We start from the raw sequence: 144,179 nt of genomic DNA on the forward strand, positions 1-144,179 counted from the left end.
GCCTCATCAGAAATCAGTTGTAAAGAGTTTTTTAAAATAGCATTAATTCATCTTGTTTCTTCTTTTTCCCCCTTTGCTGTGGATTTTCATCACCCACAGTGAGAATTTTAAGGGAAATTGTTTCTGAATGGCTATTTTCCAGGGCAGACAATTTCTTTTTTCTCTGCCTCTGGTAGAAATTCAGGCCAGTCTTTTTAAAAATCGATATCTAAAGTCAGACTTCCAAACCCACAGCCTGATTTGCAAGTTGAGCAACAAAAGGACACCAAAGGAACTCAGACAGTCCGAATATCACACATTTCTGATGTGCATCGCCATGAACTCTGACATTATAGCTCCAGCTCAGCCTCGATGATGCCAGCGATAAGTGGCTTCATCTACATTTCCTGAATTTTTTTTGTGGCACTGACTGTAGTGCAGAGAGAACATATTAGATTACCACTTGGAGATGGTGCCATTTTACTTTATCTTCCTTACATGGGTATAAATGGATGCAGCAACAATAAGGCACTGCAAGACCTGTTTGCAGGACAGTCGTTCATACACCTTCTCATCTCTGGGTGAAGGACCATTATAGACTCTGCACTAGTGTCCTTTTCCCACCAAAGCTCCATTGAGTTCAGCAAAAGTGTCTTCTAATTTACACTATGGAGATCAGACCCAGCCCAAATTTCATGGCATTTTATACCCCTGTTAGTCGCTCATATTCATCCAAAGGGAAACTAATCCTCCTGGTACACAAGGAGGTCAGAGAACCACGTGCTCCCATTGCCTCATTGAAGGGCTGTGAGTGCTTGGAGATGCCAGCAAGCAGCTGTTGTCTTTCCCAGCACTTTTTGAGGTTACTGGATTTATATTTCTTTCATATTGGGATGAAATGGAAGCTTTCCTGTTGCCTCCTATGGAAGTGGAAGCCATTCTTGTCCCAGCCCATTCTAGAGCGGGGACAGCAGGGACCAGCCCTTCTCTGCCACCCAGCAGTTTTCCAGCCGGCAGGTGGGACCTCTCATCTGTCTCCCCATCGAAAAAACACCATAAAGAAATCTCTTTCCCGAAGACATGGAAGAAATCAAATGTCACCAACAGCGTACAGTCTCCCAGCCCTGGCCCTGGGCCGCAGGCATTCACGTGGGGATGTGCCGTGTAAGACTGAGCGCTGCTGAGGCACTTCCCCACAGCTGGGAGGTACTAAACCACTATTTACCATTCTTTGTTCCTGTTTATATTCAAAACCCCAATGACATTATTTTTTTAAATGAATAGTTGCTGCTCCTTAAAGAAAATATTTAAGTTTCTATAGCAAGTGTGTTCTCCTAACACACCCAGTCCATCTGGTCACATACCCACATGTTTGAACCCATTTTTACTCTGCTAAGAATGAACCTTCTGTTCCTTCTGGAGCAGGTATTAATATTCTCCAGCTTTGGCTTACAGCTTATCTTTGTGCAGCAAAGAGGAGTTCAGTGACTATCCGTTTGCTACTGGGATTTCTGAGCAAGCCAGGGGACACCTTGGCCTAATTGAAGGTCATCGCGCTGAAAGGCAATTTGATTAGGAAGGGAAAAAATAATTCAGCAGGTTGGGGAGTAGATCCCAAAGAGAAATCTAAAACTTAAGCAAACCGAAACCTTCCTGGCACTTCTGAAATTCATGAAGCAGAAAGGAAGGGCTGGATGTGCTGGGGCTGGCGGTGGAGCGGAGGCGGCTCTCGCCGTGCCGTGGAGCTCTGCTGCTCCCTCTGCGACCCCAACAACTCACTTAAGGGGGATTAACAAAAGCAACGCCGTGAACTAGGCTCTGCGTGGGAGCTCAGCCGTCAGAGGTGATTTTGAACTCCCCCACAAATCTCTTCTTGCTTTACTTCCCCTGGTATAATGGGAAAAAGGTATTTCCCTCCTGGCTCATCTGTAGTGTCAATGCTTTGGGACAGGGAGCGCCGCTCGCTGTGTCTGCGCCATCCACAGCAGAACTGGGCCACCACTGGGTCCATGAGGACACAACTAAATTACAGTCACGCTAATTAATACTAAACAACTGCAACGGTTACAACACTGTAATACAGGTGTAGGAGAAGGTATTGGATTTCAGACAAGGCAGTTCGGGGAGTCTGGTGAACACGGTGTGCTAGGAAGGACAATCTTGTCAAAGGAAAGGGTGAGCGATGGTTCAGGAGAAAGCAGGGCAGATCCACAGCTGCTGCCAGGCAGGGGAAGGGGCTTTTTGCTGATCCACTCCCATCCTTAAGGATGTTATTACAGGGAAAGAGGAAAACGCAGTGACCAAGGAGCAGCAAACAAGGCAGAAAAGGGAGATGGTGGGGAAGTCAGAAACAGCACAAAAGTTTCCTGGCAGGAAGGAGGAGGGGACACAGAAGCAAGCGTGTGTCTTGCCGGGGAGGAAAGGCTTTCAGGGAGATGGCAAGGGCAGCCGTATGAGCGACTGCTCCCGGAGGCGTCGGGAAGGCTTTTAGAAATATATCATGGGGACACAAAAGGCAAGGGAGAAAGTAGCTCTATCAATAAATAAGGAGGAAGATTAAATTAATGGTGACTCTGAAATGGTTGAGCTGCTGAACTCCCTTTCTAAAAACCCGTCGTTAACAAGAAAAATAAGAGAAAGAGGTACTGCACGGACAATTAATTAGGAGTTCCCGTTGCGAGAGCCCTGTCAGCTGTGGCACCTCGCGATCCTCGCTCCTGTTCTCATCCCCAGCTCGGAGATCAGCCACGACACCGGGACCACCACGGCCCGGCGCTGCTCCCGGCAGATGGCCGGGTAATCTCCTTAGGAGAAAAAGCCTCCGAGCTGCTGAATGAAGCACGAGAGCTGAGTGGCAGCCAGGGTGAGAGTCTCCAAAGCAGAGACCAGGTGTGATTAGGTTAAGAAGTGTGATCTGTGTCCTCCCAGAGCCGCGAGTGGACACCTGCACTGATGGATGGTTGCGTGTGTCACCCACGGACACCCGTGTGTCACAGAATCATAGAATCACTTTGGTTGGAAGAGACCCTCAAGATCATCGAGTCCAGCCATTAACCCAACCCTGGCACTAAACCACGTCCCTGAGAAGCTCATCTCCACACACCTGTCCCAGCACATCCCAGGCAGGGCTGGAAGGAGGACGGAGGACGGACTGATGGTCACAGAGCCCGGCTGCCACGGGGATGGGCACCCAGGTTGGTGCCACAAAGAGACATTGTAAATGAACAAACTTACACCCAGGGGCTTTGCAGAGTAGAAAAGTATAGATAGAGGTGTTCTCTGAGGTTATTGCATATGTAAACAAGCCGTTCCTGCTACACATATTGAATATTATACAGAACTCAGCATGCTCGGCTAACTGGCCTTCATTCATAATACCTAGAACAGGGAAATAATCACAAATGTGTGTAAAGGACAGAGGCGAAGAAATGTAAAGCAAGCTGTGTTTAAACTCCTTATAGTCCAAGAAAGGTTTATCCTCCCTACCCAGCTGATTTGTTGTCCTGTCCTGGTGTTCTTTTTCAGGGTGCTTTGCACCCACGCTTGTGCAGGATGGCACAGCTGCTCGCACACTCCAGCAGACATGCACTTGCAGAGGGTTTCCCTCTGAGACCCCCTTTCACATTGGGGTACATTTGCTCTTACACTTTGTTTCTCCTCAAAGTCCTTTAGGGGCCCAGCTGGGTCTCCTATTTCCCCCGAACCAAAAACTATTTCCTCATTACGGAGGCGATGGGATGGCCTGCCTTTAATTGGAATAGGAATTGCTTCACTTTCTTGGAGATGCAGATATTTCAGACTAAAGTCACCTCCTGAGCTGGCCTGACTAATTCACAATTCCTTGTCTCAACAAATCCCATCTCTCCAGGGATCGTGGACATGTTTGTGCATGAAGCATGTTTCACGCTGGCCCTTGTACTCTGCATCCATCTCTACACTAACACACATAGTTGACATGAGTGTCTTCATGAGATAAAGTATTATTTATTACCGGTTCATCACTGGCTCTTGATGGAGCCCAACATGACGATGGTTAACCATTGGGAGGTTTGGGAAGGCTTGTGGGGTGAGATGACCAATGCGAATAGCCCCTGGAGACAACACTAACGAGGGAGGGATCTGTACTTCGAGCTCAGGCTCCTGCATTTGGTTTCTGAAGTTAATGAGTGTGAATACTCCTTTCTTCATGTCCTTGCTCCCTGTCTGTAAAGTGGTGATAACAGCGCTTCCCTCTTCTTTTGGTTTTATCTGCTTGATCTATGGCCCGGGCTGCATCTTATGCTGTATTTATAGAGTATCTAGTGCCACGCGATCTTGATCTTGGCCAGCACATGTAGTGAGTTTAATTCAAGTAATGTGTAATGAGAATAAAAAAAAACCCCTGGCCAAAATAAGAACATTCCCTCCCAGATACAGCCCATAGACACCAAACTTGGATTTGCAGTGCATTTCATCAGTACTAAATTGTATTTTAAAACACTGTCATGAAATAGAGTGAAATAAGTTGAAAGGGGGTTTTTATTTAGGAAGGGAAAGTTTATGATAAAAAGCTGAATTTATAGTGTAGCTCTGAAAAGAACATTTACGAGGATTTTAAAAACTCCGAAAGCTTCCTTAATGCTGTAGTAATGAAGTTCCCCTAAGGGATTTAAACTATGCAGTAGCCAAATTCAGGTCAGATAAAGTTGCTGTTAATGATGCAACTCCTTCAAGTTTCCCCATGTAACAAAATCAGGCTCAAACTTCACTTATTTTTGCAGAAATAAGAAAGAATTGGTTTCAAAATACCAAAGACAAACTGTTGGGACTGCATGGAAAATTACAAAGGTCTCCTGAAGGTGAATATGTGACCAAAAAGACCTGGGCTACCACCACCTATAAATAAGTCATGTTGCCCTGTTTTGAAAACAAACAGTGCCTTGACAAACCAGTGTAGGACTGGTTAATAAATTATGCTGACCAGGCTGATTTTACTTATTCTCTATATTTGCCACAGAGAAGTGGAAAATACTTTTTCCTTTATAAAAACCTTCGTCTTTGTTGCTCCAGCTCTTACCCGGGTGATGACACCCTGTGAAGTGTGGCCATCCCCTCCCTGTCTTTTTCTCAGAGGTCCAGACAGGGCAACACTGATTATTCTTAAAACCAGGGTAGTTACACATATGGGGAAATTATCTAATGGAGAGACCACAGAAGGTTTTTCACGGTATTTTGGGTGAACCTGAGCTCAGTTTCCCTCTCTGTGTGACAGGGTTGGTGACACTGATCTTCTGAGACCCCCGAGTGGCACGTGCGGGTTGTTTTTCTTATTACACGATCACCAATCTCTCCGCACCATCCAGGTACAACATCATATTGTGGTCATACCCAAACTCAGCTCTGGTTTCAGCAGGTTTGTTTCAGCCTAGCTTCAACGGACACTAAACCTGTTTGCATCCAAGCTCTGTTTTTCTCCAATTACTTTGCAAACATATCCAACAAACCTCTGAATCTTGGTTTTTTTCCTCTTTTTCTTTTTTCCTGTTACACTTAGAAGGTATGGAGGATATTTTGGAGCTATCCTCAGTAGCTTCCTATACTTCTGTACAGTTCTTCTCAACCCAAACGCTGTGTTTTATGTTTCATGTAGCGTAGCACAGTGGCTGAAAAGCAATGCTATGAAAACCTTGTGATCCATCAAGCTGATGATGCAGGTTGCCTCAAGTCCCTCCTTCCAGATTGTGCACAGATATTCACTTTGAGAAAACGGCTCTCAAGAAGCAACTTTTGCGGGCTCTTACTTCATTCTAGTAGCATAAAAAACTATCATCCCCTTGTTCAGATGGTTATTTGGCAAGACCCCTTCCACAGAACAGGCACCGGACATCCCGTATTGCTCGTCATGGCACAAAACACAGCTCTTTACACCTCAGAAGAATCTTTAAATTATGGAGTAATAGAACAACCAGGGAAGAAATGTCAGGCTCTATCAGTGAATCAAAGCATTCAGCTGCATTCACTGTCTTACATTTCTTTCCACTAGGTCGGGCCAAGCAAAGCCAATGCTAATCGTCTGAGAGAACTGCAAATGTTTTGAAATACTGCGGATTAGGGAAAGTCCGTGATTTGGGCAGACATGAATTATTGTGTGGAGATATAAATAAATATTGTTCCCAGCTCAGCCTCTGGCTCGTGTCCAACATGCCACAAATTCATCAAAAAATGAATGGGTTAGTGTGTTAACAAGTGCCTGACAGACTATGAAAACTGCCCGGGGGGTACGCACGCTTTACTTGACCAGCTACCCTTGTTCACCAAAATTAACCCTTAGAATATGGCAGCACTGAGCAGAGCCAGCCCACGGAAAATAAGGCTGAATTTGCTGTGTGCTCAGGCTTGTCGCTTCGGCAAGCAGAGACAGAAGGTGGGTGTGAGTTACATGAAGCTTTTTTCAATATCTATGTGATAGCTGCCAGAGTGAAATAAAGAGCCCTAGGTAGAAGAGAGCTCTCACCCTGATCAGAACAGCCCACCTTGTTATCTGCAGTGCAGCAGGAACAGATCTATGATAGCTAAAACTTGACTTTTAAAACAGTGTTCTGAACTACTGAGGATCTCAAAATGGCTTATCTGTAGGCTGCCTCTTTCATCTCTTGCTATTTTTAATAGCCTATTATGAATCACTTTGATATGTTCATAAATGTTATCCTTTCTGCAAGTTCTTTGCTATGGTTGTCAAGTGCTGAGGCTAATATGAACATGGTTAGTTGGTCTGGGATGCGAGAGCTTAAAAAACTGACTGCTTGGCTGTGTGATTTGTAACAACTCTGACTGCCCTAAATGTCCATAAAGAAGGAGAAGGTGTATTCTGCTTTTCTATAATCAAGACATCCTCAGTCTCCTTTGTTTAAGTCGAGGAGGGGGCACTGGACCTGGTCTGCCTTTCAGGGTGATGTACACAATGGCCTGAACATTGCTCCAGTTGAAATCAATAGCACCGCAATGCTCGTTTTGGAGGGACAAGGACACACTGCAGCAGCCAGGAACCCAAACAGACACCCTTTGAGTGATACAACTTCTCTGGCATATAAGCCTCCTCCCCTGTTGAGGGGTTTCTGCACAGTCTGCCAACATCTCTGTTCTTCCATGGAGGCTCAAAGCCGATGGTGAAGGCGTCCAGCATCACTCTGCTCCTTGGAGCAGGCTTCTCAACCTGCATCCCTGCAGCCTTCCCCCATCTGTCATTCCGACCACGGGCTCTTCCCTTCCTGAGGAGCTGGTGGGACCAGTCTGCAGGCAGATTAATTGTCCTGACCATGACAGCCTTCTCCTGGCATCAGCTTGCTTAGGGCCTTGGATCTGCAGCCTGCAGGCCACAAACAGCTTGTAGAGTTTGCAGTCAACAGGACACATACGCTATTTCTCTAAAAAAGAGACCTGCTGTGTCTTGGGTGTATTTTGTGATGGAAAGATTGACTGGAAACACAAGCAAGGCATTCATTTATTTTGGCCACCTAGCATCCCTGGCTGCAAGACGCTGGGGAAGGACATGGATTACTGCTAAGAGTGGTAGGGCTGAGGGGTCTCTCCTGCACCTCCTGCTGCCAACTGTGGCGTGTTTCTCTTACGTGACACTTTTCCCTCAGAAACTAAATTGGTTCATGCACAAATTAGAAAAATAAAAGACATTCCTCCCTTCACAGTGAGGGGGAATATTGGAGTTTCTCACTCTTCTCCCACGAAGGACTCGTCTAGCTGAACACTCAGGAGAAGGAGGGAAACCAGACAGCCCCCCGTCTCCCAGCCAGGGAGGGCTGTGCCTGCCGGTGAGGTAGGTGTGAAGAAATTATTGCGAGGAAGTGCTGCTTCCCGGGGGATCCAGAGCTCAACCGGGCAGCAGCTAACCAGCGAGGATGGGAAGCAGTAAGGGGAATAAGATGGTGAAGTGGTTACAACCTCAGTGATGTTCCTCACCTGAAAGGCAGAGCCTCCCACCGCGCCGTGTCCCCACACCGTGCTCGGGCACGGGCTCAGCACTGACTCAGAAGGAAAAATGCCAGATTCTGAGTCACCAGGACCACTTCTTGCAGCGCTACGGATTTTCCTCAGGGATCAAACCAAGTAATAACGAGACCAAATTTCACTTAACTGGTGTGATGTGAGAAGATGGCAGCCCCGGGAGGGAGGACTAGCTTGGCTGCCCGCCACGTGCTGCAGGACAAGGCAGTAAGTGCATGGACGGAGCGGTGGGGATAAAGCCTCAGCAACTCTTGTCCCCAGCACGCCCCATCTCACCAGTGCCACGGTCCTTTCCTTCTGCGGGCAGTTCAGCCTCGCGCTGTTGAGAAGTTGCCAAGGACTCCATTATTGATACCAGGATCTGCTATCACTGCACTCAGACCTTTTTTTGAGGTGAGAATGAGGCAGGCAGAGGAGCAGATGGAAATCCTGCCAGTCAGACACCACGGCCATCAGGCAGCTCTGCTTGCGATAAGAGCAAGGCTGATCCCACACCCACCAGGTCACAAAATAAAACAATGTCTTTTCAGCACGGGAAGTGGGCATTAAGGGTCTCCCTAATTGACTTTGGGTGTTCTCAGAACTACAAAAAGAATAATTCATGAAATCCCTTGATCGATTATATAATAGCATCACTGTGCATAATTGCAAAGCTCAGGAGTGTTGTTACCCTTGCAAGTCAGTCATTCACACTTGTGTGCTTGGTGCTGCTAGGACAGCAGAAGGCACTTTTGCTGAATCAAAGAAATTCTGCTGCAACACATCTGTCCAAACAACCTCGTGTTAAGGTGCTTGTGATACTTCTTACATAAAGGCTCGAAATAGTACCGGGCAGGAGGAAGTAACATAGAATGGGAAATGTGCTGGGAAGGTGTGAAGTCTGTGAGACGACCCAGGCGAGGTTCTGAGCAAGCTGTGCTGATGTTCCAGGCGCTGGAGCTACAGCTGCCCCAGGAGAGGACATGTCTTGCACAAACCCCAGTGCGAGCATGCACAAGGTTGCCGGTGAGGGTTTCGGTCACAGGTTTCACTGAGCTGGTTTCATCTCAACGATGCAGCAGACAGTTAAATAGGGATGTGTGAGCGTTAGCGGTGGATCTGATTCAACTTCCATTTAAGTCAATAGAAGTATTGATTGATTGATTTCAGTAAGAGCTGGTTTAGGGCTTAAGTTTCAAGGAGAAGCGTACAGATGGGCAGAGATACAACCAGTTCTCTGAAGTTCAGCTGAATTATCTGAAAGTCCAGAATGAGCAAATGACATGTAATTATAAAGCATAATTTCTAAAATACCCGGGCATGGTTGTGCTGCTTTCTCACACACTGGGTGGGGCAGTAATTCAGACAGCACAAACTGTCCTTCCATGGCTTGGGGCAGATGTCTGCAGAACCTCCATTGGTGGGAAGGCTTTGAGCACTGGCAAAGGTGCCCTAGGACAACCATGCTCTTCCTCTGCTGGGTGAGGAGGAGGAGCAGACCATGCAGGCTCCATGGGTGTAAGAACAGGGTTCACAGCCACAGTCATGTTGCGGATCATTTCTCAAAATGCGGATCACTAATCTTCTTGTGGTGGCCATCTCCCGTCCCAGCCCTCCAAGCCCACAACATCCCTGCACACCTAGCCGTGGTGGCAACAAACAAGGACAAAATCTGCATCCAAGAAGCAGCTGGGGATAGGGTCTGCACTGAGATGCAGGGGACAAAATCCAGCTGCTCCCTCTTCATTTCATTTTGGAGAAAGAGTAGGAAAAATACCCAGAAGAAGCTATGAAGATTTGTGAGAGGTCTTCTATGAAAGAAACCATAAGCAAAGCGGAGAAGTGATGTCACTGGAAGCAGAAGTGAAAGAGCAGTGTTGTGCTTGGACTCAGCAAGGCAGCAGCAGGGAGATAGCTGGTGAAGGTTAACGGGGGCTGGGGGAGCTACTCAGTCCAAAATCTACATCCAAGGAACGGGGCAAAGGCATCCAAATGGGGACAGTAAAGAGTAAGAATTGCTTCCAGGAGTTGGAGCCAACAGCAACTGAGTGAGGATTGTCTGGGCACGGTTTGAAATGAGGAGGAAGCCAGAGCTGTTTCCTGGAGCTTGGCACATGGGGTGTCACCAGACTCAGTCGCCCCTGCAGAGCAATGGGGGACAGGGATGGAGCAGATGAGTGCTGCCCTGCCTGCCACGTGAGAACTGCTGGGGCTGAGCGCTGCCCACCTGGGCAAAAACGCTGCTGAGGGAGAAGAACGAGGGAGAAAAGTCCTGCCAGCATGGGTGCTGCGTGGTGGGGTTTGAACCAAACCAAAGCAGGGAGCTGGAGAGGGTGACGGGCTGGTGGGGACAGCAAATCATGGCCTCAGGGTGAGAAGGCAAGAGTGATCGGGCAGAAGAGCAATCCTATAGGTCTCATAGCATGCACGTATAGCTTGCCCTGAGAGCTGGTGGTGGCACAAGCAGAGATACTGGTTGTGATGGGGGACACTGGGCTGTGGAGCTTGAAGAATCTTGCCCGGGGTCCCTCTGCCACTGCTGGGGATGTTTGTCCCCTCAGGCAGTAGGGAAAGTGAGTTAATTGTGGGTTAGCAAAACGCAGCTTGGCATCTGGTGCTGAGAAGCTGTGAGCACGAGCCCTGGTGGGCTTTAATGGCCATACCTGAGGAGGAGGCACACTCCGCCGACTGCAGCCACCCTTTCTGGCTATCGGGCTGGAAAGTGCTTCCACAAAACAGTTAATTTGTGTGTATCCAGCACTTCCTGAGCAGTTGCTGAGTGTAAGAGATCAGTTATGCAAGCTGTTTCTTCAGTTTTAATCTGATTTCCTCCCCCTGCTCTTAATAAATCTTATTTTTATTAGATCTTCTGAGTCCTAGGCAGCTTGGGAATTTCACATAGATTTTTCTAGGAAAAGAAGGACCTCTGAAAGGAGGTATGGAAATAAAAAAAAAAAAAGGTGCGGTCTGGAGATATTCAGGCAGCGATTATCACCCAAAAGAGCACAGGACACAGGTCCTTTTCTTCAGAACATTGTTTTCTGGACAAAGGGCTGCTGGAAATATCTATTGTTGACTCTGGCTGAGAACTTTAAGGGATAAGAGGTATCACTGCTTGTCAGAAACAGCAACGTCAGGGCGAGTTAAAAAGGGATGGCTGATGTGATGGGGATTGCAGCAGGTTATGCAGCTCCTTCGTGAATCTGTGTGGCTTGTTGCTGCTGCCTTAAGGCAGCTCTTGCCATTTTTAGGGGTGATTCCCCTCATGCTGCCTTCGGTAGGGTTCATCCCCAGGGATCTTGCTGTTTACACCCCATCACCCACATGTGTACACCACATTTGATGTCAACTCCAAATCTGATCACAGCTGACTTTACACCAGACACTCGGCAAAGCTCTGCCTAAGGAAAGGCTGGAAGTTCTGGACTTGCAGTAAGCGGTTACAGCTCGTAGTCCATTGCAGGTGGTGAGCAAGAAACACAGGGCTTGCCAAAAAATGGCATTCCACAGGGTCAGCATAAGGCCACCTTGGACAGCTGGGAAGAGGCAGCAGTTTTGAGCTTCTGCTGATTTCCTATGGTATATTTGACCCCTACTTTGGCAAAGCAATCAGTCTGATGCACCACTTCAGAAAGGCTACTGAGCCCTGATCGACCAAGGCTACTATTTCGCTTGTTCTTGGAAGTCTTAATTACTCCGAAACACTGGAATTGGGATGGTGGGAAGGGTTTGGGGGTTTTGATTTGGGATTTTTTTTACCTGCTCTTTTCCATTTGGGGTTATTTGCTGAGGGTAAGTCTTTAATAGTGCAGAATTGGTGTGTTTCAGGCTCTCAGTTGGTACCAGTAGATTTTGCTCCAATTTGTCAGGCTTCTTTATTTAAGATCAAAATATATCTACGCTTCAACCTTGCACTGATATAAAGCTTGTGCATCGCAATTGCCGATTTGTAGAAAATCACAGAAACCCCCAAACCCACACCAGTACAAGCAGCTTGAGGAACTGTTTAATGGGTCATCGGGATCACTGGGAGTTTCTCAAACACCAGAGCTGAGACAAGCCCTGACTCCAGATCTCAGCAGGGGTGTAACTGTGGGGGTGCCCAGAGATCTTTTGCTCAGTCTAGATGCCTTAAGCAGTCTCCCGACTTTCTATCACTACACTTTGGCTCAGCCTTTAATACTGTCTTAATTCTTCTTATCTGTTATTCCTGTGTTTCTGATACATCCTAATGCCCTTCACTTTGGACACCATTTCTTCTGTTACCTACTAAAACTGAGCCCCCAAAAAGCAAACACAGTTGGGTTTCAGCTGCAGAACTGCACTAAGCTCCAGCTTCCCCCGTGGTGTATTACTAAACCACACAACAGTTACAGTTCTGGAAAGATCTGTAAAGGTTACCACAATAACAGCAGGATGCCATCTTATTTATTTTGCACTTGGCTTTTAGAGTTCCCTATCTGAAAGTACATCAAGTCTCTGTGGAGTTCTAACATCAATGCCACATTCTATGAAGCAAGGAAAATATAATATTTTTACAGTCGGTCTTTAAATCATTTTCTGACAACAAATCAATCTTACAAGAAACCTTGTTGGTGTTATGAGTAAGAGAATGAGAGATTTTGAGATTAAAGTATAATAATAGTTTTCTGTCTCTCCACAAATTTGCCCTTTCATGTATCAAACTATTGCATTCTGCTGCTGAGATCTAATTAAGCCCCACCAATCAGATTTATGATAGTGCTAATAGGAAAAAAGATCGTATAATGCTGTTAATATGTGCTCTATAATTAACATTAATGGGAGTTGCGTGGTTAAATGCCCCTTGCATCACCCTGAAAACGGACCTGTAGGTATGGTGTTTATAACTGCGGGGAAGTAGCAACAGATACTGAGCAATTGCCCGTCATAGCAATTAGCAAGAGAGTTGAGATGCTTCAGGAATGACTCTGCCCCACAACTGTGCTTGACCTTGGAGCCCTGGGACAGGAGAGGAACCTTCTCCTGCATCCCTCGCTGTGGTCCTGTGACACTGGTCGTTTTTTGAGCTCAACTGGGCAGCTGAGCAGGGAAGGTGCTGAGAGCTCCCCAGTACAGCCATGCCCCCTTTTTGGTAACCTTTCCCCACGTGTTTTCCAAAGCCTTCGGTATTTTGTGGAGCCAGCTTCTGCAGAATCAGCACTTTGCAGACCCAAACTTTTGGTATCGAGATCCAAAGCTTGTGGAGCCATTTTAAGCTGAGATACAACTCTGACATTTGGATGCCTGTGTCCACTAAAATTCCTGAGGTTTTTTTTCTTTAGGAGTAGCTTTAGTCGTTTAAGCCAAACGGATACATTGCATTCTGTGTACCCTAAATCATCATTATTGTTTCACAAGGAGGTATTGCTCTGTCTTAAGGCCTGTGGATAACATTCTCCTTAATTAGAAAAGTAGTGTTTTACCCCCTCTCTCCAAGGGTGCAATTTATTGCCCAAGTGGAAGGCAATGAAAATCATTAAACCTTAAATCTCAGCCCTGACACAGAACACTCGGCTACCTCAGCCTTGTCCCCTGACCCAAACTGCCCTAAAACCAGCCAACCATTCCAGCCCTCTATGTAACCATTGTGTGCGCTTGCTACGGGATGTTTATTTTATTTTTGCAGGTGTAAATTTAAGTTGAGGCCAAATCTGTGGAAGTTACAAAAACTAGAGATGCAAACAGGAACTGCAAAGTGATATATGCTGAGTGATGAGAACTCTGAGTGAAACAGGATATTAATTGTAAGAAATGTGAAGTCCTAATTTCTCCCCAGCTCCCCAAATAGAAAGAGAGTGGAAATAAATGCTTTGAAGTAGGATATTCGTGGTGAATTAGAGTGAGTGTTTTCATTTTATCTTCCTAATAATGATTTAAGATGACTTTTGCATGAATTTAAGCACTATAAAGAAATGAATGCCTGGGAGGAAGATGGTTCTGAGGAAGATTTCCATGTTAAAATATTGAGAATGATTTTCAAAAGCATTTACGTGACTTATAGCCTACATCTCCTGAACTTAAAACTCTTAAGAGAAAACATTTTAGAGGTGCCTGGGGGTGCAATTACGCTTTATAGCTCGAGCAGTCCTAACCATTCCCTTCCCTTTCTGCTCAGGCTCCAGCCAAGGCCCCTTCGTCCATGCCCTGCACCAGCTTTCAACCTGTCAGGCCCTGCACAGGGTGAGTTCAAACAGTTAAACCAGCAAAATAAGCATTTTTTTCTCTTCAGGTTAGCAAGTTGAGTCAGTTTAGCAAAGACATCCAGCCATGTATGAGCAGATGAGATGACAGCTGGGTCAGCTCTTCACTCGGACCTCCTGCAGCACGTAACTTCACCGAGGAGTACAGAAATCAAACTTCCATTTTCAGAAATTACTTTAGGAACTAAATACAGATTTTATTTTTTTTACCAAGCCTTTCGCTCTTTAAAGCTCAGGTGATTTTGGGAATGAGACTCTATGTCCTCAAGGATGAATTTATTTTTTATTGGACATCTCGCAGTTACTTTACAAGTATTGTGCCATCTCCCCACGACCTCCACTGCACTTTCTTCCTCCCTGTCACGGCCACCGCATCAAATCTGCAACTGTTAATGGAAAATGTGCCCAGGGATGTGGATGAGATTGCCCTCAGCACAGGACACACATGGACCTGCTGGAGAGGGGCCAGAGGAGCCCCAGAAATGATCCGAGGCTGGAACAGCTCTGCTGGGAGGACAGGCTGAGAGAGCTGGGGGGTTCAGCTGGAGAAGAGAAGCTGCGGGGAGACCTTAGTGCGGCCTTTCCGTACTTAGAAGGGGCCGATAAGAAAGACGGGGACAGACTTTTGAGCAGGGCCTGTTGCGATAGGACAAGGGGTGATGGTTTAAACTAAAGGAGGGAGATTCAGGCTGGACATGGGGAAGAAATTGTTGTCCCTGAGGGTGGTGAGAGCCTGGCCCAGGTTGGCCAGAGAGGTGGTGGCTGAACCATCCCTGGAGACATCCCAGGCCAGGCTGGACGGGGCTCTGAGCAACCTGAGCTGGTGCAGATGTCCCTGCTCATGGCGGGGGGGGCACTGGGGGAGCTGGGGAGGGCCCTGCAACCCAAACTGTTCTGTGATTCTGTGAGGGAACTGCAGCAGTGCCAGGAACCAGCAGCTGACGATGCTCCAGGCAGATTTTGGGGCCGTTTCTTCATGGACACGCTGTCCGGAGTCTCCAGCCCAACCCCACCACCCACCCAAACGCCTCCATCTGTTATTATACCCCAAACCCACCCCGCGCTTCTCCCCCTCGGGGGTTATTTATCGCCTTGCAGGTGACACTCGGTGCGCAGCCGCTCTGGCACTCGCTCTGCAGAACCAACCACCGCCCGGGGCCGCGCAGCGATTCCCCCCGCCCCACGCCGCGGGGAGCGGGAGGTGGTGGCTCGGCCCGACCCGGGACAGCGGGGCCGGAGGCGCCTCCCGCAGCCCGACGGGGCCCGACCTCCCCGGGCGTGCGGGACACCCGGCCCCGCTCCCGGTGGAACCGCCCCCGGACACCCGCATCCCCGCGACCCGGAAGGCGTTTAGAGGTCATGGCGGGCAAGATGGCGGCGCCCAGGCGGTGAGGGGAGAGGGCAGCGGGAGCAGCGGGGCCATGAGCGCCGCCCGCCGCTGCCGCCCGCCCCGGGCCATGGCAGGTACCGCGGGCCGGGCCGCAGAGGGGCCGCGCCCGGGGCTGTGTGGGGCGGGCAGGGCCGGGGCGACGAGGAGCCCCTGGGGCTGCTCTGCATAGCGATCTACAGAGTGTGTGTATTTCTGTATAGACCTCTCTATACAGGGGTCTAGGAGCCGTGTCATGCAGGGGTGTTCTCTTGGTGCGTTTGATTTCAGTGCTGCGCTTTCTGTACTTAAAAGGGGCTGATAAGAAAGACGGGGACAGACTTTTGAGCAGGGCCTGTTGCGATAGGACGAGGGGTGATGGTTTTAAACTAAATGAGGGGAGATCCAGGCTGGACATGAGGAAGAAATTATTGCCCCTGAGGGTGGTGAGAACCTGGCCCAGGTTGGCCAGAGAGGTGGTGGATGAAGCATCCCTGGAGACATCCCAGGCCAGGCTGGACGGGGCTCTGAGCAACCTGAGCTGGTGCAGATGTCCCTGCTCATGGCAGGGGGGCACTGGGGGAGCTGGGGAGGGCCCTGCAACCCAAACTGTTCTGTGATTCTATGTCAGCTGCTTCCTTTCAGTGCTGCTTGTGCCGTTTACCGAGATAACTTTATTTATGGCATGTAGAGTTAGTCAGGGAAGAAAAAATGCAAAATGCATCTCTGGGGGGCTGAGAGATTTGGAAGAAAAACTCCAAACCATGAGGGCAAGGCTGAACTTTCAGTTCTTTCACCTTGAGCCAACCAGCCCTGGTTCCCATTTTGGGGGGTCTGTGTCACAGCTGGCAGCAGATGTTGCGATCTGAAACAGAAACAAACTCCATGGCGGAGAAGGAACTGGAATGTAATGTTCTCAATTTTCCCTTAAATAGGATTATTTGTCTGGCACCTGAAGAACACTGGAATCCGGCAGGTACCATGCCAGTTTGTGCACCTGTGCCGTGCCGCCAATGACAGATTGATTACATTTCAGTACTTTAACTTTCTCAAACGAATGGTAAGTCACAGAGTGTATTTAACCCACGTTTCTCATTCTTTAATTTGGTTTGTCCCATATGATGAGTCAAAGCAGAGATTAGGTGATTAAAAATAATATTTTTCTTATTAGCCAAACTTGGGCAATTCCAAGTGTCTCCTTTTCTGCATTGCATCAAGGTTGAACATTTTGTGTCTAAAACATTGGAGCTGGAGGAGGCCTGTAGGAAGGACAATGCTGTGTGCCACAGTGTGTCCTCAACCTGACGGGGTCTTTCTGTGCCTCTGAAGTGGGGAACTTATCTCCTGCTGAGAAACATGAAATTGAATGATTTCTAAGGTTGTTACTTATAAAAATGCTAACAAGAAAGTCAGGCATACAAATGGCAGATAGAACTCACTTATGGACATAGCCTGTTCTGACTGAAGAGTTAATCAGTTAATTTGATTCAAAACTCCTGAGCTCGTTAACATAATGCGGTGCATTTGGTTAGTTTTAGGTATTAAAAGAGCTGTAATTATGTTTCACACCCTTGAAAGAGAATGGTAGTAAAAGATGTACTTTTCTCTTCCCTGAGTTGTTCCCTGTTCATTGTACTTTGGAGCTGTATCCATGAAATATGGATAAGACTAAGTTGTATAGCGAGTGACTGCTTTGACTGCAAGAAGTGTGTACGTCAGCTGGTATTTTTCGAGCTTCAGTCCTGTATGAAGCAAGAGATGAGTCTTTTCCACCCTTCTGGGGATCTCCAGCACTTCTCAATTTCTTTTTTTTCCTGTTGATTTGATGTGTATTACATTGCTCATTCAGAGTTTCAGAACCGTCCTCCTCATTATAGTTATTAATGTGTACTTCAAGCCATGAGTAGTTGAAAACTCATTCTTTTTCGGCCTGTCTCTTGCTTGAAGTGTATAGAATATTTTGGGAAAGAAAACAGAAAGAAGCTAAATGCTCTTATTCTGTGTTTTATTCTGTATTAGTTCTAAAAGAGAGGAAACAACTGTCTCCTAACTTTCTGTTCAATAAATGTTAATTTGAATGCTTGTTGAAAACTGTTATGTTTAGATAAATAGTTTGGGATCAACAGTAATAGTTTCATGTGGAGGATGATTTTATATCACAGGAGGTAGATTGTAATTGCTGGCATTTTTGTTTTTTCTTCGTATCTTAAAGATACAACAAGTTTAGTGCTTATATTTGGACGCTGGAGTTGTTATGGGCTTGTGTGTACCTCTGTTTAAAGGTGAATTGATCAGGTGATATTATCTGGTAGTTTTGAATATGAATAAAGCAGAGTTTGCTCTTGAAACTACAATGGAGGAAACAGTTTTATGCAGAAGCTATTCCTCAAGCTTTAGTAAACCTTATTGATGCAGTTGTGACATGAAAAGCTGCCTTTGTAATATTTTGTCCAACTTCAGAAACTTGTTTGTGTGTGAAACAAGTGTTTGAAATTCATACTAACTCAGTCTTGTCATCACAGGAAGTAATTCTGCTAACAATAACAATAATATAGAAATACTATTGATGTTGTTAATAACCTGAAATAGACAGAAACATCTTCTTAACTATTCATCCTAACATTTCTCATTCTATTTAGTATGTAACACAATACAACAAAGACCTCAGCCAACGGGCCAAACCTAAGTCAGATTCAGTTGCATCTCCCTTTCGAGAGCTTCAGCAATTGGATCAAGAAAAAAAGGTTATACACAAGATTAGCCCGATTTCACCTGTTCATCAGCCTTTGTCCGAGACGTCAAGCAGAAATGAGTTGAGAGAAATGGCCTCAGCTGCAGAAACCGAAGACTCAGTCGCACCGGTAAGAGCAGAATCCAAAGACGACAGACAATGGAAAGAAATGAAGCTACGGCTGGATGATTTGCCAGGAATTTTGGCTCGCTTGTCCAAAATCAAGCTTACAGGTACTACTGGTCATTTTTTCACTTCTGTGCATCCTGTTTGATCTCAGTTCTTTAGCACGTTACTGGCACTGGGTGGGTTTTGGTGTGATGATTCCCATGTTACTGATGCAAAGTACTGGGTCAAGTCCATCAAATGCGTGCAGGAGAGAATTGTTTTACAGAAGCATTAAATTTAATGGCAAAACTATTAGTTTAAAAACAGTGAGGAGGAGCTTGCATCATATCGTCAGGTAGCTTTTGGGGGTTGTAAGCAAGTGTTTGTACAAAAAGGCCACTGGTGAAACTGGGTTAGGGAGTTAGCTTACAAGCATTGGATGAAGTATTGAAAGTCTTCTTGCTTATATTTCATAGAATCATAGAACGCAAACAAGAATTATAATACAACATTATGCCTTCGTTTTATAAAATGCCACAGAAGCAAATGAAGACAACTTATGCACCTACTTCATATAAAGCATGAATTTCTTATTATGCAGTGCTGTTATTATAATTTTATTGCTGTTATTTTAATTATTTACCAGTGTTCTTATTTACTTACCTTTCACTTTAGTACTACTGCTTATGAAATTACTATTAAAAGTAGCAACAAAAAATAATCCGAATAATTTCATCTATTATAAAGGAAAATGTGTGATCAACTAGATTTTCTAAAATAAGGTATAATTTACTTTTTTAGTCAATGACAGCATTGTATCTTCAAGCCAGCAGTTTAAGCAATTGCCTTGTAGCCTAACTACATTTTCCTTTCTTCTAATAGTAATACATAGCAACTATAAATAACTTCTTTGCCAACAGGTAGTGCTATATATACTTCTATGTCTAAGGAAACCCTAATGATCTGACCAAAGCCTTACATCTTGTCAGGGCCAAGAGCAGAAATATAATTTCCTAAGTCCCTACTGTGGTGCTCTCTCCAGTGGGTGAAATAAATTCTTTATAATAAAACTATTGTTCTTTGCCATAACAATTTGTCATAATAAAAATCCTGAATTTAGGTTACTTTTTGAAACATTTTGTCTTGCAGTATATTTCATTGTTTGTTTCTCCATGGGAAAACATGTACTGACCACATACAGTTTACAGCGATAATTTAAATTTTTATCTAATAAAAAGCCTTAGAATTCTCAGTGTTAATGAGACATCTCAAGTTTTGGACTTGCCAAAACTGATCTTGTCTGTATGTCCAAATATTCTTCCTCATTATTTTTAAAAAAAACCTCAAGGCATTTAGTTTGTGCTGGTAAAGAGCTGGGTTAGTAGACTTGAAGAATGAAAAGCATGTCTTTTTGTACTTATGTCACTTTTACGTGGTAGCCTTGGTAATTTCAAGTTTAGGTATATGAAACTCTTACTGGCACGTTCAGCAGTTATCAGGATTATTGTACTTCAAATTTGCAGCAGCTTTGTGACACGTACAACCTCACTAATGCCTCTTCTTTCTTTCTGCATGATACAGCTCTTGCCTTTTTCTCCCCCATGCTGTTCAGTCTTAGCAATATTTTGTTTTTGTTGGGCTCACCATGGATAACTGAAGTGCTATAAGAACAATTGGATCCTCTGGCATATCTTCAGTCAGGTGATTTTATTTTAGTGACTCTTAAGTGTGAACTTGAAAGCTGGTGAGTTATTGAAGTAAGGTTAAATTTAAAAAATCTCAGTAGATCCAGAAATTAAAAGTTAGAATGCAATGATTAAGTGGCCGCTTTAAAAAGGAGAGGGAGAGAATGAGCTGCTTTGCTGGTATTCCTTAGGGGTAAGCTCGGTGTTAGTACCACATCTGGGTAATACTGGTGCTCCTCAAGAACTGCACCAGGATGGAACAGTGTCCTTCTGGAGAAAACAACTTTATCTGGTACTTTTGTTGTGTGGCCTCACTGTTGCTGCCAAACTTTTCAACAGCTTCTAGTAGACTCTTTTAAATGCGGAAGGCAATATTGACAGGCAAGAAAGCACCACTGTGATTTTAAAATAGAGTGTTCCTTGAAACCTGCAGAAGGCCAAGGTTACAGAATTTCATTCGTTTCCCATTTTTCTCTGTTTTGAGCTGTGCTGTTCTCAACCCAAGGCAGGTGTAGTCAACTTTGCACCTGTTGAGAAGGTGTAGAGAGATAGAAAAAAAAAAAACCCTAATGCTGCTTTTTGTTGTGATCTTGATGTATTTGGTGGGGAAGATGCTCTGGGGTGGGGAGATTTTATTGGAAGTAGAAAGTGTAAAAGAGAAAGCTGGATGAAGGGGGTTTATAGGACAGGAGTTCTGTTGTTGGTCTTTATCGGTCATAGGAGACAGGAGCAGGAGAAGTACTGGCTGTAGTGTGTGGAGCAAGGAACCAGAATGAGCTTTTTCCCAACTTGTGTAATCATTTAGACAAATTATGTATTGTGTAAAGAGTATATAGGTGGAGTTCTTTGATTTTATTTTTTCTTAAAGAAAAATAAATTCCCTGAGGTCAGTTTTTAAGCTACAGCAGACGCACAACTCAATTCCTTTCACCCATGACGTTCTGATAGATCTCATATCCTGTGTGTTTCTTTTTGGCAGGCTCTTTATTTATACTTTGTAGAGTATGAAATAACAAAAAAACAAACTTTGCATTATGCTAAAATGGGACTTCCTTATGCCCTCTTCTCTTCCCGCTGGAGTAAGAGACTGTTTGTTTGTATTCTGAACTGTAGTTCACCTTTGAAAGGAAATGAGTTTAGCGATTACCATACCCTCCTGCTTCATGTAAACTGCAGCTCTAATGACTGTGCCATTAGACGCTCTGCCTTACCAACAGGAAAAGATTTTTCTTTATATTCTTTTGCCATAGAAAACAATTAAGCAGCTTTTAATTACTTGTCGCATAATCCAGTTTCCATCCTTTGCCTTCTTTGTGGTGTTCTCTGGCTGCTGTCTGAACAGCTGGATCTTACCATCCAAGCGCTTGGAAAGCTCATGCATCTGTCTGATTAAGTTTTCGGAACCATAAATGTCATTATTTTCAACTTTATCCTGAAGTTTATGTGTAACTGAAAATAGGAGAGATGTGAAAATACGGTAGTAGGAGGAAATTCTAATAACTTAATGCTAACACATTAAGAATTTCAGGTTGTCTCATCTTTAACTTCAAGTTTACATTGATGTTTTCCCTAGTGATCATCACAGATGGAAAATACGATGAGCTATGTGCAGAACCACAGGAAGATTCAACTTCACTTTTTAATTGGGGGGAGTGTGGTCCAGGCACGATGTGAAGAATGCTGGGTATTCTCATTAGATGTTCACAAACCCTCGAGAGATATTGTCTTACTGTGGCTTTTGTAGTAAAGGGCGTCTTGCAGTTTGGTCTTTTGGCAAGGACGACCAGCTCGATGTGTAGCACCTGTTGGAGACGTGGATGTGTCAGCATGGGTCAGATGTAAATGTACCTGCTAATTTCAAAACAGCTGTAGGATTTTTAACCCAACTTGCAGGCTCGGTGAGGAAGGGGCTGTGTCTGTAGCATCTCTCTATCTCTGCTGTGCTGGAAGAGTTGAGTCCTCACCCCAGGCAACTGTAACGTGGATCTCCTTTAGAAGGTCGTACTCGTGTCCATAGGTTTCAAACACTTATCTACCTTTCGTTTATCCTGTGTTTTAATATACTACAGTTACCATTTTCATTTATCTTCACACACGTATTAATTTGTATCTGAAGATTCTTTTTTGTTCGCACTTGTGTGTTAGCTTGTTGTTTACCCAGAGAACATGTACAAAGTCAGTCTCTCCCCCAAAGCCTTTCTATTCTTTTATGGCATCTTACTGCAAAACACTTTTACCTTCCAGCTCTTCGAAGATGTTGAGAGTTTTGGTAGTGTTTTCTTCAAATTATACTTCAGTACTCTATCCATTCTGTTCTGATGACTGAAGATTTTGTTTCAGATCTCGCCTGAGCGGCTTTGGCACTTGGTACCTTGCTTTGGTTCAGTGGCTGCAGCATCCCTGCAGACAACAATCCTTTAGCACAAAGTGTTGAGCTGGAAATCAGAAACCCGAGACATCTGTTACTGACTTACGGTGTGATCACGAGCATCCTGCTTCATTTCTGTGTCCATTGCGTACTTGTGAAATGAAGATGATAGTTATCCAGCTTTGCATAATGACTTTGGAGTGTCACCAAACCACCATGTAATGGAGCAACAATGATTAAATAAGGTGCCTGTGTTGTGTTTGGAGGCTAAAAACCTGGTAGCAGCCACTCCAGGGAAAAAATCCAGTTTTTTTAGTGGAGTTCCAGTACATTTCCACTTTATTCTGGAATAATGGCATTTATTAAGGCACTTATTCTTTAAGCAATAGCTTTACTATATCCGAAACTTTAACAAAGATTTATCACTATATATTATTTAGATGATTATTAGCCTACATTTATTCTCAGTTCAAAATATATTTGATACACTTGTCCAAGTCGTTTTCATTTTGCGTTTATTAAAACAGTAACTATTACCCTATCAAAGAAACAAAGCTTAATAGTGGTATCTTTCTGGCAATTTGTTTTCCATGCTACAAGGAAAACTAATGAAATAACAATAAGGTATTATTACAGTTTATTTTTTTTGCAAAGCATTTAAAAATTGTTCAAGGGTAAAAAGAAATTATGTGCGCTGTTTGTAATATTTTATTTGAATTTTGCATTATATGATGCAAAGCCTTGTTTCAAATTTTTGTCCCAAATTTAAGTTTGCTTCAGGTGTTTGGCCTTCTTTAGTGTGCAGGTTATAATCTGTAAAAAAACCTTAGATTTGTTGGAGTGTAGGAATATCTAAGTTTATAAAGGAAGTGTTGGTCAGGTGTAGAGCACTAATACTGATGCTGCATTTAGCTTTACAGAAACCAAAGCATGAAAACTCTGGAAGGAAAATTCCACCAGCTTTTGGAAAGCTAATTTCCTTTAAGGAGTATATAAACATCTGTAGTAAAACAGTGAAATTGTTCCTTAAAGAAGAAATGCATTTACTTTTGTCCTTCCATGTGTACTGATATATCATCAGTACCGGAGCAGAGAGGAAGTCTAGAGCTGAATTGGTTTGCTTTGGCTTTTCATGCTTTTATTTTGACTTGGCTACTTGTTAATAGGAGGTAAACAAAATATGGCATAGTGATTTGCATGCTATAAATACAAATACAGGGGTTTATAAAAGCAGATCACGTTACAATGAAGCTGAGTAGGAATGTAAAGAATACTGTACAATCTAGACTTTTTGAATGTGTTTTTATGCTAGGAACATTATAATTCACTCTGTCACCAATCCATTAGCATTTTCTTCTTTGTTTACATTGAAATAGGAGAAAAATGTCCCCTGTTAATTTTTGTTCAAGCTAAAGATGTTTAAAAGACTGAAAATTAGGTTTAGGCTGAGATCATAAGTTTAATCCTGGCTTCTTTTTGAAGAGCATACATAATGCCAACTCCCATCAACAAATCTTGAAAGGATCAATTCCATCTATTATGCAATAAGGTGAAGTTAATTTGGCCCCTAAAGCTCTAAACTAACAGAGATTAGAAAACAAACAGAGTCAATGACCTCATTCCCTTGATGTGATCTCCATTAAATATACTTTTCCTCCATGAGGAAAGTAAAAGAGTAAACCATTGCTTCCGTGGTAAAAGAAAATAAACTTCCCAATCCAAAGGGGACGTTTTCTTATTTACTCTTAACTTGTTGCACTTGAATTACTGGGAGCTCAGATGAGCAGGGAATGCGCAAACAACTACGAATACCTGTTTTAGTGGGATAAGTGAGGGGATGTGCCATCACCTTTTTTAATGAGATCCTGATAAGTCACACTGAAATGGCTGGCTGAAATTAATCCTGAGAAATCAATGGGGACTTTAATTAGTGCAGGAGCTGTACAGTATTAGAATTTCTTGGAGGTCAGTGGAGTGGTAATGTTACACTGACTGTTTGCCAATCTGCTTCACCTTTCTTCTTCAGTAAATGAGTTGGTGTTTTCCCATAATAAATTGGTGTAAAGTGCTCTCTAAGATAAGTTTTAATTAAATTCTTGTCTAGAAGTAGACGTGTGATTTATAATGCAAAAAAATGAATGTAATCACTCTTAGAAATGTGAATGCCGCTGTTTTGCCGTCACCTTTTCAGTGTATATTTTAGCTCTATCAGCTGCAAAACATTTCATTTCACATTTTCTTGTGCTCTCTACTGAGAAGGATCCAGGAGTTCTGGAACCAAGATGATGTTGTGTTTGTATAATAAATGGGATCCAGCCTTTCAGAAATGCTGAGTGCCTGCACCTCCGTGTGGAGTTACAGAATCTGTGGTTATTTCACAGCTTCTCAGAGGGATGAGGCTTTATTGCAGCTTTGCTGTATTTTAGAAGTCACTGAAGTGCAAAGTCCTGCACCTGGGTCAGGGCAGCTCCTGGTGTCGCTACAGGCTGGGGATGAAGAGCTGGAGAACAGCCCTGTGAGAAGGTGCTGGTGAGTGAAAGGTGGGACATGAGCTGGCAACGTGTGCTTCTAGCCCAGAAGGCAATTGTATCTTGGGCTGCATCAGAAGCTCTGGAGCCCTCAGCACAGGACACACATGGACCTGCTGGAGAGGGGCCAGAGGAGCCCCAGAAATGATCCGAGGCTGGAACAGCTCTGCTGGGAGGACAGGCTGAGAGAGCTGGGGGGTTCAGCTGGAGAAGAGAAGCTGCGGGGAGACCTTAGTGCGGCCTTTACGGACTTCAAAGGGGCCAATAAGAAAGATGGGGACAGACTTTTGAGCAGGGCCTGTTGCGATAGGACAAGGGGTGATGGTTTTAAACTAAAGGAGGGAAATTCAGGCTGGACATGAGGAAGGAATTATTGCCCCTGAGGATGGTGAGAGCCTGGCCCAGGTTGGCCAGAGAGGTGGTGGCTGAACCATCCCTGGAGACATCCCAGGCCAGGCTGGACGGGGCTCTGAGCAACCTGAGCTGGTGCAGATGTCCCTGCTCATGGTGGGGGGGGCACTGGGGGAGCTGGGAAGGTCCCTTCCAAACCAAACCAGTCCGTGATTCTCTGAAGGGGCCGCAGCGAGATCTGGGCTGCCCTCGGTGGTGCTCTCTTGGGAAATCAAAGCCAGACCTCGGTGTCAGGCACCCGCAGCCAGCCTGTGCAACAGCCTCCTGTGAATCCATAACAGGGCTGAATAATTAAAGTTGATAATAGTATTATAATAATATTCAGCTGCCAATAGGTTTTAATACTTGGAGAAAAGTTTTGGTGAGCAGCAAGTTGTCTTCAGTGTCTTTTTAGGATTAAATCCTAAGGTTCTTATACAGGCACAGTTCTTAAAATTAGCACTTTGCATGTGTGTCCTTGTTGGCAGGTCTCTGCCATGACATTTAGTTTTTCATCTCAAGTAATGCTGGTTAGTAGCTAATCCAGATATTTTCAGTCAGCAAAGTTTGTTTATTTGTCATTTAACTTCAGACAAACAGGAGGCTTTGCAGGAATCAGGAAGATAAGAACGTTTTGATGCCTTGGTTTGAGCTAGCTGAGGTCTGGAACACATAATTACATGCAGAACATAATGTAAATACTTTCTGTTTAATAACTGCTCATTTCGGATTGTAAGGTGCAAGGTTGTGAGCAAAATATTTAGTAAGTCTGCTGACTTATACTATAAGAAATTTTCCATGTCATACTATTTCTTGCCATAAGACCTATTATTTGGGTAATGATAATATTAGGATTGAGACTTAGGTAACTTTGATTTTAAGGATGTGATTTGCAGTACTGTACTGAAGTTATAATTTTGGATGACAAGATGGAAATGGATTTTTATTAATCCACTCCAATTGGCCTTAAAGAGTTGCTGGGTCCATGTGATGATGTGATTGTACCTTCTGCCTAAGGTGGCCATGTCAAATGGGAACACTGTGACAACGTTTTATTCTCACCTCTTCTACTAATGTGTTGATGCTTCTGGGATTCTCACTTCAAGCTTCTTGACTTCTTTATGTAGAGTATTAGTATTAATTGCACGCAGTTCATGGAGGTGCTTTGATCCATAAAAGTAGCAAAAAGTTAACCTGCACCAGGGTTCTTCTTACAGGGTTTAGAAGCCTTAAGTCTAGTGGAATATAGAAAGGAGACGGTTTCTTGCTGATGCATTGAACTGTGCTCTCGCTTGCCTTGCAGCTCTGGTTGTGAGCACCACGTCTGCCGGCTTTGCCATGGCCCCGGTCCCGTTTGACCTGACCTGTTTCCTGCTCGCCTCCCTTGGAACCGGCCTGGCGTCCTGTGCTGCCAACTCCATCAATCAGGTCAGTCCATCTCTTCGTCTGCACCGCAAACTGGTGCTGTCCTGGCTTCTGAAATGCTGCCAAGGAGCGTCAATGGGTGGCTGGGAACGCTGTGCCTTCAGCTGCTGCTCGAGCTCTGAGCCGTTAAAACTGATACCACGAAAGGAATTAAAGTCTGCGAATTAAAGTATAGTTGCTAGGCACAGGGTGGTTATTCAGAATTGAGTCGATGAGATTTTAAGCCCCCCAATAATAATGTTTATCTTGATAATACCAAGCATGGGTCACTGAAAATGGCGTAGGAAGAACTGTGTAATTGGAGTATAAGAATAGCCACAGGGGCTCCAGCCTTACGAGCCTGGTTCCTCAGTTGTGTTATTGTATGACCTTGTCGGATCTGTCTAGCGAACGGCGCACAGCACCTTTCTGAACATCTGTAGTGGGGCTTCGCTGGGGTTTGTGTGCTTCTGTTCAGGCTGGAATCCTGAATCCTGGAATACTGAAAGTCTCCGATGTGTGGTAGCTGTTCGGTGCTGCAGATGTTCCGGGTGCTGATCTTGAGCTTCCTTGCACGTGTGAACGTGCCCATGGGGCTTGATGCCGATCTCTCAGCTCTCCTGAGACCCAGCTGTGAAGCAAAGTTGCTGTTAGGCTCTTCCTAAGTCCCAAAGGGGAGCCTAACTACCCTGTTTCCCCCAAAATAAGCCCTACCCCAAAAATAAGCCCTAGCATGGTTTTTCAGGATTTTTGTGGACGCTTGAAATGTAAGCCCTATCACAGAATCACAGAACGTCAGGGATTGGAAGGGACCTCGAAAGCTCATCCAGTCCAATCCCCCCGCTGGAGCAGGAGCACCCAGATGAGGTTACACAGGAAGGTGTCCAGGCGGGTTGGAATGTCTGCGGAGAAGGAGACTCCACAACCTCCCTGGGCAGCCTGGGCCAGGCTCTGGCACCCTCACTGAGAAGAAGTTTCTTCGCAAATTTAAGTGGAACCTCTTGTGTTCCAGCTTGAACCCATTACCCCTTGTCTTACTGTTGGTTGTCACCAAGAAGAGCCTGGCTCCGTCCTCGTGACACCCACCCTTTATATATTGATCCCCATGAATGAGGTCACCCCTCAGTCTCCTCTTCTCCAGCTCAAGAGCCCCAGCTCCTCAGCCTTTCCTCGCACGGGAGATGCTCCACTCCCTTCTGCATCTTCGTGGCTGCGCTGGACTCTCTCCAGCAGTTCCATGTCCTTGAACTGAGGGGCCCAGAACTGGACACAATATTCCAGATGTGGTCTCACCAGGGCAGAGTAGAGGGGCAGGAGAACCTCTCTGACCTACTGACCATCCCCCTTCTAATCTACCCCAGGTCCTGTTGGCCTTCCTGGCCACAAGGGCCCAGTGCTGGCTCATGGTCATCCTGCTGTCCACCAGGACCCCCAGGTCCCTTTCCCCTACACTGCTCTCTAATAGGTCATTCCCCAACCTATACTGGAAGCTGGGGTTGTTCCTGCCCAGATGTAAGACTCTACACTTTCTCTTGATGTATTTCATCAAATTTTTCCCTGCCCAGCTCTCCAGCCTGTCCAGGTCTCTGCATGGCAGCACAGCCTTCCAGTGTCAGCCACTCCTCCCAGCTTAGTGTCATCACCAAACTTGCTACTCCAAAAAGAAGCCCTAGTTACAGTTTATAAAAAAAGTCAGTTTAAATAGTGTCCAGGCAGCTATACATGTAAAAAAAGGCATCTTTTGGAGCAAAATTAGTATAAGACTCTGTCTTATTTTTGGGGAAACAGGGTAGTGAACAGGCAACAATCCTGTGGTGTTGAACTGAGTTACAAAGCATAGTAGCCACAGTCACGTTAAGCTGTAAATGTGGCCTGAAAAAATAAGTGGCAGTAGTGCTGCCAGCTTTGGTAGCACTTTATGATTCCAGGAATGACCTGAGAGATGGGGGGGCTGAGTCTTGGGACCCCAGTAATGTCACAGGGCATGGAGGTTCCTGTGAGCTACATCCTGGAGCTTAAGGTTGGGGTAGGCAGCTAATGTGTCTGTTTTCTCTGCAAAACAGGAAAGATGCTGCATGATTTTTAGTTGCTTGGAAATATTTAGGTAGCCTACCTAAGTTGGAAAACTTAGGTAGCCTTGAAAAATAATTTTGAGTGAGTCACAGTGTTTTCTGAAGTATTCTTTTGGTTATCATGTACATATTTTTCACAAAGGCTGGGTAGAAAAGCTGCCATAACTAAGGTGAAGCTTTCTTGGTTTTGATACAGTTTTACAGGTACACTTTTTTCCTCCTTTTTTTCCTTTACTACAGGTTCTTTTAAGATTAAGAACTTATTTTGTGACTTATTGATCCTTTGAAATATTTATTGTCACACTTACTTTCACCTTTGACGTGGATACTGCTGAACTAAGAGGAGAATTATTTTTTTTCTTGTTTAGAGACTCCTGTGCCACTTGTCTTCCTTGAGGCTTTGATAGATCTTCCCAGAGATGATATTCATGCACAAATAACTGTTTTTCTTTGTCTTCAGCTTCCACGTATTGCTCAATGTTGGATTTTGTCTCAAATGTAGTTACTTTTTAAACTCTCGGAAGTCACTTTTTAAAATGTTGCTTTTAAAAATCTTGAAATACTTGGGAGCACCAGGAATCCTGCACCGTAATTTGGAGTTTGATGCTTTTAAGGTGTGCTGTGATGGGAAAGGAAAGTTAGGGGTGCAATAACTTTGTGCTTGGGCTCATAATTGACTTTATACTCGTTGCACCATAAGAACAACTGTTAATGTGCCCTTAAATAGAGACGCTCTCTCTGGCCTCACAAAGTGTAAAACTGTTTTTCACAATCTCAGCTGAATGTTCTAAGTTTTCACACTCGCTCGTGTTGAGCTGCTTGTAGACTGTGTAGCGAGACCTTCAAGGTGACTGTTCTTATTAAGGAAAAGAAAGACGCAGAGCTGGTAATGAAGCAGGAGAAAAGAGCCGTGGTCTATGACCTCGTTTCTCAATGGATCCTTTCAGTCGCGGAACATCCCTTTCCCCGTGTTGCTGTTGGTGCTGTGTCTGAATTGGCTGGGAATTTAATTTCCAATAAATACTGTAAGCTTGGGTATCCATCTCGACCTTTGGGAAGCAGCATATTTGACTTGGAACTTCCTTTATTGCGACTTCGCTCTGTCCATTGCTCCCCATACACATCTTCTTCTCTGGCAGCTCATGACTCATGTTTCCCTTGTTGCTCCTTGCTGTCCCTTAAGGACCTTTTTACATGATAACCATCTTTCCGCTTCCCATAGTGCTATAAATCTGTACATCTTTAAGAGCAACACGTCTTTCCCACCCCTCATTTCCCTGATAAATCTGTGTTCGCGATTTACAATCCTCAAATATGTCGTGGGAAGGTAAAGTGTCGATTGTGTAAGATTCTTCCCCGTGATTTAGGACAGGATGTGAAGGGCCTGGTCCTGTGAAAAAGTCGCAGAGATTCCTTATTATTTGTGGACGTATTGATACAAACTTTTAACTGCTTGAATGCTGTGGTTTGGATTCTTTTTTTTTTTTCCTTCTCTTGACCATTTCATTTTAACAATCTGGTAGGAGCTGAGGCCAGTTTGACCCCCTTGAATTAAGTTAAATTAGATAATTAAGTTCAATTAACTATGGAAGAGGGAGCAAGGACTATATTAACACAGAGAGACTAAGTCCCATTTTGTTTCTTCAGGAAGTTGGTCTAAAATAATCTTTTAATTAGCACTTGCCCTCTTGATGTCCGATTGCTGTATGTCATACTTTAAACATTTTCTTCCTGACCACAAGAGCTGGAATGTTACAAAAATTTGCCAGAGTGGAGGTTCTTGCTCCACTTTCACTGTCCTTAACAAGAAAGCAATAATAAAATGATGACAGTTGGCAACACTGTAGTTTTCCATTGTTTATGGAAGAACAATCTGGATATTTATCAACCAAAGGCATGTATTTACAAACAAATTTCATTCTCAACCCATAAGTTCTAAATTCTAGCTGTACTTTCTGATGCAAGTAGAAATAATGTATTTTTATGACAATTTCTGTGAAACTGAATAACTGTTTTAAAGAAGCTGATTTATATTTTTTTTGCCAAATGACAGTGGTAAGGTTGCCTGTGGAAAATATCCTGGAAAATACAGACAAAAAGTACTTGCGCGTGGGCTCGCGTGAGGAGGAACCGCTGTGCCTGTTCTACAGCAGGGTCGTTCTAGAAACATTTGTGTAGCAAATGTTGAGAGAAGGATCTTGGGATAATTGATGTTAGACAGTAGTTTGAAGGAAATGGAATCTCTCAGGCTGGTGGAAAACGTTATGAATTCTGGGGATCTGGATAAATCCCAGAGAGTCCTTGGGTTTTCCTGTTGAGCGCGTTGGGTCCGGGGGCTGTAAAGGGCTCGATTCCTGCTGCAAGGTGCCGAAGAAAAGAAAGCGTTTGATTTCTCTTGTCTTCTCCCAGCAGTCCTGCCTCTGCCTCACCCCTTCGTATCACACGACTTCAGGCTCGTACCTCGCACCTCATTTAGCATTTTCGTGGCACGTTAATCCAGCGGTTCCTGGTTCTCTTCCACGTCACCCAACACCGCGTTATGTCCTCCAGCCCTTCAGTATTGTACTACAACATGTCACCACTTCTCAGTGCCACCTGCTAAAACAGCTTGCCTCTTTTTTTTCCCCCTCTTTTTCTAACGGTGCTCTTTCTTTTTTTCCGTCATTGAAGTAACTTAAAATTATTTCAGACAGGTGTTCTTTATTGGTGTGTTATCTTCTCAAACTAATAAATGTTTTACAGTGGTTTTTAGTTAGAAAAAAAATTAAATCACTTAATGCATTTACCAAGGAGTAGACTGAAACATACTTCTACTTTAACATTACTAAGGTAGCAAAAAACTCTGGAAAATCTCATTATAAGGTATCAGTCTTACTAATTGCAGTTATGGTAAGGAAATTGAAATATTTTCTGGGGTTTCATCTTGTAAACACTGCATGTTAATCTTGAATAAAACAAATAATTATTCCTAGTGTATCACTTTCTTATACTGCCTGCTTTCCTGACTCTTTCAGTGTTGGATATTGGTACGAATACACGAGAGGGTATTTTACCTTAGTGCTGTTCCTTACAAATGACAAAAAAGAATAAACGAAACATTGGTTTTCTGATTGGTGAGGACCAATTTTGTGACTTATTTTTTCTGATCCTATACTCATGCTGTCATAGAAATGGAGTGGGAGAAAATGATATTATATTAGTTGATCATCTTTTGCTTTTTCGTAACTCGGCGTTTTGATTATTTGTGAAAGCTGAGTCAAGTTTCAAGGAGTAGTCTTACATTTATGTTACGGAGGAAACATGTCATTTTTGAGACTTCTAAGATAGTAGCCTCTGATTTATGGGGAAGGAGATAAAACATGAAGAGATGTTTACAACACAATACACGGCATTAAAATGTTAAAGGCATCACATGCACGTTTTATATGTCAAGTACATTCTTCTGTATCTGCAGCACGGTTAAAAAGTGGGACGGAGCTATAAAGATGAAAGCAGGATGTTTAAAATGGTTTGAATTTAGTAACCGAGAGAGAAGATGATGTGGTTGGATTTGACTGACGATACCTTGAAAAGGAAGCAGACTGGACTGAATATTTTAGTTGAAGTTAGAGAGCTGAAAATAAGAAGTAAATATCCAGAATGAGAGAACAAATGTAAGACAAGTTAAACATGCCCATCCCTTCAGGTCCGATCTGATGGCTGCGATTTGCTCTTGGCATCAGGTTCCCTTGACAGGGATGACCCCTCCGAAGTGAAGCTGCAGTGGGTGGGAAGGATGGGGTTGGTGGTAAAATAAGAGAGTGAAATTCAGAATGTGAGTTCAGCTGCCAGCCGGGGGACCCTGTGTGTGATTTCTGTGATGGTCATTTGGATTCCTCGGTGATGGGCGCCGGGCTAAAGTCAAACCAGAGCTGCCTCCCCTCCAGGTTTTAATCCATTTACTCTCTCTACACTGCCAGAAGAATAGCTGTGGTCTTAAACTTTTATGATGTTTTGCTCTTCTGTAATGATTTGATTGACCAGTACTCACAAAGCAACTTAAAAAATGCTAAAAAAATTAATAAGCCTACTGAGATAAGCAAATATTGCCTTGTTTTCTAAAGAAAGGTCAACTGAAGCTCACAAATACAGTAACATTTTGAAGTCATCTTTGTGCCTCTGTTGCCTGCACATGAGACTGTACTTCGCTGTAGGTAGTCTCAACATTTCTACAGTTGTTTTTGCAAATATGGGTTAAACAGCAGTACCTGGACTCCAGGTAATAAAACGGGGCAAGTTGATCCAATTCAGATAAACGGTTCACACCGTAATGGCCAAACAACGACGTCATCAGTTGGAGTCATGTTAATGGGGTTGTGTTCCTGTGCTCAGTCATCACGAGTTCATGTTTGTTGGAGTTTTCTGAACTACTTGGTGTTTAAGGTCACGTAACTGGATGAAAGGAGTAGGAAAAAGTAAGTTTGAAGGCTCTTGAGTTTTGAAGTCACTGCTGTGAAAGAATGTGTGACGCTGATTTCTCACAAGTCCAACGCCTTGTTCCTCTCAAGATATATTGGTTGTAATTGTTTTAGCTTGCTGGACCGATAAAAATTGTAATTCATTTTTCAGGGAGAGTGGGGGAAAAAAAGAAAACATGAGGAATTAGTTATCCTGCACACCTGTGTTGTGAGGAGGAGGAGGAGGGCGCTGGGATATGTGCCACCAGCTTCCACGGCAGAGCCGAGCCTTCTCATCAACTCCACGTTTTGTTTCAGGGTTGTCAACCAGTAACGATTGTGATTTTACGTGAATGAGACACAGCATCAGAAATAGCTTTTAAGTATTAACACAACCCTTCTTTCCCCTGGTGCCTCCTGCCCCATCAAACAGCTTTGGTGAGTGAGGAGGAACCCAGGAGGTTTGTGTGTGGTTGGGTCCCAGCGATCCTGCGAGCACAAATTTTTTTAACTTGGATCTTCTTTTGTTTCTGCAAGTTTTATAAATGTTTATTAAAATTGTTCCTGTTGGACTCTCAGATGCCCAGTGAACTGTTTGCTTTCTGTGGCTGTGAAAAGTAACGTAAAGTGATGTGACATTACTAGCTGTGTTCCTTTCAGAGTGCTGATGTGGTTTCTGAGCAAATCTCTAGAGAAATCTTGTTAGAAGGATTGAAGCAACAGAAGAAAATAAAACAAGGGTTAAACTAATGTGGTTAGCGAGAGATGCTTGGATTATTGAAGAAATGGCAAAGAGAAATGGCAGGAGTCTGGCAGACCTTCGGACCATTTTCTCTTTATTTCCCCATAAAGAAATTTAACAGTCAAGTGAGAACAGCAGTAGTTCTTTTTATATTCCTGCAAAACAAGAGGGTTTTTTGGTGTTATTTTGTCATTCCTAAACTTTTCTTACCCAATACGTGTTTTATTGAATGTCTGAAGGCATGTAGTGGGAACTCTTTATTCCGATGCTAACGTTATTAATGTGTTCTCATTCAGCCCCAAGCTGGAGGAGATGACGTCCGTCGATCATCCTGCCCAGCTCCATGCCACGCAGGAGGCTCTTCCCAAGTAATCTCCTCAAAGTCCTGTCTTGTCCACTCTTTGAAAGCCCTGAAAATTTATTTTTTTGCTTCTTCCCTTAGCAGATGACTACGCTGCCGTGCTTGAATGAGAGAACTCGTTTTAAACACCGACGAGATTTGCTCTGTGCAGCGTATTTGAAAAATCAGATAGGCGAATGATTAAAGTCATTTAGGAAGAGCCTAAAATGACTTTCCAAGGTTTTGGGTTTCCAAATCAGAATATTTCATGCCCTTTCTCTTCCCGCTGGCAGGCGCTCGCCCTTTTTTTGCTGGAAACGGGGGATCGCGTCCGTCCGCCTGCGCTCCGGGGTGTTCCGTGGGGATTAGCACCTGATGCATCTCTGTCTCGCTCTCAAGTCCCGGCTGTTTTGACGGGGCAGATCGCCTGCAGCAGCCGGCCCTGCCTTTCATCTGCCCCCCGCAGCGATCAAAAGATTGTCAGGAGCGCTTATTAAAACCTGCTGTTTGACTCTGGAGTACGGGACTGTCAGTATCGGAGGCAGCCTGGGCTGTAATTTACAGTATATAATAAATATAAGAGAAGTGCAACGCTGGAAGTCTATCTCGTGCTCTAAAGTGTGCTGATATATGTGGCTTTGATATTTTAACTGCTAGGCAACCTTCATTAGTGGTCGTTGAGGATCATAACTTACGGCTCCGTCAGATGATTCATAATTGTGACAGTTAGATCGAGTTAGCATGTAGGAATCCTCGATATCGAGTAGGAATGGCTCAGCTTGGGAAGATGGATTTCAGGAGAAGGGAAAATGATGAGCACTAATGAGAACCAGCCTCTGAAGGACCGATAAATTTTAAGTGCGGAGATTATCCTTGCAAAGCATAAATTATTTGACCTACAACTGAAACTTGATAAAGGATCTTGGAATAATATTATAAATTAATGCATACCATTGTTGGAAGAAATTCTCTTTCCTCATATGGATATTGTGTGAGTGTGGTACATGAGGAGTCTTTGAAAGAAAGTGGGTGGCTTCCCATAGCCGAGGGGACACTTAGGTCCCAGTCACCAAAGTGTGATGTTCAACAAAGACAATGAAAATAAATAAAACAGCATCCTAGCATCCTTTTTTACCACTTTGCCTCCCTTTGTGGCATGCATTATTAGCGTAAAACTTCAGATTTTAGAGGAGTTTAAATCAAAACATTATGATTTGATTATTTCTCTTCGGTTACATTTCACATATATTAAAATCCAACCAAAAAAACCTGTAAAGAGTGGATAAAAGTTATATTTAATTTTATCACCTTCTTTTGTGGATCATCATGCTTCCTGATTTGATAAAGAAATTTTTTCTGTGGATGCATAAAATAAGTACATCCCATTGTTTGTTATTTGGTCAACAGGGCAATCCGTATTTGTATTTGGTGCACACTTTCTCTCCCTACTTGCATTTGTTGGTGAGCAGCTTATGTCCGGAATGAACACCAGAAAGTGGGCAGGATGGTAAAAGGGATTTTATTGACGTGATGTGGTTTTGGGGACCGCAGCCAGGATGGTGCAAGGGCAACAGCCCCATGGTTCTGTGTTTTCTTTCTCCCCAGCTGAAACTGTTCTTTGGTGATAGATACGGTCTGAGAGCGAACACACAGAAAATCCCTGTTATTATTCTGAAATATCAGTCTGACGGACAGGAACTTTGGGGTGGTAACTGCAGAAGCTGCTTAACTTCTGCGCATACATCAATCCTCAAGACGGTGCGTTTTGATGCTGCAGGAAGTTTTGACTCATTAGCCTCACGCTAAAAGGTTCTCTGGAAACGCTGGGGGTAAGCGAGGTAGGGGGAAAAGAAAGAAATAATTTACCAAATGATTAATTGTCGGGAATACCTCAGTGGTGTGGGGTTCCCTTTAGATCCAATGCCAGATTTCCCCTGGAAACCCTGATCACAGGCAGAACAAAGGAATTTCAAAGGACTGAAATGATGGAATGTGGAGAGAGCACTAGACAAAAGGGAAAACCTAGTACTTAATAAGATTTATCTGGCCGTTTGATCCATAGGGGTATTGCCTTTCTAAGCTTAGAAAAGGAAAAGTGAAAATAACTAGTCCATTTTTTTTGTCAGTCTTTAAATACATGTTTTGACATTTTCCAAATCACTGAGAATTTCTTCAGCAATGCAAGTATTAAATTAGATAATTAGTGAAATGTCGTTTTCTTTTTGTAATTTAAATGGTGTTACAGTCATCCTGTTTATTGCCTTGAGTTAGACTCCTGACAGTTTCAAAAATGACAACCAAATACCTTGTGTGCTGTACAAAAAATAATAAATATGCGGTGAAGTATGACTTACAAGGATTAAGGAAAATGATTTCCTGGTGCCTGGAACAGCCTACCGCTGCCGTTTCTTTAGGGAATAGCTCATGGAGACACAAACCCAGAGCATTCTAACAGTCCCTTTCCTTTTGAATTATTTTAGGATTTTTCTCTTCATATTTCCATGGTTAAAAAACACTACGTAAATGCCGTGAGTTCAGATTCTGCGCTGTCTTTATAATGTTGGATAGGATTTCTGTGCAGTAAAATGAAGTAAAAGTCTCCTTTCTTTAATTTTGCATGGCTGTTGTTGCTGGTAATACAAAGTTTTACCTTACGTGGCTTTTGACTAATTTTTTTGCCAAAGCTGCAAGATTTTACGGTAAAGCCTCGTGCAAAGCTGATTTTGCTGACCTGATCTGCAGTTGCGCAGTCACTGCTGTGCCTGCGAGGCTGAAGAGACGTACTATTTTATTAATAGTTAAATTCTTGTTTTCTAGAGACTTTTTGTGTTGGGAAGCTCAGAGTAACTGTATTTCAGGTTTCCATAGGTGCCTGATGTGAACACGTGTATATATAGTGAATGTCTCCGAAGCCCATGCGATAACTTATACGTGAAATTCTGGCAGTGTAGTATGAAGTGCTTCATTATTTCAGTTCTTCTTTCCTTGGTCACATTAATCCTTTTTTGTTATCTTTATACAGAATTTAACTGTCGTGGTAGCTTGGCACAGATATCACGGTAACATAATTTTTTTTTTTTTTTTTTTTTCCTCAAACTCCATAACATCACTTGTAGGATTGTCAGGGCAGCAGGTCACTGAGAACGTGATAAAGCGCTTTCTGACCGAAGTGATGCAACAATAATGTGCGTTTGCTTCCAGTTTTGAAATCTCTTCCTCATCATCTGCTCATCTCCTCATCATATCCTCATCGTCATCTGCTCTTGTGTCAATGCTAGGGCATTTAAACATTACGTTTTTGAGGGCACCGTAACAGGTCTTTAAAGTCTGTGGATCACAGCAGATATGAGTTAGGGAGGATCCTTCCCTTCATATCCATGCTGGTGGTAGCACAGAATTTTATTATTTAATATCCATATTGCAATAGTGTCTTGAGAGTCTGCTGATTTTTTTCCAGTGTAAGAAGGTAACGATGTGTGTCCTGCAGAGTTCGCAATCTGGGAGGTTACAGGGTGTGAAAATATTTGGTTTGCCTTTAAATAGCAAAACACTTCTGTGAGTCGCATACTTTACGTTTTTTAGGGGAGTGTAGAGAGAAGATTGAAAAGCGAGTTGATTAGTCTGTAGAAGTCAAAAAGGGTAGTTATTGTCATGAGAGATGTAGTTTTGAATGGAAACAAGCTGAATTCAGCATGTGAAAACTTGAGGACCATCCATCTTCTTTCTGGACATGATTTAACTGAACCTTAGAAGTGCAGGAGGAAGTATTAAGATTTCTGAAAGCTCATGTTTGTTGGTAAGGCTACATACTAGTGTCAGCCTGGAGTCTATTAAAGATCAACACACGTATCCTAGAAGAAACAAGAAAGCCATTGAGAGTTGATTTATGCTGATAAAAATTCTCATTCATAAAATGCATTTTAATTCTCCCCTGTATTTCTGCTCATGGATTGGGTCGGATTTTGCTCTAGGTATTAGCAAGGTGTGTTGCTCGATGCTGACGCTATGCAAGAGGTTTACAGCGTGTGATCTGCCTAATTTATGGTAGGATGAGCACATGTGGTGTGTTAAATATCAATGTTTCCAGCTCTTGGGGCACTTGTTAGTTGTCCTAAAAGATCTTTTTTTACCCGCAATTGCTGACAGTTGGATTTTTTTGTTCTAAAATTTCTCATGCTTTAAGTAGATGGGCATCTGACACATTCCTTGGGAAGGTGTAGCGTGTGTGTGTATATATATACATATATGTATATTGCTCCACAGTTCCTTGGATTCTGTTGGGAAATGGCCATCCAAATTGCACCAAAAATTCAGCAGTATCCCCAGTGGGATCATAACACTGGTATGAATAGAAAACTGTAGTAAATTCTTTTAAAAATTTTTATTTGTAGTGTCAAATAGCCATTTACTACTAAGTGACTTTTTAAGAGGATTCTAAGAGTAAGCTGTTTAATGAAGGAGTAAACCACAGCTCTGGGCACTAATCCATTTCTTCTGGTTTTTATGAGATCTGTATGGAAACTGAAGGAGGAGGTTGGTTTTCAACACCAAAATCATTAGGTGCATCATCCAGATGAAAAAGCACGAGGGATGTTACAACTATTATTAAACTAGGACAAGAAATAAAATGGGACATGTGCGTGGAAATGTAAGAGCTGCGGCAGCTTAATAATACAAGTTTTGACTTTCAACCAGACGTGTTTGCAGATCTCTGTGGTTTGGCATTCTCAGGTCACTAAAGGCGAACTCTGTCTGGATCTGTATAGATTATGTAAATTTTTGAAGTAAACCAGACTTGGAGAAGATGAAAATCTGTCCCTATAATCCTCCTTTTAAGACTTGTTTCTTATTACGGTTGAGATTTATGTTGATGCTCCTAACAGAGACATGACAATCCGTTTTAACTTAGAATCATAAAGGTGATGGCATTTGAAAGCAGGCTGAATAGTTCAGCTTCAAACTCATTTTTATGTTCGGAAATTAGATACTCTTAAAAATAATAATCTTTTACAAGATGCATTAAGATTTAGGATGCCTTGTGTTTATTAAAGGGCAATAAAAGGAAAATATTATCTTTGAAGGGCATGCTTTATAAAAATGTTTATCTGAAATGGCTTTGGACAGGGAAGAAACTGAGCTGGAAATGGAAAACAAAGCTGCAGGGAAGCAGAGGACTCAGCCGTGTTTAACTTGCTGCCTGTGCTGCTTCCAGCTCCATTCCTGAAGCGTTTCTCATTTTTGGCACCATCCCGACAGCGGGACAGAGACGGACCCGACTTCATCCCGGCTGGTTCTTCTCACTCCAAGGAAAGTTCCCCTTGGTTTGTGGATAAGTAGCAGGGCAGTGTCTGGAAGGGAGAAATCCAGAATATCACCTGGCAGAGCTTCAGTGAGGAAACGCTGAACTGGGATCTGTGTGTTGGGTTCACATTCTTTATCCTTGATTAAAGTCTTCAGGGTGAGGACCGCTCCTGGTGGAAATCATTTGTGCCTCCTCTGTGAGATGCCGGTTGACTTTAACTCCCTCCTGATCTGGATGTTTCTAAAGTTTCTTTTGAAGTGGGGCCATGAGGTGATGCAGAAGCTTATGAACGGGGCAGGGTTTGTAGGGAGAGTTGAAGTATTTTTATTAGAAGTGCTGCTAGAATCAGAGAAAATGGGTAACCTATAAAGCACGGACTTTCTTCAAGTCGTCATCCAGATGTGGTTCCACAGCTCTAGTCATATCTAGAGACCAGTCATCTTGTACTCTAAAAGCTGTTCTTGTGCCAGGATTGTGTAGGAATAAATCAGTGGTATTAATACAAAGCCAGAATTAGTTTCCGAATAGCATTAAGTAGGTGACAGAGAGGCAGAATGTGATGGAGGTCTGTAAAAGCACAGCTGGCAGGGAGAAGGAGTTTAGGAAATGGTTATTCACTGTCTCCTGAAAATAAGAACGGGAGCTTTTAGCAAAAGGCAGGTTAAAAATGAACAGAAGGAGTCTGTTCTTCACGCGGTGCGCGGTTACGGTGGGACTCCTTGCTACAAGAGGTTTGGATGATAAAGGTTTTGGTGATGGTGCTCATGTCGTCTTCTACATCTTTGGGATTTGCTTTGTTTGTTTTGCAGTTTCATTTTAGTTACGAACGAATGACATCGAGAGGTAGAACTGAACATCAGATTGAAAATAAATAAAACCAACCAACGAAAACCAACAAAAAACTCCCCCAACAAGCTGCTACTGAAAATTGATGGAGCTGCACAGCAAGTTGCTTTTCTATCCAAAAATCCACCCTTTTCATTTCACTAGACCCCCAAAAGCTGCTTTGCTTTTGCTGCTGTTGCTGCGAACCTTTGGTGCTTGGAGAGCTGTCACCTTTTTAAGTCTGGATTTCAGTGCAAGTTCTTGGGTGGTTTTTTTGTCTTTTCTGTTGCAGGTTGCACAACCTCTCTGGGTTTTTTTTGTGGTTAAAAACAAAGGTAGGGAAGGCTGATTTTAAGTGTTTATCCCAAAGAGAGAAATAAAAGGCACAGCCAAGTGCTTAACTGCTTTGGAATGAAACGTATTTATCACAAATGGCTCTTTGCATTGCTGGAGAATGTGAAGAAGTAGAGCTTGGGGATGCTCTTGGAAGATCTGCCCTTTTCAGTGGGATCTGGAGCAGAACTATGAGTGGAAATGGTTGGTTACATCTAAAAGTAGGCTTTCTCCCTGTTTTCTATTGAACTCTCTGTTACTGTTGAGAGTATCAGATTTAAACCACACTTCAGGCAGTCACGGTCAAAGTTTCCCCCTTGCTGCCGCCCTTTCCAAGCCAGTCCCTCCATAGGGGCCAGAATTGCAGAATATTTCTTTAAGCCGCTCTCTCCACGGACCAGCGTCTGTTCTGCTGCTGCTTTGGTGATATATATATTTCCCTGCGTAATTGTGACTACCCGTAACTTCCAAAGAAACCCCCCCAATAAGTTATCCTGTGACCTAGTTGCCGTATATTAATAGTTTTGCTGGCTTCAGATTTTTTGCCCCAACCCAGAAGATGTTTGCTTCTGTGTCTCCAACTTCGTTGGGTCCATGTTTTTAAATGCTGAGGAGTTCTGTGTCAGAGCATTTCTGCAGGCGACAGTCGTTGTATTTCAGAAAGCGGCGTTAATTGTGATAATGTAGCGTACAGCTCCTCTTTGTGAAATTCAAGTCTTTTTAACATCACCACCTTCAAAGACAATAAAAATTCCAGTCTGCATTTATCTATTCCCATGCGAGGAGTTACTGCAGTGTATATTGTATCATTCCATGTGAAATTCTTCTGCTTAATAGTCTCATTTATACACAGTTGTCTGAGGTCAGTTTTCCATTTTGCAGTTGTCAAACAGCTGTCAAATTAAGAGACCAGATCCCAAAGTTCATTTACATTTTATGCCATTCTTTGGGTGCCTGTTTCATATCTTAATATAACTAATGATTTATCTACATATCTTAGTCGTCTTTCTGCACTTGTTTTTCACAGATGTTCACATCCTCTCACTCTTCAAGAGCAGCCCTTAAAATAAAACTTCTGTAACTTTTTTTTCGAGGCTTTTCTTTATACAGCTAAAGGAGGATGGTTCTGTATCTTCAGTGCAGGCAATGCAAATGAAAACAGTTTAAATTCCACCTCATATTCATCATAATTTGAATTCTGGACTGAAAAACAGCATAGTAAAAAAAAGTTTTGAAACGTGTTGCTAGAAATGACAAAAGAGAAAAATCTCAATTTCATTCATTTATCATCAGTTTTGGTTAATAATTGGCCTAGCTATTGATTTCCCCCTTTAGCTTTTGATTTCTTGTTCTTCAATAGGAAACCAAAATTAAAAGAGGCTTTGTTCACAAATCATCTTTGTAGTAAAATGTATTCATTTTTCATCCTCGGGAATATCAAAGGCTATCACATGAGTGAGAACACAGGCACTAAATTGAATGCTATTTGTGGTTTTGTACTATGATGATTCTTACGTTGCCGAGTTCCAAGCGTAAATTTATACGGTGAAGATTTAGGGGTTGTTTTCTTATTTTTTTCCAGTGCTGTAATGATCAAAGGAATATCTCTATACATGCCATTGATGTCTTACTACAAAGTACTTAAATAGCCTGAGGTAGCCATCTACTTTATAAAAATTCCTTAAAGACAGGTAGGACCCTTGGGTGTTAAATGTATACTTTGGAGTTTGGCGTATTTTCAGGGGAGGAAAGCAAGAGAGATTCTGTTACAGGGCTCGGCAGTTTTCTGTAGCGCCGAACATTAAAAGGCTCTTTAAAAAACTAACCTTAAATTATGGTCACTGGGGGAAGTTTGTCTGGGCTACGCTGTGCCAGAAAATGTCTCTGTGCCAGAAAATGTCTCTGTGCCATTTCAACGTCATTCACTAACCAGTTCAAGAAGTGTAACTTAATTAACCCTTTCCAGCTTTGGGGGGGAAATTCTGGTTTGTACAGACGTATTTGTAGCCTCTTTACATTCTGGAAAGAAACAGGTTAAAGACTGTCGATACTCCTTTTTGCTGGTTGCTTAAAGACCCTATTCTTTGCTAAGTAAAGGGAAACAATATCCTTGCTATTTTGCTGCATTTCGTAGGCATTTCATAGGCAATTATTAGTCTTTTTGGTTGATGGGATCCGCATTGGGATTGTAATAAAACACAAGTCAATGTGAAATTGGATGCAGACTAGGAGAGCAGATAAAACCAAGTGAAAATTAATGACAGATGTAAAAGTTATTGGTAATAACATAGTCATCTTTTTACAATCTTTTTCCAAACTATATTTTTATTTCAGCAGATGTCACTTGAAATCTTCAGAGTAAATCATCTCTTTGATTTTGATTACGATCTTGAATACCTAAAGTAGCTTAATTATGATGGATTCTGACTTATTTATGAATCTGTTTTTACATCTGAGGGCCAGGACACAGATCCCGGAGTTGTTCAGCAGGACGCAGAGTGTTCTAGTTGTTGTCCATAAGTCTGTTTTTCTGGCTTGAGGTGTCACTAGTACAGGGTCCACAGAGCATCCCCGAAGCTGAGGATGTGTCGTCATCACAGATGGGACACGGGGAGCGGTGGGGCTGGTTTGCTCAACGTCCCCTAAGAAAAATGTGGGAAAGCGCAACTTCTCAGTGCTCGTTCAGCGCTGAGCATAAACAGCGCTTCTGTAAGCAACCTAAAAAAGCCTTCCTACTTGTTTTATGTCATAAGCACGCTTTATTTTCTTAGTTTCTCACATAACACAGACCATCCCGGGTCAGGCCAAAGGGCTGGCTGAGGCAAGGATTCTCTCTAGGGCAGGATTCACAGAATCACAGAACGTCAGGGATTGGAAGGGACCTCAAAAGCTCATCCAGTGCAATCCCCCCGCCGGAGCAGGAACACCCAGATGAGGTTACACAGGAAGGTGTCCAGGTGGGGTTGAATGTCTGCATATTTAAGTGGAACCTCCTGTGTTCCGGTTTGTACCCATTACCCCTTGTCTTACTGTTGGTTGTCACCGAGAAGAGCCTGGCTCCATCCTCGTGACACCCACCCTTTACATATTGATCACCATGAATGAGGTCATCCCTCAGTCTCCTCTTCTTCAAGCTCAAGAGCCCCAGCTCCCTCAGCCTTTCCTCACGTGGGGGATGCTCCCCTCCCTTCAGCATCTTTGTGGCTCTTCATCCATGTCTTTCCAGTCTCAGACCCATCGGGTCGCGGGACCTCGTCGTTGATCTTGCCCTGGCCACGCTGGCAATCAGCAGCGCTGGGAGGAGGGTGCCCAACATGGGATGTTCCAGGAGCTGGGACCTGCTTCTCATCCTCCACAATGACGGTGGCAGGGATGGTGGGCACTCCTGGAGCCCCCAGCTCTTCCCTTTATGCACTGTTGAGTTTTTCTTTCTCCTTTTCATTGTCCCTTGAGCCTGCGCCTCTCTCTCCCCACCACACGTTTTTGGTCTAGAGGAGGAAAAGGGTATTTTGTTTTGGTAGGTGAAATTCGCTAACAAAATGATATGGTAGTAGATGCTTAAGGTTAAGATGAGCTCAGGCATGGAGGGATGAGTCTCCAGAAGACTCTCCAGCAAGTTTTTTGTCAGGGACTCCTTGAAACAATGAGTCCCTGGATCTGTGAAGACTTTCCTCCGGGAATATGTCCAGTTTCAGCTGAAACTGTGAAAACTTGTGGAAGGTACAGCACGCATGGCAAAGACGTGTTTAAATATTGCAAGGCAAACTCTTTCTTTGCTATGTTGTGAACCTGATAATTTCATTTGCCAGTTTCCCTTTTTAGCACTGGGAGAGGCAGTGACCAGTCATCTCCCTGTTGGTTTTGCATGCCACTTATCATTTTATAGGTATCTTTCATATTCTTCCTCACCCTTTTCCAGGCTGAAGAAAGCTGCTCTGTCTTGGCACTCCTGTATGGAAGCTGTTCTCTACCTGGGATTGCCTTTGTCTCTTCTTTGCTCTGTTTGCGAGCTTCTCTTTGGGAAAGAGGGACCCAAACTGTGTCCCCTGAGGGTATAGACAGGGACATCGGAGGGATTTAGATGGTTGCAATGTATGTGCAGGGCAGCATCCCTCCCTCAACAGGCATGTGCCTGTGTATTCACATACTGTCTGTTAGTGGGTAGAACTGGGAACAGCAAATTTGATTAATCAAGTCCTTAACATAATTAAAATTACACAAGACCTCTTGGGACAGTAATCAATCACAGCAATCAACTATCTCTGGTACAGTGCCTCTAGCTTTTGTTTTTCTTTTCTTTTTAGAATACTTAGTGAATAGGGGCTGGCTTTTTCATAGACCTGTCTATTCCTACCCTGTGGTGTCCTTTTTGGGGGAAATAGCTCAGGGGCTGATTGGCTTCTTTCCCATGGGTAACATGACATTTACATTTATCCGTACATACTGGCCTTTGCCTCTCATTGGACATCTCCTCACCTGGTATTGTAAGGTACTTTTGCAATTCTTTGTAGAATCATAGAATTGTTTCAGTTGGAAGAGACCCTCAGGATCATTTGAGTCCAGCTGTAACCTAACCTAACTCCAGCACTAAACCATGTCCCTGAGAACCTCGTCTAAATACCTTTCAAACCCCTTCAGGGATGGTGACTCCACCACTGCCCTGGGCAGCCTGTTCCAATGCCCAACAACCCCTTCTGGGAAGAATTTTTTCCTAATATCCAATCTAAGCCTCCCTTGGCGCAACTTGAGGCCATTTCCTCTTATCCTGTCTCTTCACTATCAGCTTCCACCCTTAAAGGTCTGAACAGCTTGCTAGGAAAGCCAAGCGGTCCATCCATCTGAGCACGACCTGTTCTTGGGTGAAACAAGATCTTGAGATTTTATTATTGTGAAGGACATTAACCATTTTTGTGAGGTGGAGTTATTCTGTTTTGAAGTGTTCAGCTGTTGTTATAAAGGGAGGGTCATTGCAACCACCACGGCCTCCTGTTTGTGCTAAGGAAAAGAAGTAGCATCTTTTGAAAGGGATGTCATAGATGTGTCATCTGGGACAGGATTGATGACAGTGCCTGTCAGCCTGATGCAGGTGGTGCTTGGAGTCCAGTGAGACCCTTTAGTCCGTGCCAGAAAGATGATCTCATGAAAACCTGTTTGCAGCCCTTCCTGTTGGTTTTGCTGATGTGAGTCCCAGCTAAGCAGGTTGGGAACCCCATTTGGAGGGCCCTGAATTTCGTATTTATTGCAAAGGCATTTAGGAAGGTTGTGCAAACCTGTAGTTTTTTACATTCAGAACCTTATATTTTAAAGTTAAATATGACTTATGCACTCAAAACCCCTACCTTCTCGATGTAGGGATGTCAATGCAAGGTCTGATTTTCAGAGGTTAACTGTGTGCAGGTTGTGCTGAGCTTAGGCAAAGCCAACAGGGAGACGTGAGCCCAGCTCTGCTGCAGAACACACAGGTGCCTCGGAGCAGCCTTATCCCACCGAGCGCTCCGTGCTTTTGCTGCTCAGATTACTGCAGTGTTGGTTTTGACACATGGAAATATTCATTGATCTTTAAACCACTGTCATGAAGTCAGAAGATGTTCAGCTGCAGTGTGTTCGGAGGGCGGTTCTGAAGAGATCAGCGTGGTGATTTCGAGCGTCACACCTACATGCCTTCTGTACTGATGTGCCCCCAATACATTGTTTACCGTGTTTGTGTTCACAGTACCCTTTTATCTTTCTATTTTCCCAAAATGGGCCCAAAACTGAAGCTGAATCAGTGTCAGGCTAATGTGTGAACCAAAGGACCAGCCTTTTTCTAGGCTACACTAGTGACCAGCTATCACAGCAAAAATAGTTAACGCATCCGAAAAGTTTATACATGTTAGTCTGGCTTTACTTGTTATGGTTAATTACTGAACTTACACCTGTTAGAAGGGCAGAAACATTTTCTCTCATGATTCATATGGTTTGGCCCTGGGAAACCTGAAAATACACAATACAAACTGGATGCTGAGAAATTATTTTTGCACAGATCATAAAATTAATAGTACAATTTATATAAAAGGGGTATAAATTAGAGTATTTAGATGTTATTTTTATGGCATATTAGGTGGAATTATTTTAATGTAAATGGTTTGTTTCAAGGAAACTGTGAAATTGATAAATAAATCTACTCTGTTCCAGTGCTAAGCACGTGAAACGTAATCTTCTTGAGTTTTACATCTACAGCGTCCTTGTGTTTGCAGGAGGATGTAGGTGCTACTAATGTGTGTAACAGGTGCATGTGATTTAACTGTAGAACTAGTCAAAATACCTTTAATCAGTTAATGTTAAGTCAAACCATATGGGTCTGGGGCTACTAGTGCTGTCTCGTTGGCCATGCTCGGTGCTTTTGCGGCTCAGCGTCCTGCAGGACCCAGCAGCGGGATGCGGACAAGACTCAGTTGCTGAAATTTTAATCTTTCTGCTCCAAAGTAACAGCTGCAGGTAGTGTGAGTGCATGATGGCCTGTTTCGACTTTTGTGCTTTTACATATGGGTCGGTTTGGGAGATGGCAGGGTTGGGAGCTCGCCCCAAAGAGTGCAGAAATAGCATCGTGCGTTTATGGGCTTGAAGAGCTGTTAAAGATACTTTGGCATCAGCCTGCGTTAAAAACATAACCAAGGCTTGAATGCGGAGAGAATAGGGTGCTCGTCTGGTTGATAGCTTTCAACGCTGAGTTTTCTGTGATATTTTAAAACAGATGCAGTGAAAACAAAGCAAAAATATCCTGGAGAGATGGAAATGCTCTCACCGTACGGGGTTTTCCTGCAATGGCTGATACGAAAATATTTGGAGATGTGTAGCAACTAGAAAGCAACTTCACTGCCATCTGAGGCGTGAGAATGTTTTATGCATGTAAATGGCAAGTTCCTTTCTTCTGGAATATTAATTTTATCAAAGATGACTTGAACTGGGATAGAAACAGATTTACTGGTGGCCTGGAGTAGCGTGAGCATCAAACCACACTGGTACCATCTACTGAGCAGTAAGTGTTTTCCGTTTGTCGTCTTGGAGTACGTGGATTTCTACTTTAGATTGTGGGGAAGTATTTCGTATTTCAGACGCTGTATTCGGCATGGATGTGCCCCGTCAGCTGATGCTGCTGGAGGAGGGTTATTTGATGGGCTTGTCGTTCTGGGTGGTCCCCAAGTCCTAATCCACGTCCGCACAGGGTATCTTGTCAGCACCGAGCTCAGCGCCGCAGATTTATCTTGTAAGACTGCACCGGCCAAGGATCTGCTCAAGGATCCTGTCTACAATTAATAAAACTAACTTTTGAAGCTGTCTTTTTTTTTCATTGTATTAAAACAGTTTAGAACATCAAGTTTTGCCTTTGAAGTTTAATTTCAAGTTCATCAGCTGTGCTGGTGGCCTTCGTCTCTGCAGAGCACAGCTTAAAAAGTCAGACAATGAATTTACTCCTGAGACATTCCTAGCATTTGTTTTCTTGGAAGCTAACCTTAATTAGCGTTTAGCTTCATCTTTAGAGTCTCTTCGGCAACTGACTGCAAGCAAATGCACACCAATAAAAAATTCCTTTGACAGATATTTAGAATAGGCATGGTACTGAGTACACCATTTAATCCCCCAATACTGTTAAAATAGTATTCAAGGCACATTTTATACGTTTTTTGAATCTTTTACTTAAATATCTTCGAGTCATTAGTTTAATGACTTATTCTGTCTTCTGCTAATACAGTTTAAAAAACGAATGTTAACTGCTGTTATTAAACTATTTTTAAAAGAACTAACTTGGGGAGCTAGAGAAAATACATGAGATGGCACACTTAGGAGCTGGGCAGAGTCTAACAGACCCATAACTGTAAAATATTTCTGATGAAAAAAGAAAAAAAAATCGCATTACAGGAAAATAGTTTTTGTTGTTGCTGGTAACGGTAAAGCAAAAAAAAAGAAAAACAAAACCCAAACCCACCCACAGCAAACAAGGCAGAGCTGTGCTAGGCGGGAGTATGTGGCATTTCTTTTATGCCACTTGTGAAAAGATCCCATCTTTATTCTGTGCCCTCTGAGAAGCCTTCCAACCGCATGTTCTGGGGAGCAGAAGACACCCGCTCCGCTCTCAGCTTTTAAAACCCGCAGCAGCACTTAAGTTGGGTAGACAGCAGCACTAATCATATTAAGCACAGTCTCCGAACCGCCGGCGGGTGCATAATTCCCGCATTGTTTTGGGGGTGCGGGACGGGGCGGGGGGCGCTCGGGGCTTGGGGCCGTCCACGGTCCCTCCGCTCCCCAAATCGTGTTGGTTCCACCCCGAGCCGAGCCCCGGCCTCCATTCAAGTGTTCTCCCCGCCGTAGGAAATGCTAATTCGGTGTCAATTAGCAAAATGCCTCTACCGGGGCGCTGCAGTTAATAAGAGGCGCTTCTGTTGATTCATTGCTGGATTGTTTCTTTTAATTTTTTTTTTTTTTATTCCCTGCTCTCTGTATTTTTGCATCTCTCACCGCTCCATTTTTTATTTCTATCAACCCGAGCGCGTTTTACAATTCCATCTCCGTTTTAGATGTTACGTGCCTTTCGATCACCTAGTGCAGTAAACTCTTAAACGCCTGTTTCACCGTGAAACTTCACTATAACCTCCATATTTAAGCATTTATAGCTGCTTTTTGAATTAGTTTTTTGAAACTGGATTTTATTATTACAGGATTGAGTGTTAGAAATGTGTGGCAAACTATATTAAATAAACGTATTCGTACTTCACTGATAGATCTACTCCAATCAAAATTGAATCCTGGTTTAAACTTGTATTGCCACCTTAACTTTCAAAATGTGTAAAATATATATTGCAGATATGTGGTGTAGTCTGGCTTTTTGATTTATTTCTTTTTTTACATTCTTGTGAAAACATTGTTTCTCCAAGTTAGCCATGTGTTAACCTCAAAAATGTTAGTTTTATGGGTAGCGTTGCCCTCATAAAACAAAAATGAATGGATAACACTTTAAAGAAGTCTGCATAGGCAAAGGAGTTTGAAATAACATTCTGCTCTGACTTTCTGACTAATTTAAACTACTGTTATATTTTTGGTTAAAGGTTAATGCTCCTTTAATTGGCCTTTTAATCGGACATCTGTGTTTGGTTGTTGGGGGTGTATCACATCGAACAACATGTCCTCAGCGCTCGCATTTTTTCCCGGTAATCTCAGGGGATTCTTTGTCCTTTTTTTAAGTGCGCTGTCTGAACTAATTGCCTCCACACCTTCAACAGCTTTCTGCCAACAAATACGATAATATTTTCGGGACAATGTTAATTTGCCTGAAAAGGTACGCTCTTAAATATTTTGAAAAGCAGCATGTCTGAGATTTCAGATGTTCTTTGGAGTGATTGGGAGAGGGGTTTAAAAAAAACCCAAACCAAACAACTGCTTTGATTAGCAAAATAAGATTTTAATTAAAAAGATACACTATATATGATCATATCATGTCAAAGTTCTTAGAAAACTATTGATTTCCTGATGCTTAAAGTTTATTTATACCTTATGCAGCACTATGCTCCAGTCTCTTGTGCGGTGTAGTGTGTTAGTTCATTGTATTTTCATTTTCTTTAGGCAAAGCCTACTCGGACAGAAATCAATGGCAGATTTTACGCTGTCTTTAACAGGAGTAGGATTTATTCTACAGAGCTAAATATGAATATTGTTACGTACTACCAGAAAACAGGAGGGCAGTGAACCTCAGGAGGGAACATCTCACAGTGAAAGCATATTTAATTCATCCGCCTGTTGGCTTCACTGCTAACATGGGAACGGCTTTGATTTTATAATTGGAGTAATCAAAAGTGCTAGGAGACAGTCAACTTAATTTGATTTTTTTTTTCCTTTTTTTTTTTTTTGGTAAATCTCTGAATCCTGATGTGCTTGGTGCGTAGCCAATTTGGGTTTCCCGTTAAGAAGCGTGTAGCTGCATTTTCCATTTGATTGTGTAGGTCTTTCTGACATTAGTAGGGGACAGAGAAATGCTGGTAAAGAAAGGAACCGTATTAGCAGGGAGTCTCAGTAACTTTGTAATGCCTGAAATAACTTCTGACTTAATGCTATTTATCTCTTATGGAGTAATCATCTCTCTGTAACATAATTAAAACATGAATTAAATTACTGTCTGTCCAAGAAGACGGAAAACTTGAGAAAACCGTGTGGTAATTGCCAGAAATAGCCCTTTTAATTACAAAAAAAGCATTTTGTGGTGTGTGTATCTTTATGCCTAGTAAACATGAAGCGCTTTCTTGTTCTGAAAACCTGAGCAGTTCTGCTTTATCTCACAAATTTACTGTGCGCCTCATGCGTATGCTCTGCATTTGCTGTCTGAATAATGATCCGGTTATTTTAGCGAATGTGGGGTACTCTAAAGAAAACGGGTTTTTTTAATGCAGTAAATAATAATAATAATAAAGATGCAAATGAAAGACCCGCTCTAACGCTCTCACAATTTTAATTCCCACTAATGTGGCCATCTATATCGCTCTGTTTGTGGATTTATGCCCACACTGAATAATTCATATTACACTTCAGAATGACATGGGCTCGTGACTTCATTCTACACATGTTTTCTGTCCACGTCACCGGGTTCCTGACCGTGGCCCGAAGTCCCATTTTATTGTATTTTAGAAGTTACTTTATTACCAATCCACTACTGTGCGGGGTCTGATTTTTCTCCAGTGCCAGAACAGCCTCCAGGAAGCCACATGAAAGTTTGGTTCCCCTTCCCACGAGTGTTCTTAATTTATTCCAAAGTTGCATTTCTAATAGTGGTCTGAGACTCCAGCACTGTGTGTGGTTTTTAAATTACAGCAGCAAACCGCAAAGACAGAAAGCCCGTAGCCCAGATTTTGCAGTTTCTGGATGTAAAACCGACGGGCCTCTCCCTTTTGCTGCTGTGGAGAACTTTGAAAGGATTCTATCGAAAGAACTTAGAATCACAGTCTAGGTTGTGGAGTGAGAAATCATTTCTCGAATTGTTTGTAAATCTTGGTTAAGTAAATTGTGTAAGATGCTGGAGGTTTTTTTTCTTGTATTCTCTATAGTGTAGGTCTAGCAAATGTCTGCACCAGTGGGAGCGTGAGCTGCTCCCGGCGCGGGGCGGGTTTGTGCTGCCAGGGGCTTTTGCACTTTTGGAGCTGGGGGGTGTTTGTGTTGTGCTTGAAGAAGCTGGACCCGAGCTGGTGCTTTGTTTCAACCCGGAGAACTGCCCTGGATCCAAAATCCAAAATGGGAAAAGTCAGTGTTCATGGCAATGAGATCCATGTTTGCATTTAAAAAACCAAAACCCCAAACAAACCAACAACAATAAAACACAAGCACTCCCTATACACACTACCAGAAATGGTCTGCTGTGTATTTAATTTCTTTGTTTCAGTACATTTTTAAAACTAGAGGTACATTTCAAGATGGCATTTTTGAAATTAGCAGCTGCTGTTTCAGGGGAAGCCGCTTTTACAGCTTCAAGTCCATCCCGTGCTGCTGGGAACCCTCTGGCTGCCAGAACAAGTGGCTGATTTTATTGTTCCAGCAAAGAGACGTAGGAGTTACCTGAGCAGAGCAACGTGGGACATAACACATGGTCACAAAACTCACCCGAAGAGTTTTTTTTAAAATGTCTTTTTATTAGTAAGATTTAAAATGATTTAAACCTCTGAGCACCAGAGGTTGAGAATCCCGAGCTGGCTGGGTGAGAATCCCCAAGTGTGTTGGCTTGGAGGGGCTGTCGCCTGCGTCCGACACCTCCCAGCATCGCCGCTGGACTGGGAGGACTGGGAGGCACAGCCCAGGGATGAAACGTGAGCAGATGGCGCTGCCGCGGGTAATTATCTTTGCTCTTGGGTGGTGTCGACTTTTAATTCCAGTTAACAGCATTGCTGCGTGGCACTTGCAAAGTTATATTTAGAGGTTGCTGGAATATATTGCTTGCAGGACTTTATTTTTCTGTTTTTAATTTATAGAAGTGCTCATCCTCACATATGGTAACATTTCCTCATTTTCCAGTAATGTAACAGTTTTGACTGTGATATTATACAGGATATTATGTATTACATAGTAGTCTGTGCTTTTCATAAGAGCCAGCTATTTAGACAGGATTTCTACACTGTGACTATTTTTTGAATGGTTAATTTGAACATGTGTTTTTCAGTCCGCTGGGAGGGGCAGGTGAACAGCAAAACCTTAAATAATAGGTAACTAGGTACAGAATGAAGTGTGTGGGTTCAAATTAACAACATTAATTGTCAACTTCAGAAGAGAAAGTTCCTTCATGTGTGCTCTGACTCATTTATAAAGTTCATTTTCTTTCCTGAGAGATAGTATTGCAATACATAAAAGATGCACCTAAATATCATATAGGGTGCTATGGTTTTACAGGTTTACAGGAATAGTATGGAATAGTACGGAATTTTAGATGAGAAGCTGGTACTCATTTGTATTTCTTTACAACAGCCGTGGTGTAGGATTAAAGAAAAAACACCTTGTTTATATCCTTATTAAGCTCTTTTCTCATATCAGTTCAGTTTATTAAATCCTTACGAGTTTTAATTTACAAATATTTAGGAATTGAGTTGTTTAATCACAGATGAGGAGAGGAGGAATTCTGAAAATGGTGTAAAGGAGATTTTAAGCTGGAGGGATGTGTGTGCATGTGTAAATACTTGTGTACGTATTGTTACAAGTCTATACATGTGCTATATGAGACCAGGTTTCCAGTCCAGGATAAACAGGTGTATTGGGGAGTAATTCCCTCCCCGCCGCAGGACCAGGGTGCTGCGAGCAGTTCATCTCTTTATAGCAGCTTTTTTAAGGGATGCGGCTTGGAAGGTAAATCACATTCGGAAACTATTTCGGTTGATCAGACGTCACAGCTCCATAAAAGGACCCACTCTTTGTCTACTTTGGTGTAATTTCTAGTGAGAAAATCGAGCTGTTTACAGGAAAGCTCTGCAGAGAGGGTGTGTAGGGAATGCTGAAGTTAATGTTTATTTAGTTCACATTTTAATTATTACTTGAAGAATGAATTTGCTTTGAATTTTAAAGAACTATAAAAACTAAGTTCACACGTTCTTGGCAAGGTGGCAATTATCTAGATTGTGTTCCTCATCACGGGGTATTTTTTTTCCTTTGGTGATTTTCTTTTTTCTCATTTGGGAAGGACTCTTCACTAAGGATGGAATTTTGTTTGAGCCGACAAATGTTCCCAAGAATTAGCTTAAAAACCATGTGAATATAAGGTACTTCTTTACAGAGGATGACGCTGTTACATTTTTAATTAATGTAGAAATACATCCCATGGCTTTGAATGCTGCATGAAGACTTTGGGTTCTAACGTCTTTAAAATAAACAGAAATCACATTTAATCAACCTCAGCTGTATTCCATATGAATGTGTATTTGGAGAAGGGACTTTGTTCTTCTGTAGCCATTGAATGGGCAGTGTGGTATTCTATTCAATCTCATGTTAAAGGTTTATCAGAATTAAGATTTCAACATCAGGTGTCCTTCTGCTTTGAACAGTTCTCCTGTGTTAAATAACTACACAGGAGATCAAGCAGGCGTGTTGAGATTACTTAAACAGAACTGCTCTGAGCTGAGTTTTTAGCTTGCTGGCTTAACTTTGGAAGCCCATCTTTGATATGTCCACCCATTTTCGATGCTCAGCTTGCGGTCCATTGAAAATTGGGGATGAAAATCTCGCTGGGCTTCGGGTGCCTTAGGGAGCATCTCCCGTGTCCTGCCCCGACACAGATGTTCCCACCTCCAGAGAAGAGACACCGCTGCACCCAGGAGGAATTCGGGCTGCTTTTGTGCTGTACGTAGGGGTGGGTTTAAAAAAAAAGTCAAACTTAATGCTCTGGAAAGCAGCACTGAAAATAATAGCCTGCAACTCAAGCAGTGGAAAGTATGTTCTTGGTGACGGTTTGGTGGCTGGAGAAGTCGTTCTGCATTCCTGGGGTGTGAACGCTGTTGCGCTGAGGGACCTGCTCTGAGCCGCAAAAGAGAAGAGAGGCTTTTTTATTATGTAAAGAGGAAAAGGGTGTCTAAAATCCAGAGAAACACGTTCGCCAGCAACTAGCGTCTGAAAGTTTAACCCCATAACTGCTACCTGGATAAAACGGAAAGAAATTGCGTGCCAGCGCTGCGGCGGCAGCTCCCTGGCTGGTCAGCCAGAACGTGTTCTTCACGGCTACAGCGGCGCACGGCAATGCAACCTCCGCGCAATTTTAGGTACGAGTATTTTAATCACAGCTCATCTGCTCTTGTGCTTTGGTTACTCTGCTTGGAAGCTCCTCTTATTGGTCTGGGTTAACAAGGGGTTTTATTATCCCAATTCCCACAGTAATACATGGGTGACGTTAAATGGAGGTGGTTGAGTAATGCAGCTATTCCACGATATTTTTTAATTACTGAAGTCTCAGTTTTTGCAATCAATCCTCTTATCCTTGCTTTCTCTTGGATGGATGTAGCTGTTACTTGGGGGACTGGAATCTCAGGACTTATCTTTGGAGTAGACAAGAGATTGATTTTAGGCATTAGGCATTCACTGAGACGTTACAAACATTTGCCTCTTCTCACTTCTAATTTGGAGTGACCTAAAGCCTTTGCCAAACACTTTACTCGCCTCCAAAAGTTACCAAAAACATCTCTATGCCTTCTTTGACATAGTATTTTTCAAGGGAAATGGCTGGGCAGTTTGCTGTGTGGAGTAACCTTTCCTCCTCCCCATATGTGCACAACTCTCATTATACTCGCAGGAGAACTACATGTGCATCGAGGAGAAAAATAGGTCCCATGTGTCAGAGCTGTCAGGAATTTCTTCTTCCACTACATTGCTTTTCTTTCTTTCTACCTACAGGAACTTTGCAGTTTTTGCACCTTGTTATCCGCTGCCTGTCAAATGTCACATTTTCTAATTCCTTATTCTCGGAGCTGCCGCGATGCTGCGAAGCTTTGGGGAAGATTTCTCAGCGCTGTTGTGTTGCTCTGAAAAACCGGCGCCACAACACGGAATTTCAGCTTTAATAGTAGGAAGAGAGGCCCGTAACATAAGCAAATACGACGTTATTTTTATTATTTGGTCTCTCCATGTCTGAAATTATACACCTTTCTGATGTCCGCCTGACAACTAATGTGCTCAGCAGAGCTTCTCTCCCCTCTCCCCTTTGTTTAAAAATGTGACACACAAAAATCTAAGCTATAAATACAAATCATCTCTCCTAGAATGTTTTAAAAGCTATTTAAAACACTAATATAAATAAAAACCAAGCTGGTGTTTATTCAGCATCTTTGCCCTCGTAAGAACATTAGGTTTTTTTTCGGATAGTAATGTATTTATATAGGCAAGCTAGAGATAACTTTCAAAAATATTTGGCTTAGTGAGGATCTAGATTCAGTAGGAAAAATGAAGCTTGACAAAGGCAAGAAATATGTCCCTGTGAGCAGAGGTTCACTAAGTGCATATTGTAATGCACTATGTTTTCAGTATTTTTTTAAATAAATGTGAATTGGTATAAGGCAAAGCTTTCCCTCTATTATCAGTTTTCTCAATTCTACTTAAAACTTTTATTAATCTGACACAATTTTTCATATTTTTCTTCTTTCTTTGCTTTCTCTTGCTTTTCTTTGGGAAAAGATATAATAGGATTTGTTTAGGGAAAAAAAAAAAAAAGTAGCTATAATTGTCGGTGTCGATCTAGTTATTAAAGTAACTTTGGTTGCTTGTACTCTTCCCACTCTGGTGATCTCGTTAGGCAAAAATGAAGTGGTTACTCTTCAAGTTCTGTGTTCGTTTTTGCTGATTTGACTTCATTTTTTGGGAACCGGGCGGCGATGTGCGAGCTCCTTCTTTCAGCCGTAGCTGCGATTGCCTATGGAGAGGTGAAAACACCGTGTTTTCAGTTAAATCCACCACATGACTAGTAGAAAAATTGATCTCAATTGGGATGGGAGATATTAGAAAAAAATATCGGTCCTTAATAGTGCTATCCAGTGTTTGGACTCTAAATATCTGGGGATGGAGCACAAGCCATTGTTTATTAAATGCCTGCTGTGTGTTGGGCACTGCATTAGTATGACTTAATCCTGCTTTTTATGTCTGTTTTAATAATAAGCTTTAACACTTACTATTTAGCTTCAAAATCCTTTCCAAAATGTGGCTGCGATGTTATTGGGGAGGGCAGGGAAGGTCCCGCCTGAACCTAAACCCGCACATCTGGGCACTGCTGGCAGTGATGGCGCCCCTTTTGGTGAATAAATTGCTGCTAGATGAATGCAATAAAGAAATTTCTGAATTTCTAGGAATAATAAATGGCAGCACAGCTTTGCATTGTACAAACAGTATTCCTGCACAAGGTGAAGTTCCTTCGGCAGTAAATAGGCTGAGTAGCAGGATTCTAGATGGTGAGATGCTGGAGGAAATCAAGTTAACGGAAAAATCAATACAATTTCTTCCCCTTAATCACCGCCTGCAAAGGTGAGAGGTCACCCCTTCAGTAATAGTGCTAATTGGTACAGGGAGAGGCTGCATTAACATTTTGCAAGTAAGCTTTATTTAAAGTGAAATAAATCTAACTGGAGATTTTATGGAAATGCGGCAATTTCATACGTATAAAATTCTTTTTTTTGGTATGATACATAGTGTTTTAAGACTGTGTCTTTTAAATGCTGAGGGCTTGTCAGCCACATAACAGCAGAGGGAAATCCTACAGAAAACAACGCTGCCGGCTCATACGTGAGTGCGGGATGGACACTCCCCGTGTTTAATGTCTCTAAGCCACTGGTAGATTCCATCCATTTTTGGTGGTTTTTGTCTAGAAGTCAAATTATGTGTGTCACACTCGCACACACGTGGTCTTATAGATGAGATTTCCGTTGGCAAATGCTTATTGGGAAAAAAATACTCTAATAAATGTCAGGTTGACTGTGACATACAGAAGAAGGCGTATGCTGGGATGGCGACAGCAGTCTATCGTTTACGTCATTTTCTGCTTTAATTCGATGGCCACAAATGAGCGGAGGGATAAACAACCTGATGGGTCTGCACGACTGCAGGAACTCGTGGGTTTTACATCTTCTTAACACAGTGGCTGTTTTTTCCGAGTGAGGTTTTACTACCTGTAGTTAATTCTGACATTTTACGAACACCTAGAAAGCCCAAAATTATTTTCTCAGGTTTGATACCCAAAACTAATGGCTTAAGCTACCTCCCCAGTCTGGCTACTATGAAATTATCTCAATTAGTTTTCACTAACATGAAACTTTAACATCATAGTTTCTGTATCTTAGAGCAAAAAAGCCAGTGGCGTAACTTCAGCAATACTTTCCCCTTCATCTGTTTTTTTACTTCTCCCCTTTCTATCGAGATATGGCTTAAGAAATTCCAGAAAGAAAACATGGATGTGGGGGTGCGCAAACATGTTTGCCTCCATCAGGGATATTTTCAAAATTTGTAATCTGGCCTTGTGTTAACAAATCTTGAAACATCGATGCAATTCAACGCAGAAAAATTATCAGATTACAAGTAAAATTATTTTACTGGGGGAAAAAAAAAAATCACCACAGCTGTTTCTTCTAAACAATGATTAAAAACTGGGGGCAAAGTTGAATTTTAAAACTCGGGCCCTTCCAATGTACAAAGCGTCTTGAGATCAGGACGAGAGGTTTTGTTGCCCGCAGTCGAATTATCCGTTATGTAGCTTTAGATGAGTTGAATCAATATCTGAAATCCTATATTGCAGTGTAATTGAATTAGAATTGTAAATAATTTGATCTAAGTTATAATTCATTATCAGTGCATTAGAGGATATGCATGTATGAAAAATTTCTTTACTTAAAGATTCTTTAACTGAACCAACCCCTTTCCATTCAGGAAGAGCTCTGGGAATTCAATTAGCTAAACAGGATAATTTGGGTCTGTACCTTCTCTGTCAGCAACTCGCAGCATTTCTCAAAAATATGTGAAAATCTACTGTTCCTGTTAACATCTGCCACTTAACGGTTCGCATGTTCTGCTATGTTATAAATAATTTATTATATCTGTGTATTTTGATTTCGCTGTAATGATTATACGCAGGAGGTTCTACCGGGACGGTGCGACGTGGAGCAGAAGCGGAGGGGGGTTTGTTTTCTCGGTTTTGTGGGAGTGTTGTGGGGCATAAATCCCCATCCAAAAGGAGTCCATCATGATCTTTTAAGTTACTTTTGAAGTGATATTTTAATTGACTCCTATTAGCTTTGAATTCTTTTATAAAATATCATATATTATTAATATCTTTTTGTTCTACCCCACTCCATTGGCAGTCTGTTGCCGTTTCCTGGCTGACTAAAGGAGTTTCTTAATGTTAAAGCTGCCGTGGTTTTCAGATATTATTTATTGCAATGATCAGGTTTTTCTTTGGGGTGTTTCATGTTTAACCTAATTGCTTTTTAGTTTGAAACCGAGATTTAAAATTATTACAGTTCCTACAACTGAAAAATTTCATTCATCCTTTTCCTTCGCCTCATAAAACTATTTAAGAACCCACAAAGACTTGGCCAAGAACTCCAAAATGATAAAATTCATTGCAAGATTAGAGAGTTTATCCAAATCTACATGTTGATTTTTAATACTACTAAATTAGATCCATCTCTTTTTTTTGTATTTACAAAGAGAAATCTCCTTCCGCACCAAAACCATTGCTGTAAATCACTTCTGTCCGTCTGGCCAACACCTGATTGCACATGCTATCACCAGGAAGGTTTCAGCACTGTTCTTTATTATTTAATGATTGAAATACTTTTTTTTTTTTTTTTTTAACCTGTTCCCAAGGGCCAAAAGATTTATAACCCTTTGGGGGCTGGTGGAGCTGCAATATTTCCTTTCACAGTTGCTCCTACTCCGATTGCGAATGGGACTTGCAGGGTAACTAATATTATTTCCTCCTCCTACACTTTCCTTTTCCTGAAACCATCAGATAACATCCGTTTGTTCTCGTCTGGTCTGCAAATACAGTTTCTCGACTGCCCAGATTCTCTCTCAGTTTTCACATGCTTCTTGTTTGGGAGAACGCCGGTGGGGATTTGATTTAGAGATCGTGCTCCCTCTTTATCCGAAAATCTTTGTTTCCTGTGCCTTGCTCTTTTGCAAAGGGCATATAGGAGAAAGCTGGCTGCAGTATCCTTAAAAAAAATTAATATAATTTAAAAAACCCCACACAGCAATAGTCCTTATATATAAGATTTTTCAGTATATCGCATGCAATATTAGAAATTTGTGAGGCTTTCTCCACTGCAGTTGAAAATTGGGAATCGGATGAGCACAAGAATAGTTTTATTTTATTATTGTCTTTAATGATGTACCACAGTGCTTTTGCATTAAGTAATCTTCAGCACTTGAATCCAATCATAGTGCTTTTCTCTCTCTATACTGTTTCTGCAGCCAATACACTAGAAATATTTACAGCAGTGGAATCCCTTACGTTACTTAGCTTCCGGACACAATCATCAAATATTTTATGAATCCTCTGAAGATTCATGTTGCTTAAGATCATGTGCTCTGTGCATTTTTATAAAGTCTTTCAAAATGCAAAACAGAAAAAAAAGAAAATGGAAAAAAATATGAAGAAAAGTAATGTAAACTTTGATGTTCAACTTTGAGATTACCTCTGGGAATGAAGTGTCATCTCTTGAAAAACCCCTTGAGATCAATAAAATTATGCGGGCTTGAACATCTCAGATGAAGCATTTCAGGAAAATAAATGCAAAAGAAATCTTTGTTTCAGCTGAACAATTGCTGACGCTTTCCTTAAAATAGCTTTAAATATAATTTAAATAGTTGAACACAAAAATATATTACCCTTAAGCTGAGATCACTTTGCATGCATGCGACTGCATGTAAGACTCTGTGTAGTACTTCATTTCAGAATATAGAATATATTTTGTCGTTAATAAGGAAAAAAATTCAACATCATATTATATGTTTTCATAAAGGCACGAGCTTTCACAAAAAGTAATAGTGAATTCAGTCAGTCTTTCCCTTCTGCATCATTAAGAAACATTGTTATTAGAATCCAGAATCCCATATATTTGTCTGATACTGTTTTACTGTTCTTTTTTTGTTACATTTTCCAACTCGTGAGTGGTAGTGCACATAATCCTCATTAATTTTGATTATTTTATTCTGTTCCACGAGCAGCTCTCCATCCTTCCACGTTGTGACACCGATCCAACCAAAACTGGATTTGAAAAACTGAAGTCCTAAATATTGGTTTTGGTAATTGGATGCCATAAAAAGCATAACTTATTAAAGAATTCCCTTCCTTATTTTGTTACACTAATATATAGAACTTAATGTGTTTTTTCCTGTGGATTTTTTTCCACCGCTTATAAATTTAAGCGTTAGTATGTGGTACTGACTCAATTTCCTTGTAGCTTTTATGGATTTAATTACATTTTGGGGCATAATTTGGTTTATAAAATCCTGGTTTCCACACTTGGGGAAACTGAAGAAAATCAATTTTTCGCAGTTTCTGCTCCTTGTCCAAACTACCGTGGTGTACAACGAGATTTTCTAAAATCCTACTGAACCTTTACCCTGTTGCTTTTTACTGTCTCCATCACACACAAGTAAATAACCAGCTCTACAGCCGTACGTAACCGGCCGTGAGATACGCGTGTGTGAAAGCAGCTTTGCCAATTACGAGTCGAATTTGAAATATTGTTTGAAGCAAACATCTGGAATCTCGGATTTGAAAACCAGTGCCTGAATTTTTCAGATCTCGATTCGCTTTAATTTGGGAAGGGCAGGGAAAGGGCTCCGGCGGCTCGCGGCAGGCTGGTGGGTAGTGAGGTGAAAAGCTGAATTCTCTCTCTCTCTCTTCCCTTCTCTCTCTCTTCCCTTCTCTCTCTCTTCCCTTCTCTCTCTCTTCCCTTCTCTTTTTTCTCCGTTTCTTTCCTTCCTTCCCCCTTCCTTTCTTTTTCTTTTCCAAACCACTATGATTACCAGAAAAAACTTTCTATTGCTGTACTGATGTTGCTCAGACCCTGAATGAATGGTGAAGTCCATAGCTCGAAAACTCGTGCATTTGTACAGTTGTTTTGGGTATTGATTTTCCAGCAGTAAACTGTTTTCTGCTGCTGGTAATTCTGTCAGTTGTTTTCTGCAGTCTTTGTATTTTAATTCTTAGACATGGTATTGAAGAAGTAGTACGTACACCTTATTTTCAAGCACTGAAAAGCTCAGCCTTTGGCCCCAGGACATAGTCAGTCCAGGTTGCAGCAGGACCAGCCGCATCCCTCGGCTCCAGGCAGGTACCACGGCAATGCCACAGCCTTTTTTGTTCTGATACCACATCACAGAATTTCACAAGGATTTTCTTTCTTGTTTTTTTTTTTTGGTCCCTTTTTTGAGAAGCAGGCACCAAGTGGTACACAGGCCAACTGGGATACTGGGAAAATACTCAGCATCCTCTCCATTATGCATGGCAAGCGTCCTTCATGCCGTGGGACACATCAGCAATTTCAGAGCTTTCAGCAGCTCCTCCTGTGGTCCCACTCCTGCCCGTCTGTCACGCAGGCTGCCAAGGTTGTCCCATCTCTCTTTCATTTGATATGGGCTGGGAATGACAGACAGGGGAGCGAGGGCGAGCGGCGGGCGGGCGGTTGGGACGCCGGGTCCAGCTGCCGAAAGCTGTCAGGATCTTGCCAGGTCATCCCCTAAATGAAGATCTTCCATCCTGGTCTTTTCGCCATGGCTGGAGACTTTTCCAAATCCACCACGTGCTTTTCCAGAAGTCCTGAACAGAAGTCAGCGTTTGCAGGGATGAAAAGCACAGCAGAGATTTTCCCTTCTGTGCCTTCGGCATTCAAAGGCATCTCTGTTTCGCCTCCTCCCCTCGCACCCGCCTATTGTTCAAAGCCGCCTTCGTGTGTCCCTTTACATCACGCTCTCGAGTTTTGCTTTTTTATTATTTATTGCATGCTGTCTCTTATGTTCTGGACAGTTTCCCCAGTCCCGTTGGACAGTCACGCTCCCTCTCTATTCCCCCATCTCCCCCCGATCCTCAAAACTCCATTTTCTCAAGCACAATTTCAAATGAGCTATAAGATTTCTCCCACTGTCTGCTCCATATGTTGGTCCAATTTCTGTGCCGTTTGCTACCCTGGTAAGGCAAAACCGTCTCCTCCTCCCTTTTAAGAACAAGTGATGGCAATAACGAGCCTTTCCACGTTGTCAAGGATCTTGATATTAGCTTATAGACACCTCCGCCAAAAAGTAAAAATTTTAAAAAGGCAATCTGTGTTCATGTAGTATTAGGGATATATATATTAATTTTTATGTTGTAATCCAGGGCAATAGTAGCTGGCTACCTGTGTGCAGTTTCCTTCTAAACTGATAGAGCCACAAGGCTTTTAATTGTATTTGGAAAAAGCAAAACAAAAAGAAGCCACCCCGAAATACCCAACCGACATGGCGTGCTGTGCGTGTGTGCAAGGGGCTGGGATCGGGGGGGTGTTTTCAGGCTGGTGGGGTGAGCCACCACGTACCCATAAAAAGAGACGTCTTGTCACAGACGTTTCTTCATTAAATTGCATTTATCCTGCCTCCCCTATTCACCCTGCAACGTGAGCTACTATGCAAGTAGTCCTATTTTTAATAGGAACATTCATAAATAAATTAGCCTCAGGGGAGGCCGGGGAAGAGGTTTCATCTGCAGTTATAGATGAAACAGAGTTTCATGAGGACAGGATTATATTATTTGCTGCTCGCTTTTGTATTTCTGCACATTTCTTTGCAACGCACAAACATCCCGACGACTTCAGCATTGAGGGAGGCTTGTTTTGCAGCTGGAAAACCCTGTTTTAAAGTACTCGCAGCCCTCAATCGTGCGCTTTTGCTGGAAAACCGCCGCTTTGGAGAGTGTTTTCCTTCCCTGGGTGCCCCAAGGAGGTAAAAGCATTTGCCGCTGATAAACCCAACAGGTGCCAGGGCCGCTGGGCGCTGCGGCCAGTTGGCTCGGGGCCGGCCGGCGCACAGTGCCTATATTGTGTCCCGAGCTTTCTCTGCTTCCACGGCCTTGTGAGGGATGCTATAACCCAGTTGAAATACATACTTAAACTCCTGAGGGATTAAGTGTGTTTCCTTTGCTTTACAGTTCAGAATTTTACAGTTTCTTTGTTTGGGGGTTCTCAGATTGCTTAATGATTTTTTTTTTTCCCCCCTCCCCGTTTTGCCCAGATGTGGATAATAGCAGTATTTGAACCTTACTAGGTTTGCCAATTTTATTACTCAACATATGGTATATCCTTTTATTTTTGTCTAATATATCATTCTTCTGCTCAGAAATCCCTTGGTACATGCTTTTTTCTTATTATTCCTCAATTGTTAGGTTTGTAATTCTGTTGTGCAAAACTCAGCTCTTCGCTTGTGATTCAAGGAGACAAAATGTCAGATGTTTTGTTTCTGGCTGAAAAGTATCACTTAAGCTGTCGCTTATTGGGAGTATTATGGTAGATTAATGTCAAAATAACCCCTTCCCCACCTCCCCAGTCACCTGTTGGTTTCTGGCCTAGGAGAAAAAGCCCAAGAGAAGGTGGAGATGAAGCGGGTGCCGCCGTACGGCGTCAGTCCGGGCGCACGGGATGGATCCGAACCCCACGAGGGGCTCCTCGGCAGGTCCAGTGCTGGTGATGCTGGAGATCCCAAACCCCGCTGGGGATCCCAAACCTCCCTGGAGATCCCAAACTTCCCTGCAGAGAGGATGAGCCTGCTCGGCCGGTTGTATTTTGGGCTGCACCTTCACCTCAGCCGAGCTTCTCGCAGAGCTTTGAGGCATGGCTCTTTTCTTCCACCCAAAGCCTGAACTCTCCTGTCCTCTCATCTTGGCCACACGGAGAGGTTAGAAACACAGCTCACACGGACAAGTGTGATTTCCCATAATATAAAGATACATCCTTTGCTCCGAGCATTATATATGCATTTTAAAGTTGTTTATGAGCATATAATATTCTATCCAAACCCCTGTGTGTGTGGCTCGTCCTTACATGTTTATTATGTATTTATAGTGACCAGCATTTGCAGAGATTGTTTTCCTGGTAGGCTCAGGAGTGGATTCTTTTGCGGTTTACGTCTATATAACTCAATTAAATGGCATTAGGATAGACTTACATCAGCTGAGTTCTCAGCCCGGAGTCCAAATATAATTCGTAATAATGATGGTTTTACAAGTGATTTTTCTTTATAAAATTTTATTAGTGTTTTCTTCTGAGTGGTTTCTTAAGCTTTTCTTGCTTTACTCTAAAGTCTGCCTGTAAGAGAGTTCAGACTATGAATATTTTTTTTGAGAATGAGTCAGAGTCTCGGAATAATTTGTAGTCTACTGAAAGTATCCCTGGTGCACTATTCGCATGATAACTCTTGTATAAGCTTCCCAATTCAGTTGTAAAGCCACAAATCACTTAGAATTCTAGAATTTGTTTCCCACGCAATGGGAATAACACATGGCTTTCTGTTGGCAAATATTTTGCTAATGTTTGTATCTGAGTTTGGAAATTATAAATTGCTGTCTGATGCTAATTGCTGTTAATAATAATAACAACCTCTCAGGTAATCTTCCATATAATGAGGAATAAAAATAATTTCCTTAAAGCATCGCCAATATTCACAGCGGAATGGTTGTCATGGTATTATATACCTTGAGAACAAGGATTAAATTCTGCATCGCAGTAACATAAATGACGGCAATGTACTAGACGGGAAGATCCAGTTTAGAAAAACCCTTTGGTTTTCGATAGGTATAAAGAATAGGCAGAAGAAGTTGCCTGCTCTACTTTTTAAGATATATATTGTCCAAAACACTAGTACGACCCGTAGGAAGGCGAGCAGCGTGGTGGGGTCATGCGAATTAAGGGGGTGCGAGTTGTCCTGTGTCCTCACACACCGATATTGTCACCTCACCCCTGAGGGACGGGGCTTATGTGCTGCACAACTTACAGGAAGACATTTTTTCATGGTCCCATAACACTCAGAGATAAGGTTTAGGGTTTTAAATAGTTTCCCAGAGGACGCAGTAACCCTCGTGGAGCCCAGCTTGTCTGCCTCACTGGGATGAACGGCTTAAACTGGCCCCGCTGGAATTCAACCACTGACTTCCCAACAAGTCCAGGTATTTCAGAGCTGATGCTCGAACCACTAAACTATCATCCCCAGTGTAATTAACTATTAACCTTTCACCATAAATAGGTCGGCTAAGCTTTTGGGTTATCCCGTCGGTGATATCTATCGGTCTGTCTGCTGACTTTACTGCAGCTATTTCCACGGCGTTGTTTTCTTGCCAGGCTTTTCTATCCTACGGGCATTTAAATTAATCGCTGTGAATGAGCGTGGCTGGTTTGCTTACAAATACTCAAGACAAAATGAGCCATAAAGACAAGGAGCTGGATAACTTTTTTTGGTAATAAGTCAGGCAAATGTGTTGTTGAGGCAGAGAACTTGAATCCAAAGTCTATCTGAAAATAAAAAAGGCCTTTCCCAAAGGCACCGTATTGCGGCAGCGCAACAGCGTGACTGTGAAATGTGGGGTTTGTGTAGTGATAAGTGAGAAGGACCAGGATCGGCCATTTCCTTAGCTCGAATAAAACTTTCTGCGTTGATATTTCGCCTTAGGCGTCTTTCTCAGCATTACCGCAAGCCTGAGGAGTTTTACTTTGCCACTACAAAGGCACCTTGCGTGTGTTCGGGTCAGGCTGAGGACAGAAAGTACAGAAAGTACCTGGTGTTCTGGTGCCGGAGCCCGTGCGGAGCCGCTGCCGCCTTTCCCTGCTCCCACCCAGGGATTTGTCGGCTCCTCCGGTGCATCCGAGCTGAGTATTTGGTTGAACCTGCTCTTATGATTGAAGCAGTTTCGCATTGCATGAGTATCACACAGGATATATTTTTGTTCCCGTAATAAAAGATATTTTAGCATGCTTTCTGTTTTTACGTGCCAGTTTAAAGTGCTCCTGCCTAGTTCTGCGAACAGGGGGTGGTTTCCCAGCTCTGATCCTCGGGATGGTTTGTCCTCAGGTGCTGCTTGGGCAGCACCACAGCTCCGGCACGACTGTTGCCACCTACTTGAAATGGGAAAAAAAAGAATTATTAGTCCTTAGAACTTTATAAAGTCAGAATTTATTCTGTTTAATACACCTATACATCTTACGCTATTCTATTTTTAATTAGAAATATTTGTGGCTACATTTGGTGGGGACCTAGTTTGGGTTGCACTTGTCTGAATCTTGGTTTGCAGTTGTCTGAATTTTGGATTGGTTTTTTGCGTGCATAAGTTGAAACTTGTACGAGGGGTGGTAGCAATGTGCTCCGCTGGGAGACGTTAAATTCCTGTCTGCGTGTTGGTTGGTAGTGTATAGTTTGTCTCTGATAAGCTCAATAGTATATTGATGATGCTTGGATCTCATGTGCCCTGTGCCAAATCTGGAAGAATTGGTCTCCTCTGCTGAGCTACCCTTAGATAAGAGGGTTTTTTTTTTTTCAATTGTTTCATAATTCCTTGTGAGGATTCCTAACCTTGACTGGCGATTTGTATAATTTATCCAAACTTCTGAAAAATATCCAAGAAGATTCATCTTCTGTTCGCAATTTCAGTTTTACAATGCGGGCAGCATGCTGGGAGCCCAGAGTAATTCTAACCAGCGCTGTCCCCGTCCGTGCTGGTTTTACAGCAGATGTCGTGAATTGTCCAGTGAATTACTGCCTCCCTGAATCCAGCTTTTCTTCTCATTTTCAATAAATTTCACACCCACTGCAGTCTCCCCAAAGATTGCTCAGTAATGGACGTTTATGGGAACACTCACAAAAATAATAGGAAAATTTGCAAGTTCCTGGAAGCTATTGCTGTGATTCAGTAAGCCATTAGCAGCTGTCCTTTTATTTACGAATACCACCCCATCTCACATGTACTGGTGTGCGTATGCATTTATATATGTCTTTCCAAATGATGATAAACCAGTAAAATAATTGAGGGTTAAACTGGTTCACGGAACTTTCCAACCTGGGAGGCGTGAAGATTTTTCCAGCCGCGGGCAGGATCCTTATGAGGAGCTGGTTTAATTAGATTAAGAGATGATTCTTGTTCTCATTGAGTTCTGGATTTAAATAGGCAAGTGTGGGAATGAAATAAAAGGAATGTGAAGTGGACTTCTTCAGGATCATTCTGTGGGCTACTAATACCTGACCTAGGTTAAGAGCCAGGTTTTTGCTTTCTAATTCAGAGTATTATCTACTCTTGGATCAAGCCTGAAGGCTTCTCAGGCAGAAAGAACTGAAAAAGAAAAAAAAATACGTCTTTTTTTTAGAGCATGACTGTGCAAAAGTCAAATGGCAAATGCAATCTTGACTCTCTCAAGCAAAGGAGCTATTAATGCCATTAGCAGATAGTCATCTGGAAAACTGCACACCGGTCTGGTCTCCCGTATGCAAGAAAAATTAATTCAAGCGGGAACAGGTGCTGAAAAGGACTTGCTAGGATGTGGGAGGGAGTGAGGAGCCAGTCTTAAAAAGTGGCTCAAAGAGCTTGGCTTATGTGGCCTGGCGGGAGAAAACCTGGTGTGGATGGGATTGCTCTATAAATGTATCGAGGGGTAAGTACCAGGGAGGAAAAGGACCCGCTTGGGCTGCAGAGCAGCGTTGGCAAAAGAACTAATGGGCATAAATTAGCTATGTGTATACTTAAGGTGGGAATTAGCTGAAGGTTTCTAGCTATCGTAGACTTTTTAGCAATTTATGAAATGGTAAACCCTTTCCCATGACGTGGTTGCCTGTGTATCGGAAGCAACGCAGCCCCATCAGCTTTTATTCAGCAAGGGGGGACTTTGTTCAGTAAGGGGGTGAGTAACTTGCTCAAGGTTTACACCCACCTGTTTAAAACAAAAAATCCCCATAAAGGCCTGGCCTGTTGTCTTGCATTATGATGAAATTCCCAAGAAAGTATGGATGTTGTTTTATACATCCATATTTTGTTTGTTTCTCTAATAAATACTCATTCCATTTGGAAATCTTGTATTTTGGGACTTTTTCCTATGAGTGGCCCTGTCTGCATTTAAGATGTGATATATTTGCGTTATGCAGAACAATCTCTGTTCAAACCACCTGCATTTCATCTCAAAGAGCTGATAGACCTGCTTGGAGCAAGACACTTAACCTGATAAAAGCGGAGAGGTTGGACAACCTGCCTTTGGGCCCCTTTCTGGTTGTGCTCGGGGTCGTGTTACGGGGTTTGTGCGTCTTCCAGATCAACACCGCTACTACTATTAATACATCCGAGGAACCTCAGACTATGGTAAACTCAGAGTAAAATCCGTCTCTGCAGGCACAGTGGCTGCTGCCTGGGGACACCCAAGGGACTGATGGTGCCACCTAATTTTAAATGGCAATTGAAACCTATTAGTCTGTGATCGCTAATCGGAGTGAAAGTTGGTTTTTGTTGGCTTTTATTACTCATTCCACTCTGTCCATATTAGTTACAGGCATAATGTGATTGCTGTTCTGCTTTGCCGATATCCAGCATTCCTAAGGGACCCTCTTCGCTGAAATCTAGATTTCTCTTTACAGCTTGACAAGTTGCTGTTACAGCCATAGAATGCTTTTTAATACTTTATAGTTCTCAATGCAAAAGAAACTTTTTTATTATATTCATAGGTGAGGGTGACATAAATGTTAAAGTGCCTCCTGTTACTTGATATTTAATTATGAAAGCATCCGCTGGAAAAATAGTATGAGCTTGGTGTAATCAGCACTGGAGCAGACCTGCTAATCTTTTCATTTGGTCTAGACATCAAGGATGCTTTGTACTAGTCTGGCTCTAGCCTGATAATCTAAGACCTTCTGGACTAAAAGTTTCAGGACACTTTATGAAGGGAAAAACTCCCACATAAAGCCCCTTAGGTTGGCGTGTTCCTCTTTCAGCTGATAAATGCCTATTTGATTAGTTCATGGAAAAGGTATTTGGATGAACCTGACCGTGGGGGCAGCTCCCAGTCAAAATACGGGTGCTGGTCCTGGCTCTGTCAGTTCTTTGAACTGGGATAATTCTAGTTAAACAGCATTTCCATTTGTCGTGTCGTTTTGTAAAAGATTTTTTTTAATTAGTTGCATTCCTAAAGAGATCCCTCGTCCCAGGCGTTTGCTCAGAAGTGAAGAAAGCGTTTCCTTGCGCTTTTCTCCTCTTCTTTATTGTTTAATTGCAATAATCCTCCTTGCTATCTGTTTTAAAACAATTTAAAGATTCTAAATAAACACTAAAATAATTGCCAATGTTGTGGTTTATCATGCTTATCCACATACTTATTTTTCATCCATCACAGTCCAGTTTTAATCTGTAACATGGGTTCTGTTAGACCTTAGCATCTTTAATTAAGGAGTGGATGGGAGGGCAGCAGCAGGAGAGGGAGGGAATCCCTTTCACCTATAAGATGCATTGGGAGAGTCATTCAGGGTCAAAACAAAGAAATTCTGTCTCTCAACAGTGGCCAAAAGTAAATGTCTGAGGAGGAGTATAAGAACATAAATGAGGTCTTATATTTTTGGATGAATATTTTAGTTCTTTGCATGGAAAAATTCAGATTTTATCTGCCCTGGAAGGATTCCAGTGCTGTCTAAAGAAAAATCACTGTCTGAGGAAAATGCCTGTCTGGTCGGGCGCAGCCCTGGGAAGCAGCGGTACTGCTCATCCGCCGGGAAGTCGCAATGGCATTAATGCTGGGATAGATTAAACCGTGGGGTTGCCTGAACTTGTCCTTGCTGGGGCCAGACCAGGACGAGCTCCCAGTTTCCAGCGCTGGTTGTACTGCCCTGCCCCAGCAAATCTATACTGAGATAAAACTGCAGCCTTCCGTCTTCTCTAGCGTTATCTTGCAAATAGATGCCCATGAGACTAAGAAAATATCAACTGTGATCGTGCAGTGGGTTTGAGGAAACGGCCTCAAGTTGCGCCAGGGAAGGTTGAGGTTGGATGTTGGGAACAATTTCTTCCCCAAAGGGCTGTGGGGCATTGGAACAGGCTGCCCAGGGCAGTGCTGGAGTCACCATCCCTGGAGGGGCTGGACAGACGGACATGAGCTTCTCAGGGACATGGGGCAGTGCCAGGGCTGGGTTAACGGTTGGACTCAGTGACCCTGAGGGTCTTTTCCAATCAAAATGATTCTATGATTCTGTTTTCTTCCCTGGATGCGAAGACAAGCCCTGGCTGGGGCGTTTCTTTGAATCCTTGGCCGTGTGCTGTGCGCGACATGCAAAACCCGAGGCTGGAAGCCGAGGGGCTGCGGTGGAGCCGCGTCGCTCCCCTGGCTGCTCCAAACCTGGTTTGACTTGTGCTGCTGACCCCTTGGGTACCACTGTGTGGTGACAACCAGGATTCCTGTCTTCAGCGTTCAGAGAGCTTCAGAGAGGTGTGAATAAACAGCTCCTGCACTCCCAGATGCATTTGCCTTTTTTCCTCCCCCAAAATGATGTCTTTTGTAAAATGAAAGAGTTTATACATCACTTTTTATTTGTGGGAAGGAAAGGCAAGAGGTTACAGCAAAATAAAGCAGGGGCTTTTGTCTTCATTGTATTTGAAATGGTTAAGCAGGAGAAACAACCCTTTTAAAGTATACCTCTGTTAAATCTATTTGTAAATATAATTTGTTTAAGAGGCTATAACTTCATGGAGCAACATTTTCTTTCCTGTTTAATAGAAGGCTGTGTCTGCTAAGAACTGAGTGGTGCTGGACAACAGGACAGTTGACTAAGACGAGTTTTTTCCTTGGTTTGACTGAAGTTCTCTGGAGTGAAATGAGAAGCATCCCAGGGAAAGGCTCAGGGCTCGACTCACTTCTCCTGACGTTTCGGTGTTTTCAGGCCGCCGTGCCTCTGCTCTCTTAACTTATCAGGTCCCGGTGCCAGATTATCTCTCCCAGCTTTTGGAAGCTCGGCTTAGTTGTCAGCAGCTTGTCTGCTAATAGGCACAACTGTTCTCCATCAAGGCTGGGGGAGCAAAGCATCTGGAAATGTGGAAATTTGGGGGAAATAGCGCTGGGGAAACCCAGCAGAGCAAACCCGGGCAGATTGGGAGAGTCAACTGCCAAAATATCGATATTTATATAGTCAGTGCATGCGCTTGGGAGTAAATGAAATGCTTATAAACCCTGTGAGCAATCCTCCTAACCTGTTTTGTGTACGTTTCAGTGTAGAAAATATATTTTCAACCTTTATTTGTATGAATGTTTGTTTAGATAGAAATCGCCAAGGCGCGTAAAGGAGTTGGATGCCCAGCTGCGTTTCGCTGGAACAAGGCGCTTGCGTTCAAAGTTTCTTTTGCCTGTTTACACTTTTTTTTTTTTTTAAATATTTTTATTTTTTATTTTTGGGAGCACAAATTGAGACACTTTACAGTCGCATAATTTCTGCAGCCGTGAACAGATGGCTGTTCTGCAAAACTGCCTTTTTTTTCTGTTTTTTTTTTTATGTAGCGAAACTGGGAGTTACACCTGAACTTTTCACCGCTCACTTTAAACAAGTGCTAAAGCGTAGAGCTAAGTAGAAAATGGTATTTACTAAATAGCACAATTCTGCCAATTATTTTCATGATGTGTTCCGTGTTTAAATGACTTGTAAAATGTAATTAGATTTCTTTCTAATTTAATACTTCTATTATGTGGATTAAAGACGTAGGTGGTCTGAGCATTACCTCTGCAGAAGGAGTTTGGTAAGATGCTTGTGCCCAGCTATTCAGAATTTTCAATGGCTATTTTTATATCAGTCTTTATTTTTCAGTACAACATGCAGACACCATAGCCATGTGCTTTTTTAGTTTTATTTCATGCTTCCTCTATAAATCTTAGTTTATAAGAAGCATTACTAAATGTTGCAATTCATTTCACCACTTCGTATTTAATTTTTATCATGTAAGAGCATCTTGGGACTTGTCTACACGGGAACTGCAGCGTAATTAAATAGAGGTATATGTTTAAGGACTTGCCTACCTAGGGAAATTCATTTGAATTTTCGAAGGATGTGAATTTTAAAGCAGATTTTTTTTTTTTCTCAGGATGACTTCTATGGGCACTTTTGTTTCGGAATAGGAACTTTTTGTTGCAAGCTTCTTTTTGGAATTGCAGAATTAGTGTTTCTCAGGTATAGACACACACTTCCCTCACTGAAAATTTGAAGTCTGGCCCAAAAGTAGATATTTCAACAGATATTTTTTTTTGATCGTAGAAATACAACAGGGTTCATTTTAATTCCAGTTTGTAAGGATTTTTTTATTTCAAGAGTTTCCACGAAAGCAACTGATTTCATTTTACAATCCTTTCTTGGGAGGACCAGATAGCTTTTTATTTTTTAATTTTTTATGTTTGTCTATGGATATGTAGCTACATAGAGGGGGCAGGTGGCATCACATACTGATCTGGCTCTGGGACAGGCAAATTAAATTCTTTGTTCTCTCCTGTACTTGCCGGCAATGAAAACCTGCTTCGATCAGTGGCACCTTGATCCTGGACTTCTGATCTTTTGTCTTCTTACATATATATCCCTGCTTTCCTAAATAAAGTTTTTGATCCAAGACTAGATACTATAATGCACTTTCATTATCACGGAAAGACTTTCCGTGATTCTGGGTTTAGTTCCATGGAAAATGAATACAATGTCAAAAACGCCTGGCTTGCACAAAGACCCTCAGTCAACTCTCCTGTTGAATCCAGATGATTTTTTGTCTTTTCTCCCTGTGATGGAGTAAAGCACTAGTCCTGACTAGCCAGCTTGAGTCAGGCCTATTTAATCAAAGCTCCCAGATCCCTGTGCTGGCACAGAAAGGAGTTGGAAATAGTCCCCAAAAAGCTCTGTGATGGGGACTGGCACCCAGGGGAAATCGGGGCACCGAGGTGCAGGGTCGGTTATTTTTTTTCTCCCCATAGACACTCAGAACACTTCATATTGGCCTAGCCCTTAGCAAACAAAGGTGACATTTGAGGCACCTGGAAGACAAACCAGACAAGAGCGGCATTTCCGTGTCAATATTAAAAAGCTCCTGCAAGTTCGCTGCTGGGTTGGGGTAAAATCCATGGTAGGAGCCTCAAGCCTGTTGGGTGGGCAGTGAGTTTGTGCTTCAAGAACCTTTTTTAGGAGGATTGTGCAGTTTTTCCCGCTGGCATCGCTCCTTTACTGCTCTGACGTTCGGAAGCGCTGGTGGAACTCGGGAGCGAGAAGCCGCATTTGCGCTGAGGGGAACGGAGGTTGCCCCAGGTTTGGAGTGGAAAGCCCTGATTTATTCCAGCCTACTTTTGCTCATGCAGTGATAAGGACAAGTTTCACTTGTCTGTCGTTATGTTTCTTGTTATCGTTCTTTTATTTTAAGAATGGCCTTCTAAAATAGAGAGAATCATGCTATTTTGTCCATATCTGGCCTCCTTTTGGCAAAAATTTTCTTGTTGCCAGAAGCCAGGACTAAAATTCTTCTTGTTTAATCTTCGAAAGCATTTGAAAGGATCACTGTCACAAAATAAATAAATCTAAGCAAGCGAATAGGTCGTTACAACTTAAAAAGGGGGGGAGGTAATGCTGATTTGGTGTCTTAATTGGTTTCCAAGCTAAAATTAATAGTGTGTGGAATCCCTCTTAGTAACATGACTCAGAACTATTTATTTTTCAACTCCTCTTTTAACTCTAGCCGAGATTGATGGGCGTGTTATCTCAGCATTTGGGAGATGCGAGCGGGATTGGAATGACAAACATTTCTTGACAGCTTTAGAAAGATGGATGATGTGATGCCCCTGCAACAGGTTGGGGTGTTTGTGCTTTCTAATGGGTCATCGGGAGACTCTTGCTTCACTTTCATTCCTAATGAAGGGGAAGGAAAGGTGAAGACCTAATTATTGGATTGAGATGTCTTTGTAACTTGACTTCTCGGTGTGTAGTTTTGTCATCCAGCCCGGAGCAGGAGAGCAGAATGACGTCCATCCTCGGTTAATGGTCCCAGTTTGTGCGTTGTGCTTTTAAAAAGGAAAAAAAATAGACAGCTACTGGATTTTACCTGCAAAGCTGGTGGTGCTAAATGATTAAATATACCTTGAGTATCTGTTGTATTGTATCTTGCTACTGTATTTAACAGATCTAGACATTCTGCATAAAAACGTGTTTGTATGAAGAGAAAGACCTTACCAAAACTAACTCGCTATGAGTAAAATCCTTATACTTGGCTAGAAATTTCATACAGTTTTTGAGCATCTCTTTGGATCAGCAAAGCTGTGATAGTTCTACAATGGAGGACTATCTTGAAAAGGTCTGAGATGTGACCTGCCCCGCTGTGTGTCCAGCTTGATTTTCTTGCTCGTCTTTAACAAACCTCCCCTGTGCAGCCTTGGCTGAGACCCACTGGTCACAGAGCTGCAACTTTGATTTAGCTGTAGACTTTAGGGAGATTTTGTAACTATTATATTCCCCAGCAGAGATGTGGCTTTCCTTTGTGGTCTGTAAAATTAATAAGAAAAAGAAAACATTAGTAGTATATTCATAGTTTGCAGTTAAGTTCTATACAGATGGGAGAGAGGAGAGTGATTTCTCTTAATTTGCTTTATTGCCAAGATTTTTTTTTAATTGTCATACAAACGAAGTTACAATATTGCACTCATCTAGGTGCCTTTGATGCTATATCTTAACCTTTAAATCTCTTCATAATATTAGAAACCAGACTCCTTTTGGCACTGAGAGCACATGGTGGAGTGAAGCAACGAGGCTGTTCTCTTGCCAGCAAAGTGTAAATCATGAAATCCCCGCAGAGGTTTTTTGCTCTCTTTTCAGATGTCTGAACAACGGGGAAAAAGTTGGTTTTAAATTTTATTGTAAGGGGGATACTTGTAAACTCTCTCCTGTAGAGCCAGTAGGTTCCCTAAATGCACCATCTGTAAAAATGTGACTTGAAACTCTTCTTGATATCAACTGTTTAAAAGGAACAACTCCTAAGGAACGATTTTATTAATATTAAGAGGTTTGAGCTGCGGTTGAGTCGAGCAGATCAGTTCTGTGACCATTGGGCAACGTGTTTTCGAGGCCTGTCAGTAAACGCTGATGCCACTTTGCACCCTTGCTCATATTTAGGTTTTTTTGTTGGCTATATTACAGTATTCCCAGATTTCATGAATTGTGGTGTTGGTTGGTTGGTTTGGTGTTTTGTTGTGGTTTTTTATATTTTGGCCAGAAGGAGCCGTAGATTTTTCTTTTGCCAAATACAGATGGACCAAAGCAAATTATTTTTAAAGGTGCCAATAACTTCAAGTAAAAAAAAAAAATTATTTCCAAAACTAAAAGATTCTTTGAATAAGTAATTTATGTGTATGCAGCTACATAAATAACCTTTCCATGGCCAAAAGCAGGCAAGCCTGCTGCTTCATGTAGGGTATTACTTTTGTCTGTCTTGTAAGAAAAAAAAGCATTGCTAACAGGAAGTGTCAGCCATAAAGAGTTAAAGCAAATGCCTCTATGTGTGATATAATAGAACAGTTTACAAATTAATATTCGGGTGCCTGGCAGGAAGCACATTGCGGTGGATTAGTATTCTTATCATTGGAGTGACAAATTATAAAAAAGCTGATTAAAATGACCTGGGTCCTGGACACATGGGTTGGAGCCAGGGGATGTGTGGAAGTGATTTAAATCTCACCTTTCCACTCCCTTGCTCTGATCTCCTGGGCAAGAACAGAGCAGCAGCGAGACTGCTGGGTTTTGTTGCTCTCGAGTAGTCCCAGGGGACTGAGAAGCAGCTGATACTGATATTCTGGGGGCTTTTCTTGTATTTGCCCCTTTTACAGCTGCCCTGGCTAAAGCCAGGAGCTCAGGATCCCTCTGTAGTTCTTGCGAGAAATAAAGGGTTTGCATCTCAATTAGAGGAGCTCCTGCCTCTGTTTGCTCTCACTTGCCATCTGGAGGAGACAAGCGTCTCCTGGTTGATTCTGGATCTCCTGCGTGACTTTGACGCTTGCATTGGGCAGCAGAAATACTTCCCCAAGAGTTCCTGAGTAACAACTTTATTCCACCACAGGAATTTGTCTAAGCCATCTTCAGTATCAGATTTTATCTGCTGTGTCGCTCAAAGCAGCTGCACTCTGTCCAGAGGACCTGGCCTTGTGTATTTTAGGACATATAGTAACTTAAACCAGATAGCGACCTTGTGCAATTCCTATCTTCAGCGAAGAGATTGTTATTTGGAGTTTTGTTTGGTTTTTAAATTATACGTTGCAGTCATGGCATGCTGGCATCGTGACAAATATGATTTAATGCAAAGGAATCTCTTTGAGAAAGTGGCTTTGAGAAGTGATGCAAAGTGTATTTGGGTAGGCATAAAGGTGGTGTTTTTCTTCAACTCTAATAATAGTTCCTAAAATATACAGAAATAAAATATTTCCTGAAGAACAGAAGGTATGTACCTCTGCATCTGGCATCAGCTTATAATTCATCATTAAAAACTTGCAAAAATCCTGTGTGGGTGGGTGATGGATTTGGGGAAATCAGAGTCCAGTTGTTGACGCGTGCGCGAGTAGATTAAGTTTTCCCTTATTATTCCAGGGCAGCACAATGCACAGAGGTGAATGTTCCTTCATTATCTTATCTCCGTGAGCCTGGGTGGGGGGAACAGTTTAACCCCGAAATGGGAGACACGCGGTTGCGTTGCTGCTTCTGTCTTGGGGTACGTGATGCACCAGCTCAGCGGTAGGAGCTCCATCACAGCTTCACCCTTTCCCTCCCGTGTTTTCATGTCCCAGATCCAGTGACACAGATCGAAAAATGAAAAGATCCAGAGGGAAATTAGTTATGTTTTTGGCCAGATCAGGTCATTCTGTGGTTCCAGTTGGGTCATCACAAGGGGAGGGCATGAGGTGTTTGCCTAACCAGAGATTCACACCTGAAACAGACTTTTTAGCACTTTTTAAATTGAAAAAGAAGAGCCCAATGGTGACCAAGTCCATGTCCAAAAGAAAGAAGATGCATCCCGTCCTGCTCTTTGGAAATTGCTCCCTTCGGTTCAAGGATCCCAAACGCGTTGACGGGCAAGTGCCCTCCTGGGAGTGGAGCTGGAGGAAGCCTTGGGTAAGGAGCTTTGTTGGTGGATGCATTAACTGTGGGCTAAATAAAAAGGACTTGGTGGTAAATATTTAATGTTATTAGAAGTCTTTGGCAGCTTGCCAGAAACCAGTATTTCTTCCTGTGAAAGCTATTTCTCCAAGGTGGATCGCGTAAGGAGAAAGCTTGTCTGCGGTATCCAGCTTGTGTCTCCCTTAAGCTGTGGTTGACCTCTGTGCGGCCCCGGGAATATGCTATTTAGGTGGATAACAATGTTGGCAGTAAAAATCCAACAGCTTACAAGGGCCTGGTTTTATTTTTATTACTGTTTCATTTTTGTTACAATATCTTCTTGGCAAAATATGGTTGTAGCGGGAAGAGCAGGGCTCATCGGTGCCCACCCAACCTGTTTACCAAAGCAGGACATTCACATCTTTGCTCCCATTTCAAGTCTTGGACATCAGGTGCATTGAAAACAACGAGATGAAACAAGCTTTGTTTTTTATGCACTGGTGCTACCAAATTTGATTCAAAAATGAAGACACGAAAATTTTTGTACATAGGGGTAAAGCAATTTGGTGCAAATAGCCCATTATTTTATTGGAATTATTAGGAAAACTGAAGACTGCGTGTTGTCCTTAATCATCTTTTCCTACCTCATTAATCCCTTGCTCGGACACACACCCGAGGGTCGTTCCTTCCACCCTCGCTGCTGTCACCCAGGTGAGTGCCACAGGTGCACCCATCCCAGCAGGGACAGGTGACGTGTTCAGGGTCCATCCATCGTCCTCTCCTCTGTCCCAACCCTCGTCGTCGTGACAGGACACACCGACGGAGCAGCAGTTAAAAGGTATTTGGACCGTGTCGCTTTGACACTCCTGAGTGTTAACACGGTCACGCGCTCTTCAAGCTCCTTGTCGTGGTACTTCTGGTATCGCCAAAGGACGTCGTTCGGCCGAAGTGCCGATGAAGGGGCCGTCAAGCTGCAGGAGTTTAATGACGGCTCGTTTTTGTCTGTCAGACCCACTCAGAGGATTCGGGCGAGCTGTGAACAAACACAGAGCGGTGTGCCGGGTGTGCCAAGTGCACTTCAGTGCGATGAAACACCTGGAAAAACCAAAAATCTCCGTTTTGGGGGTAGTGGGTGTCTCTGAGGATGCGTAGAAAAGTCACAGGCTTGTAGGTGGTCAAGGAAATAGCAACATGTCATCATCTCTTGAGCACTTAAAACCAGAGCCCCCCCGCCTCCCGACAGGTCGTTAATCTGAGGGGACAAATCAGTGCTAATTGAAGTCTGAGTCTTTGCATTCTCCATCCTGAAAATATGTTTCTGAAGTGGCAGGTATCAACATTTTCTTTGCAGTTACCTCCTGTTCTCTTCCCTGTACACAGCAATGGGCTTCTAAGCACTGGCTAAAAAGAAGAATGTGTCATTTGTGGAAGATTTTTTAAAAAATAATAAATTAAACTGTGGCAGCTGCTTTACCTAGGAGACCTTTCTTGGGTGTGTTGGGACATGACACTTTGGGGTTTAGCTGCCCTTCTCTGTGTAAGTAACATTGTTCAGGCTTGCACCAATCTCGCTTCTAATTAGAATCCCCTTTCAAATGGAAGATATTAAAGCAGATCTATAGCTAGACTGTGAACTGCAGAGCCAGAGGGTTTTCAGATACTGCCTTAAAAAATATATATAAAAAAGGCATTTCTAATCCTTAAAATATTTGCCTTGCTTTATTTTCATATCTTGAAGACAAACAGGTGCTGTGTGCCCTTTATGATTCTCAAATATACAATCTCCAAGCCAGCAATCTCTAAAGCCTTCCCTTGTTTGTACAATTAGGGTGGGATTTTCAGAATCACTCAGTGTTGGTCTCTCTCTGCTCTCATTGAAGTCAAACTGCCGTTGACTTCAGTGAGAATAGTGTTAGATCAGTACATGAGTGCTTTTGAAAATCCTGCCCTTTTTTAGTCACATCTGTGTACAATTGAATAAAAAGACCTTTGTAATAGACTTTAATTATTCTTTGTTGTTTTCATATAAAAGTGATTGAAAGGAAACCAGAAGAAAACCTAAAATAATAATCTTGGCTTTGATCTTATTTACCATAAATTATATGTTATGTTTTTCTTCCTCTTTTGTGTAATTATATATTACTTTATCACAATGCAAGATAAATCACTGAAAACATGAAGAGTAGAAATAATTAAGTAATGTGAAGGGGAAGAGCACTCGCTAAGGAAGGATCTCAACTCTTCGTGGTCTGATGGGTTTCCAGTGCTTATTACAGCAACTTTCCTTTGAATGCGTGAGAAAATTGGGAGACTTTACGTGAAAGGCTAGTGCTAAAACCTGATAAATTTAGAGGCCATGAGGAATGACTTTCTGGATGTCACCTTCACAGAAACGCTCAGGTTCTCATCCGTGTATCCAGACTCCACTCTGCGCTCTCCACCTGGTTTTGATCCACCTGCTTCTCCCTGATTCATGCACCTTTTTAGCTTCCAGCGTGTCTCTTTCAATGATATTTCTGCTTAAGTGGCTTCCTCTTTGAAAATACCAAAGAAAACCGAAGGGCATCAGAGCTTACTGTAGCACAGGGGAACTGGAGAACCCCAGAAGCATCTGATTCAACAAGACCAATATTTGCAAGACTTGCTCTAAAGAGCCCAGTTTCACCCCTGGCTGTGGACACTCAGTGAAGTGCTCAAGTGGGGAGTCCAGTTGTACAGGTTGTTATTTGCACTGTGTTAAAAATATCTCCTTGGGTCTGTAGCAAGAGATTTTAGCTGGGGGGAAGCTCTGGCCACCACTCGCACCCATCCCTGTAGCTCGTCCCCACCTCCCCAGCGCGGTGCAAGGCGTGGAGGATTTTGGAGAGCAGCAGCACTCGGGTGCCGGGGGAGGTGATTGCTCTCTGGCAACAGCCTTGTCTTCTCATTCACTCCTTAGTGCTGTAGATTCACCTGAGGTGCCCTTCAGGGAGTCTTTGGAGAGAAATATATCCAGAGGACAATTCTGCTCCCAAAAAGCACGTGGAAGCCTGCTCAGATGCAGGGGTGGGTTTGCGATGGGAAGACTTCCGAGTTGCCTTGAATTAAATTGTCTTTTAATAGCAGCATTCTGCTCCGTCTCTAGACTTACGGGATTATCGCTTCTGATGTAAGGATGTGTTTAGCATTAGAGTTAAATGTCAATACGTGGCAGACCAGTTGCCCGTATGAGCCGCTGCTGGTTCCACCATGTGGCCGGGGGCCAGGCTGGTGCTGGCTCCGCTCAATCCAGAGCCGTGTGTGAGAGCCGGTTACTGGCCTCGGTGTGCGTGATCCATTCGATAAGCTACACGATGCGTTGCTCCTCTTCATGCACTCTATTTATGTTTTCGTGTGAACTGGAGTAAAGGTATCGAATTGTCATAATTCAGTAGTTAAAATTTCTTCTGCAGGAATGACCGCGGACGGCAAGGGCAGCACGTGCTCAGGGCTTTCCATCCGCTCCGCTGGCTTCATTAGCTGCAAATAGTCAGGTTGTCGTCTTTGAAAACTTAATAGGTGGTGTCAGCGTTTAACTGGTGGTACAGAAAGAACAAGACGACGTCCTATAAAGGCTCAGGACACCCTCTCGCCCCTTCCATATCATGGCATCACACCAGCGTAGCGTGATGCCACGTGCGTCTGCGAGGTGATGCTTTGGGAATCTTGGCTTAGTCCAAATAAAATTATTAATCTATGTGTCCCCTGGGAAGTCTGGATGATTAGCTGCCCTCTGCATTGACTGCTCTTTCCAGGAGGTAGCTTGAAGAAATTGAACAATCTTTAATGTTCCACTTAAAGTGGAAACCAATATGAAGGAGCTGAAGGAAGAAAAAAATGTGAGTGTAAACAGCTATAAGCAGTAATGTGACAGCTAATCTAAGAATTGTTAAATGTCTAAGATATAATTACTGTGTATTAACTAGATGAGATCTACACAAAGAGTCTGATGAGTCTGCCAGAGAAATAAACCACAAAGTACTAGCTGGCCTGATTTATTTTTTTCCATCATCGTGTTTTAAATGTTCATGCATACTGATTAAAATTTGTGTTAGGGCCTCGAAATCCATTGCCAAGTTTTGTCACTCAGGGATTCGTAGACGCTGCGGATTTAACCCTTTGTCTGTCCTTTCGATGACCAGCTTCCCAAATACCTGCGGCAGATAATATTCTGCCTTCTCCAGCTGACCTGATGCATTCAGACTTCCTGAGGAAAGAGCCTCCTGAGTGCTTCTAAAATATTTATTTATCCAGATTTCGTCTTACTGAATTTACTGTTTGCTAAAACAGGCTGTACTGTGCTGACCTGGCATGAGATAATATGTTTGAGTTTACTCTCTCATTCCTATGGAATGATATTTGAGATGCACATTTTTTTCTTTTTTTTTTCCTAGAATATCAGGGGAAAATAATTTCAAGTGGAGAGAGAATTTTGCTGAACATCTGGGAGCAAAATGGGAAAAGTTTGATAAATGGCATCTTGCTGACATGTAATAGCGACTAGCTCAGTGAAAGAATCCGAGGCATAGCAAATAAAAGGATTTTTCTTAACTGTGGTTCAATCGAATATGTAGTTTCGTGCGTACAGTTGGCAGTAACAGATTATTCAGACTGTCAGATTTAAAAAAGCGAAGAAATTCAGACTTCAGTCATGCAGTAATCTTAATTTCGGGAGCAGCCGTGTCTGTGTACAACAGAGGCTGATGGTTTTGGCTACTTAACTCAGAAGTTTCTTGTTCAGAATATATGTTCTATTCAGGGGTTAACTACACATTAAATCTATGGAGAATTTGCCTACACTGATTATGGTATTGTCAAGTTATACTGATAACTCAATTGCATAACTTTAGATTCTTTCAACCGTGCTGAGTGTCCAACTGTTCTTCATTTCAGTCACTTTAAGTTTGAGACACATTTATTTTGATTTAATCCGTTGCATGTGGAATACCTTTAGCTGTCAGCTTAAATACTCTCAAATGAGCCAGAATCTCTTTGCGTGCACTAGTTTAAGCTGGAAGGAAGCTCAGAGCAACCAGACTTTGCAAGGAGAAATAAAGGGAAAATTGTGTCCTTAAAAAACAAAGCAAAAGCTGAGTATAGCCCAAAATATTTTCAGGACTAAAGACTTTTCGCTGTATAGAGTATTTCCCTTGTATTGCTCTACCAGTCTGATGTCAAACGACATTTTTTTCTTCATTTAACGTAATTGTATCTGAAATGTAACAGTGAAACAAACCATTAGCAAAATGCTGAGCTGTCAGGAGCAATCACTGCGTTCGGATCAGGACGAGGTGCTTTCCCTTTTCCGAAGGTGCTCGTCGCGGTTTCCTGCGGAGGGGTTTTGTGAAGGAGCTTGGCTGAGCAGCCTGTGTTTGCTTCAGGAATATCGATAATAAAGTTGGAAGGCTTTGAGAGTCGGTAGGAATTGGGAAGGGGTCGGGAGCTCCATCCCGTTGCTCCGGATGGAAGTTTACCGAGAGCAAACCCCCGGCCAGCTCCACCCCACGGATGGAGGCGAGAAATTTTAGTGAACTGGGTGTGAACTGGTAATTAAGAGCTGCGGTGATTATTTCAATTCCTGTGCTTTCACATTTCTTCACTTTTGAGCATTTATTCTGCAGCCCATAGCGCAAAAAAAGACAAATGCGGGATTCCTCCCCTGCAGAACCATGGTCATTTTTGGATCCTTCCTGGACAAATTGAGGACTTTAATACACAGCACAGGCTTCAGCTGAGTTAACAACAGTAATTAGCCGTTAATTTGTGTTGGCCGGCCGTTGGAGGAGGCCGAGGCAGATGCTTTTCGAGGGTTTTCACAGGAGCGGCTGGCAGCGGGTGCGCCGGTTTGGGGTGTCCGTGCGTATCAGATCCCTGACACGCTTGCAGGACATAGGAGCAACAGCAGAGGCTCACGAATTGTTATGTAGTCATTAATTCAAGGTAATAGGTGGGAAAGTGCATCCTGGAATCTCTGTGTGCCTGTAATTTAAGCATCTTGCCCCTGGTGTGCGCGCAGGGCTCTGACGGGGTCCCTGTCCCTGGCGTCCCCCTGGGAACGCAGCCCCGTGAAGCAGCAAGGCCAGTGATGTGCCACTGCCACAATAAAGATGTTCGTTCGTTTTGCCTTCTGTTGTGTAAAAGGTTACATCAGCTTGCTGGAATAACGTTGATTTTATCATACGGTTATTTATCATATGGTCACCTTAAATCTGTCTGCAGTTGGACTCTACTGAACTGGCTGTCAGGCCGGTTGGTTGAAATTATGATTTGTTATGGTACTTTTCCTACATATTCACCATAATTGGGATCCTACCCCAAAACCTCAGACATAACGTCAGTAGAAAATATTCTTTCTGTGAAAACATACTTCTCTTTTTATAAATAAATATATGCTTATTCGATTTAGTATTATTTTGCACACGTAAAGCTAATAGGCTTTACAATTTGCTGTATGGAAAAGTGCATTCAGCTTTTCCGGTAATATTCTTTTTAAAATGGATCACAGAAAAGCCTGCAGGAATTCTCAGCGTGAAGATAGTGCTGCCCGAATTTCCCCATAGGTGGTGTTTAAAGTCAAATTGGGTTGTGACATTAAATAACACCATATGGTGCGTTCATTCCCTGCTGCTCCAACTAGATGCTCAATGCAGCTTCAGTAGCATTTTACAAGAGTTGATTGATTTTGGGGTGGGTTATAGGTTTTCGGAAGTTAGATGATCTTGGGAAAAAAAATGCGCGTTTGTCTTTTAAATAGCAGAAGCACAACATTTGCAAGCGTTGTTTGTATTAATATAAAACTGGGGGCAGAGCTACATGTATGTGTACAGATAATTTTGTACAAACGCTGTATCAAACCTGTTGAGAACAGAACTTGGAATTAAACTCTACTTCAAATGATTAACTTTTGAGGACCCGCGTAAACTGTTCTTCTCCTCCAGGTGATTTTTTTTTCAGAGCGGATGCCAAAAGCATTAGCACACGCTATCAAAGCTCAGCAAAAAGGAGTTTGCCATTTTTGTTGTATTTCTGAACCTTCAAAAATAGAGATTAAAGCACCTACAGATGCAGACAGCACATTCCACGCATGGCATGCTTTCCGACATCCTTTCATTTGATTCTTCTATGTTTTTTTTTTTCTCTTCATTACAGTTCTTTGAGGTTCCGTTTGACTCAAATATGAACAGGACAAAAAACAGACCGCTGGTGCGCGGACAGATCAGGTAAGGCTGTGCACACCTGCTCCGGCTAATGAGAAACGAGTCTTCGCGTTGCTTTTATCTGTCTCCAAGCTTCTCCCGCACGTCAGATGACAAAAAATAACAATTTCAGACAAAAGACTTAAGAAAGAAATGCACCTCTCTGTTCTTCGATACTTCGTATTTAGAACTTTCATGTGAGGAGTTTGGGTTATCAGCTGTCCTCTAAAATACTGAATTTCTCCAGACAGGAGAATTTCCCCTCATGTACGTGTGACGAATACATGCACAGCGTGGTAGCACCCGGTTCCGTTCCACTGGACTTTTGCATTAGTTTGTAACACCAGATCTTCAAAATTTCACACCTAAGAACAAACACAAAAGTATATATTGTTTTAGTAGTCAGGTTTATCTGTTAGATCACACGTGTTCATTTGATCTCCCAGCAGAGTTATCTGCAACTCAAATTTTAGTGGTTTTTTTAAGGCATCATGTAGTCTTTGCTTTTTCTACATGTTTAGCATAAAGCTGGGGTGAAAACTCAGAATGGTGGCATCTTATGAAAAGAAAGCTAAAATTTGTCATAATTTAGTTTATCATCATCCATAAGTAAATCCCCTCCAGCCCCCAAAATAAGCCCAGTATTAGCATAGGGATTCCCTTGAAAAAAAAAATGCTTCATTCACTCTGTTTTCTGGATTATGTATCAGTCTAGGTTCTCGAAGGCTGTTTTCCAGCTACAAAAGCAAAGTAAAAAGGAACATCAACAAAAAACTCTAAGTTATTTGCGAACTAAAACTGAAGGCCCAATTCATAAATGATTCAACGAACAATTTTAGTATTGCATTTCCATGATTTGTGCCAAGGATTATTTATAACAAAATTATGTTTTCCCTTAGGCTTCTGTGAACAGTTGGTCCTATTTATTTCTGTGTGTTACCCATCACCTTTGGAGGATTGAAAAAAAAAAAAAGCGATGGATGAAATTACAAGAAAATTGAGACAAAATAGTAAAGCGAACCTTGGGGGTAAATTAGCTCTCATTGTAAATAGTTAGAGTGCTTCAATAAACTTGTTCTGATTTGTTCTTGATGATGGTGCTAATTACAGATTCCTGAGTTAATTTTATTTAAAAACATATTTTAGGGACCACTGCAGTGAGGGCATCTGTTGTTGTACAGCTAATTGTGCAGTTCAGGGGAGCTCGCATGTGGTCCTTCAGCCCTGGAAGAAGGAACACTTGGTAGGAAGAAAGATGATGGGGGGATTTTTTATTAATTTTTTTTCAACATAGTCTACTAGCATGTCTTGCGGTCTCTCTGGAGTCCAAATTATAGCTAGGAAACTTTCTGTCAACTTTTGATTTAGAGAAAAGAATTTGTTTTATAAGTTTCCAGTGTCCTTAAGCGAACCTCACTGTCATCTGAACGCACCACAGTTTGGCAAAACCATATTTAATGGATTTTCTTACTTCCCCCCCTTCGTATTTGCTTTCACCACAAAGTGGTAATGTTGGGGACTTTGTGTAATCACTCATCAATCTATCTACCTGACTGTCAACAGCTAATTTAACGTTCTTTAAAGTGTCACTTACCTTGAATAATGCCGGTCTCGTTCCCTGCAGACCGTTGAATGCGCAGAGCTCGACTGGGGTTATTTCTCCTACGGTGTGCCAGAGCAGAATAATCCAGTGCAAGTGATCTAACCTTGTTACATTTTGCCACATATTCCCTGGTGTTCTTTATACTCTTTCCTTCCCGGCTGATTAAATAAAACCCTTAAATGCTTATGCTAAAACTAGTCAAAACCAGACGAGACAGAGACAGATAAATTGGATGTAAGAGACTGGTGTCTTGGCTCTGGGAAGGAATCCAGGGAGCTTGGGTTATGTACAGAGTTCTTGCCCAGAATTTGTCTCACATTTGAGTTTTGACATTTTCTTCTCTTTAGCTGCTTCGTATCATGAAATGTTTGGTGCTTTTTAATTCTGCCGTGTTACATCATCTGTGATATCCAGTGCAAACAAGGCATCATTTTACCCTCTGCCTTCATTTGCATTGTTTGTAAATATATTTCCTCCCTCCCTCCCTCCCTCCCTCCCTCCCTCCCTCCCTCCCTCCCTCCCTCCCTCCCTTCCTTCCTTCCTTCCTTCCTTCCTTCCTTCCTTCCTTCCTTCCTTCCTTCCTTCCTTCCACGCAGTCCTCGTTACAGAACTGGTCAGTATGGGTAGCAGAGTCATAGTGGTTTTTGAACGGTCCGGTCCTGAGCTTGACATCCCTTTGGAGGAGTGCAAAGGCTGTTAACTCTCCACCGCGTTGGCGGCTTTCAGTGGTGGCTTCGGTGTGAACTTCTGCCCACTGGGACTGGTGACATTTTCTATAGAGGCATCATGAAGACAATTCTTAGATGCTTTGAACTTGGGCCAGAATCAAACTGGAAACTCCCAGTGAGAGGTTCCTTGGTCTTACTGAGTCATCCAGACCCTGGATGAGCTGCTGTCTCAATTTTAGATGAGCTAACTCCTGCAGCTGGCTCATTAGGAAGTCTTATGCTGATGTAGAGAAATTATTCCCGTGTGTTTCACTTTGTGGCCTCCATTTGCAGTTTCATCCCCGAGTTTAGTTAGATTTAAGATCAACCGTCAGTTCTAACTGACCTCGCTTCCAACTTTTTTCCCCCTCCTTTCCACCTGAAGCTTTTACTTCGAAAAAAGCCCCGCTATCTTGGCAAAACTTGCGTGCTTTCATTTTCCTGCATGCATGTTCCTGTGGTTCCCAGGTCCCCACGTCTGAGCTTTTTCTACAAGTCGCTGAGGACTTGCGGTTGCCTTTGGCATTGGTGAGGAACCTCAGTAGCTTTCAAGGCAATGTTCCGGGGCTGGGGCTGCACATGTGAACATCACTGCATCCGCTGAGGTCTGCCTATGGACAGAGGACATCGTTATCCCACCGGTGACACTCAGGACGTGCTGAAGTTGGGCTGATTTAGCCCGACCATCGCCCCAGGCAGCACCTTGTGAGCCAGGAGCCAGTTCTGCGAACACCTCGGGAAGGACGGGATTTGGAAAAGCAATAGTCCTCCGTTCTTCGGGAAGTCCTCTCCAAATGGCATCGACTTTAAGGCTCAAATGGTTATCTAGAGGCTTAGTGTGTCTCTGCTAGATATATTTTGTGTCATTTGGCCTGGATGAACCCGTACATGCAATGACACAGAAGGACTCTGCAGCGCTGGGGTCTGCTTGTACATAGGACAAGAGGAGGACAAGAGTGCTTACACCTTGTTTACCAAGCCCAAACCCACCACCGATGCCCCCAGGGAATCTTCTGTCACCATTGCTAGATTTGTGACAAACAGCACCTGATAGTTCATTGACTGCTTGCTTTACGATGTCCAATTTAATTTGTAAGGCTGGGAAAAAACGTTCCCTTTGAGCAGTGAGACGTAACCATCCTTATTCGCTATTCAGAGAGTAATCAGAGACATCCTGTTGCAAAAATAACAAGAGTAGACCCAAACACAGCATGCCACTAAACGCCATCCATCATTCCAGCCTTGTCCACACGTTCCCCTCCCTCCTCTGACCCCTCAAGTCTTGTTTGGAAATACAAATAGCTTGAGATATTCTTCATACTTTGGCTGCCGTGTTAAATACATTGAGCATATTTGCGTTTTGCATTGCAACAACAGCTGATATTATTTTTCCTGCTCTGAATGGGTTTTATGTCATTGACGAGGAAAAAATTCATGTGCTCACACAATCTTAGATCCGACTGAAGTGGCAGCAGCTTTTCCTGGTTTCCTGTTGGGTATGATTTATTCTCTTGCTTTTTAAGGTAATGGATTTAATTTTCCTGCAGATTAATTTAAATAAATCTCTAATATTAGCTGCAGTAGCTGAGTGAGCTTAGCCGTGAGGATGACAAGTGTCCTGCTCCATTATATTGTACAAAGTGACAGTTTTGATTGCCCTTCTACCCAGAACTGCACACGCTCCTGTTAAAAAGCGGCTGTTTTTATTAACTTACAGTACTGCTGGATCTGCTGTGCTAAGCACTCATAAAAAACTTAATAGTTGTACAGGAATAGTTTTTCATCCTAAAAAAAAATAAGCAATCAAACAGCGTGTTCTAAATAACTAATTCATGACCATGTAGACACCTTTCAGTTCTGCTCCCACAGTATTTTGCAATTTGAAACTGTTTTCTGTACCAAGTCCCTTGACTTTGGTCTTAGCAGGGGCTGTGGGGTCTGCCTGGGACTGGGGCTCCAGGCTTGTCTCAAAAACCTTCAATATAGGAGTAATATGCTATGGAATTCAATTATATTCTCCTTAAGCTGAATATTTACACTCTCAAACTTGCTTTTCCTTGTGCACTTAAGAAAAGCAAGTCTACAAATTTGGCAGAAGGCAGCACAGCACAGATAATGCCGTGAGTGCTTCAACAGAAATACATCTTCATGTTGTTGGGTGAATATTTTTTTCCTAGAATCCTATTAACCTCCTCACTTTGCAGTACACAAGGAGCTGTGTTCTGTGTGAGCTTCGTGCTTCTTACAGCCGTGGTTGATGGTTTTTGCAATTAATGGAGACAGTAACGCTGTTCCTACTTGTTGACATTTCTGAATGGAGTGTTGACTTTGGGCAGTTTAGACTATAAGCCCAACTCTTGAAGAATCGGGCCAAAAATAGCTCCTGAGCTAGTAATGTTTCTCACTGATGGCTTATATTCATGAATTGCAGTTGTATTTGCAGATATGTAAGTTGGACGTTGGTAAACCAATAGCAAATTGAAACGTGTCAAACTTGCATATTTATTCAAAACCGAATTGCAGCTAAGTTCTATGTAAAGCTGAGTTTTCCACTCCATTGCCTGAAGACCTGCAAGTGTAACAAAAGCAGTTCATGCTGAAAAAACGTGTGTGCATTTTAAAAAAATAATCCTCCTGTAATCACTGTTGATAGCTCAGTGTAATTAGCTCGATTCTTTGCTTTCTAACACTGATGTAAATCAGGAACGTTTCTACTGATGTTGGTGGAGCTACACTGATGTAAGTGAGAGGAAATCCATGTCCCCGGCTTACGCTGAAACCTGCATTAAGCGTTTAGCCAGCCCGGGTTTAAGCCAGTGGTTTAAAACCTCCCCAAGGGTTTCAGCCCAACTTGGGTTCCCATTTAAAGATCAGCCTCTGCTTAACTGGCTGCTCTGCTCCCTTGGGTGGTCATTTCAGACAGGTTTCATTTGACTTAAGTTAAAACAAATAAAACAAAAACTCCATAAATCTACAGTTTTTCAAGAATAATCATTTTTAAGAGCTCAGATGCTCGTTCCCTGCAGGGAAACATTCCAATATTTTGTTTAGAAAATACCTCATTTTAAAGGGACTGCCCTGAGATCTTTTTGAATGATAAAAATGTTTCTTTTTTCAGCGGGAGGCTTTCCTCTTGTTTAAACAGGGCACAATTCAAAGCAGACACCACCACGGCAGCCTTTTCAAGCATTTTTTTATCCTGCTTGTATTCAGGCTTTATTATTTGAAAACAAGTGAATGCATTCCTTCCCCACCACCACCCTCCTGGCTGCTTTTTTTTTTCCCACCCTGTGTTTTCCAGAAGCTGTCATGGACTGTATTGGGTAAACAAGAAATTAAAAAGGCAGCTTTATATTTTTGACATGTACAATTGCTTATAAAAATGTAGTTCTTGCCTTTTGAACAGCAGGGTATTTTTAATTTATTTTTCTGGCATGGCCACGTCATGGGGACGTGGGGGGTGGGGAAGAAACCTTGAGGCTAAAACATAGTTTAATGAGAATAAAACCCACATCAAAGGATGGACTAATGGAATGATATAATGCTTACTGTGTCACTTTCCCAAAGGGGATATGGATGACAGTACTTATATTTCAATTATCTATTCACTGCCTGCATAGGATGTTGATTAAATGGTTCTAAGGTATTAGAGTCCTTTTGTAGAATGCACAGAAAAATGGTGATACTACACATTATCCTCAGATCAAAATGTGTATTAGCAGGAAATTATATAGCTCTAACTACATGCATATTTTGTTTCTAAGGGCAATAAAGAGGGTTGTTTTAATATCTCTAACATTACATTCAAATTTGCTTCAGTTGAAACGAAGCAATTGCTGGTTATCCAGCTACTGCCTTCAGCTCCCTCCTCCTGCCCGCACCTAGTTCTGCCGCAGCTCAACGGAGACATTCCTTTGCAGGCAGCTCTGCTTGGGAAATATAAATCCTGCGGAAACACTTGACCCCTCACACCTCTTGCTGCTTTACAGTTTGGCCGAGGCGCCTTCACCGCCAACTTATTTATCCGAATCTTTCATCGCGCGTTGGGACAGTTGGTAGATCGGAGGACGTTGCGCATCGCCCCGCATCAGGAGAATCCCAGGTGCTCGTGTATAAACCAGGAGTCGCGGTGCATTTGGGTAAATAGCTGCTCCATCTGCTCGCGAGGACCGCGGCGGAGGAGCAATAAGGCTCCTAATGGAGTTGTCTGATCCTCTGGTGTCAGCTCCTCGCCGGGGGGCAGAGCCCCGCGAGCTGGACGAACCGGCTATTGTGCGTTAATCCTCCATCCTTGTGGCCGCTATCCGCGCGCCCCTTGGACATGAGCTGTAACCGTTGACGCTTTTCTCTTTTAACTGACTAGTGATGTGTCATTTTCTTCAAAGGTGACGTTAAAGTGATTTTTTTTTCCCCTCTTACATTGATGTTAAAGTGAGTTTTTTTCCCTTACTCTGTGCAAACAAGTAAAATTAAAGCTCGCGGGCCAAGATCCTTTCCCCAGCTTAGTGCAATGTTCTCCTGGTGGCTCTTCTTCCTGTGTCTGTCAAACATTTCAGCTTCATGTTTGTAAATTTTGGCTTAATGCGGTCAAAATCTCCACACTTCATTCCCTATATTAGTATTGAGCCTTATCTGGTTTAACCACAACAGCGTCATTATTCACCGTGTGCCAAGGGTTGTAGGAAATGTCACCGCTCAACAAGTCCATTACGGAGCTGCCTCTGATTAGAAGCTGCTCTACCCTGAGATCTGTTTACAGTAAGTCATGTTAGAAGTGCATTTCTTTCTGTAAAGGACAGAGTTTATCATGTCTTCTACAAGTTATAACTTACGTGTTATCAGCTTCGCGAGTCAGATATAGAAGAGGTTTTTCATACGCTTTAATTAGTCGTGCTAACCCAGATGCTTGCTCTCCGGTCTTTACGACTAGAAAAGCATTCCTGAGGGTGAAATATGTGGAAAACCTCTTTGATATGTTTTTGGGGGGTTGTTATTTTTGCCTTGGCCTCTTTTTGTTTTGTTTTTGTTGGTGGTTTTTTTGCTAGGGATGTAGAATCACAACAAATATTATGTTATAAATCACACTGGAAAGGGCATGAGCCACAGTGACTCATATTGCCCATGTGTGACAATAGTTATGTGTTCATGCACTTTGATGGTATATGAAGGTTTGTTTTTTTTGGGGTTTTTTCACTATTGTTCTTCCACCTAATGGTGTCCAGAGCCTGATTCTCTTTCCACTGTTTCCCACAGTGGTTTTTATTTTTGGGGAAATGTGCTGTCCAATCTGAGATTATCAACATCTTCGTCACAGTTATTACCAGAAACCAAATTGCAAAAAGCCTCTTACAAAAACATCTTCTTGTCCTGCTGTCTGTCTGTGAATAACTCATTTCCTTCATTTTTTTTTTTTACTACTAGGAATGTATTTAGAGTCAGTGATCCTGTACCGAGAATGGCTGGACTATCTTTTCTTTTTTTGAAGAACAGGTTGATAAATACTCTAGAACTTCAGTTTTCTCCGTCTTAATGAGATCGAGAACTGGCCTGAGACTTCTTTACCCACTGCTTTCCAGATGCTGGCTGAGGGCTCAGCAGAAGCACATGTTAGATTTAATCATTCTAAATCACAGAAAAATGTTTCTTGAGAGACCATATTATCCATCCTGTTTGTCACCTGGTCTCTGGTTCTTAAAGAGAGAACTGAGATTTTGAAATAAAATGAATGGCTCATTTAACTGCCATGTTGTAAGGTTAGCTTTGTTAGGTTAAAGAGAAGGATTTAGTTTAAATAATATGGGGGACATTTCTGAAATTTACTGTAGGTTTGTCTTGTAAGGACTTTAAAAAAATATTTACGTTTTCCTGGCTGCAGGGAACTGTGAATATTATTATTCCCCCTTTCACTCCTGCCTAACAAAGCCGTATGACAAGGAGCGTGCGAACGCTCTGCAGGGTTGTTACGATTCGCGTTCCGGTGTGTACAGCAAGTGCAATAAGAACATAAACATTTTATAAGTACGAGTCCTTTTCATTTTTAATTTTTTACTTCAAGTGAAGCGACGAGGCCCAATTGGAGCTTCTGCTTAATAAGAAAGAGCAGCATAAAAAGCTTTATTTGTCTCTGAACGTGGTATTTGTGCACTGCAAGTCTCCCCAGGGTTTGCTGAGCTGTCTCATCCCAAACCTGTGGTTGCTTTGGTCTCAGTCATCTGGGGAAACTCTTGACCCCGTGAACAATGAAATAACAGATCCCGGCATCATTTGGGTGGGGGTAGACTGGTAAAAATGAGAGCGGGATATGTTTAGGAGAAAGCTCCGTGCTGAAGGTGGGACTCCTGATTTCTCTTTTCTCGGTTGAGTTGAAATTCCTCTTGCCTCGTGTTGGCACATACATCGCGTCTTTGTGGAAACTTCCCGCAAAATCGATCGAGCCGATTTTGATTTACGCAAGCATAAAAAAGAGAGATGTGTCCCTTTCAAGATGAAATGATTCCTTTAAATTAGCTGTGTTTGGTTATGATAGTTTTGAAGTCTCTCACTCTGGCAGAGGAGACAGAACATCTGCAGCTCGGATTCCTGAGGAGCCAGGGGATCTAATTGCCTCCAATTTGGTTAAAATACAGTGTGGATTATGCTTTTATACAATAGCTTTACACAGCCGTGACAGGACGGCTTGGGCTCCGTGCATGGGTCGTTTCTTCATTGGGAGAGAAGTGAATTGCCACAGACACGGGATATTTTCTCCTGGTCTGTATTTATTTACACTAAGTACACTTCTGAACGAGTATATTAGATAGCAAAGCCAGAGCTGGATTGGCTAGTTAGTGCCAAAATTCAAGGAGGCAACTCCATGGCGAGACCCAGGCAGCTCTACGTGTTGATCCATCACTCAGCTCCATATATGCCAGGTTCTCACTGGATGACATTCCTTGGGAGATTTAGACATCGCTCGCTAAATCCTGCCCCTAACGGTCCAGATGCCACTCAAAACCACATCCAGGTTGGTGCCAGTGGGCCTGGCTGAGCCCTCCGGACAAAGCGAAGGTATTAGGGGCGATTCCTTTCACAGAGATTTGCATTTTAAAGAGGTTTATTTGAGGGTCAGGTCTGTAAACTCTTCCTCTAGAGACACAACGCTGTGGTGTTGTGTTCCCGATTTAATTGTGCTTAAATGCACATTAACTCAGCTCATGAGGCTTTTTGCGAGCACCTACAAGTTTCGAACTTCCTCAGCTCAGGTTTTTTGTTACAAGTTGGTTTTAGAACTTTCCCTCTATTTCCCACACTGTTTTGTTGTTGTTTTTTTTTTTACTTTTGGGGAAATGTCCTGTCCAATCTGAGATTATCAACATCTTTGTCATAGTTATTACCAGAAACCAAATCACAAAAAGCCACTTACAAAAACATAAACAGGCAGAATTGCAACAAGTGTGTTCTGGCAATTTTAAAAACGTGGTATTTATACCCACTTAAAGGGGATTCGATATAAAATTCAGCACTTGTAGTACATGTAGAGCCTGATCTGCCGCAGCAACACGTTTTTGGGGTGAGATACCAGACACTGACAGAACGTAGATACTAATTCTTAACCTGTGAAGACGAAGTTAAATAATTCATTAAGAAAAAAAAAAAAACAAACTTGACAAAGTTCCCCATTTGTTTGCACCTCCGAAAGGGCATCTTGTCGATCTGTGGTGGTAAATGATAGACAAGCAGCTATTCTGGTATTGGGAGTTGATGGGGAAAAATTGAATTCCCAATTAAAAGTGTAATTTAGTTTCACGTTTCAGTTTTAAAATACATCATTCCTCATCCCTTGTCATGAGTCATGGGCTTTCTTACATGACTGAAGGAGAATAAATGAATATCTATTAAGATCTTTCTCTACATTTTTTTCCCTTCAAATAGTACCATTGTAGCTCATTGATAGATATTGTTCAGTTTAATATGATTCTGGTACTTTGCAAGATTAAGCCTCAGTCAGCAGGTTCTTGGGCTTTTCATAATGTTGAGACACAATGTACCTGTGGAAGATGATATCAAAAGCGAGAGCGCAGATTTCTTGTGTTTACTGAAGCTTCTGAGTGATGCTGAATCAGATCTACATGAAAGAAATAAAGGGTTCTCACAATATATCCATTCTGCCAATGTTGAAGTTGCTTTTTCCTTTTACTTGGAAAGAAATCTCTCTCCTTGAGACTAATCCAACCTGTAACTGAATATAAAAATATTTTGTCAGTCATGCTTTGAGTCCTTAAAAAAAAGATATGTTGCCTCAAAACTATACTAATTAGGGGTCATAGTGTATCATTATGTAACCGCTTTGATTTAAAATCTCAGATCTGAGTGTGGATGTTTGTTGCTTTTTTTTCTATCAGGTACATCCCCAGTCTGTCTATAGGACTCTTCTGGACTTTAATGTCTTTTGCAAAAAAAAATTAGAATTACTTTAGAAAAGTCATCAGCGATGAAGCTACTGAGCCCGGCAATGTTGTTCCAGTTTCAGTTTCCATTAGTGCTGTTGTTATTACTGTAGAACTTTCACAGCTGACAATGGGCATGAATATGGTTTTTATTACTAAATATATAAATATGCAGCCTGAAAGGATTTGTGTGGAAAGTTAAAATTTAATTTCACTGTTGGTAGGTTGCCATCATTCAGTTGTCTGCCGTGATTGCTGACTGGTTCTGAATGTTCTGTGCCTTACTTTCAGCTTAGAAGCTGCGTATTTTTTTTTGAACCTGCCGTGGTTTGATTGCGGGGTGCCAATAAAACCGTGGCAGATGTCTTGTTAACCTCCTCTCCCCCCCCTTCCCCTTCAGCCCCTCCGTCTCCCCACTTCCCACTAAGGACAGGCGATTGGGAGGGGAAGAAGGACAGAGAGAAGAGAGTTGGAAAAAAATTAAGAATGTTTTACTAATGCTACTAATAAAAATAGAGAAAATAATACAAAATAGATAAAACCAGTCTTGAAAGTCCCGCCAGCTGCTCCGGCAGATGTGGGGCCGGCACCCGAAGTCCCGGACTGGACTCTGCAGCCAACCGGAGCTGGATTCAGTCTGTCACTGCGCCTCAGTTCGCAGGGACAACTCGCAAGGTCCTCTCCCAATGTCGGCCGTAAGGAAAAGGGACGAGATCCTCGTGATCCCCCGCTTTTATATAGAGTATGACGTGAATGGGATGGAATACTTTAGTTGGTCAGTTTTTCAGTTCACATCCTCCCTGCACGTCTCGCGGGATGCATCCTTATCAATGACCTTGCGTTCCATTGCTATGTCTACCAAAACATGCACCTAACTTTCAGGAAAACTGCAGTTAGTAAGAGGACTTTAGCTGACAGGGAAAATTCACTAAAAGAGAAACTTGTTTTTAACAAAACCAGGATAGAACTTCCCATGAAAAATAATTTCAGGGAAGCTACCGTTGCCATTTGGGGCAAAATGTGCATTTTGCAGCGTTTCGGCTCATTTTCCGCAGTCAGCTGACTCTATGGCACTTGCACCGGCAGACGACTCCGCTGCCGGCTCCGGGCACCCATCCATCTGGGGAAGCAGAGCTGGAGATTCCACAAACGCAATCCAGATGTGTGCGCGAAGGAGATGGGCTTCCTTCCCCGCTACCCAAGTCGTAGGAGCAGGAAAGCTTCTATATAATCATGTGTTACTACAGCTTGTAACGTCCTCAGCTCCTTGTGTCTCTTCCAAGCGGGATGGGATTGCCTGGGGTGACTCGTGGGGTTGATGGCCTGCCCTCATTTTCTTGGTGGATCTCTAAAAGCTGCTGAAGAGGGTTCAGCGGTTCTTGGGTGCTGATCTTTAAAAATATAAATATATATATATACTTTTTTAAATCCCTTGGCTGTTACTCTGGCTAAGGGAGGTGACCAAGTCTTAGCTCAGTACCATATGACAGTCACCAGCTCCTACCCTGGGACTGGTTTTTGGCAACTCTTAGTGTTGCTTGGCTGCAGGAGTTGTGGAGGTGCCAGGAGATGAGCAAAACTGTAAATTAGCAGCTGGGCAGAATTCCTGTTTTCTGCACAGGGTTAAACGCCTGTTTTCTGCACAGGGTTGGGTGCGTTTGTGCTGGGATCTCCGTGGACATTGTCCCCTCTTGGAAGGACCATGGGCTTCTGCGGCCAGAGGAACCTTCAGAGGGATGTGACTCGCGCCTCCGTTTGTGTAACCTCTCATTGCTGTCGGAAAAACGTAAAAACTTCAGGCTGATTCTTTTGGCTGAGTTTGTAAGTGGCTTCAGAAGCCCTTAATAACTTACTGCTGACCTGGAAAAAATTAGGAAGAGGAGGGGGCTTCCTCCGGCAGCCTTGTACTGACTGGGGACATTTTTAGTACCTACAGATTCCAGAAATAATAAGCAACTTATGATGCTTACTTCTGAAATCTGATTTTAATTATGGCCTTGGAACAGTGTTCACGCACTGGACTCATATCTCAGCCCGTGATGCTGAAATGAGGCTGCAAAGATGAGAATCACACTTGTATTCTTTGTCTGCCAAATACCTTCTTCCGAGCTCCCGCTATTTTCAGCCCGTCTGTGCGTGAGCTGGTGCAGGCTGTTCCTCTTCTTATTACGGCAAATTGTTTTGACACTCTATGCAGATGGAATTTACGCCCCGCGCAGCAATGTTGAGATCGGTCTGAGCCGTCAATCTCACCTTTATTGTCTCGGCACCGTTTATCTGCCACCGGGGAAGATGCTGAAAATCGGGGGTGACCCAGGACCGTTTCTGTGGGTAGCAGCAAACAAGCGAGGGGAAGAAAGTGAGGTGGTTCTACTGAACCTGTGTCTTGAATAAAACAGAAAACTCGCCAAAAAAACCCAAAAACCAGTTTTGTCTCGTTAAAAAAAATCAGTAAAATTGCAGGTTAACTAAAGGGTTCAGTGGCTGGAGGTGCTCGGGAGCAGGACCGTGTCCTGCCTCTGCCCGGCTGCGGCCCCTGGCACCGGGACTGCGCTCTGTGCTTCATTCTTCATCATCCCTGCCCTGCTTATTTTAGAACACCACCCTGCGTCGATAATAATAAGTTCTACTACAAAACAATCAAACAGAAATTTAGCTGTTTCAATCCTTTAAGGCATTCTGCGCACACTGCAGCAAAACAAAAGGGCACTGTTGTTTTGTTTAGTTTTGGGTTTTTTTTAGTTTGCCCTTTTAGAAGCGGATGATGTTTCTGTAAAAGGTTTTTGACAGACAAGGAGAAGACAATTTGTTTTATTACTTTTGTATCAGGCTTGGAATCTGATTTTCAAATCTAAGCACTTCCACTTCACCTGAAAAATACACAGGCAGTTTTAAATGGACACTTACACTCAGGCTTACACTTTTATGCAAATATGGTTTGCGTGGCCGATTTCCCATTAACACAAGGTCACAAATTAAGTTTCTTCTGTATTTACGTAACATCTGAACATGAATTGCATACAATTGCTGATTGCATTAATGCGCCTACTCGGGATTCATATGGGCTTTGTGTCTGGTTTTGTATATGAGTGTCAATATATTCACAGAGATAAGTCGAAGCCTTAGCTGCTGATGCAGGAATTTCCCATATTTCTAAATATTGATAGGTTTTAAGAGTGGTATTTTTATCTAGCTTCTTGATTGTTTTTTTCCAAACAACATTTTCTTTAAACATTTTCACCTTTTTTAATACTGTTTTTTTAAATTGTAGTTCAGACTGTACGTTGACAGTCACCTTCACAAGATGTTTTGCCAAAGACAGCATAGAAAAGCCCATGCAGTAGTGACGCTATTGATCTTTACGGACATTAAGCTTCCTAATGCTGCTGTGAAATAGGTAAAATAGTACATTAATTTTATAGATGACCAAATGCTTCAATTTGTTTTCCTCCCTCGATTTTTCCGAGTAACGCTGCGAGTCAGTAAGTACTATTATCTATGACTCTGGAGCTAATTAAATAAAAACATTTCACGCACGTGTGTGTAGGATCATTATCTATGTATAACCAGCTCATCTGTAAGTGGCAACCAGCTTCGGAGATGATTCCTCCTGCCTGCTCCCCGTTCCCCCGTTGCTGCCCGGCCTGACCGGCAGCATCTCTGCACACACCTCTGGTCACAAAAGCTTGGAGTTAAATGAGGAGAAACCAGGTCTCTTGTCCTCCTCCTCTTCCTCCTCCTCCTCTTGGATGCTCTCGGTGGAGCGTGACTGGGGAGGGTCCATCTTGGGTGAACTCTGTGGGAGAAATGTCAACATACTTTCTTTGGATGAGGAAAGGTTTGGCTATTCACTATTTAAGCGGAAGTTCTCTCAAAAGCTTTTAGTTGAATATGTATGTCTTTTAGCGGTAGTATTAGGCAGAGTTTGGCACATGCATTCTCTTTAAAGGAGAGAAGAAGAACGAGGCAGAACTACCGGTTTTTGGGTTTCCTTTAGGAGGTGTCCGATGTGGTGACATGTTGGGTATTTTGCAGTTGAAATTAGAAGAGAACTCATTTGGCACTTGTAATATTTTTCCAAAGTCTGATTTTAATCAGCCAAGTAACTGAAACCAACTCCTCCCACGAATCCATCATAAAACCTCATTTCTTACTCAATCTGTTTGCTTTCTGAGCTAGCTCCTTGGCCAGTTTTCCAACGAAAGTTTGCCTTTTTTTTCCCATGGGAGCGATTCCCTTAGCGTAAGTGAACGCCCCAGTGAAATGAGGCTTCTGCACCAGCATCTGTCATCAGCCTGCATGGGATGGTTTAAGGATGAAGGAAACCAGTGGAGACCCCGTAACCACTTTTGACCACCATGTGAGAATTCCCCGGCATTGGGTTACCCGAGACCGATGCTCCTGGGATGGCACGAAGCTGTAGCGGGAGGAACCGCGTGGACATCAGGTGATGGGGCAAATCCAGTGACAACTCGGCATCCCAGCCTTTCTCCCGCTCCAGAATGGGATCCTGATCTCCTTGGTGAGATACAGGCAGCCCAGCAAAGGAGCAGGCATCAAATAACGAGCCTCACACCACACGCCGGAGTTTCGACAGACCTCGTGTGGGCAAGGAGATGCATAATGGTGCCTAGAAAAGCATAAACTAGTGGAAATCAGAGTATACCTAAAGCTGCTGTGATTTAAACCTAGAGTCAGTCTTGTCTTCTTAAAATCCTGGGAGTGACTGAAGCAGAAAAAACTGCACCGGGGACTGAAATCTCTCTACCTTCTCCTCAGATATTCCCAACGAGGAGTTTCCTGTACTTCTCCTAGACCTTTTAAACATGACATCTTTACATGAGAATGAGTTGAATTCTCCTCTGCCTCATGTCTCACTAAGCCAGCAAGGTCCTAATCTTTTATTGCAGTGCCTTTGTAATGCCAAATAGAGTTTTAAGGGGCAGAAATAACAAAACTGAATCATCACATCACAGTTTGAGCGTCTGATCTCAGCTGGAGTTTTAGGGGCAGGCACTTGTAAGTCAGACAATTACTCTTCTAGAAGAATTTTACAGTTCCGTGATTGTTTAGGAAACACTGGAGAGAAGTAGAAAATGCGATACTTTCAGGATGTTTAAAAGTTATGTAGCTCAACTGCTCATGAAGAACAGCCATCGCTGACTTGATACCCTCCCCTGAGATTGTTAGGACTGTTACAGACTAATCAAACTGCCTTCGGGAACTTCATTATAAAGAGGCAAAAAGGAAGAAACTGAGAAACAAAAATGGGGTTTCATCTACCAGGAACAGAACAAATTTTTTGAAGGTCTCGGCCACATAACGTCACTCTTCCTTTTTGTTAAAGCCTCATTTTTTAAAGGTGATTTTCCGATCCAGCGGTTGGACGTGCAGCACTGCGGGGCTTTGCGCTTCCCACCCCGTCAGAGGCACGAAGAGCCGGTGTCTGACCAGCTCATGGTGTGTAGCGTTCGTTTGAATTGGAGACGTGTAGATGAGTCTTCACTCTTGATTAGCGAGAAAAATGCTCGTTGCATTAGGTCAGACTGTGTCCCCATTTACGCCTGTGAGCCCCGCAGGAGCGAACGTGGGTAGCCCGGCCTCGGAGGGTCACGCTGGTCTTTTGTCGCCTCAAAAATGTGTATTGTATCAATCTGGTGTTTACCGTCTGACGGTATTTTATTCAGGAATCAGTCAGGATAGATTTGTTGAACCAAACCCAGTCAGGCTTTCACTGCAGAGGGGCAACGTCTGCAGAGCACGGCGGCGTTTGTGGTCGGCGTTGAGACCGTTCGTGGTACAGATTGTGTTTTGCTGCCTTTTGCAAGAGAGCGCTTGTAGCTGCAAAACCGGAGGGCTCAGCACCGTATGGCTCCTTTCACAGTACGGCTCCTGAAAACGGTCTCAAATTTTATATACCTCATTGTCAGCGGATGGCAATGATGTACCTGACCTCTATCCCTGATATATTAGTAATGGCAAGACCAGCGATGCCGGAGTGTAAATGTGCTCTGTGCACACTCCGTAACCTAAAATCTGTTGATAGTTTTGAAAAGCTGGATAAAATGACTTAGTTAATTTACTTTAAATTGAAGGCAGATCTTTAATGTGAGTTTCGCTCATTTTAGTTCTTCCAGTTATTTAGGATCTCCATTTGGTCCAACAAAGGTCTTAAAAATCAAGATTTGAATGGTAGGATTTTGCGCTGGTAAAACTCTCATAAAATTCTTCCCCAGCAACAAATTTTTCTCATGAGTGTTGGAGCAGTGCTTGCAACACGTATTGTAGGGTTAAGGCTTTGGCCAGAGGGCAGAGTGATCACGGAATACAAAGGCCGCATAGTTTTCAATTAGACAAAATGTGTAAAGCTAAACTTCATGCAGAGACATTTGGTGCAAACACACATTATTTGCCCCTCTTATATGGATGACTAGAAGTGTGTATTTAGCCACACGGGCTATTAAGTGCAACTCAGTTAATGGCATTTTTCTCCCTTCCTTCCCACACCACGTTGTTTCGTAGTGGATTTAGTTCTCTCTTTCCATCCTACCAAACACCCTCCAACAAGCACGTGTGAAGAGATTTCCAGCAGCAGCAATCGCTGAGCTGGTGCAAGGATCACAAATAAACCTTCCTTAGGGTTGCATCTTGGTGCTACCCGGCCAGTGTGGTTTTGGTAGCCAAACAAAAAAACCTTGTTCATCGTATTTGGATGTTTATTGTGGAACTTATTAGCAAGAGTTGACACAGCTTCAGCCACTTTCTTACAGATTTTAATGGGAATTTCCAACCTTCTCTGAGCTCTTAGCTGGTGAGCAGTAGAAATAAACAGAAATAATTTCCATCTTTGTTGTTTGCTGCTTTCGGCCAAGCTTAAAATATCCTCAGTTAATTCCAGTCACACTTAGAAGATAATAAGTTTTAATTTTGGTTCTGTTGCCGGAGTTGCTTTGGTGTGCTACCCTTGTTCAGCACAGTGCATAAGCTAAAAGAAAATGTAGAAAATTCAGCTTTTTTTCAGTAAAGCCAAAATATATCATGTTGCCGTGATTTCAAAATGATTGAATGTGCTCTTTTTCTCGTAAATGCTTCCTAATTTTGTGTCTAACCCTGTTGCATTTCAGTCAAAAGATCCCTTGGATAATTGCAATCAGTTAAAAATCTGACGAGCTGCAGCCATTCTCATTCACTCTAAACCCTGAGTGCTTTTTCCAGAGGTCAAAATTGACCAAGATTAAAATGAAAGAGAAAGATTTGCTGGGAGCACCAGTTCTCCATAAGGGCTGTTTACCTGCGGAGGTTGAATTTATTTGGTGAACACAGTGACCACAAGAATAAGAATCCCCTGTTGTTGCAAATCTGCGGCAAGATTGTCTTAACTTTTTAGAAAGGCTTGCCTCAGAATGGGGAGTCAGATGGGGAAATCTGGGCTGGGCGAGTGAAGAAATCACAAAAATTCCATCTTAATTTTTGGGAGGGGGCAGAAGGAGAGGGCAGTAGTCGTTCTTGAAGACAGACTCTTTTCCCAGCTTGTCTCCTGCTCTCTCGCAGCCCCCTGCTCGCCGTCTGCTTTGCTGCCTCCTGCGGAGTCCCGGGCATCGTGCTGCTGACGCTGGGGGTGAACCCGCTCACCGGCGCCCTGGGGGCCTTCAACATTTTCCTGTACACGTGTTGTTACACGCCCATGAAGAGAATGAGCATCGCCAACACGTGGGTGGGAGCCGTCGTCGGGGCCATTCCCCCCGTCATGGGCTGGACTGCGGCGACTGGTAGTCTGGATGCTGGTGAGTATAAAACATTTACATCTACTCTGCCCTGGTGAGGCCCCATCTGAGTCGTGTGTCCAGTTCCGGGCTCCCCAGTTTAAGAAGGACAAAGAATTACTGGAGGGAGTCTGGCGCTGGGCGACAAAGATGCTGAGGGGTCTGGAGCATCTTTCTTGTGAGGAAAGCCTGAGAGAGCTGGGGCTGTTGAGCTGGAGCAGAGAAGCTGAGAGGGATCTGATCAATGTGATCAATATCTCAGGGTGGGTGTCAGAGGATGGACCAGACTCTGGTCAGTGGTGCCCAACGCCAGGGTGAGGGGCAACGGGCACAGACTGAAACACAGGAGGGTCCAGCTGAACATGAGGAGAAACTTCTTTGCTGGGAGGTGCCAGAGCCTGGACCAGGCTGCCCAGAGCGGGTGTGGAGTCTCCTTCTCTGGAGACATTCAAACCCGCCTGGACCGACCTGTGTGATCTGCTCTGGTGACCCTGCGTGAGCAGGGGGGCTGGGCTGGGGGATCTCCAGAGGGCCCTTCAGCCCACACCGGTCTGGGATTCTGTGATCTGGGCGAGCGGTTGTCAGCATTGCCTTTGGGATAGCTAAAAAGACCTGCTCAAAAGGCAGTAAACCTCATTCCTGTCCTTGTTGACCTGATACTGCTTTGAAAACTAATATATTCTGCTGTTTGTGACACCAAAGTCTGTTACCATAAGGACTGAATGAGTAGACATGATGGTATCATGCTCCGTACAGGAGCATTTCAGGGGTAAACATGAGCTGATAAAAGACCATGTCCTAGTGAATATGTATTTAGGCCATCTTAAAAAATAATCTAGGAGGAAAAGAGTATCTTTGGGGTTCACATGGAAGAAAACATTATGTAATTTCAGGATTAAAACCATACCCAGTAAGATCCAACTTACAAATCAGGAGCTTTCAGCTGGAAAATTCCCAGATGTGTTTATTACTGTCTTTCCACAAGCCAGAAAATATCCTAGGAAGATTAATTTATTGGTGTATTTCTTAATTGCCCATTTCCAAACTCTAAGTTATAAATGTTCGTTCCCTCCCTTCTTGAAAAGCAAACAAGGATTTCTATTTTAGTAACTGTGAACGTTTTTGCATCCCTTGTAAAACACTGATGTCTTCAGCAGCTAAACTCTGACACAATCAGGGCTTGTTTTTCCTGCCAGCTAGAAACTTAAGAATCAAAGTGGCTCCACATAGTTATATTCCGAAGAAACTAATGAAGTTCAGCTAACAGGTCTGTTAAGAATTTTTTTAGCACACACTCATGTCACAGTGTGGCATATTTAAAGTTTGAATGATACTTTCAACAACAGGGCTTTTAATGAGAAATTACCAGAATCTGCAAAATCCATAGGACGCTGTTCTTCATTTCTGCTGCGCACTTCCTATGAAAGTCGGTGTGAACTGGTTTGTGTACGCGTGTTCTGATACAGATCTACTCCAGAGCTAGGATGAAGGGTTCTGTGGTGGTTTTTTAATAATCTGTAGTACTTATATACAAACATTTACATCTCTGAAAGTTTTCTTAATATTTAGACCTATAAATGTTATGTATATGTATGTATAGTGTCTCATATTAAGGAGCGTGTAATGAACATAATTAGAAGTTCTTTATATCTAAAGAGATGAGAATGAATTAAAAACAGAAAATACCTATTTTTAAGGACTATCATTCTGGCTGCCGTTGCCTAGATCTTGTTTAGGGACTTCTGCGTTGGTTTTGGCATCTCTTTCCAGAGTCGATGCTGGAAGGTGACTCGTGTGCCCATCCTTCACCTGCAACGTCCAGCCTGGAGGAGCTGGAAGTGAAGAGCTCTGGCCCTCCAAGAGCCCTTGTGGTAGTTGTCATGGTTCACATTTTCACCTCTGGTTTTTAAAATATCACTTAAACTGCTGCAGCTAAAGCCCAGCACATTGAAGTAATCTGGCACCGATTTTCATTATTGAAGATTATTGGAGGTTGAAGATGTCTCTGCTCATTGCAGGGGGTTTGGACTAGACTTTGAACATCCCTTGCAACCCAAACTATTCTATGATTCTGTGGTTCTATGATTATCTTTAATTCCTCAAATTCCAACTTGCTGTTTGAGACCTGTTTTGCAAAGAGCTGAGCTGGCCCTGTAGGGCAGGCAGGGCAGGCAGCACCAGTGGGGTCCCAACTCAGTTCTTCCTCTCGAATTTGCAGCTGAGATGTGGTTACATGTCCCTCTGCCAGCTCTGCCGTGGGAGGGATAATCTGTTGTAGTGTCTGGTTGGGCTGGGGAGCTAAAACTTCTACAGTCACCTCCCAGTCTGTGTCAGTGAGGCCAAGCAGCTTGTTTAATAGAGAAATAAAGGTTACTGAGCTGATACTGGTCTTTGTAATGAAGCACACCTGGGCAGAGGTCTGAAAATGGTGACCTGAAGGTAATATTTTAGTGTGTTTCAATATTCAGAAAAAACCCAACCAACCAACCAACCACACAAACAAAAAGCCACAAAACAAAATAAGCAAAAAAACCCAAACAAACACAAATAAACAAACAAAACCCACCACCTTTAAAAAGACACAAATAGAAGAAAGAGATCGCATTGTAGACTGTGATTTTCAGTGTTAAACATTCTACTATTGCAAATGAGAAGAGAGTTGAGCGGCTGGCAGCATCAGACCCATATGGAGCACAGACGTGCATCCGCGTACGTACCTGCACAACGTGCAGACCTGCATCCCTTCTCCAGCCAGCCTAACCACACTTGTGGAACTCATTAATGATGTGTAATTAGCTTGGAGACTTCACCTAGTTTTAGGTAGAGGTGTGAAAATGCATTTGCACCTTGTTTTAAAAAAAATTAAAAAATCAAAAAAATCATTCCACTCAATAACAAAGAGGAATGTGAAGGAAGGGAGCTAGGAAACTAATGAGAAGGAAGGTTCTCGCCGCTTAACTGGTGGTTTTTTGAGTTTACGTTTTCCTGGGGATTTTCTCTCCTTGTAATCTTCTCACAGCAGCCACAGAGTTGCACGTGTTGCTGGTTGTGGGGAGAACAATATTTAAGTGTAAAGCTTTCATTACCATGTGAGGGGGTAAGCAGGCGCGACCCTGTCCCATGCGGTACCTGGGACAGCCCAGCCCGCGTCTGCCGTCCTGTGGGGTTCAGGAGCATCCCTGGCGCAGCTCGTAGCTGCTGCTGCGAGATGCTCTTGGTCGTTCGAGAGAGTTGGAGATGATTCCTAATTTCTGATTCCAGAGATGATAACAAAGCGTCTCAGATTGGAGCAGCCTCATTTTAATTTTTACTCATTTTGCTTATAACTTTCTTATTTCAAAGATTGACAGTTTCTTGCACAAGAAACAAATATCATATATTTGCTGATAAAAATCTGGAACCCTTATATTTCCAGTGATGCAAATTTTTGCTGGTATTTCGTACACTACACAACTTTTGCAGATCTTACGGTGATTCCCAGTGATGCTTCCATTTCTGGCCCTGATAGGTAACTTTAATTATATGCACTTAAGCCTGATTGAACATCCTGCCCCCAATGCTAGATTTTGTTCCAACGTAATTTAGGGAAAACCTCACATTTCAAAAGGGAAAGATAAGGTTATCTCTGGGAAGATATGGAATTCTTTGTTGTGGGTGTGGGGGTTTTGTGGGGTTTTTTTAATGGCAGCTGTTTGAAACTGCTGAAAGATCAGGAATGTTAACATTTCCTCGCTGGGGGAGCCGAGTGCAGGTGAGATGGTCAAAGGTGCGTGATAAATGTAATTTATCACATGGATATCACTACCACATATCTGGTGTATTTATGCAGAACTTAACTGCCAAGCTGTGATTTGCAGTAACACGTTTGTTTCCTTGAAAGCCAATTTCATTGCTCCTTTGTGGTACTATTTATTTCCAAAGAGATTTGTTTCTCTTGTAAATCTAGACGCCCTCAAATTATTTCTCCTGATTTTACAAAGGAAGGACTAGCAGGAAAATAATGAAATTCACTTAAAGCTTTTAATAGCGTAAAACCAGGAAAAAGGCAAAGCTCGGCAGTGTCCTGGTCTGTGCTGGATGCAGATGCAGGATCGCTCCTGGCTGTGCTGCAATGCTGCGCAGCCTGTGAACTTTAAGAAGTAACAGAGCTATTTATTTTGGTGTGCGAGAGGTTCAACATATACATGCTTTAAATTACCCTTGTGTCGCTGGTCTTCCTCCCCAGACTAATGCTGCAGCTTGCTCGTTAGAAATGTTTGTTGTCCATTTAAACTTGTTATTTCTACTTCGCAGAAAAACTGAATTTGGGGTGAACGTTTCCAAGTGCCATAGCTCGTATTTTGCTCTATAGATTTTGCACACCTTCCGCTGACCTTCCTGTGCTCCATTCCAGCCGGCGAGCGGTATCGCGGTATGGACGTCTGAGAGCAGAGCAATTCGGTGCCATCGGATAAACCACCCAGTGAGATGGAAGTGACAAGCGGGGGTCCTCAACATAATGTGCTTATCAGTTAAGGGGATTTATTCTGAGTAGGTGGCAGTGGCAGAACAGATAACAGCCCTGACAGTACAGCAGACATTACAGACCCGTGGTGGCCTGGAGCCATAGGTATTACTGCACCAAAGAATGTTTATCTCAAGAGGCTATTTAGTTTATCTCAGATGCTGCACTTCTGGCCTCGCTTTCCTGAAAGACATCTTGTACTGATTTTCATTCATTTTCTGAAATTTAAATAATTCCTGGGGCTATGGGATTTATAGACTTGAGTATCAATTGTAATCATGTGGAGGCTGATTTTTTAAATTGCCTTTACTTTGTAATTCAAATTGTGTTGTATGGTAGGCATTAATTATGTCAGCCAACATCTATTTACAAATGGGGATTTAAAAACAGTTCTTATCAGCTAGCAAGGTTTGGCAGATGGGTGGTTTCAGTAACAACAACAAAAAAAAGAGAATAGGGGAGGGGGGGTCTGTGCCCAACCTGTCAATGGCCAGAGCCCCTCATACCTTCCCTGGTGTAGCACTTGTCTGCTGGGAGGAGGGAGAGCAAAGCAACAGCTTAATTGCGTGCAAAATAAACTCGGAGATCTTTGTGTCCCTTCCCGTTAAGCACTTTGAGCTTTTCAAAGCCCCTGGATGTGGGAGCAGGTCTGGGAGCGCCCCGCGCGGGGCAGCTCCATCGTCCTGCCGCCCGCGCGGAGGAGGCTCCGGCTATAAACTCACGCTAATAAACCCAGGTTTTTGGGGGGGTTTCACTCCTCAGATGAAAGACAGCAGAATTTGTGGTCTGTTCCAGAGGAAACAGAGATATTCATGTCACTGACATATGAGAATTGGAAGCTGGGGGCCCAGGAGTGTGCTTTGTGGGGGTAAAAACCGTAAAAACCGCGGCAGAGGAACAATACTAGTAAGCAGCTGGTCTGAATTTAGGACAAAAGCCAGTGGGCTGGGTTTTTTCCTCCTCTTCACCCTTCACAGGAGACAAAAGAACTGGCAGTTCCACCACAGGGACACCTGAGGGACAGACCCTGCGAATTCACAGACAACGTGTCCTCACCTGGTTCTGTGCCCCACGCGTGGCTGGTGGGGCACGGGGAGGAGATGGAGCTGTGCGGCTCCAACACCCGTGGGAGAAGCTCCGGTGTCCGGGTGTGTGACACAACAGCCATGGGAGAAGCTCCGGTGTCCGGGTGTGTGACACAACAGCCATGGGAGAAGCTCTGGTGTCCAGGTGTGTGACACAACAGCCATGGGAGAAGCTCCGGTGTCCGGGTGTGTGACACAACAGCCATGGGAGAAGCTCCGGTGTCCGGGTGTGTGACACAACAGCCATGGGAGAAGCTCCGGTGTCCGGGTGTGTGACACAACAGCCATGGGAGAAGCTCCGGTGTCCAGGTGTGTGACACAACAGCCATGGGAGAAGCTCCGGTGTCCGGGTGTGTGACACAACACCCGCCGGAGGAGCAGGACAGGGGCTGTGCTGCAGGGACCCCCATCCTCAGGCCACCTGGGAGCCCTGGAAGAGGCGGGCGATGCGGAGCCCCGCGCGGTTCTGCAGGTTCGCAGTCCTCTGCTGAGTCTGGTCCTTTGGCAAATCCTTCCTAAATATATTTGCGCATAATGAATGGTCTGTGCAAAGACCGTATTTTCATCTTACCCAACAGGCTCGCATTTTTTGTGGCATCTTGCTGGGCTTAGCTAAGATGAATTATGTATGGCGGTGTTGTTTTTCTCAGCCTTGCCTGTATAATGAGAGGTGTTTCCTTGTGAGACTTTCAGCTATAATAACCTGTTGTGTCGTACAAAAAGTGTGCGTGCCTGTGTGTATCCATATGCACACAGCTTATCTCCGCGTGGCCAGCATACCTGAGGACATCTGGCGTCCTCCTGCCACAGGCAGTGGCCAGGAACGCTCCTGTGAGGTGGAAACGCCACTGCCGACTTCATTTCCCATTCGTGGCGGACACCGAGGATCATCCTTTTGTCCTGGTGACAGCCCGGACACACGGCCAACATCCCCTTCCCTTTATGTGCTGCGGCAGAGAAGTCTATTGCAGCCCCGAGACGCTCCTGTTCCACGAGCCTTTTGTGCCATCCTTCAAAAGAAACAGCTATTGAAACCCATGACCATGAAGCTTTTGAGTTTTGCAGCGTTCTCCTCCTCGCCCTTGGTTTACATGACCGTGTAACCTTGAAGACTCACAATCAGGGCCATGCGTGCCCGCGCTGACAGCCGAGACCATTGTTTGCAGCCCGGAGACCTTGTACAAAGCTTTCCAAGCGATACTTTTCCTTTTTTCCTTCTCAAGGCTGCTTCGCCGCTCCTGCGGCATCCGACACAGGCAGCAGCATCTGCTTTTGTTTTCCAGTGGAAGCAGAAGTGCCGGTTGTTGTCTTGCTGTGGTGCTAACGTAGGAAATGCTGCAGTGGTAAAGTAGGGGGGAATCGCCTCAGTTTGGTTAAGGCTTGTGACTAAATAATTCCCAAATGTCTTTGTGTTTGAGAAGGTTTCATAATCACCAATGAGGGCGTAAATTTTGTAGAGCTCATCCCTTTTCTACTCCCAAAGACAATGGGAAAAATTAAATAGTAGGTAACATTTTTCCTTGGGAGCGATTGTTATCAGGGCAGTATCTTGAATGCTTGTAATCGGAGGCCAATTGATTTCCCTAATAGTCATTTTCCATCACCGAAACAAGCTGTAGGAAATATAGTAATTATTGCACCTTCCAGCTCTCCTTGCAAACAGAAGATGCTGCCACCAGCTTAATAAACCAGTGTGGATGTATCAAGACAGTAAATCTGTGTTGTGGACGTGACTCTCCAAAGCACTCGGAATATTTGTACCATCACCTCCAAATAATCATTTGGGTGTTCAATATTACATTGAATCTGCAATGGGCAACGAGGCTTTGACAAGACTTCAACATCTTTCTTTGCCCCTATAATTGCTGCTTAGTTAGAAATCTCTGGGGAAGACTACTGTGTATAACTTGTTGTGAACAAACACAAAAGATAGAAAATAAAATCTTTGGGGATGCATCCAGTACATTTGCCACAAGCGTAACATCCTGTAAAAATCATGCAGGACCACAGTGAAGAGTTTTGGACTGATTATGTTAGATTTCCTTTAGAAAAGGTGAAAAATGCGCTCTGAGACAGCGCGGTTGCTCACAAGCAGGTGGATACAGCTGGACCAAGTCAAGTCTCTGAGCTCTAATCTACCTTGTCTGGATTAAAGAGGAGTAATTTGTTCAACATCTTTTCAGGGAGGAGAGCCAGTTGTGTGCTATCAAGTAAAACGGTGTGTGGTTGTTTCCTGACTGCGATCCATTAAAAGGCTGAGCTTAGACTACCAAAGCCTTCCCCTCCTGACAGCCAAACTCAGACCAGCTTCCTAGAGACAAAAGGCTGGTGCTTTCCTCTAATAAGTCAGAGAGCTACCAAAGTCTGGAAATAATTTTAAAATGCCTTCATATTATTCAAGGCAGAAGAATTACTAAAATTGTACCTTAAGCAAAACAGCATTCTTAGGTTGCCAAGGCAGTAAACACCAGCTTTGGGAAATGCAGTAAGATTTCAACATCTGTTTTGGAGCTGATATTTTAACCATTCCATGTTTAGTTCAATGCCTGGTTGGCCACTTCCCAGTCATACATATGCAGCAAGACAGCAAAGACAGAAGGAACAATCCCGTTCTTGGATCGATGCTACAGATCAGCTCCCCCTTCCTTTATTTGTTTCCTTTTATTGATTAAGCAAGTAGGTGTTTGTCCTGTGAAAGCGGTACCGGAGGTGAGAAGAATACGAAGAAATGATAAGTTTTTGGTCTCCAGTGTGTTTTCAGGAACACAATGTCCATACAGCATTCTCTGTAGATAACCCTGGAGATGTTTGCCTGGACTTGTGCGGGCAGACCCACGTTCATCTGCCTGCCCGGGCTGGTTGGGCTCCGGCTGACGCTGCTCCCCCAAAACACACTGTGCTCCAGCCTGCGCCCTCTTGGAGCTCAGGGCCATCTCTGCCCTGGAAGAACTTGCCTTCAGAAATTTCTTTGGACAGTTGCAATAGGATCATCCGAAACTATTGTGTCTTGCTTAAGGCAGACAGCTGAAATAATTCAGCTGTGGGTGAAATCGTCGCTGCAGCTCCGTGTGCCAAGTGTACAATGGATAAAACCCTTTGATGACGAAGAGGCGTATTGCGAATCGCTGCTTAAGAGAGTGGCATCCTCAGCACAAGAGCAGGATCCAAACGTTACTTCTGCCCTTTAGTGGATGAAAAAACGGGTTTGCAGCCCTGGGTTGCTTTATGTGAATGAAAGGTTTGCTCTGACCGGTGCTACTGGCGTGATTTCGGTTGGCGCTGTCAGCTCGGCAGCTGAACGTGCCAGCTCCTTCTTGAGAAGGTGATGTACAGACTTGAACAGACCCTGTATCCTTTACAGGACGCGAGTATTTTGGGGTCTCACCCTTGGGAGTCCCAGGGTCGCTGATCCCAGGGTGGGGAGGACAAGAAGCTGTTGCTGCCGGTTGTTCTGCTCTCCTGTGTTTGCCAGTGCTCAGTATTCGCACCCCGCAAGGGCTTGCACCCTAAAAACCATCTCCCCTTCCCTGCTCTTGGGTGCTCTCCTTAGCAGAGACACCAAAGACTCAACGGGCTCAGGCGCCAACATTGCTCCCCGACCTGAGATTTGGGCCGTCCTGCAATAGTCCTCGTAAATTACTTTAAAAGGCAAAAAGCGTAAAATTTTAATCAAAGTTTAGGGGTACCACATGGCCTTCTCGACACCATGAAGAGCGTAACTTCAGAGGGGGATGCTTCTTCCTCTTGTAATTCTGAAAATTAGACTCAGCTCCTGCGGTTTGCCAGCCCAGAATCACTGGTTGCTTTTGGAAGTATCATCTCACAATTGTTTCCAAGTCTTACCGAAATTTGTTGAACCTTAAAAATGGCTTGCCAAGCAGTTTCCAAATGACTGTGGAATTTAGTGTCTTGTTTGTTTTAAGAAAAGTACAATTTATAAAGCTTCAGTGTTTCACTAGATAAAAATATATTTACAGAAAGAAAGAATCATTTCCTACCTTCTTCAATGCCAGTTGACATTTTGGCTTTATCTTAAGATATTAAAATAAAATAAATATCTCAGCTTGTTCTTGTTTATTAAAAGGAAGATATATTACTATTTAAATACTTCTAAAAGAATTTAACGAAAGAAATAATAGCTTAACCTTAAAATTCATGATAAAACCTATTATTTATCTTTAACTCTGTGGGTGCTAAAGGACCTACCTGGTTCTTTGCAGTCCTGTAACTTTTGACAGCTTAAATCTAAGCTACCCTGTTTCCACGAAAATAAGACCTGCACTGAAAATAAGCCCTAGCATGATTTTTCAGGACTTTTGAGGATACTTGAAATATAAGCCCTACTCCAAAAATGAGCCCTAGTTACAGTTCATTTAAAAAGTCAATTTAATAGTGTCCAGGCAGCTGTACATGTAAAAAAGTAAGCATCTTTTGGAGCAAAAATTAATATAAGGCTCTTATTTTCAGGGAAACAGGGTAGTGCAAAGTGATTAAACAATAGGAACTCAACAAGAAAACATTTTATACCTATTTTGCACACAAGAATGAAAGAATACCGGAGACCTGGGTCCTGTTTGCTTAAATAGACTTAGTTTTTTTACACAGAAGCAGCAGAGTAGACTCTGCACTATTTTCAACCAGGTAATTCTCCAGAGTTAGTTTTGCTGTAATATTGCTTAAAAACACTGCTGACCCAATTATGACATAGTTATCTAGTAATTAATGAGTATTACCGTGTGTGCTCTGGGCTCGACAGGGTTCCTACTGTGGGCTTATTTGATGCTGAATTGTACTGTACCGGGTGCTGTGCTTGGCAAGTCATCAGACTTATGGGACACCTAAAAATCTCTGACAACCCGACAGTCTCAGCCTGGGCAGAGGAAATTACAGGATGTCCAAGGCACATGGGAAGCTACAAAAAGACCGGGTCAGTTCAAATCCTCATAATGGGCTATTAAATTGTTTTACTGCTCAGCTTCACTGTAAAATATCAATTATCTCAATGGTTGTAATGTAATCAAAGTAATTAAATTCCAAAGGCTTGCATGTAAAAACCGGAGCTTTGTAAATGGGAATCCAGCCTCAAGTAGTTTAGTTGGTCTGTTTGTGTTTTAAAGTTTCTCCAGATGACTTTTATTTTTTTTTTTTTTGTTAATGGTGTTATAGTTAGAGAGCTGTTAAAGGGTTTTGTGTGTTTGAGGTTTAGGGTGTGTTTTGAGCTTGGCTCCACACAGCGTTTGAGCAATTGAATAAGTAAAGCCCGTGTTGCAGCCGGAACACGGGGACGCAGCACGTGCCGGGTGAAGAGCCGGCGGGTCCGTGGGACACGGGGACATTCTCTGCCGTGGATCGCGGCTCCAGCTACTTACATCTCCTGAGATGATGGATAATTGTAGCTTACCTTTCCCCAGGTTCTGAAAAACGACAAGCTAATGTCTCTAAAGCACTTCAGATGTGAACCTTGAAAAATATCCCTATCTCAGCTTTATCACATTCTGGATCTTGCCTCCGGTAATATGTTTTACAAGAACTGAAAAAGCCAAAGAATGACATATTACAAGAACATTTTCCCTGTTGTTTCTGCTGGTGTAGGGAGTACTGCTCCTTGATTAAGTTTTATTTCAATTTATTTCAGTACAGCTACTCCCTTAGGTTTCAGCAGAACTGAATCAAATGCTATTTCGTTAAGGCCAAAATTACTTCTGTTGCCACGATTTTCTGAAATTAATGGTAATTTTGGGGTGCACCATTTTCAACTGTCTCGAAAGATTCCAATTTAGACAAGGTACTAAGCATCCACACCCTGAAAGTGGACTTTGGGAGGATCGAATGGCAGGATTTGCAAGCGTTAGGGGCCGTTGCCCAGGAGATCACCTGTAAATCGTAGAAGACGATGTTGTTCTGAAAGCTGCTGCATGGCCCATATATGAGCATCTATCTCTGTCCTTAATGTAATCAACTTTTAGATGCATGTACTCACCTAATCGAGTGTTGCTCATTTTAAAAAGCACTGAGATGGGTCTTTTATACCAGTGCTGGATCTTATAAGCAACTGGAAACCCACATTAAGTCTGATGAGCTGTTCCTTCACTGGTTGATAAGGTAGGGCAAAAAAAAGGCTCTTTTGCAAACTTAAATTAATATTATTTGCATGACAACACCGGTGTAAGGTGTGCTGTTTCAGACAAGAGCTAGATATGCACAGCCCCAAGGAACATACATCCAGAACAGATGGAGAGAAGACGTGAACCATGAAGCAGCTCAAAGGAGACACTGACTTGTTTTTGTTAGAGCCCGAGCAGTCACTGGGGAGGAAGAATTTAAATACATTAACCCGTGTGCAGATGAGTGTTGCTGTTTCTATCAAGTCTTTAAGAAAATTATAGACTCACAGCTCCAGTGGAGAAGTAGTTTCCGTAGAGAATGAGCTCGTGGAAAGAGGGAGATGCAAAGAAAGTGTTAATACCGGAGTGGAGTGTTTGGGAGCTGGGGAAACAAAAGGAAAATCCAGGAATGCTCATCATGTGCAACAGCCTGGGGGATTTTTTGTCATCAGACAAAATTAGTGAAGGGAGTTTGGTCTGAGGGCCTCCTCGAAGCTCTCTGAAATCAGCACATAAGCTGCTTCTGGCTCAATAAGCCGTGTGCCATGTCCCCAGGAGAGCTGTGAAAAATGTGCTGCTTCCATAGCTCCTTTTTAAATGTAAAAGTAGCTAATGGGTGTGAACAGAGTTACTTGATCAAGACACTTAGAAGTTACTTCAGTTGGCTTGAAGGAATAAAAAGTTCTCGTCTTCTGTCACAAACACACAGCTCCAGGCGACCAGGGCACTGGTATGTTCCCAGTTCTCAGGAAGAAGCAGCTGATCCCCATCCCTGGAAATGCCCCATCCCTGGAGACATCCCAGGCCAGGCTGGACGGGGCTCTGAGCAACCTGAGCTGGTGCAGATGTCCCTGCTCATGGCAGAGGGGGCACTGGGGGAGCTGGGAACGTCCCTTCAACCCAAACTGTTCTGTGGTTCTGTGATTCTATAATCTTCCTTTTCTGCTGTCGCCGAGCAGGGCTCTGCTTCTGGAACCCAGGAGTGGGAGCCAGAGGCTCCCAGGAAAACAGCCTCTTGCCCAACGTTGCTTCATTTTCCTCAGTCTTCCCTCAGGTAGAGACCGAATTGGGGCAGAAGCCAATTAGTGATGATTCATTAGGAGGAAGTGACTTGTTGAAATGCTTTTCAAATTAAGTGCTCCAAAACCAGACGCACCACAATGTGCAACCCCATGTAAATGCCGTTAAAAACAGAGCAGGGCCTTATCTTACAGGCTGTGTGTTATCTTACAGCACATGCCTTATCTTACAGAGCGTGCCTTGTCTTCTCCACAGCGCCGTGTAACAGGTTCATAGCGCTGCTCTTTTGCAAATCCAGCCCGGATCTGCAGAGTTCTTTCTGTAGCACATCTTGCAGTGTCCTAACGCCTGTTTCCTCCTCTCTCTCCCGCTGCAGGTGCGTTACTGTTGGGGGGAATCCTCTATTCCTGGCAGTTCCCCCACTTCAACGCCCTGAGCTGGGGTCTGCGGGAAGATTACTCGCGAGGAGGATACTGCATGATGTCCGTCACCCACCCGGGGCTGTGCCGACGGGTGGCTCTGCGTCACTGCTTGGCCTTAATCGGACTCTCAACGGCGGCTCCTGTTCTCGACGTCACCACGTGGACTTTCCCCGTCATTTCGCTCCCTCTTAACCTGTACATCTCCTACCTCGCCTTTCGGTTCTACAGGGATGCCGATCGCAGCAGCTCCAGGAAGCTTTTCTTCTGCAGCCTGTGGCATTTGCCGATGCTGCTGCTCGTCATGTTCACGTGCAAGAAGTCGTTCCTAGAGAAGGAAGGCAAAAGTGATCTGCTTGGTGGAAATCACGGGAGGGCTGTGGAAATTGGATTGCCTTAAATGTCAATTACTTGTCCTCGTGACGAATCAGGTAGTATATTTTAGTAATTACAAGGAGGAAACCTGTGGAGATCTGTTTGAAGAAGAATCATTTGTGCCTAGCAACCACTTCATGCGATCATTTTCTATTTTCTTCTGCAAGGGACTAGACGTGAGAGTTTAGCATTCATGGGCTTCAGGCTTGCTCACTCATCACGGATTTAGCCTGTGTCAGAAGCACATCACTTTGGGGTGGCCTTCCAAAGCCTCCCTGAGTCATGGTCTCATTTCGTGGGTAGGTTTTCATTTAGCAAGTCACAAGCGCACACTTACTGGCCGCCAGCACTGGCAGCCTTGGCAAAGCCGTCAGGAAGCAACAAATGAATGATTTATCACCCCTGCTCCCCAAGCATCCTTTCCCAATTAAACTGCGAGGCCCATGGTGGGTTGGGTGAACTCTTGGCTCGATCCATGCCATCCGCGCTCTGATATTGCACAGAAACCTTCAGTTTCTGAGGCTTTTTTAAATCGGTTACTTTTCCCAAGGTTCCCATTCACCCCAGTAGATTTTTAGCTTTCATACAGCTGGCACAATGCTAAAGGAGGAAAGCAAACTGTCTTTCAGCACATTACACATCAGCATTTAAACAATGTCCAGATGAACAGCTCTTCTGCAGCGTATACCTTGAATACACTGAGCCGTTCTGCTGAACATCCATCACGGGGAATTTCTGACTCCCCGGGGGTTTTACATCATTCGAGTTTGATCCTTGTGTGTCAGATCTTCAGCTGGTAAAAAATGCCATTACTGTTTATGTTGGTGAAGCTTTGAAAAGGTGTAGGAGGTGAGAACCAGACTCAGAGTCTGGTAGTTTTAAGGCTTTTCGGTGCTAATGTGTCTTGTGCCAGCCCATTCAGTCTCAGTGTCCTCGGACGAGCTCTGGGCTTGCATCAGGAGTTTGAACTGTATTTAATACCACACGATGGTTGCTCAGAGGGAAGGCTTCACTTTTGGGATATGTAATTGGTAAGGAAACACATTTTTCAGAAAAAAAGTTGAGGATTTGTATCTAATATAAAAATGTTCAAATTGCTGATGCAGCCAGTGCCTCTCAAAAGCAATTATTGTGGATGTTCTCGCTAGGAAAATGCATTATTTTTGTCAACTGATACACCGAAGAACATTTCTAGCCACAGTTTAATGTGCTCGGGGTCCCAGTGTGGGGCTGTGTCCCCCTCAGCCTACCTGGGGCTGGCTGTGACCTGCTGGGTCCTTCCCAACATCCAAACGCAGCACAAAAGTCCGTGCTGTGCTTTAGTGTGGTAGTTAGTACCTGTTACAACTCGATGCATTTTCACGCCGAGGTTTCTTTCCCATGTGGAGAGGGACTGGGCAGCGCAGTTGTGCATCGACCCAAAGATCCAATAACACCTGAAATGGGAGACACTGCTCTGATCCCGAATAAAACCCTTCAGGAAATGTCACAAATCTGCCACCGCGCGCGTATCACGCTGACATACAATCCGCACTGGCCGCTTTCATGATACAAGCCCGGCTTCTGGTCTCGGTTACACTGGCGTAAATCAGGAGTGACACGGTTAACTGCTGGCGGAGGTGCTCGCAGGAGCAGAGCCACCTGTTTTACATGGCTCTTAAATAATCGGTTGCAAGATTTTCTGACTCTCTCAAGTGATGCAGATGATAGGATTGAGTTCCCTCTTACTGTTTGTCTGACGGACTCCGTTGTGCTCGAGTTACTGTGGGCAACGCTATGCAGAAACGTCTGGAAACTGTGCAACTCCTGAGTTTGTTTTAAAAATGCATCCAGTCTTCTCTGAAATAAAGTACGTACTGTACAAAAAAAAAAAAAGAGATGAATGCTCAAAATCTGTTTTAAACAATTCCCCTATAGTTGAAACTCTGGTACGGTTCAGTTAATTGCAAAGGTATTTGATAGTTTTGTGGCAATTCTCATAGCAACAATATTTTTCTTGATCACTGCAAGAGCAAGGACAGCTTGTGAAATACTGGTTTATTGTGCAAAAAGCACACTGAAACTAAGGTACATGGGAGTGGAAAGGGCTTGTGCAAAAGCAAAGAATTTGGCCAACCTTTAGCTGGGAGAGGAACCTGAAAAGAGCAATGGCTCAAAAAAACCATGAGGTTTGCTCCCAGAGGCAGAAAATGATGCTGAAGCAGGAGGGTTGTGGTTTTCTCCCAAGTCATTATAGATCCAGGCTGCAGAATGTCCTGCAAGTACGGGCTGCTGTCCTGGCAAAGTCCGGTTTGATTAAAGGTCCCAAGGACATGCCTGTGGTTCCGTTTTGAAGAGCAGTCATCTTCACTTCTTGGGCCAAAATGTGTAACATTCACAGATTTTAGGGCTAGACAGGAGCTTTATAATCATCACTGAGTGTCTGCAAAATGCAGGTCACCGAGTTGCAGCAGCATCTCCACACCCAGTCGGTCTGGCCTGGAGACAGAGCATGGTTTTACAATGAGTGGGTCTGGGATTTAAAGGTAAGAAATACCTTATTTTTTTTTTTTTTTAAAAAAAGCTTTTTTCACCTAGAAAGTGTTCTGTGCTTTGCTACAAAACAGCCATGTGTCAGGTGTGGGTGAAGTTGTCTACTGTCATTTCACTGCCTGTAGGAATTTTTACTGTTGCATGTGCTTTGATAATACAGACGTTGCCAAAATGGAATCTTGGCTGCAGACAGGTAGTCCACTCGGTGCTCTCAGGTGTCCTTTTCAATATTTCTGGTGCCACTATGGAAATGAAAAAGATACGGAGCTGTCTGCCCTCATCCAAGGGTGGCTGTGGTCCCTGTGACCCAGGCTTTGCATGGCCCCCCGAGTCTGAAACAGCGATTCCTACATAGAATTGGGATGGTTTTTTTTTTTTTTCCCTTTTCCCATTTGGAGAATTTGAATAGAGGTTGTCATCCTGACATCCTGGTTATTCAGCATCTCCCCATGAATTGACCCTCCTGGAGAACATGTGCTATTTATGTGGTAGTGACAAAAATGGCAGCAACGTGCCGTGTCCCTCCTACCCCTGGGTCTGCTGGTAGCTGAGGGGGTCCCATCCAAGTGGGACCACCAGAAGCTTGTACCGAACCTCAACGAGGGAACAGGGCTAGTGACTCAGGAGGATGAAGCTGGGTTTAGTCTATTTAGACTTTAAACCTTTTGTGTGGTTTTGTGGATGAAACAGTAGCCCCAAGGCTCAGGGGACCTTCATTCTTTCCAGATCTCCATCCGTAAAATAGGGACGATGATATTTTGCTTTGTTGGACAAGTAAACAGCTCATGTTTGTTGGAGTGGGTCAAGAGGAGGCCACCAAAATGATCCGAGGCTGGACCAGCTCTGCTGGGAGGACAGGCTGAGAGAGCTGGGGGGTTCAGCTGGAGAAGAGAAGCTCCGGGGAGACCTTAGTGCGGCCTTTTTGCACTTAAAAGGGGCCGATAAGAAAGATGGGGACAGAGATTTTAGCAGGGCCTGTTGTGATAGGACAAGGGGTGATGGTTTTAAACTAAAGGAGGGAGAGTCAGGCCGGACATGAGGAAGGAATTGTTGGCCCTGAGGGTGGTGAGAGCCTGGCCCAGGTTGGCCAGAGAGGTGGTGGCTGAACCATCCCTGGAGACATCCCAGGCCAGGCTGGACGGGGCTCTGAGCAACCTGAGCTGGTGCAGATGTCCCTGCTCATGGCAGGGGGGGCACTGGGGGAGCTGGGGAGGGCCCTGCAACCCAAACCATCCTGTGATTCTATGTTTTCATCAGTCCCGTACCTGTATGCTCTGTAAGAGGGCAATGGCTGATTATTAGATTCCACCTCATGTGTCTTCTTTGCTCTGATCTTCAGCAAATCACTTAATCTCAGCCCAAGGCTTGTCTCACAGGACAGCGTGGGGAGCTGAGCTGTGTGACCGTTCATCACCCCAAGCTCTTGTGTTGCCGAGGAGCCCCCAAGTCCCACGTGAACCCACTCATGGTACCTCGGCACGGCCGGCGTCCCGGCACGGCGGGCAGCTCCAGCGTCGGTGAGGAAACCCAATCCCTGCTCACACAGCTCTTTCCCTTCTCCTTTCCCCCACTGTTTGGTTTTTTTTGTCTCACTTCCTGTATCAATCTCTGATATAATCTGCCCCAGCAGAGTAACACATTCACACTCTCCTGGCTCCAGCAGCGTTTCCCACTCAGCCCGGCCACGGTGTTTCAAGACTTACACAAAACACACACGTCCTTTTCAGTTCTGACAATCCCACGAGAGCAGGAATGGAAACAGAGTGATACTATTAGAAATCATTATCATTACAGATAGAAAGCATGTTGTCCTGGTTGCTCTCCAGAGGTGATCAGATATTCCCCTTCCCTTGGAAATACAGGCTGTCTACAGAACACTCTGCTTTTGAAAACAGAAATATCAGCACTGTTTTCCTACCAAGCAGCTCTGCTGGAGATGGTAATACTAGAAGCTCCGTTTCAGGCTGTTCCCGATGGCGTTTCTAGTCGTGGTATGAATTAACCAGGCAAAGAGCCGGCCCCGGCAAGGGCTCACGGGATGCAGGATGGCGCTGGCAGCGTGGCCTCGGGTCGCTTATCTGCCTCTCGGTGCTGCTGTTTCTTCTCCCAGTCGTGGAGAAGAAATGGGGAGAAATGGCCAGTCCAGCGGGGCAGGGCTTGTCCCCTGGCCATGCGTATCCAGCACTTGGCCCTGCCAAAGACAGGGCAGAGGCCGGTTTCAATGTTCATCATCCCCCAAACAGCGTGGTGTTAATTTGGAGTCAAAGATGACAACGGAGCTGTGAGGTCAGAAAAGTCGGTGAGGACCCTCCTGTGAGAGTCCCTCAGGCTGGGACTTCCCAGGCGATTCCCATGGATGGTTTTTAGCGTCTCTGAAATAAAAATAATACAGGCTTTTAGGGCTTCAACACAAAGTTTAGCAAGTTTGGAGGTGCCTTCCAAACCCTTCTGTTGACTGAACATGGAGTATTTCTTGAAGGCAAGAGTGACTGTGCTCTGTTAGAGCTTGGTTTGGTCTGGACTGCCATGTAGCAAGGATGCCCGCGCCTCCGAAAGGCTGTTGTCAGACCCAGAGCCGACAAATTCTCCCTGACCCAAAGAAAAGGTCTGTGAAGCACCGTGTGTGCCGTGTCCCAGAGCCATTGGGACCGACACCAGAGGTACGTGTGCTCAGAACAGCTGGCAGAACAGCTCCCAGCAGCTCTGCCTCCTACACTTTCCGTCACCTCTGCTTTTCTGCTTCCAGACTTTAACTGTTTGCGCTGAAGATTTTCCAGCCTGGGTCAGCGCCTCGGGCTGGGGTTTAGTTTCCAGCGTTTCAAAAAGGCACCGTTCAACTGTTTCACAGAACAAGGCTGGCAAAACAAGCTGTTTTCCCACAATGCGGAGACGTTTTTCCTACCGCTCCTAAAACCAGTTCTGGCACCTCCGGGCCTTGCAGCGAGAACTGATGACTTGGCAGCGGGTTCGTGCGGGTTCAGGTCGGTGCATTTATCCGTTCTGGGAAGGGACCGCCTGTTTTCCCAAGTCCCTGCGAGGTCACTGCTCCCGAATGCTTGTTTGAGCGTCTGCTCACACCTCCGCAGAGATGCTCTGAATCCAGCAGGCACAGACCACACCGGGGAGCTGCTGCTGGTCCTTGTGCTTCAGGGGAGCACGAGGACTAAAAAGAGGTGCTTAGAAAGGAGGATGCCTGGCCATCCCTGCTAGAGCTGGAAAAGTTGTTCTAAATTCACACCTGTATTACCATTTCTCCAGGAGCCCTGCTTCCCTCCTGCCCGTCGAGCGAGGCAGAGTGCGGTACCCGTGGGAGGTTTTCACGTCTCACAAGTGTTTGAGGCCCCAAAGACGGTGGCGGTTTGGTGGTTGAGGTTTTTTTTCCCCTGATTTTGCTGTCCAAGACGCATGAAAAGGTCCTTTCTCTCCCCTGCTCCCCTTTTTAACACTTTCTATTGTACCTACAGCTTTCCTTCGATACTTTTTTTCATGAAATACGTGCTATACGTCGCATGTACCCATCTAAACAGCAGCTGTCAGACCGTCTTTTCCTCAAACAGACACACAGACTTTGTGGAATTGCTCCGAGCGATTGGAAGCAGACGGGCTCCGATCTCCCAGACTGACCAAACCATCCCTAACTGGGACCAGTTGGGACATATTGCCCATCTGCCTCCTCCAAAAAGCAACCAGGGGCGGAGGGACAGGGACGTCCCTGCGGGTGGGGAAGGGACACCAGACCGCGGTGCGGGGGGGACAGAGCTCCCAGCCGCGCAGGACGGGCACTGCCACCGAAATTCTTGTCCAGACCAACAGGAACCGGCTGCCCGATGCAGACGGGAGCTCAGCAATCGGTGCTCATTCACTGACAAGTGGCTGGCACAGGGACTCGTCTTTTGTTTTCTGAGCAACGAAGAAGATCAAGATTTGTGCTGCCGAGAAAGGCTGGGAGATGTTTGGGATTTTTTTTCTTGGCCGGGGAGAGGAGGCACTGTATCAAATTAAACTTGAAACGGAGATGCAAACGAGGTGATTAAGGCATTTCCGCCGTGCTTCCAGGGGAGCTGCTGGACAGTGTCCAAACCGGGGGAGGGAAAAGCCTGTTTATCAGCGGAACTCGGAGGTTCGGACCGATCCTCGCACCGCAGAGCGGCCCAAGGGCTGAGTGACCGACCCGCTGCCCCTCGGCCGTCCCTGCGCCCGACCGCTGCCGGCCAGCAAGAAGGGAAACTGAGGCACGCCGAGGGGAGGCGGGGTGCCGGGGCCACGTAGTTGCCCAGCAGCAGAGAGAGGAATATTATTTAGATCTTTTCTCCCCTGACACTGTTGGCTTGTCATGTGCACTTGGTTTTTGATGGGAACAAGGTGATATGTCGGGGTTGAGGCTGATGAACCCTCCTCGCTTCGGAAATGGGCGGTGGGAAGAGTGTAGCGGAACCATGTGCTGGCAGCCGTGGTGGTGGCTCGTCCCTGTGCCCCTCACTCATGGCACCGCGTGGGCTGCGGGTCCACCCACCCACCGCGGGAGCCCCGGGGACCTCGGCCAGCCCGGGCACTGCCGCTGGGACTTGCCGATAGGTGACAAATGGTTCCATGTGGGGGTGGGAAGGGGTCCGTCCTCTGCTCCTGCTCTGGGCTGGTCCCCAGGAGTCACCCGGCACCTGCAACAGCGTTTGTGCTGCACCCCAGGCTCTGTTTGGGAGCAGCTCGCTGGGTTTCTGCAAGGACGGCTCCATGGGGACATCCACGAGCTGCCCGTGAGCAAGATGAGGAGCCACCCCGCTGGAAGAAGCTCAGCTGTGCCAAGTACCTGGAGGGCTCAGCCTTGCTGGGCTCTGTCCTTAGAGCCATCACCAAAGACAGTCTGACTGCACCTCGGAGCTAAGGAGCCTCCTCCAGCACCGCCAGCCCTTCGTGTGCTTCGCTTATCGTGGGCACTGCAGGAAGGCCGTGCTGGATGGACAGACAGACGGACACGCAGCGATCCAGGCCGCCCGCAGGGATGCGCAGGCTGAGTCTCGCCTGGCCGCGCTGGCACTGAACTCCCTCTGTTGACTTATCCCGAAGTTGCACCCCTCAATCCAGTGATGTCTCTGGTAATAAATAGCACCTTCCAAAAATGTCTCTAGCCCTTACTAAACCGCAGACCGGACTGATTATTGCTGCTTTTGTAGCCTTTACGGAGCTGTTTTTATTTATAATTGCACCCTGCTGGTGTGTTCATAATGATTTTCCCTGCTGCGTCCCATGCGGTCCAGGGCTACAAAGCCACTTTTTCGTAGTAGCTGTTGTTGGTTTTAATCACTTGCTATTCGGATGATATATTAATAGCAGTATCTCTGTGAGGCTTTAGAGTGTTTTCTTTTTCAAAACATTTACAACAAAAGCGAAGTGTTAGCTCTAATAAAACGTGGGTTTCGTTTGGCTCCCTCCTCCAGCGACGAATCCAATTAAACAAGCGCTCACAGAGCCCATCTCACCCCATCCCATCACACCTCAGCCCCAAAACCTGCTCGTCGCCCTCAGATTAAAAGGTGTTTGAGACTCCAGTGGGAACAGGGGGGCTTGAAAGGCCCCGGGTGCTTGAGGGGGTGTGAATTTTTAATTGCCTGTGTGTAGACTGTAGAAGTATTAATGCAAAATATACTTTGCGGATGTTCATTTGCGCCTGGTGATTCTCCTAAAACCCAAATAACCCATTTTACCTTATATCACAGAGAGAGGGCAACGAGGCCAGGCCGTTTGATGCTCTTGGGATGAGAAGCCGCTGGAGAAAACAGAAATAAAAGCAGAGCTGCCCGGTGCCCCCTGAGCAGGACACAATCTCTGAACTGGTGTGCACGGGGAGGAGTGGGGCGATGCTCTTTATTTTACGGGGGGAGAAAAAACAGCAAAATTTATCTGGAAGCGGCTTAAATGAAACGTTTGACTCGCCGAGGCCGCCGCCTTTAGTTTCATTCAGAAGGGACTGTGAATGGAGTCCTCGCCCGCTTCAAAAGGCCGTGGCAGCGTGTCCGCGGCGCTGCGGGTCATTCATGGGCACTCCAGGAGATGTGAAAACATCTGCTGGGTCCATGCCGGCTCCTTTCACTACAGTTACTCCCCTTGCTAATAATTGTCTGTGTTCTGTCATCTAGAAAGGAACTTTGTGTGCCTCACAGGTATTCTAATGCTAATTTGTTTAGTTAAAAAGGAGAAGAGGCTAAACAGATGTGAGCCATTTGGTTAGGTTGTAGTTCATTTGTTAGGAAGTGCAAAGGATTCTTGGCAGGATATTAAATATTACCTTGGCTGCTCACAAACACTTCATATTTCAAGAGAGGAAGGGAGGTAGGGACTGCACTCCATAAATCAGCCTTTTCAAAGAGACAGAAAAAGGCAAACATTTGATAAATCTGTGTCATTATCCTTAGAGATCAAAGGGGGTTTTACATATGTATTTATGCAACTGGCAACCTAGGAGACAATAATAACAAACATAGATCCCTGACAGCTTTACAAAAATAAAAATTAGCCAGTTCTAATCTGTAATTATCTGGGAACTGTGCGAGGTAGGAGGCTGCTGGCAGTAGAGCTTTACGTTGCTGATGTTGAGACAGTGAGTGAATGTTGGGTCATTCCTAAATACATTAGGAAGTTCCGCGGGCAAGAGATTGCAAAAGCCACCGGGCGGTAGCTGGGCATGTGCAGACCCGGCTTGATACACCGAGCCCCAAACAGACGGGTTGTAGCTGTCAAATCCAAAGGTCACCAGGGAAAGCAGCATTTCACCGTGTGCTAATTGCCTGTATGATTCCCTCGGATGATCTGCTGGGAATCAGTCTGGAGAATCCCTGAAGACAGGAAGATTTCCATCCCTGGGCTCTCTCCTGCGTGCCAAGCGGTTACAGATCCGTGTCCGACAGCTGCTGTACCTGGCACACGTCTGCCATGGCCCTGCCGTTCTTCCCAAATGAGCCTGACTCGTTTTGTACAGCTCCATCAGTACAGAACTGCCGCTCAAGACTCAGGTAAATCAGGGAAGCAGCTTGAAAAGACCCCAGAAAAGTTTTGCAAGCAGCAGGAATAACAGGAGGACTAATGGGCGCTGCAGTGACTGTTGCTGTAACCCAGGGCAGAATTTAGTGGAGGAATCAAAACCTCTTCAGGAGCAGCAAGGGCTGTCGCATTGCTCAAAAAACCAAGGAGAAATCCAGTTGCGTGAAAATAATTCCATGGACAAAGCAACGCAGCCACAGAAACTAGAGAAGGAGAAGTAGCATTATGTCATCTCGCCTTTCCTTTCGGCCAGTCACCGGCCTGATTTCCTATTCTCTTGTGCTGTTTTAAAATGACTTCAGCAACTTGGTTTCTGCTTTTCCCCAAGGGAAACTTCCACAGTCTATAGATTTCGCTGGTAGGAAACTCTTCTTGACAGTCAGACTGTATTTTCCTTTGCTCAATTCCATCACATCACTCCTACTTACGCCTCCTTGGAGCACCCTAAACGCTCTTCTCCATTGAAGTCGGCGGAGTTATGTGAGCAGTAAATTTGGCCCGTGGCACTTGGAGAAATAGATATTAAAACCCCAGGGAGGAATTAGGGGGTGAGGGGAGGGAGAGCAGTGGGGGAAAGGAAATGGTTTCAGGTTGAGAGAAACAAGATCTCCTCTTACATCTGTACAGCGGTGCTGTCCTGGTGGGAGGACTCGGCCCCGAAATGCTGCAAGAGGCACCGATGTCCCTGGGGTGTCCCTGGGGTGTCCCTGGGGTGTCCCTGGGCGCTGGTGGGGTTACGAAGCCACAGCTGAGGGCGGAACGTGGCACTTGGGGATTGCATGAGGCCCTGGGCACTTTTTGTGCCTGTGGCTGGCGTGGTTTGAGTCCCAGTGATGCCACCCGCGGTCACCCCGCTCCTTTTCCCAGCCCCACCAACTGGCTGTTTGCAGCTGGGATGGTGACGGGTCCAGCCGTCCTGCCGCACAGAACCCTCACCACAAGCTGTGCCTCTGCGGGTCAATACCAACACATGCGTTTTTCAGGGCAAAATCCCAAACAGGCCCTTTTCCCCAGCTTTTACCTCACTCTTGTGACATTAATATGAGTCCGGCAGATGTGTGCAGTGATGGAAATGCTGCGGTACGGGAGGAGAGGAGGCTGCGAACAGACGCGCAAGGTTTATACATCATAGTATTATAGAATTATAGAATAATTCGGGTTGGAAAGGACCTTCAAAGGTTGTCTAGTCCAATCCTCAGCTCCCCTCTGCTCCCAAATAGCTGCAGTTCACCAGCCCACAACAGCAAAGGACACGCGTGGCGAAGAGGGAGAGAGAGGACAGCACCGAGGACGTTAAGATGGAAGAAGTGGAATAAAAATACACAGGGTCTCCTTTCTGGGACCCTGCAAGGGCTGGGGACATGGACCTGTGACTGAGGAACATCATGGAGCACTGCAAGAGACCAATAAGGACCAAAAAAAAAAAAAAAAAACCAACATGATAGATAAATATGTATGGAAGAGGACACACGATAGCATGCAGAAGCCCCAAACCAAAGTCCTACATCTGAGTGTACTCGGTGCTGGTTGTTCCCAAAAAGGAGGTGATCTTGGCTGGTCACGTCTCTGGCCAGGTCACTGTGTGCCACCGCACGCCAGGGCTGTGTGCTCCAGAATGCCTTATTTTCCCATCAGCATGCACCTGATTAACATCGTGAAACGATAAATGACTTTTCTCCAAACAGAACAGTGACCATGTCAGGAAAGCGGGATCCAGCCTGGATTGGGACCAAGAGCACCCTGGCTTGATTTTGCGTACCTGCTCCTGTTTCTCGCCCCAGCAGGACTGGCTCCTGCAGATCTTCGAAGAGCTGCATGTGCCCTGTCACTGACATACAAGTCTCATACCTCAGAAAAAAAGATGTTGAGCATTTCAGAACTGGCCTGTCCGGTGGCAGGAAAATAACGTTTGATAAAAGCACCTGCGGATTTTCTAGTTGGGAAGAGATAAAGCAACAAGGTGAAACTCAGCATCAGGTCCGCCTGGTAGGATCAGCACTTGCATAAGACTCTGAGAAGGTTGTGGAAAGTGTGACTGGAACTGTGGGGCACGTGGTTATCCAAGGTGGATGCTGGCGAGGTGACCCCACAGACCTGACCCTTCGTCTGTCCTCACTGGGGCCTTTGATCGTGTTGGCTTGAAGTTGTGCTGGGTCCTCTGCATTCTGCCCTGTTTTAACAGGTGCATTTTGCAGAGCTGGGCACCCTCTGTGGTTCTCCACCAAGTGCCACCATCACCCCTTGTCAGGAGCTGCACCTTCCCAGTGCCGTCCATGTAATAAATCAATCAAGAAATGGGATCCAGAGGCTGTACTCATGCAGCTCAATTAGTTTATTGATAAACCAGCTAGCAAGACAGCTACTGTTGTGATTCAAGGGCTCTGCTGCAACAGCACGGAGCAAACCCAGACTTGTATTTCAGTTTGTGTCCATTTCTTTCCAACCGTAGTTTCTTCATGATGGAGCCCCGGTTGCTCTGTTGTCCTCATCAGTGGGGCACAACACTTGTCAAAACCTGCCCCCCCACACCCTCTGCTCCAGGCAGAGCTCAGCCTAAGCAGGCTCAGCTCTCCTCCAGACCGTCCTTTGCTCGGATGCTGTTTCTGACCACTTACCCGTTGCCCATTCCTAGGGAAAAAACTCTTGACGTCCAACTGTTGGAGATAGAATTACCGTAAAACCTATCTTGGGGCTATTTTTCTTAAAAAGCCAATCCAGCTTTTACAAGCTACAGCTGACATATATTAAGGACTTAAACCAAACTTTCTGTGACATTTTGTTGATGTTATCCTGGCTGGTGCTGGTGGATATAAGGAACAAGGAGAATTAATCCATCTGAAGAGTTCTCCTCTTCTCTCATGGTGCAATGGAGCAGCCTCTGCGCGGAAGCAGCAGGTTTTCTGTTCTGAATTATACCAAACGCCGAGTAAAGAGGTAAATCTGTGTCCAGGAGAGCCAGCCTATGTCACCTGCGCAGCGACTGCTGCATCTCCTCCCGGTTCGTGTCACCCTTCGTACCACAGAGAGCCCAGCAGTGCCACCTGTTTTATCTCACGGCAGAGAAACACTTTGGATTTGTTCACTATTTCACTCCGTAGCCAAAGCACAAAAGATCTCTCTGTTTCATCCCAAAATCTGCTTTGCACATATCTGGTCCCAGGAAGGATGGGGACCGGTGGCACTGGTACTGAGGGGTCTTTTCTTAGCTCTGTGTTAACCCACTGAGCAGCTTTTGGAGCGGTCATACACCTCTCCGAGTCTTATTTCCCCTCTTCAGTCTGCCTGGTTTAGCTAGTTTGTAAACCTAGTTTGTAGATTGGGATAGTTTTACAAGATGCTCACACCACAGCCAGTGTGATCGGAACAATTCACTCTTGCACAGCGCTTTTTGTGAATTGATGTAAAGCTGATATATGCAGAAATCAGCATCATGCTACCGCCTCTGACACACAAGGATATTAAGGCCCTTGGCAGATAAAAGACTCGCCTTTTGTTTGGTGGAAAAAAGTTAAAGGTTCCAGCAAAACCTGGCTCTGTCCTTAAAGCAACAGTGCTCTGAAAGCAGGGTGATTCATGATAAAAATGTATGCATCTTTTAATAAAAACATGGTAGAAAAGGTGAACACAGGTATTGAAGCTGCTGGGTTAGATGCCTGTTGGAGGAATATTGAATAAAGCGCTTCCACGGAGTGTGCAGAATCCCCACTGGCTCTTGGGATAACAACTCAGCTTTCATGTGTTGTTGTGTTTGGTCTCTACACGTTACTCCCGACACAGACTGTGACAGATCTCACCGGGTATGTGTACAGACGGGGATTTCAGAAAATACAGTGCTGCAGAAGGTGTGGCTCATCAAAAAGCCAGCACACATCAAAAGAATAGGTAAATCCAAATACTTTGGGGAGGAGGAAATGACTGAGATGCCCCCAACGCCGTGATGTCCCAGTGCCTGACCCCCAGCTGGCAAGTCCCTGAAGCCGTGGGGAGAACGGGCAGTGGGTGTGTGGACTTTATCCCATCTCTTTCTGTCCTGCAGCCATTGCACGGAGTGTGCAGCTGTAAACTCTCGGGGAACGTGCCCGTCGGGTGGGAGGATTGGGTCGCTGATGTCCTAATCTAGCAGAGACACTAAAGGAACCGAGGGAAATGTGGATTGACAGGTATAATCCAGAATTGCATTATCTTGTCTTACGGCTCTCTTTTGTGTCTGTACAGCAGACAGACCTCTGAACCCTTCTCTTTAGTCTGGCAATTCAACTGACTATTTTGTCATTAAATCTTGTTTAGGGATAAAGCCGAGTCTGATTAACATTCTTGAGTGGGAACCCTGCGGGGATGGACAACACGGGGTGCCTCAGCCAGAGCCCGTGGGAGCCGGGGTGCTGCCCGTGTGAATCTGGGGTCTGGCTCAGCCAGAGTGGGAAGAGATCATAGAATCACAGAATCACAGAATCACAGAACAGTTTGGGTTGCAGGGCCCTCCCCAGCTCCCCCAGTGCCCCCCCTGCCATGAGCAGGGACATCTGCACCAGCTCAGGTTGCTCAGAGCCCCGTCCAGCCTGGCCTGGGATGTCTCCAGGGATGGTTCAGCCACCACCTCTCTGGCCAACCTGGGCCAGGCTCTCACCACCCTCGGCGTCAAAAAAAATTTTACCTATATTTAGTCTGAATCTCTCCTTTTAGTTTAAAACCATCACCCCTTGTCCTGTCATAACGGGCCCTGCTAAAATGTCCCCACTAGCAAACATTATGTCCTCAAATGTCCTTTTCTTTATGTTTTTACAGCTCTAGATGATGCCGGAGCCCCCAAATTCCTGCTTTATCCACACCACGATCACCGCCGCTCTCACCCCGGCGCTCCCGATGCAGCCGCTGCCCCGCCGGTTCGAGCCCCGGGGCCGGGGGGCGGATCCGGCCGCTCCCCCAGCCAATCAGCTCATCTCCGCCCCTCCTCCGCCCCGCCCCCTGCGGGCCAGCCTCTCCTCAGATTGGCTCCTCCGCCCGGCTCATTATGCGGCGAGAGCGCGGCTGTGATAGGCTGGAGGTGCTGCCCGTCCGGCCGCGGCTGCTGCCTCCGTGTGCCTGCGCTGCGGGCGGGAGAGCGGGCCGGGCCGGGCAGCGGGCGGGCAGCGCGGCCCCATGGAGCCGTGCTGAGGTACCGGCGCTTCCCGCTGCGGCTCCGCGTCGAGCCGCACCGAGCCGGGCGGGCTGCAGCCATGTGTCCCGCCGCGCCCGCGGGCACATGGGGCAGCGCTTGAATCGCTGCCTCGATGTCCCCGTGGCGTTGCCGCCGCTGAGGCGGAGGCTGCTGCTGCTCTTCATCATGCTCTTCCTCTGGCTCTATATGTTTTACTCCTGCGCCGGCTCCTGCGCCGGGTTGGCGACCCGCGGTTCTCCCGCCCCTCCCCGCGCAGCCCCGCCGCTCGTACCGGGCGGGGAGAGCAGCCCGGAGGAGCAGCGGGCAGCGCCCGGCGCCGCCAGCCCCATCTCCAGCTTCTTCAACGGCTCCGGTACCAAGCGGCTGCCTCAGGCCATCATCATCGGCGTGAAGAAGGGGGGGACGCGGGCGCTGCTGGAGTTCCTGCGGGTGCACCCCGACGTCCGCGCCGTCGGCGCCGAACCCCATTTCTTCGACCGCAACTACGAGCGGGGACTCGCCTGGTACAGGTACCCGGGGGGTGTCCCCTGTCCCGGGGCGGGGGGAGCGTCCGTCCCGGGCTTCGGAGCAGGTCGCGGGGCGAAATGCGAATATTCCGCTAAATACAACCCCCGAAAAAAAAAACCCAAAAAACCAAAAAAACCCAAAACTTAAAAAACACCCCAAAAAAACGACGCGGAACTTGTTTACCCCGTTAGCCCGAGCGGCGGCGGGGTGTTTGCAGGCTTTCTGCCAGCCAAACCCTACTTAACCGTTAAATAAAGGTTAAATATTAATATATGTCTTTTTAACACTCTTATTTCGTTGTGCTTCCAAGGCTTTTGCTGGAGCGTGTGTTTTTCCTCCAGCTTGGGGTGTTGCTGGGGGATGGCTGGTGTATCTGAAATACCCTTCGGGTCGGGGAACAAGGCTGTGCGGTGGCGTTTTCTCAGCAAAAGCAGGTTTTGGGGTGGGTTTTTTGACGTTTTTTGGGAGCGCAGCAGCAGCCCGGGACTGGCAGGCGGCAGCTCCGCGTTAGAGATAAAACTTCCTCGATCGCTTCATACGCTCCTTCTGCGTTAACTTTCTCCTTACCACTATAATCAGCTTTCTAGCTGATAAATTGCCCGGGCTCGCAATTTCCAGCCTGGCGCTGGGGAGGAGATCGTGGTGCGGTGCGCGATGCTGTAACGTGTGCTTTGGGGACGGGATCAAAGGGGTTTTTTGGCTGAGGGGAAAATCCTAAATTAGAGGATTGCAGCCGGCAAGGGTGGATGGGGAGGGGGATTTGGGGGGAGCAGCCCCGTGAGTGATGCGGGGGCTGGAAGAACCGGGAGCCGGTGGGTGCGGAGAAGAGTCCGGAGCTCCTGGGACACCCTGTGCGGGGCCCAACCGCGCTCCGGTTTCTTTTCATCCTTTTACCATTAAAGTTCCCTTTATCAAGAATATTTTGCATGTGTCTTTCTGCCGAGGACTACTAAAGGAGCAGAGATGGGAACTTTGAAGCTAACTGCGAGCTGTGAAGTTACTTTAACCTCTTTGTAGACTTGAAACTCCCACCCTGCAAGTCCGAATAGGTTTATGTCTCTTTCTTTTTTTTAATGTTGCCATCCTTCAGCAGTTAGTGACATGAATGCAGGAGAAGATCTGGCCAGGAGGAAGCCGTTTTGGAAAGCACTTTCGTTTTTTGAAATTCTAGGATTTCGGTGGCGGATGAAGCGTGTTGTCCCATAGCGACCACAATGAAATCTTTACAAATTCAGTTGGTTTAAAAAAAAATGTATTAATCTCGCATTTTGAAAGGAGAACTTGCATATAACAGAGCAACAGACCTGTCAGGATTTATTAGCAAAATGGTGTTGTACGTGTTGAACTCTGTTTTTAATTAGGCACCTAAATTAGACCATAAAATGGTTGATTAATCTTTTACAAGTAAGAGGTGGAAGGGGAGAAGGAGAGAATAATGCTTATGACTACATTAATCTGTTTTCCCAGATGCAGTGGGCAAAAGTCAATATTTACAGGACAGACATTATTTTTAAATTTGGACAAGCTGGCGTCAAAGTCGCATGTAACTTCTTAAAGTTTCACCTTAACAGCTGTTTAATTTTAAGCAGCGTGGGGCCCTATCCTTGCAAACACACTGCTACGTTATTAAGTGGTATCTTTGCAAAAGGGTTTTTTTTAACTGAAATACAACAAATTTTCAGGTCTGAATGGTGACGCTCACAAGCAGGGACCGAAAGTGATGCTGAAGGTCTTGAAATCACTGGGGTACGATTCACTCCGAGGATCGGAGCGTGTTTGGCTGGCTGTGGGACTGGGACCCGTTTCGACTTGAAGGGGGGAGACTAAATAATGTAAAATATACAAGGAGAGGATGTACTTGCTCAAATCGACAGACAAGTTGTTTGGTAATTGTGCTTTATTTCTAACTGCAATTTGTATTAGATGCAGAAGTTTGTTCCTATAAATTTCAGCGTTATAAATCAGACACTATATGGCTCAAAACTCCCCCTGACTTCAGGGAATCTTGGCTTCTCAGCGCTCCTCAAGTACACACTGATTTCTCCAAGCCCTAATGAGGCTTTTATTTATTATCTTCGTGTCAATAAGGAGATGAGTTTGTATTTTCTTGTTAATGACCCAATAAAATCAGATTAAAATGCTATAAAATATCCGCTGTGCCAGCCGTCGCGCTGGGCAAGCCTTGTCTCTGCTTTTCAGATGCTTTTGCACAAATCGACTGAACTTGGGAACTGGGGGAGTGACTTGTGTCCTTGCAGTTTAAATCCAATTGCCGTGGCTTTGAAAGGGTGAAGATGCGATTTTTGACCCACATCTCATTGAAAGTATGTTTTATTTGACTGGCTTCTGGCTAAATGGGGTCATATCTGTTAGGAGCGTTTGTTGGTTGAAGTTGTTATTGCCATATAATGAGGTGGTTCTGATGCAGCCTTTTTTTCACGTTTCCAAAAGGCAGAAGACATCACAAATTTACTTATTTAGCTTGATGAAGGCTTACATTTTGGGGTATTTGTGATTAATCATATTGATGTTAACTGCTGCTCTGTCTAAAGTTTTCATCTATAGAAAATAACTTTTGAAGAAGGGAATTCAAACTTTTTTTCTTGCTCCATTTTCTGTCAAGTGTCTTTTTTTTTTTCCTCCCCCCCCCGCCCTGTGCGTGGAAGGCAAAACAGCGTCGGGTGGTGCTGACCACTGTTCCTAAAAAGCAGAGGGAAGAGAGGAGAAAAAAAAAAGATTTTTCAATATTGAGATAGCTAGAAATCTAATGGAAGTAACTTCTGTACGCACAGTGTGGGGTTTCCCCCCCGGTAATGAATACAGCATGCTAACTGCTTCAAGTGAAAATATGTACCATGACAGAGGAGAAACGGGATCCAGCCACTATTGCAAACTTAATTTTAAGTAGCGCCTGGAACTTTGGGGTAATAAAGCAGTTTCCTCTTCGCAGCAGTGAGGAGCTCAGCGCCGCAGCCTCCGCGCGGGTGTCCGGCTGCCCGGAGAGTCCTTGTTTTCTTATGGGTTTACTGTACGGGTTGGAGGAGAAAAAAGTGTTTCTTGCAAGCCTAGAAAATCAATTGCTGAGATGTATTTTATTGTTAAATTTCCTTCCTTATTTTGTGCAGCAACAATGCTTTTTTAAATATACTAGCGACTTGAAAACCTTTTGCCTTATAATTCAGGTAAGAAAAAAAAGATCATGCTGTTAGGGTTACGTGGGGTTTGGGGGTGTGTGGAGGGGTTTATTTATTTTTTTTTTTTAATCATTTTAGGCCCAGTGGGCTCTACTACCCGGTCTCTCCTGCCATGGGCTGAGTGTCTCCAGCCCCGCTCAGCATCACTGGTTTATTTGATGAGTCCGCAGCCCTCTGCTCGGAACCCCCGGCCGCAGTGTCGCTGGCGGTGCTCGCCCGAGCTCTTCTGCCTCTAGCAGGGCAGACAGGAGACTTCTTTGTCTTTTTTTTCTTCTTTTTTTTTTTTTTTTTGGCAGGGCGAAATCCTTAAAATGCTGGGACTTCATCTTCTCACTATTGCCAAGCTGGCCTGAACTCATCCTGTGTGGTGAGAACGGGTGGTTTGGGTCAGCAGGATCAGGCCCGGTCTGGGCGTGTGCGATAAACAGCTTCAAACATGCGTTTCTTCCACCCCTCAATCACCTCAATAAGCATTGGGGACCTTAATGTGCAAAGTGCTGCTTCACTGCGATTCCTGAATCATGAGAAACTATTTTTTTTTTTTTAATTTTTCTTTTTCCCCAGGGGTCTCTTTATTTGTCCCCAAGGAGTGTGAAACTTGTGCTTGCAACTGGGAGCAGGGGAAGGATAAAGCGATGGGGTGAAAGCCCAGCAGAGCCAGGGGCAGATCTTGAGCAAGGCAGGATTTTGCCCCCGTGTTTGCCCAGTCTCTCTAAAGCTCAACTTAACAGTGGTACTGAGGGTTTAATACCTGCCGCTTAATTGCCACCGCGCTGTGCACGGAGCCGGCAGCACGGACGTAGCCGGGCGCTTGCAAAACTCCATGTCTTGTTTCCATGAAGTGTTGCAAGGTTTGTTGGTCCCAGGAAGTTTGGGAACAGTCTTGATTTTTCCCAACTGGACTTTGGGCGCAAATGACCGTATCTGAGCAAGGGTCGGTTCCGCCAGCGCGTTCCCATGGGCTGGGTTGGGTTGGGATGAGCATGTCCTAGACAGTTGTGTTCTTTGGGGTGGCTTTGCCAGGCAGCTTTCATGTTGAGATTTTGTTTTCTCCATGTTGAAAAATAAAATTAAAAATCAACTATTGAGCTTGTGTTGTGTTGCACTTAAGCAAGCTGGGACTTTTACTGGCCCTGGACACGCGCAGGGTTCGGTGCCCCTTGGCCATTGCAGCAGCTCCCCATGATGTTGCCTTGGCCGCCGTGCAAAGTTTAGAAGAAAATGGCCCCAAAAAAGAAGGGCTGGGCTGTTAGGATCAGTCAGCAAGGCTCTTGTGTTTGCATGGGCTCATTCCTTTAGATCTGGGGAGGGTTGAGTTGTTCAAACAGATGGCAAAGATTATTCGTGTTGCTGGGGTTTCAGCGCGCTGCTCCGTTTCAAGCATGTTGCCCGATATGACGCACGTGACAAGTTCTTCCCAGCACGACGCTGGGGGGGGACGACATTGTCTGCCCCGATCGGGTTTCATGGCCTCACCTGTTGAGCTGCTGAACTTTTCAAAGTTGACCATGCGTTGGGGTGACGGATGCGGATGGTGGATCTGCCCGGCTAATCGCGTTAGCGCGGCACCGCGCGGCGTGCCGGGGAGCCTTCTGCTCCTTGGCATGAAAACGATGGGAATGAAAACCCATGGGCTTGACGCTGGGTTTGGGATTTATTTTTTTTTTTTTCTTTTCAAGTGGGCCATGGCAGATGTCTGTAACACACACCGAGCTTTGGATACCTCAAGGCGCTTCCAGTGCAGGCTTTGTTTTCAGAAGCATCCAGCAAGCCTCGGATGTGGTGGCTATAAAAGCTCTACCCAAACCGCTGATCTTCTGAGCTGTATTTCCAACCTGGCCTGATCCTGGACGTGTCTTACCATCAGGCCTCGCTTGCTAAACTGCTTGAGCCTGGATTCAGTGCTATTAATCCATCCCAAGTAGGAAGAAGTCTAATTTAGTGATCACTCAGCCTTGAGCGTTTGTGTCTTCTGGTGGTGTGACCACAGGTGATCAATGGGTCCAGGGGATAATGAATCGGCCAGGGCCATATGGGCGGGTTAATATGAACTCAAAGAACAACAAATAACGGGGCACGTCATTTCAGCGGGGTAATTAGGAGGTCAGGGGCTATCGGCTGCTACCTGTTGTCACCACGTGGTGTGTGCGGAGAGGCTGGAGGAGAAGCTTCTCCCTGCGTTTGTGAAGTGACTAAGTGCTGTGCTGGGTCCTGACTTGCTGCTGATGACTGTACGCCGTTGCAATTCCAGGTCTTTCAGCAGCTCGCCACGTGTTTTCCTAATTAGCTCGTGAGAAGCGCCACATGGTTTCCAAAGGAGCTCAGCCCAGCGGCTGTCACCAGCGGCGGGCAGCGGAGTAAATGAACCTCATCTTGACTTTCTTAATGGATATGAGGGCTCCCATGATGAAACATATTGATTATCGGTGGGGTTAATTCGGGGCAGGGGTTTACTGGTGGCGTAGCTTTGCCATTAGGGAGTTGCGCCAGCACTGGGGGTGGTTGCAAGGAGCCCATGGACGAGTTGGGAAGGGCATCGCATCGTGCTGTGGGTCAGATGAGAAGAGGAAGCCAAGGTCAGGAGAGCACTTCCTCTGTCTTGAACATCTTTCTGCCTGGGGATGGTGGGGGCTGCTCAGACGTGATGTGCAGGAGACCTTAGTTCGGTCACAAAAGCAATGGGAAGGAGATCACCTCTCCCTGTGCACCGTTGTCTTCAGGCGTTCCTCGTGGCGGTTTTCCTCTTCGTAACAGGAAAGACGGGGGAGCAGAATGAACTCGGTGATGGTGATTTTGCACGTGGTTTTCCTTGTCCTGGGAGGGATGGAGGGGTGAGGAGGGTGCGCGGGGAGCTGTGAGCTGCCTTGCTTGGCTGCGGAGCCGCAAGACCTTGCACCGCGGCTCTGCGAGCATGTGCGCGCCTGTCGCAGGGTCAGAGCGGCTGGGATACGTGCGTGCTTGGGGGTTTAGATGGTGCTGGTGGGGATGCTAGAGGAAAATATAATAGGTGTAGAAGCGTTACTGGCAGAAGACCTCACTGATTTCTAGTAAGTGAATAATTTGATTTTTAAGACTACTTCTGCTAAAATACGTCAGCGTGGCAGGGAAGTAGTGGGTAGCAGGGAGAGAACTTCATTCAGAGAAAAATAATGCCATGTTCTGCTAAGTGCTTTACATCTGCGTTAACCTCCTCAGAAACCCCCTGGAACTAGCCTGCAACAAAATCAGTTTTATTTTCTGCTCTCCCTACAGAAAAGCAATGAAGAAAGTGTGTCTCTACTGAGGGATGCTGTGGCTTAGCTTCAAGGAGACGTGGTACTTCATGACAGCAGAGGATCTGACCCAGAATTTAATTTGCAGCTGGTCTTGGAGGCAGGGCCACGCGTGACTAACCCGCAACCCTAAACTCTCGACCTGGCTTCGTGCAACATCACCCGAGGAGCTCGGCTTTGCTAAACTTTGCTGGGGGGAGCGCTCCTCCCTTGTCCTTGCCTTCTGGGAAGTCTTGTGCTGCTAAAATTCATAAGGCCAGAGCTATAATCTGGCCAGTCCTCTCGGCTTGTACTGCTGGGGACTTCTGCAAATCCACTGAAAAGTGGCTTGTTTAAAATAAAAGCGAGCGGTTGTAACCTCTCCCTTGAATTGGCACGGCCTCTCCTCTCCGGTGCGGATTCCTGGCAGCTCTTTCAGCCAAAAGTGAGAATTGTGCACGGGCTTTCATTTTATATGCCGATACATAATATTATAGGTGGATGTATATATTTTATACACCCCTTGCTGAAAGTGATTGCAAGGCCAAATCCTGTATTAGCACAACCACGATCCGGCAGTGCCGGGAGCAGCTGGAGTGAAAACACTGATTCTCTTTTAGAAAAATATACTTTTCATGTGGGAAGCTGGCTCTGAGGAGGAGATGAGTCTCCAGCAGCGTGTTGGTGGCCAGGACTGGAGCAGGTCCCCAAACTTGGCTGTGTTTGGTGCAGTCCCCCAAGATTGGGCCCTCAGCCTGTGTCCGTGTGACTGTGAGTGCAGAAAACATCCCCACAGAAGCCAAAAGCCGGTACAATGATTAATTTCGATAGAACAGCTACACAACCTTTTATTAAGGCCCTGATCTTGCAGTCTGTCTCAAGTATCGAATGCAAACTTCTATTGAAACTTGAAAGTCTATGAAGTACGGGCGAGCGGTGCATGGAGGTGTAGGAAATCTTTAGAAAACTGCTGATTTGGTGAGTGATTATACACGGGAAAAGCAGAATGCACTGGCATTACACCTGGGTTAAATTGCATTCGTATTTTTGACTGGGAGCAGGGTCTGGGGGATGCTGCAGCTCCGTGCAGAGATCTTCCCGTCACTAGGGGGAGGACGAAACCCCGGCGATTTATTAATAAAGTGCTTTGTTGCTTCATTGAGCTGTTAAATATTTGTTTTAAAGCTGGCACAGCCTGCTGCTTTGGCATGCCTTCAGTTTGGTTTGGGTTTTTCGTTTGTTTGGGGGGTTTTGTTTGGGGTTTTTGTTTTGTTTGGGTTTTTGGTTAGTTTTTAAAGGTGTATTAGCCTTGGAATGGAAGCGGGAGGTGTTGGGGTAAACAGCAGGTGTGTCCCAGCTTGTCGGTCCCAGCAGCAGCTGTACATGGTCCTCAGCTGGTTTATACGCAGCTGCTAAATGTGACTTGCAGAGGGACCCCGTGGCTTTGCTCTGCCCCACGTCTCTGCGTGTCGGGATGAAGGTGATGCCCGATGCCGACGTGCCGCGCATCTCTGCCGTGAACCCCCTGCACCCACCTCTGGTGTCACGTCTAGGGAATTGTACCACATCGGAGCCGGTCCCCTGAGCGCCGGGGCTGTCCCCATCTTCTGCAAGTGGGTTGAGATGGGGGAAGCTCCGGGAGGTCTCGCCTGGGGTGGGGGGTTTTAGTGGGTGTCTGTGAACATCCCCGAGCATCTGCCCTGGCTTCACCACGGCTCAAGTCTGCGAGCCGAACAGCCTGAGCTTTGCTGCTTCTCTAGGAAGGGCTTAGCAAAGCCTGTCGTCTGCCTCCCTCCTGCCTCCCCAGCGCTGTGCACTGAACTTGTTGCAACTTAAGATAGAGCTCGTAGCTTTTTTTTTCTTTTTTTTTTTTTTTTCCCTTTTTAATTTCCCTCTTGAGCTGGTCTGGTAACTAATGAGCCTTGGGCTGTCTGCATGGTGTTTTGACAAGCAGAGGGAATAGCTAATAAGGGGTGTTGAGCAGCGAACGAAGCCTTGGGAGAAGGTATCAGCCTTGCCAAAGCAGAAGTGGAATAGCCGGTTAGGGTTTCAACCCAGGTTTTGCTGCAAGGTGAGAGGGGCCGGGAGCTGCTGTCTGCTCCGAAGCTTCATAATTAGAGGCTGGCGCTGCCCGGACAGCCGGACGCGCGTGAGGAGCCGCGGCCCCACGCCGGCAGCGTCCCGGTGTCTCGGCACACACCAACACCTTGGCCGGCTGCGCCGCGGCTGCTGGCTCCCCCCAGAGACCATCTCAAGGTCAGACGGCTAAATGCAGTGTAATAATTAATTAAGCTATATATAGACAGCAAGCTCGTGTGGTCCTAAAGCAGATTAAGAGCCCGGGAGTTTCCTGTCGTTCACCTTCCTCCCCACAGTCTCTTCCTTCCTTGGTTCCTCTGTGGGTGAGACCTGCAGTTGTTGCACTCTAAGGCTTTCCAGTTGGGTCAAGCAGCTGCATGACTGGGTCTGAGCCCCAAAACCATGGGTGCAGAGCAACGCCTGCTCCAGGGGAACCCCTGGCTCACCCAGTTCCCCCATCAAACCCAGTCCTCTTGCTGGTGCTGGAGGAGAAGACAAATGGGGGTCACTTCACTCTATATTCTCCCAAGTAGTAAGTGATAGGATGAGAGGAAACGGCCTCAAGTTGCGGCAGGGGAGGTTGAGGCTGGATCTGGGGAACAATTTCTTCCCCAAAGGGCTGTGGGGCATTGGAACAGGCTGCCCAGGGCAGTGCTGGAGTCACCATCCCTGGAGGGGTTGGGCAGACGGAGATGAGGTTCTCAGGGACATGGGGTAGTGCCAGGGGTGGGTTAACAGTTGGACTCAATGATCTTGAGGGTCTTTTCCAACCAAAATGATTCTGTGATCCTATATTGGGGCCTGATGCTGGGAATAGCTACTGGGATTTGTCTTCAGCAACAGGCGTTTCAAGGCTCCTGTTGCTTTGAGGCTCAGTATAGCAAAAGCTGAGCTGCATAATTTGTTCCTCACCATGGTGGTGGGGAAACCTCAGTGTGGGGTTAAAACCTTCACAGAAAGCACAATTGTGTGGGGTTTGCAGCATGGAGGTGGAAGAATAACCCAGGCTGGGTTTCCCGGACGAGCTACAGGAACTTAAAGTTTGTTGATGAGGCTTGAAACTAAACCCAAACAAATGCTTGTTTGTGACTCCTGTGGAGCTGAGATTCGTGTGGTATCAAAAATTACGCTCCTTTTTTTTTTTTTTTTCTCTTGCATCTATCTAAAACTGGTCAAAACTCACTCCAAACCCCAAAAGTAAAAATTTAGGGATAACATTTAAAGTTGAGGTTACTTTTAATGTAGGTGAAGAAACATGCCCAGAAAATAAAAAAACGTGTTTCCTAATCAAGCGTAGGTGATATGTGCTGTCGAGGCAGTTGGAGAAGAGCAGAGCAGCTTTCAGCACTTTCAGATCAGTCTTGTTTTTTGCAGTCAGGGCACATGCATGCCACAAACCCATCAGCAAAGCCTGATCCTTGGCTTTGCACAGCGAAATCCTTGGAAAACCGAACAGACCCCATGGCCGACTCCGGGAGTAGCGGAGGAGTGAGCGTCAGCGCTGCCCAGGGCCTCTTCTGTGGCTTCCTTGATCATCTCCCTGTGCATGTCCAGTTGACTGAGGGCCACCACCGGGGACAGGGCTGGTGAGAAGAGCTGGCCGGGGTTGATGGGCTCCGTGTGAGACGTTGTGTTAGGGTAACTTGGGTTGTCCAGCGGCCTGGCTCTCGCAGGCAGAGCTGGCTTGTCTCCAAGTGCCAGGCTGTATCTACATCCAGGAGATGGAGGCAGAGAGAAAAGACTTTGTTGAGGACTCACAATGGAGTCCTGAATGGGTTCAGTCCGGGTCAGGGGATACTGGGCTGTCTCTTTGGGAACCCAAGAGTGTAGAGATCAAAGGTGCGGGTGAGTCAATTACAATTCACATTTGGTTCATCCATATGTTTGGGTATTTGAAAGGCTTCAATGGCAACCCATTTTATATCTCTTATGCCCATTGATTTGTTAATCTGACACTTAGTTTCATCTGAATAACAATAGATCTCATTCAGAGCCCTCAGTGTTCAGGGAAAAGTCATTTCGCTTGGGTTGTGCTCCAAGGCCTCAGCAGACCAGCCCACTGTGCTCTTTATGTGGAAGGTCTTGAAGGACTCTGAGGTAATTCTACAGGATAATTCCACCCTGTCGGTGACGCTGGAAGGAAATTGACTGTTGATGGAAACAGGGTGGGATGCTGAAGGTCGGTGCTGGGTTTTGGCACGTGTAATTTTGCTCCAAGGTGTCCTTTCTGGTTGCTGCCGTGGACCTGCCATGGCAGCCTGTGGGGTGTAAAGTGGTGGACAGGGTTACAAAGACAACCCAAGTAGTCAGAAGTGGAAAACAAGCATGGAGAGCCCTCTTAAATACAGCCTGAGCGAGTGTGCTGGACTGGATCAAATCATTGGTGTGGTGATGTGAAGTCTCTAATTACGTGAATACCTTTTTCATTAGAAGCCATGCTTTGCATTTGTGGTACTTGCAGCAGAGCATCTCCACCAACTGAGCCTGCTCTTTAAAGAGCTCTTGACTGGATCGCGTTGACTGGTCATGACCACATCATGATCCCACGTAATGACCGAGCCAGGAGGGGAGTCTGCAGACAGACCTGCTCCTTCATGTTTCCCTAATTGGTGCCTGTCGCCCTCCTTTGCTGGGAGTTTCACTCCTTCCCAAGGCTGGTTTGGTTCTTTCTGCTCTACCCTGAGTCCTGCAGCATCACTGGGGACCCGCCTTGGGACGTGGTGGCACCATGAACCCATAGCTCAATTGCCTCAATGGGCATGCTGCTTTTTAGTCTTCGAACTTAATTTTGTTTTCTGTCTTCGATGTTGGCAGGGTGTAAAAACGGTGAGGAGAAACCCAGAAGGTTCGTCCTGGCCTGATTGGAGAAGTTGGGGAAAAAATCCTGTTCTGGACAAATGTGTCTCACTCACTGCCCTGGTCTGCTTACCATGGAGCGGTCTTCATTTCCAGTGCTACTCCTTTATGAGTGTAAATCACAAATCCATTAACAAATGAGTTGAGGTGACAATCCCATTTGTGTTAAAATGCATTTAGGGATCAGTACTGAGAGGATCACCGGTGTATTAATTTGCCAGACCTTTTGTTCCAGCGGGTGGCAAATATAGCTCATCCCAACGGTGGACACATTGACCGGGCCGGTGTCCAGATTGCCATCAATCTGAGTCGTGGTTGGTGCCACTCCTCCCTTGCTGGGAAGGAAGCAGGAGACAGAGACCTTCAAAAATAAGTTGAGTGGCTCAGCTTGGAATAAAGTCTAAACCAATTTTAAATTGTTGGCCAACTCGATGGGATGCTC

The 144,179-nt window shown here is 44.4% G+C and overlaps 2 protein-coding genes across 3 annotated transcripts in view; both read left to right on the forward strand.

The window, feature by feature from the left end:
* The first annotated feature begins 15,362 nt into the window (after positions 1–15,362).
* On the forward strand, positions 15,363–118,972 carry LOC135996288 (protoheme IX farnesyltransferase, mitochondrial). Of its 2 annotated transcripts, none has more exons than XM_065648110.1 (7): positions 15,363–15,641; positions 16,479–16,603; positions 18,183–18,507; positions 26,657–26,781; positions 85,073–85,143; positions 103,407–103,639; positions 116,708–118,972. In XM_065648110.1, the coding sequence occupies exons 1-7, from the start codon at positions 15,599–15,601 to the stop codon at positions 117,148–117,150; spliced, it is 1,365 nt and encodes a 454-aa protein (XP_065504182.1). In that variant the 5' UTR covers positions 15,363–15,598; the 3' UTR covers positions 117,151–118,972. The 2 variants fall into 2 exon arrangements, with proteins under 2 accessions (XP_065504182.1, XP_065504183.1); XM_065648111.1 differs by lacking the exon at positions 15,363–15,641 and adding an exon at positions 15,664–15,818.
* Positions 118,973–131,806: 12,834 nt separating this feature from the next.
* LOC135996113 (heparan sulfate glucosamine 3-O-sulfotransferase 3B1-like) overlaps positions 131,807–144,179 on the forward strand; it is a 26,180-nt gene continuing 13,807 nt past the window's right edge. Inside the window, exon 1 of the mRNA XM_065647856.1 lies at positions 131,807–132,359. Within this exon, the coding sequence (XP_065503928.1) occupies positions 131,935–132,359 (425 nt within the window). The 5' untranslated portion in view covers positions 131,807–131,934. The remainder of the gene's footprint in view (positions 132,360–144,179) is intronic.

This window comes from Caloenas nicobarica, chromosome 18, assembly GCF_036013445.1.
Source record: "Caloenas nicobarica isolate bCalNic1 chromosome 18, bCalNic1.hap1, whole genome shotgun sequence".
NCBI classification, from domain to species: domain Eukaryota; kingdom Metazoa; phylum Chordata; class Aves; order Columbiformes; family Columbidae; genus Caloenas; species Caloenas nicobarica.

Excerpts from the sequence above, each read along its gene's own strand:
- LOC135996288 (XM_065648110.1), top strand. The coding sequence starts at position 15,599 with ATGAGCGCCGCCCGCCGCTGCCGCCCGCCCCGGGCCATGGCAG. Across the intron at positions 85,144-103,406 it reads CTGGTGCGCGGACAGATCAG|CCCCCTGCTCGCCGTCTGCT; the intron begins GTAAGGCTGTGC and ends GCTCTCTCGCAG. Across the intron at positions 103,640-116,707 it reads GACTGGTAGTCTGGATGCTG|GTGCGTTACTGTTGGGGGGA; the intron begins GTGAGTATAAAA and ends CTCCCGCTGCAG.